Here is a 125177-nt window from a genome sequence, read left to right on the forward strand (position 1 = left end):
TCATGCCATTTATTTAATTTGATTTTCCTTCTGATCATGGATGCTTTGCGTGTCTTGAAGGTGTGTCAGTAATGGATAAAGGTAGACATCCAGGGCATGCTGGCAATCCAGGGGAAATCACCTGGACTTTAGATCTGCAGTTCCTTCCCTGTGGTTCTGATGTACATTTGGGTGATGACAAAAGGGGAGATTTTTCTGCTCTGGAAAATCCCTGTTCACCAACTCCAGTACAAGAAGAACCAGAGATTCTACCGGGATCGTACTGTTTGACAGGCAAGAGGCAGAATGATCCAACTCAAAAAATACAGCTTTTTTTTTTTGCCTTTTTTTTTTTAATCTAGCATACTTTCACACCCAAAAATAGCCTATATTTTTCCTAAAGTTCTGTGTTAAATTTTTTAGTTAGCCTCCTGCTGTAAAATTGGATCCTCAAAACAAAAAACATCAGGTTGATTTTTGCAACATGACATACCTTTTTCTATAGCTATAGAAACAAAAATGTTATTTTATTGCCCTTATTGCAGGAGTTATTGTTAGGATCTCACTCTCTTCTCTAGCAGAAGCAAGGCACAGCCATCAGACCTGCAGAAGGCTATCTGAAAAGGTAAGGTGAATAACAGAGTGGTAAACAGACTTTCAACCAAGACTGTTCTCAAATGCCCTGTTGAAGAGATTTAAATAAATGAACCTGCTGGTGAGAAGTTACTGTGGGACAGGCTGCATAAATCCAAATCCAAGGTTTTCTGTTGAGTGAGTTTTGATGAAAATGAGTCACTCAGCTGGGCTGGTGGTCTCATCAAATGAGTTCTTTAATGTTTTCATGCTGCTGAGCTACTGGTATTTAAAGTGAAGCTTCAGAGGGGCCCACTGAGGCAGGGCATGTGTTCCATTCCTGTTCAGCGTTTTTACAGCAATCTAGCTTTGCATCTCCATACTGGATATGTGAATATTTTCTTTCCCTTTTCTTTTTCTGGACCATTGGGTGAGACTGAAGTGCCTAAAACTACATATGTAGCAGATACTTTGGCTTTGTGCAAGAAGCCTCAAGGATATGATCTGATTTTTTTTTTTTTTTTGGTTCCATCTCCTTCACTATTTTTTTCCTGTAAAGACAAAGTGCTTATTTCAGTTACAAAAGAAAAAACAAAACAAAACAAAAAAAAACCAAAAAAAAAAATATATATATATTTTAAATCAACTCAAGTCAATTCTGTTACAACAGGACTGGCTGCTGTTGGGGACCCGGTGTGACTCCGGAGAGAGTTGTGCCTATATCCTCACTGGAAATCTCAGCTGCTGCTGACTGTTGTGATAAAGTTGGTTGTCCTCCTCAAAGGCAATGCCTAGCTGGTCTCAGTGATGGCATCTCCATGTGTTTTGGTCTAGGTAGGGAGTGTAACCTTTCTCCAGTGGGATCCAGAGGTTCCTCTGGGTGGTCCAGCACAGCCTTTTGCCACCAGCCCTCTCTCCTGTAACTCCTGCCATCTCCCCCTTCCTGGCTCTGCCCTCCCCGAACAGCTCACCCCTTTCCCACCTTGCCCTGCTGTGCCTCTCCAGAGATTACCCTGGGGTTAGACCTGGTGTGCTCGTCTCACAAAACAGGAGAGCCTGTGCAGAAGGTAGGCTGAATGCAAAGAGCTTTCGGGGGGGGGGGGGGGGGGAGGGGAGGGGGGTTGCTGTGAGCAGGATTTCAGCTCCAGCATCAGGGGAGCACAGCAGGGTACAGCACCACTGGCAGGGTCAGTTCTGCAGGTCTCCAAAGGAAAAGGCTGTTTTTTCTGCTACTGAGCTGTTAGTGTGGAGCATCACAGCTGGGAGGGGAGAGGTTAGAAAATACACTTGTTTTCACATTGAGAAGTCTATAGATATGTATAGATATGTTTAGATATACACAGAGATGTATAAATACATATGTGTGTCTCTCCTATATATACACTTACATGCACACACCAGCCAGTCACTCCAGAATATTGCTGTTGGAGAGAAGAATGTCATGTCCATTTTTGGAGGTGTTTAAATTCAACTGACAAAAAGCATCGAATCATTAGGCCATGTGAGAAGCACAGACTTGTGCTTTTTCAGGCAGAACGTAATACTCCTGGAAACAGACTTTCTTTAAAAACTGGCCTTAATATTTCAAGAAGCTTTGCTGACTGAATTTTCAGCAGAGGTGACCAGCCCGGTGTATCTGTATTTGGAAAGAAATAATGTATTGTTGTTGCTTACAGAATGTAAATGCTGAAAAACTCACACAGTCTCTTTTCTGCAGTGTTTTCCTGTTATTTAGCATCATGCCAAACACATTGGGTTTATTCCATCAGCACTTGCAAAGTTAATAAAGTATCCCCAAGATGATTGTTTCACCAATTAAACTGTGTCTGCATGTTTTAGTGTAGTTTAGAGTTGGTATAAGGTAAACAAAAGATAGCAAACAATCCTTGACTGAAAGTCGAGTTATGACTCATAGAGTTACAGCAGCGAAAACTGAAAAATCACAAAACCTCCTGTGTCTAAAAGAGCATGAATTTTTCACTTCTTTCCCCCTCAGCTCCTCTGAAAAATAAGCTTCTACAGCAGCAGAGCCAGGCGATCAGCAAGGGCTGCACCCGCCCCTACCCATACCTGAAGGGCAGGCTCTGAATCCTTGAAGCTGAAATATATAAAAGGCAAAAAAAGGGAAGTTGTCTTGCAGGAGCTTGGCACCAGGAGCTAGAATATGTTGTGTCTGAAGACCTAGGAGTATTTTAGGACAGTGCTGCCTATTGAAATGGAAATGTGGTTTTCAGGCTGCTTGAGCAGACAGAGTGCATCATAGTCAGAGGCTGAAGTAGGCTAATGAAGTACCCTGTCTTTGAAGTCGGGTTGCGTAATACAAACCCCAGAGAGATGCTTAGAAGATTTCTTTTTTTTTTTTCCTTGCAATGATCAAGACTAAAATACTTCTTGCTATTAGCTTCAGAAGGGTTTAATGGAATTGGTGGCGGGACTACGGTAATTCCAATGACGTGCTATGCAAACAAATGCTTCGTTAATGAATACTCAAAAGATTAACCTGAACTGCCTACATGCATTATTAGTGCTTTTAACCCCCTGCCTTCCCCCAGTGGTTATGGATAACGCAGAGTACTTTGCCGGGGGGGAACCCAAAACTCACTAATTGCAATTAGGCTATGTGCTAGTTGGGAAAAGGATGCACAGCAATTCTGAAAACACGCCATTAATCTCTGACCTGATGGGCAGGGCGGGATGCTCAAGATCATTGGAGACGGAAAACTTCCCACAGAGGGCATTGGTGGAGTGGGGGATGTGGTCAGATTTGGAGAGAGTGACGAGGCACAGAACAAAAAAAGCCTTCTTTCCCTCCCCCGGTACATCTCCAGAGCCGAAGAACTGAAGCCATTTATTTAACTAGGCTCCCTTTTCATCTTCTTATTTTTCTTATGGCTGTGAGTCAGTCTGAGATTGATCTATCAGCGCTGTTAATCTGCTCTCAGAGCGCTGTCAGCCTCACTCCCAGAAGCCAAGCTCTCCCATTAAAAACCTGACCTATTTAAACGTTCTTAAGATACCGTAATGATTGAATGTCAGCAGGGGAGAGGCAGCAGTGACAGCTCTGAAATGTTCATTGTCCCAGGCCGGGCTGGGAGGGGAGCGTGCCGCTGCAGCCCGGAGCCCTGCGCTTGGCATGGGATGAGAGGCTGAGGAACGGGCGCTGCCAAGCTGGGAAGATCGGCTACACTCCTGTGGTTTAGAGGGTTAGTGCTCTGCAGTCCCTGCTGACCCCACGCTGTTCAAAACGGGAAGAGGTGTCAAGGGTTTGCATGTTGACAGCAATAGATCACGGATTACTGTGGCTTAAAAGGCACTTAAAACATTTTTGGTGGCTTAGGAATTATTTCACCAGGGATATTTGTAGGAAAGCAGATATTTTCCATGGAGAGATATAAATTTCCATTCCACTGTCGCACCACACAGTAGCTGTCAGCAAAGAATTAATTGAGGGGAAGTATTTAAAATGATGATGCTGGAAGGAAGGTAAAGAGATGCTCCCAATAACTCTTCAGGCTGCAGGTCCATGTATCCGTGGGCGAGCACAGGCACAGCAGCAGGGGGAGCACAAAGGCTGGCACAGACCTGAAAATCTCCGGCCTATTAATGGGAATCTTGCTGTCATAAACACACTTTCAATGTACTGTTCAGTGCCAATTTTCTCATCCTTAAGAGATGCAGCAGAGTGCAACTATTTTTAAATCTAAGTTTCTCTTCCCCTCCAATTTTTCTTTGGGCCATCAACGACTTGAGGAATTAAACCATAATTCTTCACAAGACAAAATATATCACTTGTACAGAATGGGCCTGGTTTTGCTCCAGGATATGATGTTAGCACCTTTCTTCTCCTGAAACTAATCCCAGATGGGTGAACTTTCTCATCCAACTAAGTAATTTTGGTTTTTTCCCACTGGTTTTCTAAATGGAGACTGCAACAGCAGCAGGGAGCAGTGACCAAAAAAAGCCCCCGAGGTAAACAATAGGTTCTCAGTCTCTTTAGATGCACCTTGTGGAGCGATAGTCTTTCTGCTTTTTTATGGAGCAACCCAGAGAATCCTGACTCCAAAGATGTTTTCTTTAAGCATCTGTATCTTGAACTGGTGTCCTTCTCTCTCATTAATCTTGCTTTTCATGAGTGCCAGGCTATTACAGTAAACATATTATTAAGAGTAGTCCAAAGGCCAGCTTTTGTCAAAACCCAGCTGGCTGGTTGATCTTTTTGTCTAAGAAAATAGAGAGGGTTCATAACTGAGCTTTTACAGATCCAAGATGTCAACTTTTCTATATTAGACCACAATATTGACACTATCTTCTGTCTAGAGCTGATAAATGTTATTGCATTCCTTTCCAATATGTAATGTTATTAAAAATAGTTTAGTCACAAGAGCTCCTTATCAAAGACCCCTGTTTCCCTAGAAACAGTGACCAGCATTAACCTTTCTAAAAGTAGCCCCTGCAAAAGACAAATGTCTTTGGTTGTCCCTGTTACAAATTCAATCTAGGGAAAATGTGCTGCAATTTCTGTTTCATATTAAGAGAAAGCAAATAAACTCCAGAAAGGCAGGATTAATGTGAAGTATCCATTCACATCAGGCTAGCAAAGAAAATAAATTGATTATGTTTGAACCAGTTATCTGTGTCCCTTTCTAAGTGACACAAGCATTGAAATTGCTTCAGAATTAGCTACGGAAACAGTTGTTTGCAACCCCAAAAAGAAAAGGGAGGCGTGGGAGCAAGATTGTAGTGTTCATGCAGGACTGATGAAAGCTGAGTATTTGCAGAACAGAAAAGATGTAAGTGATAACAACATATTTGTAAGAAGATGGCTTCTTCTAAGCAATGTAGGTGGTAAATGGGAATATTGTGTTTAGAAGTAAAGCTCCTGGCTATGTGACAGAGGAACAAGAGGGAGACAGTATCAGCATTTAATATCCTCATGGGTTGAAATAATCATATTCTCAGTCTTTGCAGCAGATTAACTATGTCCATAAACCTTGGGGATGCTTCTGATTTACCTTGTTTCAAATGATGTGATCAGGAGCATCTGCTTGGGTTTACACAACCACTCACTGTTCACCTCAGCAGCCAAAATCACCACCTCTTTTCTTCTTTGCTAGATATAAAGCAAAAAGATGGTGATTTAAATCTGACACCGACACACATCTGTGCTGCAGGGCACCAAACACCTCCAAAACAGCAGGCTAGGCAGCAATTCTGCTGTAAGTGTGACAGCCAGTCAGACTCTAGAACGTGACACAAGCTGCTTGTGTTCAGCTCGAGTGCAGGTTCCTTTCACAGATGAATCCAGACCAGGATGGAAAACTTCATCCCTAGCTTTTACCCCTATATCTGCTCCCTACCAGAGCGCTCTCTTCTCCAGACTGTCTGAAGGTGAGCATGTCTCTAGCACAGCCATAGTGATTCTCTGTCTCTTGGTTGCATTCCCCAAATGCTAAAAATACCAAGTTACTAAAGTGCTCAAATCCTCAGAGCTGCCACATCAGTCTTTGAGCCTATCACTTCCAGAAATTCCTGTTTCTTACAAACCAACTTTGTCTGTACAACCTGTCCCTGTCCAGTCATCAGCATAACAGCTTTAAAAATAGCAGACTCACTATGCAGACATTTTCCTTCTTGCCTGGTCACAAACCAAGCCACTTGTTCCTGTGGGTATCTCGGAATTCAATAAGGTTGTGGATAAGCTCCCTCCTTGCTTCCTTGGAATTGAGTTTGGTAGAGCACAAATATATTGTCTTCCCTTGTGGCCAACAAACATTATTCCACAGTATTTCTTTTCCTTTCTGCTTTTATATTCAGCTTATGCTAGAACCAAAGGAAACCTATATATCCACCTATGCTGGTAAAAGCAAATCAATCTGGCAGTGTCAGTTGTTTTGTTATTTATGGGTTGCAATGAAATGAGACCTGAGTTACTCATGGTGCTTGTTTCACTGGAAAAAATGAGTTTACAACAAGAATGCCAGACATTGCCTAAATTGGGACTCATAAATTAGTTTCCTGAAGCAAAGGACTCGCTAAAACTGATGCTTACTTTATTCTTTATCTGTGATTCACTTTCTGGGCAGAATCAATACATTCTTAGGTTTCTTCCCTGTCTTGCCTTGTTCATAAACTGGGGACCACCTGTGTATTGCAAACCTGGGCCTATAGTCTTATCTTTAAGACTAAAGAGGGACTCAAAAAGGGATTTAAAGCCCTTCTCTGGGAATGCTACACATGCTAGCCTTGTTGCTTGAAGGGAATTTGGCTCATGTAACCAAATTCCCTTAATAATCACTGATTCCTGGTACAAAAAGCTTTGATTTTCATATTCCAGAGGAGTTATGTCTCAATAGTCTTAATGTACACACACACACACATACACACCCACAAGCTCACAGTAATTAAGTTCTGAAGCACTTGGAAAAGTAATACTTGCCCTAGTGAAAACACTAGGAAGCAGGAAAGGCTTCTTCCATGAAGTCATGGAGCAAGAATGGTGTGGTGCGGGGTGGCTGGGACCAAGAGTGCCACTCCCCACTGACATTCCTGCCCCCCTTCGTCAGGACACAGCCACACATGTCCCCTCCTTGGGCATTGTCTCCTCAGCTGGGATCCAGTGGACAAATATAGGCATGGGGGAAACTGCTGATGCCTTTAAACAGTTATCAGCAGTGACCTTGAGATAGGAGCATATAAAGTCTGGACCAGACAGAGTCGTGACACTTTCTGTGTGCTCTCCAGGGTGAGTACCAACCTCTCTCACTTTTAAGTGTGGGTGCTGTGCTCTAACACTGTACCGTGGGTTTGATATGATTAAGGTTTTCATGTGGCTTAAAGTTTTAGCAGTAGTATCAGTAAACATCTAGACTGTGGTAATCACTGTAGGATGCTGCTCGAATGGTAGAATACCAAATACATGTTTCTTCTCTAACATCGGTGCATTCATTTAACCAGCTGGAATAACCACTTAGGGAAGTGTCAGGTCCCTTGTAATTATGCATCTGAGTGAAATGATTAGCTAGTGCCTGCAAGTCATCTTTTTGCCTCTCTGTCATCTGCAAGAGATGATGGATTATGCAATTTGCAATTTTAAGCAGCTTGTTGATCCAAGGCATTCTTTAATCCAGCCTGAGTTACAACCCCTGGAGCATTACTCGGCCCCCTTTCCAGGCCAGGCAGTGCCACTGCAGTTGCTATTGCATTATCCCTGCCTGCCCTTAGTGCTACAGTCACTCCCAATAGCCCCAGTAAAGACAGACAAGGTCCCTTTTTTTCAGGTCTGGATGCACCATCAAACTGTTAGTCCTGGGAATGCCACTTAACTTTGCGTAACAATATCAGCTTTCCACAGGGAGCAGGCATTTTCAAGGATCTCCCACAGCTGATCTATAGGGGCTGGCTCTTTCTGTTGTTAGCCACAACAGGTTGAAAGGGAACACATTTTTAGCTTTAGCCTTGTCTTTCCTGACTATTCTGCATTTTAAAAATAATCTTTCATCCATAACCAAACAAAATTTCCCATTTCTTGCATCTGCCAACGGATTTGCCTCACGGAGTACTCTGCACCCCAAGGTTTGTGCTGCCTGGGCTCCAGCCTCTCCTGTAACTCCAAACAGCCAGGCTGCTGAAGTAAAAGGGATTCTCTCCCAGCTGCCAGAATGCTGCTTCACACCATAACATACTCGCTGCAGTGGTCCACCCTGAACATGGGGGGGGGGGGGGGGGGGAAAGGAAGAGATAAGGAGGTGATAGCTGAGAAACTGTCCCTAGGAGGTCTGCAAATGGAGCCAGGTTGCACAAAAGTAATTCAGAGCACTTAAGTGTATTCTAGGACTTGTGGGAACCTGCCCTGGGTCCTAGAGATTACTGGAGTGGGCCCTCTGGCATTTGCACGTTTAATGTGAAATGACACTTGTGTGCTCTAATGCTGCTCTGTTTAAATGTCTGAATTGATGTAATTTCACTGCTCCACTAGAGCTGAGATACAGAGAGAGAGAGAGAGAGAGAGAGAGAGAGGCTCTTGAGACACACAGAGAGAGAGAGAGAGAGAGAGAGAGGGGCTCTGCCATTGAGTTGTGTCTCCAGCTGGGAACTTTGGTCAATTCAGATGATGTTAAAGTAATTGGTGATACTTGTGCTTATGTAGGTGCTTAATCTTTAAAAATATTAAGGTTTAAAAAAATACTTTAAAATCTAGAAAAAATTAAAGCTAGTTTTGAGAAAGAAAATTTTTGCTCTACAGCAACTAGACAGAAGGTTTCCAGCTTTTACTGCAGCAGTGGGAGAGGGCTGGATGTAACGCTTTGGCAACTCTACTGTCTTAGGGCTTTACACTCCCTAGGAGGAACATGTTGAAAAAAAATCTGCCTTGGTTGACGAGCAGTTTTTATCTCTACCAGGATTTTGTTAGAAATAAATGGAATTAAAATTTGAAAGACTACAGTGTCTGTCTTAATAGGGGTCTTGAAAATTTACCCAGCTGCCCTGTATATTGCACAATAAATACAATAAGGGAAGAGATTACCCTGAGGGTCACTTACACAGCTTTAAATAGTAGTCAAATGGCGTCCTGACTTTAAAAAACCCAAACTTGAAATTCTAAAATTGTGTGTGTGCACCTTTTAGCAGTGGAACTTCTTTTAGACATTCTCTGGAAAATATGCTGAGTAGTTTATGTATGTTTAAGTATTTATGTCTGTGTCTGTAAAAAAAAAATCCCAAACCTAAACAAAACAAAAAATCCCAACACATCTGTTTGATCATTTTAGAGAGTACAGAACAAACTAATTACTTGGCAGTACAAACGCAGCAAATTAATCTCACTGGCACCCATGTCCCCTGCCCTCTCTTTCATGAAAAAAAGAGTCCTAAACACTGTGCCCTTGTCATTTGAGAGAAGAAGTGTAGGTATTAAGCTGGACTGATAAACTCAAAGCAATCTGAAAACATACAAAGCCCTTGCACCAACTCTGCAGGTACCCTTGCCCTTAGCCATGCCCTTTTGCGGGGGGATGCTCCGCCTGGTGAAATCAGAGGGAGCGGCAACCTGGGAAGCTGCACTAGCACAGGATCCCCCGGAGCCGTGTTAATCCTGTTTTTACCGGCATGCCAATTCCTGACTCAGAGAAGTGCAGGGAGCAGAGCTGTTTCCAGCTCCAGTGCTGACTCTCTGCAGTGAGAGCGTGGGCACACATCCCTGCAGCTTTGCAGCAGTGAAGCCTGGCTCCTTGTTTCCCAGAAAACGCCAGCCTGAGATGGTGCTTGAATCGGCTGAGCGGCACAGCCTCAGGGAGACCTGCGGGAGAGCATGCCTTTGCTCCAGGTGATTTTGAAAGAGGCCAGAAGAGGCTCCTGCTGAATGGTTTTTAAAATCATAGCTTCAAGTGAGCTCTCCTGCTCTTAAGCACCATTTGTGCCACAAAAAAGAGACAAAATCCTTCTCTGGAGATAACTGTGACCAATGTTGAGGTTAAGAACCATTCAAGATCAATAAACGGAGCCAAGGAAGCGTTTAACTAGAGGTGCAGTATAGTCCCAAATCTGTATTAGGCATTTGTGTTTAACACTAATCATCCCTTTGATAAGCCACCTGCCATGTTATGCTGAGTATTTTATATTGCCTGATATTGTTCACAAAATAGACCATTGTTTTATCTTTTCCCCCCTCTTCCTTCAGTAGACTGGGTGCCTTTCTTTTTCCTCTGTGAGCTGTGCCACCTTGAACCCTTGCCAAGATGATGGTCGATATGACAGAGTTTGGGGAGGCTGCTCCCTACCTCCGAAAGAGTGAGAAGGAGCTGATGAAGGCTCAGACTGTTGCCTTCGACGGTGAGTTGCAGATTCACAACCCCTTGTGCTGCCAGGGGCTGGTTCAGAGGGGTAAGGGTTACTTACAAATGTAGTCAAAGAAATGCAGAGCAAAGCAGGATGCGAAGCCTCCATTGTCACTGCTGTGCTGCTGCTGCTGCTGGGGGTAGCTGGTTCAACCAAATTTGGGTTCCTTTATTCTGCAAAACTACTAGAAACTCCCAGAGAGTAAAAAATAAAAATGATCTAAGTAAGTGTTTATCTAGATTTAGAAGAAGGTGTATTGGTACTGCTCTGCTAAAAGGGGAATCATCTCTGTCAGTTTTAGAGAAAAATAACAGACACTGATGTTTTTGTGGCCTGACTAGATGTCTTATTTGCTTTGCAGCATGTATAATAATGTGATGTTAGCTTTTAGCTTCCCATAATTTATTTTTCATTAAATGGGTTTCTATGAGCCCTGAGGTTTAGTAGTAAGTGTGAATACATCAATAACTGGGGCCTTTCACTATTCACAACAGTTGCTGTAACTAAAGACCTAAAGTCTTGTGCAGCTGCTCCAGACTCTAAAAAGGCACATACATAATTAAATGTGAGTTATTAATATTGGTGTTTTTCAACACAAATCTCAGAAGAATGTGAAGGAATAAGGTTAAATCTGATAGCTGGCAGTCAAATAATGTGGACTGAATTCCTTGAGCAGTTTGAAATTCTCTGTGTGACTTTTTAGCAAACGCCTTAATTTGGGCTTGGATCTCAGTTCCTCCATCTGCACACTGGTGATAATGATTATGGATTTCCCATGGAGGCTGGGGCTTAGCCAGCATTTGTGAAATATTTTGACACCTTGTGCTAGAAGGATCTATAGGAAGTTGAACAGCAGCTTCAAAGGAAGACAACATTTGGGAGCCCTACGCATTCTGCTTCATCACGCAGCTTCCCAGCACTGCCAATCTGCTGCAATCCCAGAGGTTTTGTGTTGCTTCTGCAGAAAAAGTAATCCAGCAATCTCACTTAGATAGGCATGGCGTTGCTGTTTGATGCAAGGCTGTGAACCCTCAGTCTTCTTAATTTCACAGGGAAGAAGAAATGTTGGGTTCCTGATGAAAAGAAAGCTTACGTTGAAGCTGAAATTACAGAAACCAGTGAAGGCAAAGTGACCGTGCAGACAACGGATGGAAGGGTACAAAACTGTTTTTATCTCATCTGTCACTAACAAGGCCAGAGCTGCAAGCCACAGAGTCGTTCTGGTTTCAGCTTGGTTGCGTGTTTCATGAAAGGGGCTGTGAATGGGAAGCCTCAGTAACTGATGCCAGCTCAGGATAGGATAGCACACCAAAAACCACCAAGGGAAAACCAGCAATGCAGTGATGGGTGGGTGAGCATCAGCTACTGCACAGCCGGGGGTGGGCTGTGACTGGAGGTTAGAAACCAGACACTTCTAGTTTGGTCCCTAGAGCTAAAAATCCAGGTTCTAGCCAAATCCCATGGCTTCTTTTGCAGCCATAGCATCAAGCTTCTTACTTTTACCAACTCAGCCTTCCCCCATTCTTCTGATACCTGTGGAAACACAGTATTGCGCACATAGGCAGGGACTGAGCTGGAGAACTTCCCTCTGCTGGGGGAAAAATACGTTTTCTTCCATAAGGTGTACAAAACAGCAGAGAATTCCAGTGTCTTCCATGTTGCTGCATTTGCTTGTCTTTGCAGACCATGACTATAAAAGAAGATGACGTGCAGACAATGAACCCTCCCAAATTTGACATGATCGAGGACATGTCTATGCTGACGCACCTGAATGAGGCGTCTGTGCTGTACAACCTGAGGAAGCGCTACAGCAACTGGATGATCTATGTAAGGGCCACTGCACAGGCACATTTAGCAACCTGCATTTCAAGTGCTGACAGTGTGTGTGAACATGGTGTGTTCTTTGTGTTTGTTTTACAACTCTGATAAGTCACAAAAGTGAGTGTCTTGCTCTTCACCTCAAGAAAGATGCTGCTTGGAGCTGGCTGAATGCAGACACAAAGCTGAATGAGTAAGATGGTGCCTGGCTCCTTAGTTTTGCTTGCTTGCCTAGGAAAGGGGTGGGGGGACATTTTTCTTAAGTCAAGGTGTTTGGGAGACCCAGTTTATTTTCCATCTTCTAATATTAATCCATGTCAATGCCAGCCATGGGAATTTCTTTTGCTTTCAGTTAGCTGCATACAATTGTGTTTTAAATCAGTCAAAGGAATCCATTGATTTTCCAGCCAATCCTTGCTCTGTTTTTTGGTATTAATCGGAAGAGCAAATCCAACATTACCCATTTAAATTCTGATTGTCAAACATTTTCTGTGTTTCTCTAGTAACCCCTGTATGGACATGTAGGGCCTAAAGCACAGCTTTGTTTGCAGATCAGTACAGGTCGAAAATTAAACTGGCATCTTGCCTTAATCCATTTACTGGTAGGGGTGTATTTTATTTCTTTCTAGAAAACAGGACTGAGGATTCATGCCAAGGCCATTCAGGAGCATGTGCTAATGCTATATTTAGGGGAAGGGACCTGGATTTCACCTGAAACTTTTAGAACTTAATTGAGCTCATTAATCTGTGTGCATATAGTGATTGTGCCCATATGATAACTGGGTTTCTTTGAAGATATTGCCTCAAGCTGGGCTAAGTACTTGAAAAGTTACCAGCTGACACCAATTGCCTGGGGTTGCAACTCAAAACTCATTCTTCCTCAGAGTGACCAGGCCCCAGAGAACTGATGTATATCATCCAGAGAGCAACTATAAAGAGATATTTACCAAACCTGCATCTCCAAAGCTGAAAAAGGTTCCACAGCTTTGGGGTGCAACACTATGAAGTGGTTTTCTCTTTGAACGCCCACCAGAAATTGTCTTGAGGTTCTTGCATAAAAGTAATAATGGGAGGTTGTTTCTCCTAAAAATGGAGGTCAAACAGGGACGCTGTAACTTTCCATTGCAATGTCTGTTTTCAAGAGGAAACAACACCCATGAAGCAGCAAGGCACAAAATCAGACACAAGTCTATTTGCTGCTCCTTTGTTTTCCTGAAGGGGATGTTTCCATTTCAGGTTGACACCTCAAAACCAGTTTTCCCCTTTTGAAAACTGTTCAATATCTGTAGTTTTGGTGGGAATTGCAATTAGGAAGTCACTTAGCAAACCAGTACTTTCCAAAATTCAGAAAGTCTGGAATCCAAGTCAGAATTCAAACCTAAATCAGCAGCTGGCAATGTCACACATCCTGCTTGGTTAACCAAGACTTTTTGCCTTACCGCTTGAGTGATTTTTCTACACTCTGTCTTTGTGTTACTCTCTAGACTTACTCCGGTTTATTCTGTGTAACCATAAACCCCTACAAGTGGTTGCCAGTCTACAAAGCGGAGGTCGTAGCTGCATACAAAGGCAAGCGGCGCTCGGAGGCTCCTCCCCACATCTTCTCCATCGCCGACAACGCGTACCACGACATGCTGCGGAGTAAGTGCCACCGCCTGTCCGCACCCCGGCCACACCTCCTCGGGCTGGAGTGGTTGTGCTGCAGGGAGGCGTGCGAGAGCTTTTGCAGCATGTAACAAATGTGAAAACTGTCCACAAGCAACAGGGGCTTGGCAGTCCGTGACGATTTTGTATTTGTGTGTGTATCCGTGTAGTTGTTTTGTTTCTGAGCCACCCTGCCTGTTCTGTGGCACTCCTGGTACCCGTCTGTCAGGTGCCCAGATTGAGCTGTCTGATCTGAGCGAAACCATCAGCTCGCAACAGAAATGGGGCCAGGTCCCAAAGGTCTGACACTGCTTTCCCAAGCCCAAAAATAAACCTCCAGTCAGTTGACGCTCCGTACCAGGAGGCTGATGGGATGTGTGCGTTCCAAGGGGGGTGAAGGCAAGGCCTGTGGGGTGCTGTGGGCACACTGCTGGCCTTGACCCTGACCTGCGGGGTTGTCCCAGTGCCTGCCACCGCTCCGGGCACCAGTCCTGTGGCAGCCAACTCCAGATTTCCCCAGGAAATTTCCTCACCAATCCTGTGGTGGCGAGCTACAGATTTCCCCGGGAAATTTCCTCGCCCTGACCCTCGCGTTTCTGGGAAGAAAAGAGTTTCTCAGCAGAGAGCAGCAGCGATGTGCTCCTACCAGGGCCTGTGGGGCCGCAGGATAGATCCAAAAGACCCTTGGTCAGAACACATCCTGCTGACACTTGGTTTTAATAAAATGAAAAAGCGCTTTAGCTGTGAGGGGACAAAAAGCACCGGGCAGAGGGGATGTGTGTGTGGCTGCAAAGAGATGCTCTTTCATTAGATAAGGCTGCTCAATATGTAGCCTGCCATGACGACTGGAATTATAAAAAGAAAAGAGGAATTTAGGCTCAATGACTTGGGAAGCTGCCATGATTTAGCGCTTGCTGGACTTGATTAATAATATATTAGGGTTGCAGAGTGTTCTAATAAATGCTTGTTTCTGATCAGGCAATTAGGCATGGACAATAGGCTGCTTAGTTCCAACAGCACGGCCAGCTGAAGAGGAGTACACATGCATTTTAAGGAACAGCCTGTGAAAAAAGAGAAAAATTACTTGGGTTGGTCTACTACTGCAGGAGCAGAAAGATCAAACATGGGCAAAGACAAACTCAAGAGTAAGAGAATAAATGCTTTCAGAACAGGAAATTACTTTCTTTATTATAGTTTCCCAGACAAAGATGAATGTGTACAACTGACAGGTATTTAATACCAATTTGAGGAAAACACAAGAGAAGGATTCAGGGAACCTGCACTTCTGGAAATCATTCTAAATGATAACAGTTTTTATCTTTCTGTCTTTGCTTCATGTGATCCTCTCCTGTCCTCGCATGACTGATTCTGGTACTCATTTGCAATTATAATAAGTGATTTGTTCACCCTACTAAGTTTCTCTGTCTTTTTTTCTTTTTTTGCCCTCCACAGATCGGGAGAATCAGTCTATGCTGATCACGTAAGTTCTTCTTTTTTGACTGATTTGAAACTTTTTTGCTGTGAAAAACATTGAAGAAAAAACCCTGATAAAAAATAAGTTGACTCTTAAAATCTCAGCTAAATTTCCTGGAACCAAGTAACTGTCAATTTGGCCATCTGATGGTTAACTTGACCTCCATGAGAAAGAAGGAGCTAAAGGTTTGATGGAGCCTGGCCCATTTCTGATCCCCATCTGGTGAACAGTCATGTAGGCATGAAAACAACTCAGCAGGCAATTAAAACTGGATTAGCCTTTCTGTGGCTGTCCTCTTTCTGGACTCCTTCTATTCAGTGTAGTTACTCTTGCTGAAAGTTATATTTCAGGGTGCTGTGTAGATGAATCAAAAGAGGGGGAGATGGCCAAGGTAGAAAAGAGGAGGTGTGACGTTTACTGGCAAGCATGAAAGGATGGAGACTTAGGCGTCTCTACAAAGTTGCATGTGCTCTCAGGTAATGCTGGCAAATTACTTCAGCTTTCCTCTGCCTTTTCTAGCTCATTTACTGGATATATATATGTATACCCCAGAGAGTTAGTCTGGATGTTTTCAATTAAACTTCATGTCCCTAAAAGAAGCTCAGTGTAGTGTGGGTTTGTGCGGGACTTCTGAGCTCAGTTGTATGAAGAGCCTGTTACTGCTGTCATAGGACTGCACATCCTCATTCAGTCAATTTGATGTATTTCCACGGAAATGGCTGAGCAACAGGCTGCAGATTCAGAGTCAGGGAGTCTGAGAACAGCCTTGAGGGGAGGAGCTGCCTGGACAGGGTTTTAAAGGATGAGTTGCAGCTGTTTGAGCAATGTTTTTTGTTTTCTTTCCCCTTCCTCTAGCGGAGAATCCGGCGCTGGCAAGACTGTCAACACAAAACGAGTCATCCAGTACTTTGCCACAGTGGCAGCCCTGGGTGAAACTGGTAAAAAGAACGTAAGTCTGCTGGTGGCTGACTCAGTTCAAGGTTCCTCTCTTGTGCACGACTAACCTCACGAGTCTGCAGGACTGAGAGCATGCTGTTCTGAAGGGAGAGAAGCACACATGAACTTACCATGCTCCAAATGGAGCAGAAACATCACCTCTGGTTCTGGACAGATGCTTGTTGCTGCCACTTTTTTTCCCCGGGAATTTCAGGTTTTGTGTGTGCTAAATATCCTTCTGATTGTGTTAAAACTGGTCAAAAGATGGGAAGAGTGTAAAGAATAAGAAATTTCATTTTTTTTCCAAAAGGAAAATAGTCTCCAAAGAGACTAGGATTATAACTTCTCATCAAAATGTCTGTTTCATGGAAAGCCTTTTTGTCCACAAAAAAAGGGATTGTTTTGACAAAAGATATTTTTTCAATCAGCTTTTCTGTATTTCTGTTTGGATAAGTGCTGTTCTGCTTGTAAGTGCTCTCTAGGGCTACAGTGAATGATGTATTCATGCTGCTTTTTATCTTGTGTTGCTATGAGCTTATTTGCTATGAGCTTCATTGCACTTGAAGGTTTCAGTGCTCTTTTGTCGTGAATTAACTGATTCCTATGAACTGTATTTATAAGGCCAAAATTTCAGCCATGCTTCAAGTTTGTGCGCAGAACTCACGTCATCAAACTCTAAAACCCTTTCTCCTGAGGCCTGTAAAGCTTTCTTAACAAATAGTTGAGTTGTCCAGAGCCAGTTTCCTGCATGCAGTGAGGCTGTGCTCATCGTGGTGTCTAAAACCTGCTGTGCTTGTGCAGCAATGGTGCTCCTACCCCGAGCTTATTGTTTGAACTTCCACTGCAGAAATCTACCCTGTTTTGCTCTGAAGATGTCCTATGATAGACCAAAACACCAACTAAATGAACAGAGAAAAAAGACTGCTGCTAGGTGGCAAGAATAAAAGAGCATAAATGCAAACAGACAAGTTCTAGGCAGTAAGATTGTGCCACACTTGAACTTTTGAATAATTTTGGGGAGGAAAATGAAATGCAGCCTGGCCTGATAAACTACATGAAGCATCTTCCAGCTGCAATACCTGTTTTTGCACCATTGTGATGTATGGTGAATGACAAGTAATAGCCACACATGCTTTTTGAAGGCTTCAAAAAGCACGGCTGGTGTGTTGGTGCCCACAAGACAGCCAGCCTTGCTAATTGTTATATTTAGTAGTTCTCTGTGTTAGTATTCATATTCTCTCTCTTTTTTCTCTCCATTGTGTTCCTATTTTGTAAACAGCCAGCAACCAAAACTGGGGTAAGTCATCAGCTTTGCTATTTTATTTTTGCCTGGCAGAATTGGTGTTGGACTCTGCCAAATGTGCCATGATCCTCAGCATTTCAGTTTGTGTGGTTCCCAGGTGAATGATGAATGATCCCAGGAGCCCCAGCAGGAAAAGTCTTTTACTTCCCAAACTGAACCCTGTGCAAGCAGCAGTTAAAGCTTTTCTCATCTCCAAAAATCCCAAATGTTACAAGCTCCAAGTGCTATTAAATCAAATGCATTCTAGTGCTTGTGACTGCCTCCAGTAGCCCCTCTCCTACACACGTTCCTCATTCCTGGGATGTCCCCACATGCTCTCGGTGATTTCTTTCTCATGCAGATGGCACAAGCTATAAATCTACAAAGCCAAACAGTAGGGAGCAGCAGAATATTCGAGGCCTTTTATGCACTCATAATTGACTGATGGTCTCGCTGTTCTGCCATTCACATTGTGCCACCCCTGGGGTGAAGCTTAATAAATCACTTTGCTACAGAGGCTGCACTCTGTAAGTGAATGCACAGCTGAGCTAGAACTGACAGCTGAGTTTGTGGCCTGTAGGTTTCTCAATAGTATTTCAACCTTGATTTCTAGGGAACCTTGGAGGATCAAATCATTCAAGCAAACCCAGCCCTAGAAGCTTTTGGAAATGCCAAAACCCTGAGAAATGACAATTCCTCGCGTTTTGTAAGTCTGCAGCATAATCTAGTGATGTCTTATTCAACAATGGCCAGTTAATAACACCTGTGTCATAATCCCTTCACAGATTGCATTTTGCCCACTAAAATTATTGGATTTCCACAGAGTGGAAAAATAACATCGTAGGATCTGACAAAAACCTGAAGAGAAACAGAGAAAGATCAAGTTTGAATAATTGTTTAAACTGTTTAAATTGTTTAAAATGAACAGAAGACAAGCAAAGCCCACTGTTAGGAAGGCCTTTGAACAGCAGTGGTAGATCTTCCTGAGAATTAGGAATGCCTCTGCATTATTTTCCTACCCCTTTTTTCACCAGCCTGTCTTTCCCCCTTCCTATAGTAGCTATACTTTGCCACTAAGTGTCAGAAATACACCACAGTCCCTGTTCCCTCCCACATCCTCCCCTGTGCAGACCCTCCCTGCAGCAGCACTCTTACCCTTGAGCCACTAGGTTTGCCTCTTTGGCTCAGGAAGCTGTCCCTGCTTGTCCCTCGGTGCTGCCATCACCTTGGGGCTCTGATCCTCTCCATTAGGTTTCCAGGAGTGCAATCCTCTTCGGAGCACTGCCTCTGCCGCCTTTGGCTGACATTGTCTGGGAGGTCCGAAAAGAGTGGCATGGGGATGACAAGCCTGAATTTGGAGCCCTTGCTTCTCTAACAAATCCTGTTAAAAATTAAATTGGAAGGGGAGGAGAGGACCAGAAGTTGTAAGCATCTGTAAAGCTACACAGTAAGCTGTCAGCTGGAACAGAAATTAATTCTCCTTAAAAGTTTGTGTGTTTGAATATGAGAAACTAAATGAAAACTACTAATTTTTCATGAATTGGGAGAGATGGATGTGTAAATTTAATAGGCAAAGCTGTGTAAAATCACAGCACTCTTCTGACATAAGTTGGTACATGTAGGTTAGGACTGCAAATGAGGAGAAGCCAAAAAAGGAGCCTGTTTGTCTTAAGCCCAGGCTTAATACTCTGAGTCCTGCATTACAGTAAACCTGCATCATGCAACTGGAAGCCATGTGCTTTGCCATGTCTTAGCCTGGCAGATAAGTACACTGTTATCCTTTCTCCAAAAGCAGATTACATAGCTCTATATGCAGGCTTAGGCTTGGAAGACAGTAATATTGTTTGATATTTTTCATTGAAAATATGCCTGTGCAAAGCCAAGGAGCTTGTATAAATTGATTCTTTGGGCCAAATGATTGCCTTCAAGCTGTATTCTTTGTTTCCCTCTGTGTATACTATATGTACTAATTAGAATATTCTTCTGTGTGAATTAGGGTAAATTTATCCGAATCCATTTTGGAACTACAGGCAAGCTGTCATCTGCTGATATTGAGATTTGTAAGCAGCAAACTCCTTTTAAAAAATACAATTGCTCATCTGAAAGCTGTGAGATCCTTTCTCACTGAATTTTTCTTTATGCAACTAGATTTATTGGAGAAATCTCGAGTGATTTTCCAGCAACCTGGTGAAAGAGACTATCACATCTTCTACCAAATCCTGTCAGGAAAGAAACCAGAGTTGCTAGGTAAGCATTATGTGGATCCACAGCTTTTAAGAACCTAAAACTAAATAAACTGAGGATAAGGGGTTAGGAGGCAAACCCATGTGCAGAAAGGCCATTGTGCTTCCACTTGATGAAACTGAACTTCCACTGTCAAATACAATCTTTTAGAGATGTTGTTTTGGTAGCAGCAGCAGACACCATTTTTCTCATATTACAGATTAATATAATGGGAGTAAGACTCAGGCAGTACTTTTAAAACATAGCACTATAACGGCAAAAAGTGTCACACTGAATTTGTGTAATCCAAGGTCTCAAAACATCTGGAAAATGCTATGCCTCCAAAGTATTTGTGGTGATAAAACTTTAATTATCCAGAATTTCACAAATGAGAAGATTTGCTTATAGGTCCACAAAGAAAAACTAGTTTCCTCTTTCTGCCCCAAGTGACAAAACTGACATTCCCAGCATGTTGTGTAGCAAGAGAGACTATTCAAAGCTGCCTGCTGCTGATTATGTAGTGATTACTTCTTTCAAGCTTCCCCTGGCTCAGTGTGGCCGCACAGACCCACGGGCAGAGAGGGGCCAAGATGCTTTGAATAAAACCTTCACTAGTTATTTAAGTGACATGGTTTGCTGACTTCAATTTGTGCTCTGAAGGAATACATTTTGTGAAATATGTTGGAGAGTCACTTTATTGCTCTTCTAAACTCCCACTAAGCCATAGCAATCATAATCTCTTTTGAAGTCTTATTATCCTGACAGTGCGTGGTCAAGTCCCTAACACTCTAAGCTTTACGTGGCTTAATTAATGACAATTATAGGAAAGATTTCAAGGAAGCTTTGCACTGAGATTTCTGTGAGAAACCCTGTGCTGGGAAAATGCTCTGTTTCTCATAAACTCTCTGTGTGCTCCACAAGAGCACACGTCTTTCTGGCCAGCAGGAACATGTCTGCAGGTTCTTGAAGAGGCTGAAACCAACAGGGGCTTGTGTTTTGTAGACAAGAAATGTATGTGCTTGTATATAAACACATCCATATCTAAATAAGGATAAGTATAGATATAAATAAGTATGGATGAACATAACTATAGATAAAGCGATATATATCAGAGTGACTACATAGCAAAGTAAGACAGGCTTATAAAGAATGAGATTTCACATAAACATATATTGATAGCCATATGTTTACATAGACACATATTTAGAAATGTAGGGATGTGTGTCTGCATATAAAAGATTGAAATCTAGACCAAACCTCTGTCTGGTGAATGTGGGTGAAACTTTCAGTTGATTTAAGGAAGCAGGAGTCTGTCTTACTTTTAGAGCCAGCTAGCATTGTAGAAAATAGCTCTGCATTTTTGGGTTTTGATATAAAGGAATGACAATGGAGCAAGCCATATTCTGACTTGTATTTATCAAAAGCCAAGTGTCTTCCGCAAAGGGTGCTGGAAGTCACAATTCTCTGAGTATGTTATAAAACAAGGGAGCCATGCCTGTACTCCCCGTCTTGGATCATCCCAAAGTATTTTTCTCCTCTCTACTTAGATGGGATTTTTTTCACCTAAAAGCATGCAAGGCAGAAAGTAGGACTGTACAGGAAATTATTAACTCAATTACTGCAATACATGCTCAATAGATGTGTATGCACAGTAGATGTTAATATGCAGTATTTCTGTATTCTTTCTATTCACACTTTCTCTACATCTTCAGACTAACATAGAAAAATAAGAGAGCTGGTTTCTGCCCTGCAGCTGTTAAAATAAAAACAACAAAACATCTCGGTAGTGCAGGGACAAATGTAGGCTACAGTTGATGTTTTCATCTCCATTTTCGAGGATAACCTGAATGGATGGCAGTTTTGACCTTAGCAGCTCTTTTACAGACATGCTCCTGATCTCTACCAACCCATATGACTACCACTTCTGCTCACAAGGAGTAGTGACAGTGGACAACTTGGACGATGGAGAAGAATTGTTGGCAACAGATGTAAGTCTGTACGGATTTTACTTTGTGTTTCCTAGATCAGGGGAGGAAGACTGCTGGGAGGAGCCCAACTTCTTTCCCTGAAACTATTGGACTAAAGCAAAAGCAGGATTGGGTCTTAACAGCATTCAGACTGTGAAGCACAAGGCCTGGTAAACTGTCACACTTTGGAATCTGGCCTTGTTCCATGTAATGCCCACCTTTTATGATACTTATATATAAAATGGTAGATGAAGAGAGCTCTGCCCTGGCTTCCCTGCCACTGCTGGGTCTTCAGGGTGTTCCAGTGGCTACTTTGGGTGATAACACCCCTTGGCAGGATAGCAATATCAGCCATGCAGAGGTAGATTGAGGGGCTGCAAACACCACTGCTTTTGAGCAGGGAGGTGACAACATATCTGTATTCCCTTTTCACAGCAAGCCATGGACATCTTGGGATTTGTGCCTGATGAGAAGGCTGGTTCCTACAAGCTCACAGGTGCCATCATGCACTTTGGGAATATGAAATTCAAGCAAAGACCTCGAGAAGAGCAGGCAGAGGCTGATGGCACTGAAAGTAAGAATAACACTAAAAATTACTCCTCAGCTTCAAAAGTCTGGCATGTAACAGGCACTGTGCTGAAGAAGTAGCAGCCTGTTTACTTTGTTCTTGTACACTGCAGCTCCTGATCAGCCAAGAGTGCTGTATTTGTAACATGATTAATCAGTGGTGAATAACCTTGCTCAGCAGGAGATGAACAGACACAGTCAGACTAACAAGATCAAATTCCATTTTTGAGACTATTTGCACAAAATGGTTGTGAAATCCTGCTGCCTTAACTTTCTCTTTCATGACTTCAGGTCCTGCTTCTTTTATTTTCTCTTGTACCTGAAACTGTCTATAACCAGTGTGGAGATTCTTTTCCCTAAATTTGAAGAGTTTCATAAGTGAGATTCTTGCAGCAACTGGTGTATATGACCTAACATAAGAGAGAGTACAGGCATGCCTAACACAAATCACTGAGACCAAGGCCTTTATCCAATTCATCTTTCAAAGTGAATGTACTTAATATTTTTCTTTTTTTAGCTGGGCATGTTTCCATGTAGAAGTTTAAAGCCAATTGAAACCTTGTTTCTCCTGACCAGGTGCTGATAAAGCTGCTTACCTGATGGGAATTAACTCCTCTGATTTGATTAAGGGTCTGCTGCATCCTAGAGTGAAAGTTGGCAACGAGTACGTGACCAAAGGTCAAAGCGTTGAACAGGTAAGGAGACACTTTCAGGACATTTGGATACGTGTCCTGCAAGCCTTGAGGATTTGCCTGTAACATCTCAGAGACAGACAGCTGTTACAAATATTAACATGAGTCTCTATTACCTGTTTTCATTTTGTATCCCCAAACTTGGTGAAATATATGGTGAAATTGAGCGGAGGAGACAGACAAAGGTATATTGGCCAGCACTACTTTAGATAGAATTGTTTTTCTGATGTGTTAGTAGCAGCCACTCCAGAAAACCAGGTGGAGTAAAACCACACGGGGACTGATAGCTAATTCTGGATGAGAATAGTTACCTAGAAGATTTAAGCCATGGATTATTTATTCACTCATCACTCATTCATTATTCATGTAATTTTAATCTCTGTGTGACCTCAATCAGCTAAAGGCAATATCCACTTAAAGTTATCTCCTAATTTAAGGGAAAAAGAGTCCTTGGGTTGCTATGCTGCAGCTGTAGCAATATTGTAGAAGATGCTGCAGTGTTTTGGTTACAATAAAAGTTGCTGTTTGAAGATGGCCTGTGGTACAGGCTCAGAAACCTGAAAACTGCTAGAGGTGTATCCTAATGATGCAAATGTGCACAGGCTAAAGAAAATACTTCAGACAAACCTTTCCTATTGCCTGCTCATGCCATAGCATCCCTCAAAAATTAGAGGAAGAAGTCAATTAACAACTTGAGCATAAATCTCCACCCTGCTCTGTCAGTAGCTCTGGACATCATAGCTGGCATCTGGCCTGTGAGTTTATGCTATCTTGCTTCTACAGAAATATAACGGATTTAAACATTTGGAACTTGCTGTCCAACTGTTTCCCAAGACGTACTTTGTGAGCACTTTACATCCATGTTAGTAGGCATCCATATATTTAGCAGAGATTTGAAGGAAATTTAGCAGAGATAATAGGAGAGACTATGTTGTATTAACTATGCCTTGGTGGTTATACAAACCACTGGGAAATTTCATTTAAACTGTAAACAGACATTGAAATAGTCTACTATTCTACTAGTCTGCAAAATCTTTGTGTCCCATAGGTTACTTTGTTTCACACTGCAGTATTCTAAAACATGTATTTTAGGTTCTGTATGCTGTTGGGGCCTTATCTAAGGCAGTGTACGACCGAATGTTCAAATGGCTAGTGGTCCGTATCAACAAGACCTTGGACACTAAGCTGCCAAGACAGTTCTTCATTGGAGTCCTGGATATTGCTGGGTTTGAAATCTTTGATGTGAGTATTAATGTGTGAGGGCTGGGTGGAAGGACATAAAAGATTGGCATCTTTTATAGAGATAGCTCTTGGTTGGGTGTTTCTCTTTCTAAATGAACAGAAGGCAAAGTACTGAGAAAGCCATAAGGCAAATAATGTGCATGATTTTACATGTTGGTTTTTTTTTTTTTTTTCCATGAATAAATATAAAAACCACTTGGCTGGACATGCCAATAGTTCCTGGGAACAACATCTGATATGCTTTGGGCTGTAAACAGTTTCCTTCTTGCTGCTCCACCAAGTTAACTGCAATGCAAATGCTTCTTTTTTCTCTCTTTCTGCAGTTTAACAGCTTTGAGCAGCTGTGCATCAATTACACCAATGAGAAACTGCAACAGTTTTTCAATCATCACATGTTTGTCCTGGAGCAAGAAGAGTATAAGAAGGAAGGCATTGACTGGGTATTCATTGACTTTGGCATGGACCTGCAGGCCTGCATTGATCTAATTGAGAAGGTATGTACATGCCAAGGAGTATTCACTGAAATGGTTTTATCTGTGATGCTCCCTTGGATGTGTCCTCATGGCCCAGTGAACAGAGTAGGATAAACAACATGACACGTTCCTTGCCTTTCTACCTGCAACACAGAATCAAAGGAAAATCAGTATTTGTGGCTACTCAGCTTTACCTTTGGAATTCTGCCTTACAGAGCCAACAGCAGCCAACAAACTGTAGCTGGTAATTTGTATGGCTGCAATATCTTCCCTGGTTAGCACTTTAATCTTTTTTCTGTCCCTGCTGTTCCTCCATTTAGTCTTAACCGCATATGATTAACATCAAAGTCATCAGCTTCTCAGGGCAAATGCAATGTTTCAGTCTTGTGCCCTGTACATCTCCTGTGAGGCTCCTCTTTCTCACATTACATGCTGATGTGCAAAGTTCTTTGCGCTCTTTCTACCTTGAAAAGGAAAGAAACCTCTCACCAATTCCTCAGAATGGGATATGCCTTTCCTCTTCCTTTCTTTGGGAGTGTAATGGGGTCCTTGTGGGGCAGCTGTCCCCTGCTGTATAACCTCTCTTTGTATCTCTCTTTCTTCCATGTTTTATGGCGCAGCATCTAACCTTGCTGATCTGAGAGGAAACACAAAATTTTGCATCCTGCATTAGAAGGAAATTCATAACAGCAGAATTAGAAAGTCTGATTATTAAGTGGTCTTCTATTTGATCATTTTCTTGTCCAAGGGCAGGATATCTGTGCGTGATCCTAACCCCTCAAAAACAATCTGCCCAGTGCTACGAGGTTTGTTCATCTCTTCCTAAGACATGAATGATAAAATGCTAGTTGGTCCAGCTGCCAGGAAAGATAAATCAAACTCTTCCTGGAAACCATCATAAAGCCTCCTAAGGCAGAAGTGACATACTGAATAGTCAAAGGTGACATACTGAATAGGCAACAGGGTGGTTACTACTTTAACAGAATAGTCAAAGACTTCCTCCTCAGGTTGAGAAAAAATTTTGCAGGCTTAAAATTCCATCAGATAAAACTTACAGGCTGCATAGCCACTGCAATCAGGTGGCCTAAACATTTCCCAACAAAGATGCTCTTAAATCCACAGCCACTGGGAATCCTGTCTATCCTTGAAGAGGAGTGCATGTTCCCAAAAGCTACAGATATGACATTCAAATCCAAACTCTATGACAACCATCTTGGGAAGTCACCAAACTTACAGAAGCCCAGGCCTGATAAGAAAAGGAAATATGAAGCTCACTTTGAACTCCTTCATTATGCTGGTGCAGTAAGTTCCTCTGCTAGCAGGTAGACTTTGTATCAGAGATCTTCCAGGTGGGATTTCGCTGTAGCACGCAAGGGAGGGTGGGAAGGATGGAGAGGGGAAGAAAGGAAAGGTGATTAAAAGCAAGTATCTACTCTCTCTGCACAAGTGTTGCAGCAGAGTAAGATGCCACCAGACTCCAGGACATCTGCTCCTTAGATGCACAAATAGAATGAAATAAACTGAGGAGAGCTAATAGTACTTTTGCTGGAAGTATACCTTGCTTTGCCTTTATCACTTTTCCTCCAATCTGACTAAGACTAGTAATTAAACAGCAGCGGCATCTAACTTTCACCTCAGTTTCCTGGCAAAGTGAACTAATATATGCTTTAACTCAAGGGACGGTTAAAAAAAATAAATGTATCACTTTTTAGTCCTTTTAGGACCAATGTGGTGGTTCAGTTTACAGGTTCACTGGTGATGAGGTGAATGAGAACATAATCCAGTACTGTGATAACTGAGCCAAAACTTGTCCAGTTTTGAAGTTTTGTTTTCAGACCAGATAGGCAGAAAGAATTTGAGAGGGTCACAGGAATTTTTTAATCAAACTACAATTGATAAGAAGCCTCAGCATAGCAGAGCAGGAATTTACCTGATGCTGTTAATTTCAAATTCTAATTGAGCATAAGGCTAATTTTGTAATTATTAAAAGAAATAATGCTGATCTTGGTACTTATCTGTAGTTGTTAATGCATTCAGCAAAGAAAATTAGAATTTCTATTCCCTTGTGGTTCTGATAATGCAACATTTTCCCACTAAACAGAGTTGTGGCAAAATCCTGGAGTTACTTTGTAATCATTAAGATTCTACTAGAAAACCCTTATTATTCCAGTGTAGCATGCTATTTTGAGGTTATATTATTACTTGTGTGATTTATATTTCAGCACTTTCTAATAGGGTTCCTGGGCCACCAGTACCACATGGTATCTCCACAGAGAACCACATGGAGTCCATGAGAAGATGTAGGGACTAGATAGTTTGGAAGGGGTGTGTGGGATTCACATGCTAATTATTGGGAAGAGAGGTTTGGGAATTAGGAAGCAGAGAACTGGAGGGGAAGTGATGAAAACCAGGGCAGCTGGTAGTGCTCTGAGCACAGCTCTTCACAAAAAGTCATTGGCTTCAAGCCAAACTGCAAAGAACTCCTGGCTGCTCTGAAGGGGAACATTTGCAACCTCTGGCTTGTTTTCAATGCCTTGCGGTAGGTTCCCTACAACATCATTGGGTGGCTGGAGAAGAACAAGGACCCGCTTAATGAAACTGTAGTAGGCATTTTCCAGAAATCATCCAACAAACTCCTGGCAAGCTTGTTTGAAAGCTACATTGGCGCTGACAGTGGTAAGCAGAACTCACTCACATGGGCTTTCTTTGGGTTTTGGGATGTGTGCTAGGGAATGAATTTCAGAAACTAAGCAATTCTCTCAACTGCAATTGCCTCAATGCCAGATTGAGGCAGTGACTAATTATTTAGATAAGCACAGCAACTGTAGGAGTTTGCCAGTTATAGGAAGGAGACCATTAACTCATCTAGGTTGAATGTATAGTACCTCTGAGCAACAGTGGCAAGGAACAACCCAGTGGGAGTTTGAGCATGCAAGTGTTCAGATATGCAGCCAAGTGTTGCACAAAAGACTGTGTACATAAATGCAAAAAAAAAAAAAGAACAGCTCTTGTTTCTCATGCTGTAGTACCCCTTGCTAGCCCCACTAAAATAAATAAGAAATACCAAGTTTAAGAGAGAGTTTTAGAATATTTTATTGGATTAGTGGCAAATACACACTGAAGGTAGTGGCACACCATGTCACATTGGCCACAGTAGAAGGCTTTGCCACCGTCTTCCTTTTTACTTGCTGCTGCTTTTTTATTTGACAACGTACATTGTACTAATGTACAATGTAATAATGTATATCTGAGGACATATTTAGTCTCTATCTTTTACATAGAACACTTTTATTTGTGAGAAGACAAGTGGCAAACATTCAGAAAATTGATCTTAAGTAAATTAACTGGTGTTCATTACAAAAATGTAGCTCTTATGTCCTGAAGTTGTAATCACTTACAGGCTGTTTATTAGAAACCTCATTTCAAGAGATGCTCTCGTGATTCATCACATGACACTTTTCTAGGAAGCAAGCAAGCTGAAGACTTCGTAATGGGAATGAGATGAAGCTGAATGTAAATAGCAAACATCCTGCCACGAGCAAATCCTTACAAGTTACTAAATGCCTATTTGCCTCTGGATGTTCCTGTCTGTCTGAATACTGTGTTGTTTTTGTTCGGTGTCAGGAGAAAGGAACAGCCTGCCCAGATTAGCCTTTTCCAGTCTCAGCAGTGTCACCTGCTGAAGGGGGAAAGACTGCGGATAATTGCATCAAGCACGTTGCACTCTTCACTTCTCCTTTTATGTTGACAGGTGACAGATCTGTTGGGAATGATCCAGTGGCCCACTGCTTAGAAAGCTGCAGCAACTGCTGTACATTTTTGGGTCATGTCAGGAACCTGTGAAACTTTGTAAAGGTCTTGTCAGAAACTAGCATTCCTTGGGAGGATCTGAGTGATTTTGACTCCAAAGCTTTAAGCAAAATTCAGGAGATGCAAAGTCACTACATCTAGAATTACAAATATTTATTTCCCTCTATTCTAGACAAATCTTACTTGAACAAGTTCAGTGCTTGTATAGCAGAGAATCAGTTTCTATACAGTACAATGTGCAGCATAAATTTTCCATAAGCATTATTTTTCTTTAAGTTTTTCTTTTTCTACATCATCTCATCCTGCAGAGCTTTTAATGAACTACAAATTGCTTTTGTTAAAAGCTATTTTTCTGCCATGTTCATATTTATGAGCTTTTCTGCATAAGAAGCGATGCAGTATAGATCTGAAATGCAAATGCAATCCAGAAAGTATACAATGGCTTTTGACAAAATTCCTAACTATGGACAGAGAGCTGCAAATGTGTGATGTATCACACATGATTTTCAGAATGTCTTGTATAAAATTTGAGCAATCAGAGCCTTTTAATCAAATAGAGCAGCACAATTAAAATGGTCTGTTTTCCACACTCTACCTACACCCCTTACTGAGATACAGATTTGTTTATGCTTCTTTTTTCCTCCTTAGGTGACCAGGGTGGAGAAAAGAAACGCAAGAAAGGTGCTTCTTTTCAAACAGTGTCCTCATTGCACAAGGTTTGTTACCTCTCCACACCTGGCGGTTTGAGTTAAGACATCGCATTGAAGAAGAATGTTTAGGACTGTAATGGACAGGAAAAAGATTGAAATCCAACATTGAAAATTGACTTGTGGACAGGGTTATTGACCTTGGCTAAGGAAATACACTGCTAGTAAAACTGCATGCCAGGGGTTGCTCCATTTCATCATCTTGGAGCAGTTAAGAAATTGCTCTTTTTACTGTGTTTGAGAAAGTCACAAATGGTCCTATATAACTTATTTTATTGCTTACAGCTTCATGCTTGTCTTTAGAACAGGAACTGGTTACAATTTGCTAGTCCCTATCTGATTACTGCTTGTAATTGGATCCTAGGGTTACAGCAGTCATGGAAAGCAAAAGGTGTTGAATAAAGTGGCATAAAGCCTCTTGTTTCCTCAATTATTCCCTTCTTGTGGGACTGGCATGTGCTCCTGGTGGAAGCTGTCACTAGGATGTGCCTGAGGAAAAATGGGGCTATTAACCATTTTTTTACCGTTACTACCATTTCTATGGCTAACATTGAGGACGCTGTAATGTAGGTAAACCTCAGGTTGGGAAGGGGGTAGTTACCCACTAGTCATGTCATCTTATCTTGTTTGGAGATTCTCCCCATGAAGGGAAACCACAGGAAATGGAGACCTGTATCTTACCAAAACATTTTCCCCAGAGCCCGGTGATCACTGAACGGTTGGCTTCTTCTAAGCTAGCTTGCTGTCTGCCTGGGACATGTCTGATTAAGACCAATATAAGGAAAATGTCTGGCCAGGTGACAAAACCCCAGCCTTTATGGGGAGTGGGTGGGAAGGGTGAGCTCTCCCCACTGAGTGGGGAAGTGACTGGCAAAGATGCAGTTGGCTTTACAGAAATGCTCCACTGAATTACGCTGAGTCTTGCTTGCTGTTCATCTGGGGTTTTCAGTTTCTGGGGCTGTAAGTAGAACACATATCTTCTTTGCTAAAAGTGATGTGAAATCCTATAATAATGTTAAATCGTATTTTGGTCTATTTGAACATATTTCTCTCTAATAATTTTGGTAAGCATATAGTTTTGTTGGAGCATTTTTAGAAAAATGAGCTTCTTAAATTAATAACCAGCAAACTAAAGAAACAGTGATTGGAATTCCACTAAATTACTAAAGCTAATCATGTTTTTAATGTGTCTGTTCTAGGAAAATTTAAATAAGCTGATGACTAACCTAAAATCTACAGCCCCTCACTTTGTACGATGCATTATCCCAAATGAATCAAAAACACCAGGTATGAAAAAGACAATACTCCTAAAATTTTAGAATATTTAACTCTGGCGTTTTATTACTTACTTCCGAGTCATCAGATTGTACTTAAATATTGTCTGTACTTTTTACCTTACCCAATCATGTTGCTCTCTCAGAAGATGACATCTCACATCTTCCGGTTTCCTTGGGGAAATGAGGATGAAGCCCTATGGAGAAACTCCTTTTAATTTAGCCTTGTTTTTCCCCTGCAGGCGAAATGGATGCATTCCTTGTCTTGCATCAGCTCCGCTGTAATGGTGTCCTGGAAGGCATCCGCATTTGCCGGAAGGGTTTCCCAAACAGGGTGCTTTATGCTGACTTCAAACAAAGGTAATGAAGAGCTATGATTGTCTCCTGTTCCATGCAAGTTTATCTTCCGTTCAGTTTGCCTGACATGGAAGGTAGAATTCTGCTCTTCCTTGCATCTGTGTAGATACAAAGCAGGTGATTACCCTGGGTGTTTTTGTTCAGGTTTTTTTGATTTTTTAAGTTTAGAGGGGAAGAGGGGAAAAAAACTAAAGCAGAATCTAAGCCGATTTTACATATTTTTCATTTGTTATTAACAGGTACCGCATCCTGAATCCAGGAGCAATCCCAGAGGATAAATTTGTGGATAGCAGAAAAGCTGCTGAAAAACTGATGGCATCTTTAGATGTTGACCATACCCAATATCGTTTTGGGCACACCAAGGTTACTGGAAGAGACTATCATTGCTTATGTAAAGAGACTAGTGAAGATCTGGTATTTAATTTGCAGATTAAATTGCAGCAAGTTTGCAATTGCTGGTGGTGGTATTTAATGGATATTTAATAACACAAGAAACCAGCGAAATAGCAGCAAAGTGATAGTAGGTTCTAAGATGTGCTAGAGGAAATTAACTCTCTGGCTGAAATGCCTACAAAGCTTTTATGAGAGCAACTATACAAAGCAGACACAGCAGCAGCTAATGCTCCATGCCCCCCAGTAAAACAATAGCTTATTTAGTATAATATAGGTACATTCAAACATAGATGGACCAAAAGATCAGCAGCATCTTTTGAAATGAGGCCATGAGCAATTCTCACATGATCCCATTAGCTGGGATTTCTGGGAGTCAGGAGTTGTGGTTCAGCTGACCTACTTGGAACCCTGCTACAGCTGAAAGGTATTGTGGCGATGAAATAGTTTGGCCTATTCAAAACTGGGGAGATAAAGCCCAGTTTTAAAACAGCTCTGGAACTGTACAGTGAAGTCCCTTATGCAAATAGTATTTGGCCCTCTATACTCTCCTAGTTTGTGTCAATAAGAATACCAGTGTGAACCATTTCAGCAAGGTCATTGTAGCTCTGATATAAATCCTTCTGTGTGGTGAACTGACATCTGTGCATGCACCAGGTGTTCTTCAAGGCTGGTCTCTTGGGCCATCTAGAAGAAATGAGGGATGAGAGACTCGCAAAAATCTTAACAATGATCCAGGCAAGAGCACGCGGCAGATTGATGCGGATTGAGTTTCAGAAGATAGTGGAGCGCAGGTATGAAGGCACCTCCTTAAATCTTAGCAGATAATAGTAATTACCATCTAATTATAAGCTGAATAGAGCCATTAATTACAGTCCCTAAGGCTATGGATAACCCTAAATTAAAAGCTTCAAGTGTATGTGTGATAAAAATAACAGCAACTGTATATTAGTAGCCTACAGCTTTGGTGAAAATTAGATTTGGAAATTTTTTGTGTCCCTGAAAATAAAGAGATCTGGAGGAAGTTTCTTGTATCTCTTGGAAATTAGTACCAAATTAGTTCCAAATACTGCTCAGAAAGAAACTATAAACTGACTGAGAATCAAAAAGAAACCCTCACTTTTTCAATTCAGGCTAAGATTTAGGGAATTTTGTTTGTTTTCTCTTAAACCAGGGACGCCCTTCTTGTAATTCAGTGGAACATCCGCGCTTTTATGGCTGTCAAGAACTGGCCTTGGATGAAGCTCTTCTTCAAGATCAAGCCTCTCCTGAAGACTGCAGAAACTGAAAAGGAGATGGCCAATATGAAGGAAGAGTTCTTGAAACTGAAGGAGGCCCTGGAAAAATCCGAAGCCCGGAGAAAGGAACTTGAGGAAAAGCAAGTCTCTTTAGTTCAGGAAAAAAATGATTTGCTTCTCCAGCTCCAAGCTGTGAGTAGACACAAGATTTAAATACTTACTAGATGCTCTTTGAAACTCAGAGGTTTACAGACTGGAGTGTTAGTGGAATTTAATAAAAATGAGCTGTTGATCTTTTCAGATCCTTGCCAAAATTCAGAGTGGATAGAAGTTCTCACATTTTAGCATATAACCAGGTGGGCTAACAATGCAAATCTTAACAGATTCTGTTCAAGGCAATGTCCATGGCAGTAACACATGCAAGTAATCTCACATGTGATTAGTCATGCTCATCATTATCTCATCCTGCTCTGTTAAGTACTTGTCTCCTGAAATCAAGAGCAGGAAATTTTTGTCACTCTGCTTTGTTGCTTTGTATCAGGCTCCCTGAGCAGTTCCAGGCTAGGGGACAAGTGAGGGAGAAAAAAGGCCAGGCAGTCATTGCTGTCCTCTTCCTTTTGCCACACCAGGAGCAAGACACTCTGGCAGATGCCGAGGAACGTTGCGACTTGTTGATTAAATCCAAGATTCAGCTGGAAGCTAAAGTCAAAGAACTGACAGAGAGGGTTGAGGATGAGGAAGAGATGAATTCCGAGCTGACTTCTAAGAAGAGAAAATTGGAAGATGAGTGCTCTGAGCTCAAGAAGGATATTGATGATCTTGAAATAACACTTGCAAAAGTAGAAAAAGAGAAACATGCTACTGAAAACAAGGTACATTCAGAACTTCATCATGTGTTCAAAAGAGGCTGGGCATGGATTACCTTTATGATAAGTGCTATGGGTCTTCTGATGGTTTCACACTGTTAACACAGGCCACACTGAAGGGTCAGTAGATACAGTAATTTGACCTCACGAGGGAAAAAATTGTTACCTCTGAGCCTACGTTTCCTTTTTTTTTAAACTGAGTCTTACTGCACTTCAGCTAAAGAATTATAGCTATTTGGGGCATTTTTAACTAAACAATCTTATGCTGTAACCATGAATTCCTCCAGCTCTCCTCCTTAAAGCCTGTAAATGTAAAAAGCTCATCTCTTACTCCTCCCAGAGAGAATCAGAAGCTGGAGTCCATCACCATGGGAGTGACTCTGAAAAGAATTTAGTATATTTGAAATAATGTACTATCTCTACACAAAAAACTGGCAGACATTAACTCCCGTGATGGCAATTTTACTCAAAAAGCCATGAGCTGCTGGGAGGGCAGGGATCCCTTTCTTTCCCTTGTTTTCCTGCTTACAAATTCAGACCAGATAGTCATTTGAAACATATTATGATAATCCCTCCCTTCAAAGTCTTAAAGCACTTCTTCCTTTCTCACACAGGTCAAAAATCTGACAGAAGAAATGGCAACACTTGATGAGAATATCAGCAAACTTACCAAGGAGAAAAAGTCTTTGCAGGAATCTCATCAGCAAGTTCTAGATGACCTACAAGCAGAAGAGGACAAGGTCAACACACTGAGCAAAGCTAAAGTGAAATTGGAACAGCAAGTGGATGATGTAAGCTGGCTCTTCCTTTATGTTTTACAAGGCTTGTTTGACCATCACTTACAGTGGACCTTTCATGAGACTGAAAGGTTGAAAAACTTTGAAATACATTCCTCTCCTTTTAGAAATGTACTCCTCGTACTGTCTGTAAAAGGTATAATTACAGGAACACCACAAAAATTGATCTGAATTCAGCCTTTCAAAGGATTGCAATAACAAGGGAAAATCCTCCCAACTTGCACTGTAACTGGCATGAAGTCAAACAGAACTTTGCCACTAAGAGAACTGTAATGTTTGCACAAATGTAAAGCATGGACTAACCCTTTTGTTCTGTTTCTTCAACCCATATGCCCACTGGCTGCTAGAAAACAAACCCTGTAAACTAGGATGCTTGTGCTTAAGTGCTTCTGCTTCACAGTTCACTAGAACTCAGCACAGAAATGGGCATAGCCTACATTTTGACTGTTGTAAACCATCTGTATTCAATATATTTATTAAGTGACTTTGCTCCTAAAGCTTGAAGGATCACTGGAACAAGAGAAGAAAATAAGGATGGATCTAGAAAGGGCAAAACGCAAACTGGAAGGGGATTTGAAGCTGACCCAAGAGAGTGTCATGGACTTGGAGAATGATAAGCTGCAGATGGAAGAAAAGCTGAAAAAGTAAGTTGATTCTGTTGTACCAAATAAAGCAGCCCAGCTGGATCGTCATTTAAGAGCCTTCAGGTGTGTCATCCTCCCTGAGGGTGGCTGAATGAAAATTCCATTATGAAAATGTGTAGCCAAGGAGGGAGGCAAAATTACTCTTGTGTACAAGATACCTGAAACACTAAAATTTATTAAACCTTCCTACATTAAAAAAGCAACACAGAAACTTACTAATGTTTTTCATTGCTTAGAGGAAAAGGCTGAAGAAATTCTCTTAAGTTGTTCATCCTAACTAGCTGTGGTAGTATTGTTAGGAGACCTGACTCTGCTAAATATGTTTTTCCATTGAGTCTGAAAATAGCATTGTTTTTGTATGACAGAAAGAACCAGAAATATAATTGCACAAATGCATGCAGAGGCTTGACTGGAAACTGCTGCTCAGATGAAAATGTGTTTTCATGCAAATTGCAATACATGAGAATTGTTTTCATTTTTAGACACGTCAGAAGTTTTATTGAACAAGTCTTTAAAAATTTCAAAATCCTAACTTGAAGATTCAAGGCAAATTGTCACAGTAGGATTTTCCTTTCTGTTCCAGGAAAGAATTTGAAATGAGCCAGCTGAATTCCAAGATAGAAGATGAACAAGCTATAGTGATGCAGCTGCAGAAGAAGATCAAGGAGCTTCAGGTCAGCTTGCTTTTTTATCATGTATCTTAGGGCAGGTTTCTCTTTGAGCCTCACTGAAAGACCTTGCAGAAACTTTTCATGGCTAGCTGCAACTCCTCTTTGAGACACAAAGTGGTACATCTCCATAGCTTCCCAGACAGATCCCGTTTTTCCCTCAGGATGGTTGCTCTAAAGTGTTTCCTCCCAGTAGAAGGACAGATGACCACAGAATGGTAGTGTTTTCAGGCAAGGCAGAAAGGCTCTGGTGTTTTGTTTTAAGCAAATAATATTGTTCCAAACCATGGAGGTGAGGGTAGTTGCTGGAAAGGAGTTCAGCAGTGATAAGCCTGGATTTAAAATTTAGAGGAAAGGTTAAAACACACAGGAAGCTTTCAACAGAAATTAAAAGGTCAAGGAAGTTTATCACAGTCCAAACACAATGTCTGGACCCAAAAATAACAGCTCTACCTTTTTTTTGTTAACAAAGAATATTTGTATAACTTGGATGTAAAGTGCAGATTGGTGAAAATTATCTTTTAATAAAAAAGACTGCTTCCAATAAATATTCATTATTCAGGCAGTTCTACACACTGCTGTTTGAAGCCCTGTCTTAACACTCCTAGACAGAAATTACTCCAGTCATGGAGGTCTTAAAATGAGAATTTGTTGCCGTTATTTCTACTAGCATGTAACTCCTCACATATACTTCAGCTGAATGTCAAACACGTGAACGTAAGGTCAATGCACTGGACCTATATGTCTTGAACCAGAACTTGCAGGGCAATCTACTGCAAGCAAGATGTGACTCATCATCATTACTGCAGCTCAGGATCTGATTTACTGGCACAAATAGGCAGGTCCTTTAACTGCTGAGCTTCTGCTGGTGAGGCAAAAGGTGGGTTGGCAGAGGGTTTAACAGCTTGTAAAGTACCTCATGGTCTTCTGATGGGAATCCTCATAAAACTGACCCAAAAGTGTCCATGTTTCTCTGGCAGGCTCGTATAGAAGAACTAGAAGAGGAGTTAGAAGCAGAAAGAGCTGCTCGAGCCAAGGTGGAAAAGCAGAGGTCAGATTTGGCCCGAGAGCTGGAGGAGCTGAGTGAGAGGCTGGAGGAGGCCGGGGGAGCCACAGCTGCCCAGCTGGAGATGAACAAGAAGCGCGAGGCGGAGTTCCTGAAGCTGCGGCGGGACCTGGAGGAGGCCACACTGCACTACGAGGCCACGGCCGCCACACTGAGGAAGAAGCACGCAGACAGCGTGGCCGAGATGGGGGAACAGCTGGACAACCTGCAGAGGGTCAAGCAGAAACTGGAGAAGGAGAAAAGCGAGCTGAAGATGGAAGTGGATGATCTGTCGTCCAACATGGAGCAGATGGTTAAGGGAAAAGTAAGGGTCCTGAGGCTTCCCAAAGCCCCTAAAAGTCATGGGGAGCTAAGGCTGGTCTAAAGGTTTCCCAGGACATCTGGTATGGCTGAAGGGTTTTGGAAAGTGGTGTCTTGCACTGTGTGTCCCTTAACCAGCTGGTGGTACAATCCTTCTTCCCTAGGGATGGGACAGCAGTTAAGATGGCCTGTCTGAAACACACAGTGCACCCTTAGTCCCAGGCATATTGTTTATCCATGTATCTCAGGGCACAAAAACATGTCAAGTAAATTAGGCTCTTCCAGGCTGGTGACAACTGGAGTGATGCCATCCAAGTCAGGATATCTCTCACCCTAAGCAGACTCCTTTCAGATCCTGCCCTTGGTTCAGAGTTTTGATCCATGTTACCAGGAGTGCAAAGCAAAGGCTTGCATGATCACACTGTGTATTTTCACTTCCTACAGCTGAATTGTGGATTTTGTTTCCTGAGTAGAGAAGCTCAGTAGCTTTCAGAGCACTCGAAATAGATTTCTTTCAGTGCAAGTGAGGAAAAGAAATGTCAGTATTCTCAGAGTTAGAAAGCTGTCATTAAACCCAATTTATGATAAATGGCAATTAAAGCAGAATCAGAAGAGCAATTTTCATTGGAGGTGATTTTCCCATCTAGCAATTATGAGGCAGCTATGCCTGAACTTCATAGGCATGTGACTGGTGCTGAAGTTCTTGCAGAGTCTTTTTACACTGGTGGTTACATTCAGAACACAATTCAGGGAAAACAAATGGGGAATGTGGTCTGATGGGGAGTCCCATGGCGTAGGATCATAGACATGGGGCTGTTCTTCACTGCTCTACTACTGTGATACTTGTGTCTTTGCTGAAGGCTACAGCTTCCAAATGTTTGTCTGGAGGCTACAGCTTTCTTTGTCTTTTCTCCTGATTCCCATTAGGCCAATGCAGAGAAGCTTTGTCGCACTTATGAAGACCATCTGAATGAGACAAAAACAAAACTGGAGGAAATGACCCGCCTCATGAACGACCTCACTACTCAGAAGACTAAACTCCAGAGTGAGAACGGTATGTGCATGTTTGGCCCAGATAGACTGTTTCCCAGGAATTTATCAGGGGCACCTCTGCATTGCATCAGTGAGATGTGTTCTGCAATGGCATCTGCTCTGAAGGTTGCAGGGTTGGGATTGCTGAATGGAGCAGCAGCTTTGTGTCTTTTGACATTTCTGTCTTCAGTATTCTTATAACCTCGGTGGGGAAACTTTGCCTTGGACTGGCTTTTAAAACAAACCTATAACCACATTTATCAGCATATAGTGATACAGTCTCATGAACCAAATTGGATGTGCCAGCTCAGAACTCAGGATGTGCCAGGCCGCCTAGGTACCTATTGTTTCAGGAACAAGGATATGTGCATCTAGAAATGCTAGAGGGGAAAAAGGAGTTGGGCCTGTGTGAATCCCATCTTCCTCAGCTTGACCTTGAGCACTGCACCCTAGATGATGTTCACATATCCTCTAAATATCACATATCCTCTAACTTCTTGCTACCTTTCTGGCCAAAGCAGTATTATTAAATTGCTGCATCCTCACCAGACATCACTGTTCTGTGTATTTTCAAAGACATATTTTTCGTTTCCTGTTCATTGTAACTTCTGTGTCTCCTGAAAGACTGGTTTTCACCCTGCAGTGACACACTTCCTGTGCCCAATAAAGTTTTCCTTATGTGTTCATCTGTTCTGTATGCTGGTCATTTTGAGGTTCTCAGGGTGCTTTGCAGCCCTTTTAAGAGAAGTCTGTGGAAAAGCAATATAAAAAAGTGAAAAAAAGTAAAACCAGCTATAACTGCCCATGAAAGTAAGCATCAGTCTAGTCTGATCCACAAACTGAAGTAAAATTAATGAAACAAGCTATTGGCAGTACAAAAAAACCCCAACTGATCAAACAAGAAAACTCAAGTCACTAAACCCACCCAAAAAAAGAAAAAATAAAGAAAATCTAAGAAAAACCTATCGTGGTGAAGTATCTGATGGTAAAAACTTTGGAAGTAGCTTTACAACAAGTCAATCACAATCACTATGAGTTCTTTTCGTCAGCAGAATTAGACAGGTGGGACTATGATTTTTGACTGCAACTTTGTCATTTCAGCATCTTTTTTGTTGTTGGTTTTTGGGTTGCTTTGTTTTGTTTTTGTTGGGTTTTTGGTTTTTTGTTTATTTGTCAAATCTTGCGGCAGGTGAGTTTACTAGACAACTTGAAGAGAAGGAGTCACTGATAAGTCAGCTGTCCCGGGGAAAAACATCCTTTACACAACAGATTGAAGAACTCAAAAGACAGCTAGAAGAGGAAACCAAGGTAATGCTTTAACTGTGTCCCATTCCTTGAAATGGAATGGTGAAAAGTGTTCATGTTCAATTGTAGCCTAGATAAAACCTGAAATGGGACATAGGAGTGACAATGATTCCTACTAGTTGTACTGATATATGTTGCTGCCCCTGACTGAGGCAAGTCACAACAGAAGAGTTTGGGAAAATCATCAGCATACATAAATGCTAAATAAAACTTACTTAGTAGGATAGCCAAAATCTCAGATCTTACATCATAAAAGTCTAGGGTGTTTCTCCAAAATTGTTAAATTATTCTCAGTCTTGATAGCTTCTTCCTTCACGTCACCAGTTAGGGATGACTTCAAACAATTTTCACCTCACTTGACCTGGACTGTCAAAGCCAGAGGCAAAAAGGAAAAAATAACCTTAAGCCTCCATTTGAATTTCTAGGGGCTGTTTGTTTTGGTTTTGCTGTAGATAACCTCTCAATGTTGTGACCTTTCTATCCCTGCAGTCCAAAAATGCCCTGGCTCATGCCCTGCAAGCGGCCAGGCACGACTGTGATCTCTTGCGGGAGCAGTATGAGGAGGAGCAGGAAGCCAAGGCAGAGCTGCAGCGGGCTCTCTCCAAGGGAAATGCAGAAGTGGCACAGTGGAGAACAAAGTATGAGACTGATGCCATTCAGAGAACTGAGGAGCTGGAAGATGCCAAGTGAGTTATGTGGGCTTTGGCGTGCCCTTGACTGGCAGGACTGTGCTCACCAGGTCGTGTTGTGTGCTAAAGAAATGGGGTTGGAAACTTTCCTGGTTGGAAAGTACCTCTGACTCAATGCTGTAATTTGAGGCTGTCCTTCTGTTCTTCATATTGCTTGTACAGGTCAATGTCTCTGCTGAGCACTTGTCTCTGGAGTAGTGGCTGTGGATACTGGGGTTTATTTGAGAACAAACAAAATCAGATAGTCCTACTTTGTTACGTCACACTCTCTTACTTTGCCCCAGCCCAGTACTATGTCTCCTTGGTCTTGACTTCCCTTTCCCACTGGCAGATGATGGCTGCCCTGAGAAAGTAGGGCAGAAAGTCATGTTGGTTCACACTGTACAGCTGCTCCCAGTTACCAGGCTAAGGTTGCTGGGCAAGGTCTCTGAACATCTCCACCTTCTGCTTCTGCACATCTCTGATCTGCCAGATCTTACCACACTTTCAGCATATTTTCTTCATCTATTATCTCCATGATCCTCTTTCTAGGCCATCCTTTCTTTCCAGCACCTTTTCTTGCCAGGACTCCCTGTTTTCCAAATCTAAATAGTCTATCAACAAAAGTCTAGGGCATGACCAGCCTCCTAACTGGTGGTTGTCTCATATCTCTTAACTGGAAAATGACACTGTCATTTAGAACAGGTCTTATAAAACATTTACAAACAGCCCATACTGGTTACAGCTAGTAAACAGCTAGCTGCTGCCTGAGAGTTCAGAAGTTCAATTTCAAATATTCACAGACACACACAAAATGTTTTGCCACATGCCAGTATTCATAATTTAAACTGTTTTTTTTCATCATAGCCCCTTCTCTCTAGAGGCTCAACTTCCCTCTCTGTTCCTCTTCCCCTTGCCCCATCCTCATCCTCAGCACCTCCCTGTTTTCCCTTTCAGAACTGAGTTACTGAATTATTGCTTTGGGGTCAGTTTTTCTGGATAACATGGCAGCAGTGACACTTGGTCATTTCACTGTGTCTTCCCACCTGGTAGGAAGAAGCTCGCTGCTCGCCTGCAAGAAGCTGAGGAAGCAATTGAGGCAGCCAATGCCAAGTGCTCTTCTCTGGAAAAGACAAAGCACAGGCTGCAGAATGAGCTGGAAGACATGATGATTGACCTGGAGAAGGCCAACTCAGCAGCTGCCTCCCTGGACAAGAAGCAGCGTGGTTTTGACAAGATCATCAATGACTGGAAGCAGAAGTACGAGGAGTCACAGGCAGAGCTGGAGGCTTCCCAGAAGGAGGCCCGTGGCCTCAGCACTGAGCTCTTCAAGCTGAAGAATGCCTATGAGGAGACACTGGACCACTTGGAGACTTTGAAAAGGGAAAACAAGAACCTCCAAGGTAGCCTTCATTCAGATCCTGCAGCCACTGCAAGAGCCACATCAGCAGATGGCTGGAGGGGTGCAGGTGGCCTGCAGCAGCTGTGGGGAAAGATGTTTATCTCATCCTGAGATGAGCTTTCCAATGTCATTTGAGACACTGATGCTGCCAGTGAATGTTTTGAACACGAAGACTGGTATGGCCAGAGCACAGAAGAGGCTTCCCTTTGCCCCCTGTCAGTGAAACTCACTGGAAGAGGAGGCAATCTCAAGGGAGGAACAAGAGAAATGATAGAGGTGCAGTGGGTGAAGCCTAGACAGCAGATCATGGTGTTCCTAGCTTGCAGATCAGATAAAAACTAAATCATTATTGCCACTTCAAAAAGCATGCACAAGTAAAGCTGTGCCTTCAAGTTGTTTGGATGAAAAAACTTGCTGTAAGTGAAAGTAAGGCAGGGCTCTTGTACAGAAGAGCCCTTGAGGTAGCAGTTTGAGGCATGGGTGCTCTAATCACGCTCCATGAATTGCAGGATGTTCCAAACTCTGTTTGCTAAATCCATCCATTCTCTTTTGTTTCAGAGGAGATTTCTGATCTGACCAACCAGATTAGTGAAGGAAACAAGAGTCTCCATGAAATAGAAAAAATCAAGAAGCAGGTTGAGCAAGAGAAGTCAGAAGTTCAGCTAGCTTTGGAAGAAGCAGAGGTAAGGAAAGAAAGCTCAAGGGAAAAGGAAGAGGATGTCTTTACCAGGATTTTCCATCCTTTTCATCTTCTCAGGAAAACAGCCAATGTGTTGATTTCTAGCATGTGCAATTTCTCTGCACCCAGCAGGAACTCGGTAGCCAGTATATACTTGCTAGCCAGCATCTTCAAGAGTGACTAGTGACTCTTGGAGATGTCAGGCCTGTGATCATCAGTGGACGCCTTTTGCAAGGAGGTGCCTTGTAGCCTTTGGGCTTTTGTTAGAATCATGGAATCAAGGTTGGAAGAGACCTTTGAGATCATCCAGCCCAACCATCCACCCTGCACTACCCCTGAAACCCCTAAACCACTAAACCATGTTGCCCAGGACCAGATCCAGTTGTTCCTTGAATACCTCAAAGTATGGGGACTGCACCACCTCCTTGGACAGCCTATTCCAAGGCCTGAACAGTGAAATACAGTGACTTTTTTTCCCCTTTAATATCTAATCTTCATCTCCCCTGTCTGAGCTTTATGCCATTTTCTCTAGTCCTCACTGTAGGCAGAAGAGCCTGACTCCCAGCTCACTACAACCTCTTTACAGGGAATCATAGAGAGTGATGAGGTCTCCCTGAATCTTCTCTTGTGACTAAACAAACCCAACTCCCTCAGCTGTTCCACATAAGACACATTTTCTAGACCCTTCACTAGCCTTATTACCCTCCTCTGGCTGGTTGGTTTGGTGTTTGTTTTTCATTTTCAGGAAGCTCGGCAATCTTCTGCCCACTGTCTCAAAATTCAGTCCTTGCTCACTTTGATGTAGAACATTTCAATCTTTCAGAAAATAGAAATGCTGAAAATTGTGGTCTTACCCTCTTTTATCAGATATTTCAACCATCTAGTTTCCAACAGCAAATTCACCATTTCTTGTCTATGAGAATGAGAAAACAAGCCTCCTGATGACTTTCTCTTTTACAGATATTGTGTTGGATACTGCAGCCTGCTTTAGAAAATGCAGTAGTCTCAGAAGACAAATGAAAACAGTCCTGTAGGAATTCGGTAGACATTTTTGGCCTCACTGCTTTAATTTCTACAATGCCAAGTAGGCACATACCCAAGAGGGTTGCCTCATCCCAATTTCCAGAAACAAACCAATACAGAACAATTCAACCAGAAATCCTTGTTATTCACTTAAAGGGCTCAGCAGAGAGATTTTTTTGGAAGTGAGATGCATTACAAGGCTAAGAAAGGGTGTACATGGTGCTGGCAGAAGCAAGGGATTTTCAGTGAAGGCTGCATTTCTTTTGAATTGCATCTAAATAATATCTGCTAAACCAAAAGTCATTCAGCGAAAGGAATCTGTTAATAACTTCAATGCTGTGCAACTTCTTTTGTCTGTTATAGGATGCTTTATACATTGCAGGGATTACACAGCCAGACAAATAGGTATCATAATCAGAGCAGAGCAAAGAGCATGTCTTCCTTCCACAGCTTTGAGATGTGGAGAATGATTATGTACCCTGTCAAAAATCTTCCCTTGCTAGGAAGAATACATCAGTTCTTGAGGGACCTAAGGGGCACTTAGATCCCTCACTTTACTTTCCAGGACTGTGTGGAATGGCTTTCTAAAACTCAGTGGTATTAGGAACTAACAAAAGTAAAATAGTGATGTATGTTACTGTCGATGCAAAAGAAATGGGTTAATGCAGATTTTCTCCCTTTCTTGTGAATTTGGGCCCCTGGCAGTCACTGCTGATAACAAAGAATTTCCACGTGCTGTTCCCAGTAATATGTTGTGGCTCCTGGTCATGATGTGTGTATTTGACTGACCTGCTGCATGTTGGCTGGAGATCAGCAGGGATTTTGTACAGCTTTGTTTTCACAATCCTCATTCTGTTGCCTCATTCTCTCGAGGGAAGCATAACTAAGCTTGTGCAGTTCCATCCTTCAGAGAGCACCTCCCCAAATACGATGTTCAGTTCTGTGCTTTTGTTCGTGTTCAGTGAGAGCAGCAGGAAGACAGAATGATACTGAGCCTGGCTTATGCAAGACCTGAAAGTCAGAGGCCTTGTTATTTCTTTATGGGCTGTTGTCTGCTTAGTTCTTCACTTCTATGTATGAGAGAATTGTGGAAATAAAGACATAGGGACAAATCACCCATTTCACAGATTTGTCTTCATGTTAATTGGAAAGAACGGGCAGTGAGTTTCTGCATTTTGTCATACAGAGCTGATGGCTGTTATTTCTTTCCTTGAAGTCATCTTGCCCAATAAGATTATGTAATTGTGAAGTTTCTAACACTTTGTGATCTGGAGAGATTTTTGTGAGTGGGAGGGGATGGATGTGTGGACCCCTTCACTCTCCCAACAACAATCTTGTTTTAGCTTATCCCTGTCCCTTTACAGGCCTGTGAATTTCCAGAGGGTGTCTGTACAGAGGTGTGGAGCAGGGAACATCTGTTGATGTCAAAACCATGCAGGCAGGGCTGAAGGTGTGGGTGTGTTGTTTGGGTGTTTTTTGTGAGCTGAGGACTGTTTGACAATTTGTCCTCTGAGGAGCTTGCTGCTCGGTTTTCCAGCTGTCAGGTTGCATTAGAAGGCAAATAAATGTGTTGTTTTGCCATGTAAGCTACTTGTGTCCTTGCTTAGAGAGAGAGACAGGAGGAAACAGGAAGAGAAGTGTGACGGGATCATGTTTGTGCAGCTGTTTGTAGTTTGGAGGGAAAAAATCAATTCCTGCTTTGTAAGCTCTTGGTGTTTCTATTTCAGGGAGCTTTGGAGCATGAAGAAAGTAAGACCCTTCGTTTTCAGCTTGAACTTTCTCAGGTTAAAGCAGAGTTTGAAAGAAAACTGACAGAAAAGGAGGAAGAAATGGACAATATAAGGTACTGTGCAAGAAGCAGCATGTTTCTTAAGGGAAAAGTCTGAAAATACTGGAACTATTCTCAAGACCCAAGCCAGTTAAATGCAGAGCAGGTAGCTATGCCATGTACTGTCTGTACCAGAAACCAAAACAGCTCTGACTATTTGCCAAAGGGTAGCCGTGCCACATTTCCCTTGCTCAGTTCAAATATTCCTGTCAGATCAGTCTCTGACAGTCTACAATTAAACCCATCATGCATTACACACTGCAGCTGTAAAAGAACTGGCTGGCATAATCAATTCACAGCAGACCAGGGCCACTAACTCTAGATGTTGACAGGATGGAGGCAAGTAGGTCTAGAGAGCTGTCATCTCCTAATCCTGTGTGGGATGGCTGCCTCCCAAGGGGACCCCCAGGCAAAATCAGCAGTATTTGCCTCAGTGGTGCTCAAACCTATGTTATCTGAAGGCATTTAGTTAATTTATGCAATTACAGCTACACTGAGTGTGGGAGGATGTGAGGAGCTTGCTGTTATGTGTACACCATTGGGTGAGCAGTGAGAACTGCAGACATGCAGAAAGTGTGAATGGAACAGAAGAGGAACTTGCAGGTAAGGGGATAAACAGGAAAAAATGGAAAGCAGTTAGGTGAGAGGAGGATGGTGTCTTTTGTCTCTCCCCTCCCACCCAGCAAAAAGCAAGTCTGAAGAGTTACACCCTTAAGAAGAGGCCATGCTAGTCTATATATCTGTGCAGTTATTCAGAAACCTTTGGCCATGAATTAATCAGTAGTGTAATGTCATTAATTCAAGAATCATGTCATTGGTCATTGATAGGCTAAAGGTTCGGGAAGGGGAAGTCCAAGGCCCACCCTGGCCAGCACACCCAGAGAGACTGATATGTTAACTGCTTCAAAACAGAGAATATTTTGGCCTTTTCACCTTCTGGTGTCCTGCAGATGTCTGGATTGCAGAGATTTCAGGACAAGCTGTGCTAATCAGTGCTTTCTGCTTCAGCTTCACAATGAGTTTTCAGCAGACATTCTGTGTTGTTTTCTGGGAGTCTAGGGCACAGTTCAGTATCTTGCTGAACTTGCTGAAGCAATAAAGCACTCAAATTTTTCTTGTTGACTTGGTAATTTCCTAGAACTCCTACACTTCCAGCAGAACTTGGCCAGCAGTGAAATAAGTGTTTCCATGCATGTCATGTTCTGTGCTTTGAGTTACTTCCTGGTTTTAAGAGAGCAAAACTTCTGTTGTAAGACTTCTCTGTTACAGAATCAAGAAAATTAGGCTGTTTGTATCTGTTTTGTCTTTAAATTGACACTAAGCTGTCTTTCCCAGGGGGACCAGGCTGTCAATTGGGTGGGTTTAATCACTTCTAAATTTAGATGTCCATAACACAGATTTATATTAATGACTCATTCCCCTTATAATTAGCACAAGGAAAGTTTTTTCAACATCTATTTTAAGACACAATAAATTGTAGCTTACACATGCCATTTACTATAAAGAGCACCTAGAGCTTACAATGTAGCAACCTACCCTCAGTTGGATTAATCCCCTCCACTAATGCCTTCAGCAAAAGGCTGAGATGTAAATCACTCCAGGAAATTATTCAGTAAATATTTTACCAAGTGACTGAAAGTGCTTCTTGTCAGGTTCAAACCCGTACTTGCTTGTGTTTACGAGAGCTCTGAGAGCACTCCTTGCTCCAGTACTGCTAAAGGAAACACAGAAGAAGGATGCTAGAGGTGCTTACAGGTCAGGAGTTAGCTGAGGGTGTGAAGCACACCAGCCAGTTAGACAGCAGTGAGGCACTGGAAACTATGTATGCTACCCATGTGAGCTACCTATGCCAGTGAAGTACTGCTGCAAATACTTCTATGTCCCTGTACAGAGGGGAAAATCATTCCATCCATCCTTCATGTCCTTTTCAGGAGAAACCAGCAACGTGCCATAGATTCACTGCAGTCCACCTTGGATTCTGAAGCCCGCAGCAGAAACGAGGCCATCCGGCTTAAGAAGAAGATGGAAGGGGACCTCAATGAGATGGAAATCCAACTCAGCCACGCTAACAGGCATGCTGCAGAGGCAACCAAGTCAGCACGTGTCTTGCAGACACAAATAAAGGTACTGGTGCTCCCCAGGCATCCAGCAGTACTCATGGGCAGGGTTTCCTTAGCACAGACCAAACCAGCACTGGTGATGGTAATTAAGAGGGGAGCTACTTCTAACAACATAAAGGGAAAACCTTGGTGATCACATCTGGCATAAGAGAATACTGAAATGTGGATTTCTTCTCAGACTCGCATACAAGCTGGACGAGATCCAGTCATAAAACCCTTGCTGGCTGCAGCCTCTTGCAGGGGCAGAAAGTTAATGCATGAGGAACTGAAAAACTGTGATTTTCTTGTGAGCTTGCAAGGCTTTCAAAGGAAGCAGAGAGCGAGTTCTCTGGAGTAGAGGGAGTGTGTGTATATTCACCTTTGTTGTTTGCGTCAACATTTGTAATAGCTTAAAAAAAAAAAAAAAGTGTTTTCTTGTCTAGGCACCTCTTCTGTTGTCTCCTCTCCCAGAACCAGCAGTTCTGAGAGATTTGAGCTCACAGATTATTTTTCCTCTATTGCACCACATACCACAAAAGCTATTCCACTTACAGTTTGGAAATAAAATAAAAATATAATAAATAAAAAAGCACTGAAATTCTTGAGGTTGGTCCTGGGGAGCCGCTGCAATCTGGGTTTCTCTCATACAAGGACAGAGACTTGAAATGGGGTTGTGTTGCTTTATTTTAGGAGCTTCAGGTGCAGCTGGATGACTCAGGACACGTGAATGAAGATCTCAAGGAGCAGCTGGCAGTCTCTGACAGGAGGAACAATCTTCTCCAGTCAGAGCTGGATGAGCTGAGGGCTTTGCTGGACCAGACTGAAAGGGCAAGGAAGCTGGCAGAGCACGAACTGCTGGAAGCCACTGAACGTGTGAACCTGCTTCACAGTCAGGTTGGCTTTTTCTGTGCCCTCTCCCTCACTGGTTAACCTGAGCCTTCTCTGTTGATCACTGATGCTGTTTGTTAATGGCCATCACAAATCAGACACATCCTGGCACCCCTCCAGAGGGGCAGAGGAGTTCAGTCACTCTGGAGATGTGCCACCTGACTCCAAGTTAACTGGAACTGATGATTCATCCAACTGTTTTAAACAGCTTCCAGAAAAAATACTGAGGGAAAATAAAATGAGTAAATTTGATTTCTTTCATTCTTCCCTGCTCTAAAACCAGTTTCCTGTTTTAGTTAGGCCATGCCCTGGACAGTGAGGCATTTCTCTGGAGAAGAAAACAGGTGCTGCTTTTGTGATGTTACTCAGCAGTGAAAACCACAGGGCTGGGCTCTCACAGCAGGGAGATGATGCAGGGCAGGAAACCACAGGAACCCACCTGCAGCAAAGTGCTCTTTCTGCCTGCAGAGATCCATTGAGATCAGCCTTTGCGTGTGTCCAGGTGGACACCGCCATTTCTCATAGGGCACCATGGAGGGGCATATCCTGACTTGACAGCATTTTTACTAAAACCCAAAGCTTCTCTTCACCAAATAATAGTCACAAAGAAATGAAAATGTGCTACAGACTGGAGATGTTTTGCAGTGTTTTCTCCAGCCCATTGGTGACATTGTTTTAATCATCTCACCGGCAGATTAAGGATCATTAATTTACCGAAATGAACAGCTTATTTATTCTTCTATTTCAGCCTACTGCTTATTTTATCTGAATCAAAATCTGAATATTTACAGCTTTGAGAGTATTTTTAATATTTCTTCAGTCTGAAGCCACCTATGCTAGTCAAGCCAGCCCTTACCACACACCTGGGTCTGCATTCCCAAATGTATCCAGAAGTGGCAAAAATCAGGAAGCCTTGGTGTGCTACGGTATTTAGAGGAAATGTCTCTAATCATCACTTTTCCTCCTTTTCCTCTATTCATCTGGGGAAAACTTAATAAAAGAACACAAGCCTGATCAATCAAAAGAAGAAGCTGGAGGGTGACATTTCCCAGATGCAGAATGAAGTGGAAGAATCACTCCAGGAGTGCCGGAATGCAGAAGAAAAAGCCAAGAAAGCAATCACAGATGTAAGTAGGCTGGTTTCTTGCTCACTTCTCTTCATACCACAGTGTCTAAGGACACTGTAGTGTAGTGAGTGTCACAGGCTTACTTGTAGGCATTGTAAAAGAGAACCCTAGTGGTATAGCGCAGGTATAAAGAAAACAAGAAAAAGGGAGTGGTGGAATCTTAAATAAAAGCATTAGAACAGAGAGGGGGAAAAAGGCCTCCAAGGTTTTTCTGTCTTTCCATTTTCTCTGTCCAGGCAAGATATGCACACAGCAGGTATTCTTTGCAACTTTGGCTACAGTGAATTATCCAAATAAAGGATAGTTCAGGACTGATCTTCCACCATTTATTCTGAAACATAATCCAACAGCACACGGGACTTCCTGTAAAATGTGATTGTTTTTCAGGCAGCAATGATGGCTGAGGAGCTCAAAAAGGAGCAGGATACTAGTGCCCATTTAGAGAGAATGAAGAAGAACATGGAGCAAACCATTAAAGACCTCCAGAAGCGACTGGATGAAGCAGAACAAATAGCTCTGAAAGGTGGCAAGAAGCAGATCCAAAAACTGGAATCCAGGGTAAGTTTGTTATCTAACTGCAGACCACTGCCTCCTGCTTACAGAACTGGCCCCAGATTGGTAGACTAGTGCTGCCTGACAAGTTCACAGAGGCTGAAGAGTGGTAGTATGTACACTTTCCTCTGTTTCACAAAATGAAGGTGAGCAGTTCTTGGAGGCATGCTTCCCCTTCATTATACAGCTATGAGTTGCTGACCAGCAGATGAACGAAGCCCTTGATTAAAAAGAATTAAAAGCCCCAGCACCTAAAATCAGCAAAAACCTCTCCCGATGCTTACTTTGGTTAAACTTTTTTGGCCTTTGCACATTTCTGCGCCTCTAACTGATGGTGCAGCTGGAATATTTTTATGAAAAAGTAGAAAGGTGATATTTTGAACCCTTCCTGAAATTTGACTCTATGGAGATACCTAGCAAGTCAGCATTTCTCGAACTGTGAACCAAATTATCTGCTGCTTTACATACATGTAGCATAATGGCAAGGGGTTTTTCCCTTTCTGCAGGTTCGTGAGCTGGAGAATGAACTTGAGACTGAACTCCGTCGCAATTCGGATGCCCAGAAAGGAGCCCGCAAGTTTGAGAGACGCATAAAGGAGCTGACTTACCAGGTATGCAGCAACCACCAGTAACCACCAGGTCACGGGCAAGAAATGCTGTAAATAGCCTCAGTGTCACAGTGGAGGATGAAGGATGGCCTTAGCCAGAGCTTTCTGACTACAGGAAGCTTTAGGCACAGGAGGAACATCTGTCGAGGGTTTCCATCACAGAATGCTTTGGGTTGGAAGGTCAAACTCATCCCAGCCCCCCTGCCATGGGCCTTCCACTAGACCAGGCTGCTCAGAGCTCCATCCAACCTGGCCTTGAACATTTCCAAGGAAGGAGCATCCACAGCTTCTCTGGGCAACCTGTGCCAGTGATCATCATCCTCTTGCCTGATTTGCTATAACTAATGTTAGAAAGCTGTTGCTGGGATTTGGACATTTTTAGCACAATATTAATATGGAAAAGGCTCCAATGACTATTTACAATGCAAGGGAAGAAAGAGCCCAGCTCCCTCTCAGCTATACTGCTGTTGCTAAAAGGAGCCAGAAGGGCTCAGGTGACTCTAATCCCCTGCTCAGGGTAGGGTTGCTGAGTCCCAGAGCTGTGTCACTTATTATTGAGCAGCAGGGTCTAGTCTTGAGCCTCCTGCAGGTTCGCTAACAGCTGCTCATGCTGCCTGCCCTTCAAAAAAGGCCTGCAGCACAGAGAACTTATCCTTTTGCTTTGAACAGCATTAAGAAGATAAACCTATCCATCTGCCTTAGGAGATTATTTAGCCTCCTACCTGTTGTTTTACTTTGACTTTTGTATGCAGAAGCTTTAGGTTGTTTTCTTTGAATACAGTGTGTGGGCAGAATTAGCTGGTCCCTCTGTTTATGGAGCATGACAGCTTAAACTAGGCTTTTTTTTTTTTTTTTTTTTTTTTTTTTTTACCAGGAATGCCTGCAAATCACACTTCAAATTATGCAAATTACACAGTTCTAGGCTCACCCGTATCTGCTTCAGTCTATGATGGCATGCTTTATAATGACAAGCGTGCTCCTCACCCCTGAGCAAGGACCTCTGCCTCTGTGTATCTGCACACCTCTGAAAGTCTGTGCACATGTATATCTTTCTTTATATACCTTTACATTTACACATCTATACATGGGAAGGATACTCTCAGTCTTCACCCTCCACACACACATCTTCAATGATGTAGAAATTTTTACTCATGTGTACACATGGCTAGTTTGTGCTTTGACCTGTAAATTTCTAAAATATGTATGGCATCCATAATTACTGTATTGTGGGAGATGCTTTAAGCCTTTTTACTCTATCAACCCAATTAATGGTGTTTTGATACAGTCAGAAGAAGATAAGAAGAATCTTGCCAGGATGCAGGATCTGATTGACAAGCTACAATTAAAAGTTAAGAGTTACAAGCACCAAGCAGAGGAAGCTGTAAGTAACTATTTGGGCCTTTTTATCTTTGAGAGATGTATTGTTCTAAAGCCACAATGTTTTATCCATAGAAACTTCTTCTAGTACAAATACACATTTTATGTCCATATTTCTTTTCATATCTCTATACACCCTGCATATAAAACTGTATTTATATTATATTATATATAAAGAAAAATAAATAGCATATGTGTTGATTATATTTAAGTAAAAGCATTCCATTTTATCCTAAGACTGCAGTATAATTTACAAGAGAAGGGGAGAAGGGAAAGAACAGGAAGGACTTTTTTCCTCCTATCCCCTCAGAAGACATGTTGAAAGCCTCTCAGTTCACTTAACATGGAAAATGCCACTAGAAATATCAACTCTGTAAAACAACAACCTCAGTTCTGCAGGAGGCAAGTGGTGCCCATATAGCTGTTACCTAATCATGCTGTGCACTTCGCATCCCACTTGAAATTAAAAGCTTTGTTTCATGTGGACAGGAGGAAATCAGCTGCACTCTTTTTTTCTCACCAGGAAGCTCAAGCCAATCTGTACCTCTCGAAGTACAGAAAACAACAACATGATCTGGATGATGCTGAAGAAAGGGCTGAAATAGCTGAATCTCAAGTTAATAAGCTGAGGAGCAAGTCAAGAGATATTGGCATGAAAAAGGTACTGTATGGGATGAGTGTTTAACACACAGTAGTGGATGCTCTGTATCTGTTCCATCTCTGAAAGTAGTGTAGACTAGGATAAATTCTTGAGTTTCTACATTTTTTTTGTTTCACTCTGCCCTTTATTTTGATATTAAGGTAACCCTGTAGGACAGCAATCTGACACTTAGACAAAATATATTCTCTTTATTTTTGATGTCATTTAACCTCTGTTCTCAGCAGCAGCAGCAGCACTGCTGATTTGGTGGACTTATTTTGGGTTTTGGGGTTTGTTTTTGCAAGGTATATTAGAAGACTCCACCTTTTTCTCTCCCTGATGATTTAGATTTCTATGTATGTAGTAGAGCCCAGGTATTACCACATTGGCAGATACTTTAACATTGCTCTTTCAATGAACTTGTATTGATCTGAAGAGCTGGATGAAAAGAAAATATTGGTGATTAGTCACTTAGGTGCTGGGAATTCATTAGTGATTAGGAATATATTAGTGGTGTTTTGCACTTGAACTAAATGGTAGCAGAATGATGTTGATGAAACTAGAAGGCACTTAAGAACTTAGTCTGGAACTGAAAGCAAACTTATCTGTGCTTGCCTTGTGGCAAACAGGGTAAATAAGAGTAGGGTTGCTACTTTTAGGAATGGTAGGAAGAGGAGCTGGGTCATTGCTAAATCTATTTCATTTGCAAGTGAAACAAACTTCCATGCTTAACATCACATAAGTCTTATGGAGTTGATAGCTCCCAAGCTTAGAAAGGGGAGAAAAGCCCTTTACACTATTAATTTCTGCTTTTGTGTTAGCCTAATGAAGTCACCTTTGACTGATATAAATGACTGTTGCTCCACCATCTATAGAAAAGCTATATTAAAACTATCTGAATATCTGGTTTCTCATGCATTTACATACAATGAAAGAGGTACTGTAACTGGACCTCAAAAGATTTGCAGCTTTTAAGGATAAAAAAAATTCCACAGATTCTTCTAAATTATTGTACCCCTACATAAAAAACAAAAACAAACAAAAAACCCCCTCCAACCTAATATAGATTCATTTAAAGATTCACAAAGCCATGGCATCACATAAACACTGAAATAGGTACACCATGAGAATAATTTATTTTTTAAAATACTGTTAAGGTTGCTGTTTATTTCCTGTACCTTACTGATAGCCTCCTTCTGCCTCAAAAATGCAGAAATCACAGCAAAGTGGACACCTGTTTTTACCAGTTGGATGCTGTTTGCCATCACCGACTGCAGTTCTGGCAATGCAGCAGAGGTTGCACTGCCAAAAGATGAGCTCAGTGGTTCATACAGAGGTGGCAGCTCCACAAGAAGAGTCTTGTGGCTGCGACTGCAGGAGCTGTCAGGAAGCACATTCAGGTGGAGACTGCTGTCCCAAAAATCACATCTCCTTAGGGGACTGTAGAGACTACTTCAGTCCTGTAGCATTAGAAATACCTTCTCTACTCCTACCAGTACCCATTTCCTCAATACTCTGGGGAGTGCGTGTCAATCAGAGCACCACCATCTATTGAAAAAGGGTTGTAGAAGTCCTCTGCCATAGAAAGGATCTATCTAATCTAGAATGACGACAGGATACCTGCATTGGAATAAGAGGGCAAATGTTGGCTACACTGCTGCTAGTCTATTTCAGATACAAACTGGTAATATCAGGGAGCAGAAGCATTAGTGAAGCTTCTGTCACTTACTTGTGAACTTACACTAAAACCCTTGGATGCTTCTATTTTTAACAGTTGCATACTATCTTCATTGCATTTCAGGTTCATGAAGAGGAATAAAAAAGTCAGTCCAAGCTGACAGATATGAGAAAATACTTGACATAATCAGGCACAACTGAAAGCAGATGTAGAAAAAAATAAGCACTTACAGAAATAAACATCAAGTGAAAATCCAAACAGACTGTATAGCGTATTTCATTCATTTATTTGTGTTTCTATTTTGCCAAGCCTCGGGGATCAATAGAAGATTACATCTCACCAACAGCCGACTTCATTATGTTGGAACAAATTCTAATTGGCAGATCTCTGACAAAATCAAAACTAAGGGCAAATCCAGTCATGCTGCACAGCCTCATGTATTTCATATGCAGATTGTTAAAGCAGCTGTCCTGGTTTATGAACAGTACTTGTCAGTTCACTCTCTCAAACCACACTGCCACTCTCTTCCTCTCCCTCCCCTTCCCCCTTCCCACTCCCAGAATGGAGTTAGGAGTTGAAAGCACAAAAGGTGAGAGATCACAGGCTAATAACAATCTCCTGGAAACAGCAATGAGATCAGAAAATGAATAGTAAGAGCAACAAAACTAATAAAAAAAGTGTAGAAAAGAGAGGATGATGCACATGCAGAAATGCTCACCGTGGACCCCTCCTTGAAGGAACTCCTTTTAACTCTCCCTACCCCCACCCCCCAATGAAGTGGGGTGGTATCAAATTAGGGTTCTGGTCATGCCCCCTCGTGGCTATTGCAAAAAAAACCCCAAAAAACCAACTCTGTCCTGGCTGGAACCAGGACAGCAGCACAGATTATACCTGTGGACAGCCCTTACAATGGGATAACCCAGTTTCCATTTGTCCTGCCTGTAGGACCCTGAGTTTTGGAGAAGAGAAAGTAAAGATTATCATACTAACAGCCAATTTATAAGCTTCCACTACCACCAGTGAAGGGACTTCCCTTTGCCAGCTGCAGGGCAGGCACAGGAGATGGTGTCAAGGGATACCTCCCTGTGGCTCAGAAATAGAGAATTCTCTTAAATCCTTTCTGCCTTTAAACAGGGAACTGGTCCATGGTGGTTTAACACCAGCCAGAAAATTAAACTCCAAATAAGCCACTTCTTAACTTAAACTCCAAATAAGCCACTCCACTTCCCCCCACCCCCTTCTGGTAAGAGAGAGACAAAAGCAGAGACTGTGGGTTGAGAAAATTTACTGAAAGCAATGAGGAACAATGTTAATAACAAAAGCATACAAAAAGAGATGCTTTACCCACAAAAAGGTGTTTACCACCTTAACTTAGTTCCAGGTAGCAGCTGGGACAAAGACAAGATGGCAGCCATTCCAGTGCTGCCAGCTCCACCTGTGTTTCCAGACAAAGACAAGGTGGCAACCATTCCCACACACCATGTGGCCCCCAGGACAAAAGCAAGATGGTGGAGGAGGCTCCCAGAGCTAACATTTCCTATGCCTGAGCCCAAGACAATGGAAAACAACAATGGACAGATCCCCCAAAAGCTGGATCATCCATGTCACACTGCCCATTTTCCAGACCACTGTGCTAGGCTGTGCTTGGCAGCATTCAGCTCCTCACACCTCAGACTGCCACTGCTGTTCCCACTCTGGCACTTCTTTGCTCCCCTAACCACTGCCAGCCCAGCGCACTCAGATGGGCTCGGACTTGCTGCTGTTGACAGCAGACATGGTCTGCAGGGGGAAGGAGGGAAATGATGCCTTAAGTTTTAGCATTCATGTTTTTCACATGAAGTGCTGCCTAGGGGTGTAGTTCTGAGCCTCATATTAAGCACTGGTAAGCTCTCTTCACAGAGTAGGGAGACAAAACAAATCCTTTTCCTACTGAAGACCAAGGACAACTTTCACGCCCAAAGCATAAACAACAGTGGACTGAAGAGAGAAACAAGGATGGAACCTCACAACCTGAAGCTGTAATTGGATAATTAAACCCCAATATGCAAATAGACCAAAACTTATAAAAATGTAAGACTTCGTGACCGAACAGCCATTTTGTGACCATTTTAAGTACACCTTGGGTGTAGCTCTGGTCAGGCCCTGTTCTGCCCAAGGTGGATCCTAGAGACCTTTGAATAAATACCGACTTTATTCGCTACCTCTTGTCCAGTCTCTGTTTAAGGTCAGCCTTCCCAAGGCATTATTTGCTTTAAAATAAAATACTAAATGAAATGAAAACCAGTAAGCTCTCTTTTCCACATCCTGAAAAAAAAATCTTTCAAAATTTAGGGACTTCTTCTCTGGAAACTTCTTTTGTCCCCTTAGGAAATCCAGTTTTGCATGCCGAGTTGTCGCAGGACAAGTGGGAGCTTCAGACAAGCCCTGCCTTAGCCTTGGATTTTTGGCAACAGTTTAAATGTAAGAAATCACTCCAGCCTGCAAGGTCTAAAGACGGTAGATCAGGCCTATTTATAAAATGAGTTATTTATTGAACAGACAGGAGGTAACACATGAAAGGTCTTTAATCAGAGTTACTTACGACACAGTATAAAACAAAGTAACTACCAGCAGACTACCTGAAACAGTGCATGGTATCAAGGTACTTATATTAAAAGAAATACTTAGCCTCCAGAGAAGTAACCAAAAAGCAGGCGTCCCTGCTCTGAGGAGAAACCCCACAATTCCAGGAAAATGTGCAGATGATTTCTGCTTTGTGAAAGTTTGATACAGTTTCTATAGTTTGTAAAGGTAGGTGCCTGTCAGTCAGAAATCCAGTTTCTCTTTCCAGATTTCACTTCCACAGTAAGACGCTTATTGTCAGCTGGGAGATGCCAGAACAATGGTAATCCTATGGTGCCAAAATAACTCACAAGACAGCTTTGTCTGGTTTGAGTTAACTCACCAGTTAACAAGCAACAGGGGGTGAGATGCCTTGCTACATGACTTTTCACATACAGGTGTCCACTGACTTTTTTTCCTCCCTGTTTGTCCATTACTGTTGCTCAGAAAATTGCATTTGCATGTGGCTCTCACTGTGACTCAAAGGGAAATGTGAAGGAGCTCTGTTCTTTTCATCACCAGTCTCAGTAGTATCTGTGTGCAGAGCTATTTTTTTCCTATATGTCAAAATGATTCCTCTCTTCCTTTTTCTCTAGACAAAATAAAAATACTTGTAAGAACTACTGGTGTGTAAAATTAATCCCCTAGTGGAGACAGAACAAGACACACTCACTATAAAGATAAGTCAGAATCTTCCATTTTAGCATTATCTCAGTAAAATCTGCATCCACAGAACAGTGCAGAAACATTCCTGTTCTTTCCATCTAGTCCTCCATCAATGTAACCAGACCTGAGTTTAACCTGTAAACTGTTCCACTTTCTCTGATTACAATACGTGTGAGGGCTCAACAGGTCCCAAGATAAATTAATCTTGTTTAAATTGTTTAGACAACTGCATCTCAAAGTACATTATCATCTCTAAAGCATGTTACAGCTCTTTAATAAGCAGCATTCAAGTGAATCTTTGTGTAGAGAGAAAAATGAAAAAAGACTGAGGCATAATCATTTCAGAATTTTCTTTATCATGTGTTTTTGCAGTACCTCATGGCACCCATTGTAAAATGTCTCCTGAAACTTACCAAATCCAGATTGTGACAAAACCTTCAGACACAGGGAGTTTGAAGGTAAATCCATGGATAGGGTCAGGCATAGAAGGATAGACTAAGAACTAAAGTTTGGATTTTTAAGTATACTCATTCCAATTGTAGAGGAAAGAGACAGACTATATTAAGCCAGACCCAACACATTACAAACACATGAGAATAAAATGCATCCATTTGAAGATGCTGGACTCCAGTAAAGAGGAGAGGTGTGCAGAGAGATGAGATCAGAGACCATCTGGTTCTAATGATCTCCTACACAAAGCAATTTAGTACCACTTTTCAAACGGAGGTTTTGACAAGCTTTGAAATTGGATACAATTAAAGAGTAATTTGGGCCCTAATGAAGACCAGGTGTGAACATTGTTAGAAAAACTTCAAATTTAGTTTCGGATTCTTTTTGGTCCTAAAGACAAGTGAGAAAATTCAGCAATTAAGTTGTTCTTTAAACAAGTTATGAAAAATATCTGTGAGGGGTAACCAAATCTTTCATCCTTTTATAAAGGACAGAAGAGCATCTGATAAAAGGAAGGGCTTGTTGACATTGTAACAAACAAAACCTATTGCATAGATGCACCACAGAGGGCCTTCAGATTTAGAAAACAGCAAGAATGAGGACAATTTACTTATGCTGAAACTCACCTTCCTACATTTTTCAGTCTTTTTTGTATGCTTTAACCCATGAAAATCAAATTTATGTTTTGGTCAAACATTCAAGGTTTGGATTTAGGCACTACCCTTCAATTTGAGGAGGTGGTCCATGGGTTTCAATCTCCCACTGCCAGACTCACCCTTCCCCACTTACTGCTCAGTTCTTTCGACTTCACTCCTGGTGGCCCTTGTCCAGACAACCTGTTCATATTGGGACTGTCTTCCCTTTTTCTTAAAACAAAATATCAGCCTTGCAAACAATGCTAACAGAGCAGTTGTTTAATCATAACTGTCTAGCTAAAGCTACTGATCACCAGTTTTTTTAAAGTTGCAAAGCTTGGCTCAAACCCTCATTCAAATCTTGAGGGGCTTGGTATCAACAGTACCTTAACAAATAAATGTTTGTACATACCTTGAAATAGCAAAGTACCATTGTTGCCACTGCTGCCACTGCACCAAGCACTCTTAGCAGAATTATCCAGGTGTTACCTGAATTTTCTTTAAAAATACAAATACAAACCAGAAGTACTTTGTATCACAAATATTCACTATATCGCAAATATTCAATAAATATCTCTAAGCTTAGATTTTTTTTCTTTATAATCTAAAAGGTATAATTTAGGGAGAAAGAAACATTAAAAGGAAACTGAGACAAGCACAACAATGTTCAAGTTACTTGACTCATACAGTAAGACAGTAAGACTTTGAAGTGATACTTTACTGACTTAAGTGTGAATAGGCAAAAGCAGATTATTTTACTTAATTGTGCAGATAGAAAATTCCACGTGTGCTCCTGGGATAGGATTTGACAACTTCTTAATTCAAGTCCCATTTAAAACCAATCAACTGCCCAGTGTGCTAAGCACTGTCTCCAGGTACAGTGCTCAGTGCCATTAACAGCACTGCTGATTTATAATAAAGCAGCTCTGTAAATGTTACCCAGCCTGGATCATAAATTTCATAACTCCTGCTGCAAAATCTTTGCAACTTTAATCTGAAACATTGCCCAGCTTCACAGTGCAACGGTGCAATCCAGGTGGACACAAGAAATCCTGAGATAAGTGATAACCATGGATTCCACAGGAGATCAAAGCCCACCTAAAAGAAACCTCTGCACACCACTGAACTGTCAGAGGAGCTGTATGGTTCTTCTACCTCAGGCTATCTTTCCCCCGCTGTGTCTTGTCCAAAGAATTCAAAAAATTCTACATTCCTCTGGAAACTTCCTGTGGATGTCCAGAAAACAGCTGAAAAATAATAACTGCTAGGACAGAGCATTTAATTTAGTGATTGCCTTTGACTCTGTAATCACATGCAGACCTACGTTTAAGTCTCATCAATTCCTTTAGAAGAACAGCTTTAAGCTGCAACCCTTCCTTATGCAGTAGAGATGATTGTAAATTCATCTCTTTGTTCCCCTCAAAAGCCTTCTTTCCAGTGGCCCTAGGAAACCCTTCTGATGACTCAGCAGCTGCTGTGCCATGACTGCTACCCAACACAGTCTAGTCCTTACCCCACTGTCTCCAGCCACTTACCTGCTTTCAGGCTGTGCTGAAAGCTACAAAGGTGCTCATCTGTAGTTATTATCACTTATTCTACCCCCTTTTCTGTTACATAGCCTCTGTTTTTCAGGTCTTACTGGCTTGCTTCAAGTTCTCTTCTTTGTTTAGAAGAGGAGTACTACATTCTCAATCTTTTAGGTGATTGTATTTAATTGTGTGAAATGTCTGTATGCTACTGATGTATGTGCTACTGACAATGAAATAACTGTAACTAATATTTCACAGCTGGGAATTTACTACAGCTCATAAAAGCACAAGCATGCATTTAAACATATATATCCCCAGGCCTAAAAAAGGCCTGCTGGGTAGAATTAAAGCTTTGAAAGTAACAACTGTGTGTTCTCAACAAGCTTTCTTCTGCAGCCAAACTTTTATCACATGCTTTGGGCTTCCCATCATCTCTCTGCTACATTTAAAGCTATGTTTGCTGTCAGCAGAACATTTAGGACAGCATTCTGAGAGCCCTGCTGTGTCTTCAGCTATGAGAGCTATGAGAGCAGTTGGTGGCAACTGAAGGCAGCTACTGATTTTGTAACCTTTGCCACAATAGGCTGCTGACTGAAAAAAATAAACTTCTACTCTTCAAATAAACACAGCCTAGGTTAACTTTTTTTTCCCCGAGCCAACAAAAATAAAATATGTATCTCTTCCCCCAGCTGTACCTGTTATGAATAAAATTAATGTTCCTACCCCAGTTTAAACCTCTTGGTTGATGTACTTGCTGGTTCTGATTCCAACCCCAGTTCAAGTCCCAGTTGATGTACTTACCCCTTTTCCCTCAGAAATTCATTGTTAAAGAGTTCTCACCTGTTTTATATGCTTATTCTCCTATCTTTAGTCTTCTGTACCCCTTTGCCTCCTTCCAACTCATCGGGTAATCCAGCCGTTGCTCCCTAGAAACCAACTTCCGGACTCCCATGAGGCCTTGCGCAAATTTGCATATTGAAAATCACACTACGGCCCAGGAAAAACGACCCTTAAACAACGAGCCACGCTAAGAAAAACAAAAGACCCTCACACTATGGGAAAAACCAAGACCCCAGGAGTCAGATTCAGCTGAAAGAATAAGTCGCCATAACTTAAGCAACACTTGAGTGAGAAGAACCCCCTAGACTAGTAAGCCACCATTAGGCCTCTGGACAATCCATGTGAGGATATTGACTCCAGCCCTGCCGCCCGAGCCCCCACCTCTAATCCCTCCTCTAATAAAGGCATAAAAAAGGGAGCAGAAGGTCTCCTGGCCCTTTATTTACAACAGTACCAATCACACAAAGATGGTTTATCTCAGTATTTTATAGATTCCTGATTGACTCTTTGGCTGTGCATTGTCATAAAAGGTCCTCAACATCTGAAATGGAATGAGCAGCAACTTACCAATGTGCAAAGTTCTCACAGTGAGTTTTGTGCGGAGAGGTGTTGAAATATTACACAGATAATCTCCATGACACCTGTAGTAAGATGATCCAACATCAGTGAAAAGTCATTTTTGTTATCCTGGACTTGAGGCTGGTGAGAGTGAGATGTGCCACTGGAGGAGGCCAGAACAGAGGTCACTGCATTTCTGTGTCATGCCCAGACAGCACTGAAGCAGTGCTTGCAATGTCATTGCCATGCTCACAAGGAATTACAGGGCTACCTCCTTCCACATTAAACAGGTAGTCTGAAACAGATAAAGAACTCTCTGCACTTTTTTTTGGAAAATACTGTGAAGGTTATTTAGACATTTTATGATTTTTTTCTGAGGTTTGATACTACCATGAACAAATACACAAACATATTTCACTACTTTGATATCACATTCATATATCACAGTCTGTTTCTAGAAGCATCTGAAGATTTTAAAAACAAACCTGTATTGCACTAAAAATCTAATTGGTGCTGGCAATATTTATGAAAATCTCCCTTTTTTGACTATTTTCCTCTAATTGAGGGGCTCATTAATAAAGTGATTCAGGGTAGTCTAGATTACTGTGTAAAACAGCAGGAAATTCCACATGCTGGGAGCAGAGAGAAAATGCAACTGATCAGATACGTGCACATCTGAAGGAAAAAGATAAAACACAACATAATTTAACTAAAAGAATAAAAAGATTTTATGTAAAATAACTTTCAGATATGGTGAACCTGAGTACTTCACTTGTCTATGTTGAACATTTAACAATGAATAGGTTTAAAATAACAGGAAAGGGAAGGAAAAAGCAGGTAAGTGGAATTAAGACCTAATATACAAAATACTAATACAAGACAAATTAACATCATAGCACAACTATTGATTTGACAGCAGGGATTTGACAGCAGTGGTGGCTGGCAGTCAGCTAGAGAGGAAGATAGTAGATTATTTTGACATGGTGTAACAACACTTGATTTCTGTGGGGTGGTGGTTTAACGAACAGAGGTGTGGGGCTGAAAAATCATGAAGACAAAAAAACCCCAAAACTGTACCCCACACTGCTATTATAGAAACAAAAGGAAGGCAGATTGTTTTCAAAATATTCTACTGAGGGGTTAGGTGAATGCAGGAAAATGCAAATACATGTGTAATGAAATGTACCTTTTTCTCTTGTGGATCAGAGGCAGAGGTAACAAAACAGGCATTTACAGTGCACTTGTTAGCTACTATGATGCCATATTGTAACCTATTCCATGTAAATTAAAAACTGCACTCCTGTTCTGGAGCTTATGCAGTGGGTTAGGAACTGAGAGTGGGTACACTTTAGGGGGTAATCAGGGTGATGGAAGCATCCATGCACATTTCACAAGGGAACTGCTCTTGCATTGCTCTTCCTTCAATTAAAAATATTTCCTAAGAAACAGGAGAGGTTGAAAAGCACCAGTTATTTACTCAAACTGAATTTCCAATGACATTCATGAGGAAGACAAAGCAGAGTTGAAATTTCATGGTCCTGCTTTTCCTTAACTAGCAAAATGAGCTCTGTTCACTTAAATGCAAACAGTTTGGTGTTCTCCATTCCCATGCAACCCAGCACGCAGACTGGTACTTAAGGATGCATGTGAAGAGAAGTACAATGAAAGGATCAAACAGTACCAATAAAAGTCTGGCAAAAGATGGGAAATGGACAGAGTAAAGATCATACACAGCTAGAGCAGCAGGCAAATTTTCATCTCCCCCACAGAACCCACATATTCTCTAAGGTTTCCATGTATTTTGTCCAATAGGCAAAATACTTTTATTAGGGTAAAGTTTGCTTATTAGGCACCTCTTAAAATGTGAAACTGATATAGAAAAGATGATAAGAGTAAAGTAACTTACAGAAGGGTGAGCTAGCCCCTCTCATTCCTACTTCCTGGAAGTAACTTGTAATGCTGCCTTGTAATCCTAACAAGTGCATTTCAAAGAGAAAGGTATATCCTTTTGCACTGTCCCATATCCATGTTGCTCCACTGCAGAAAGACTGTTTTTAGTTTGACTCTGAAGCTACCTGTGAAATTTAGTTACAATGCAGGAAGAGATTTCATTCCTACCTTGCATCTTCCACTCAGCTGGCCACACTTCATGATGGAAATGAGTATGACAGTAGAATCTGTCATGTTTCTAATGTCCTTGTCACTTCTAAGAGAATAAAGAACTCCATTCCTGGTTTCCTCCTGATCTGTCTATTGGACGGATATATTGCCTTGTACCCAAGACGGATTTGGTGCTGGATAAGAGAGAAAGGCATAGCACTTCAGTCTCCTTTCTGTGTTTGTCTTTTGGTATTCCAGTGCATAAGAAGTAGGAGCTGTACATGAAAAAAAAATTTTAAAAAATAAATCCAACTACTTACAAAAGTTTTTAACTTGAACTGATTGCTCTTTTGAAATACCACTGGGGAGAACAAATATAGCTGAGAACAAAACTTATCTGTGTTTGATTTCAGAAGAAAGCACAGCTACTTACCATGCCAAGATTTGTATTGTTCTGAGAAGCCACATTTTGTGCACCACGTAATTACCCCTTAGAAATCAGGGAGCAATAGGTTATGGAAACAAGTGCTGCACTAAAATTTTCCAATGCATGTTACAACATTTCACCAGAGAAAAACAAAATTGCTTCATAACACCATCAGGCCCAGAAGGTGCTCTACTGGATTGGAGGATTTTGAATCCATGGGAGAAACAACACAAGGAAATCTGTTGGTGCCATCCTATTTGCGGTGGTGCAATCCAAGGGGTTTTGATGTCTTACTGACCTCTTATGCATAGCAGCACTTCCACTTCTGTTCAACCTTGTGCTGGTCCCACCTAGCAGGTGTAAGAGCCCTCGTCACTCACGGTCAAGTTACTAAGTTTCAAGGAGGCATTTCCACTAGGGATGTTCTCCTGGAAAAGGTGTGTTCTGAGTCTGTAATGTGGATCCTGTTCTTTCAGCTGATCCTTCTGCTGGTATTAACTGTGCATTTTTTTGTTTTCTTTGCTCCAGTGAATTACTTCCTCATGACTAGGTGGGAAACTACAAAGGAGGATGCAGTCCTTGGAAAACAGCTCTGTTACTTCTTCCTGTTCTGCAAAACCTAAAGCCCGAAAGTACAAATGAATAAATTTAATCCAGTCTACAAGTATATTTCTGCCCTTCTTTACCCCTGACAAAAAATGCTCTTGCAGGTGTGCCACTGTCTCTTTCATGGCTTTTCTGTAACATGAGTCTCTTGGGACAGCAAGGGTGTGCATTCAGTTTAATCAGGATTACAACACAGAGCTCTGCTCTTTGAACTTCTAATCAGTTTACATAGAAATCACAAGTAAGCACCTACATATTCAAATCAGCTCACTGCCATTTTACCACCGGAGCTTCAAATGTGTTTCCACACCTTGAACCACATCTTTTCCACCTCAGACTTTAAAAGCCTTTTGAGCTGCAGCTTCCTACATGTTCAAACCTTCACACTGCCATGCTGCAAACCCCATGTTACCAACCAACTTCACATAGTGTCAAGCAGTTGTACCATCACAGGAAAAAAAGACTGCACCTGACAGGAAGGACAGAACTTCTTGAAACAGCTTTGCCACCACAGACAGCATCAGGAAGCTCTGTCCCAGTCCCTTGAGATTATTAAGGTGTGCATTCCACAAGTGGTAGGATCTCATTTCTGCCAACATTTAACTTAGGCTTTGCTGGCTTATAAGAGCAATTTAAAATTAATCTTTTAAAAACTGACCGCATTGGCTTTAGCATTGTCACATTGACCCTCCTGGCCAAGGTCAGACAACCTGTTAGGCTGGCAGTGAGTGCCCAGGGGCAGCTGCCTTCTCAGACATTCTAATGCCCCCCCCAGCTCATCTGGCAGAATAACCCAAATTACTTTTCTTTAGTCTTCCCAAAGCAAAGCCAGCCAATTTGCTGCAAACCATTTTCAGTCTGAACTGAAAAACATTGCCTGCCGAGCTGCGGGGCAGAAACACTGGCAGGTAACAGTCTGGGGGCTCAACGTGCCCAATGGCCACAGCCATCCATGCAGCCACCTGACGAACAGTCTTTTGCTTCAGAAGTGTTTTACACTACCCAAAATTGATTCTTTTCCATTCATAAACAGTGTTTGAATTTATTAACTCTCCTTAATAAAAATTAGTAATAATGGTCTTTATTATTTTTCAGCTAAAACCTACCCCAAGGTGTAGTACTGGTGCAAAATAAACAGATCATAACAGCTGTTATATTCTGTCCTTTCATTTTTTCACTGTTTTGTACATTCATGTCAAACTGGCAAAATAAAACCAGGGGAGAAAACTTGTTTAAATGCAGATCAAAGACATGCCCATATAATTTCCTTTCTACAGCTTGCTAAGGTCTATAGGCCTTTGTATCACATTTTTTGTTTGCAACAGGCTTGGTTCAGAACTTTGGCCTTAAAGTCATTCATTATATGATCCTATGCATTACATTATGGTGGAGGCCCTCTCATTATCTTTTAGCCCCTTGCAGATTGGTACTTTATTTTTAATAAATAGAAAGTGTTTACTCTCAGTGTTGTTGCAGGGCTAGGGAATATTAATCTTCATCATTCCTGAACAGGACACCAAGGAAAACTGCTCAAGTAAAATTTGCAAAAGTATGTTAGATGTCCCTTGTCAAGTCTGATTTTCTTTACTTCTTAAAATATTTTTCTGACTACTGCAACATTTGACTTTCTGGGGTGGGAAATTTAACTGCATTTGTAAATACTGCAGATATGGAGAACTTTTCACGCTTTTTACACTTTCAAAAATGCGTGCATTTTGAAATTTAGGGTAGGAATGCAAAGGAGGATGAGACTCTCTCATCATATCTTCTGTTTTGTCAGACAGCAATGAACTGGAATCTCTCATGCATAACAATAAAAGAATAACCTTACTGCAACTATTACCTGAATGGAAGAAGAATGCAGTCTTTACTATCCTAAAATACAACATACCCCAGTGGAGAAATTACCTCATGAATCAAGTAACCGGAAAAGACTTGGAAGGATTTTCCCTAGTCATTTTATTCTCCCCAAAATGCAGCTATATGTACCATTTCTAACTGACAGGACACAAGTTGCTAGCCAGACCTTTCAGTATTATGAATAGTTTTGACTGGTGTGTGAGACTGTATTTGTGGTGGATGTGAATCTTAAATACCAAAGATTTTTGAGTATTATTTAATTTGGAAGGCTAATGTGATTGTTTTAAGTATTCTCATTTTTTTAGGAGAAAAAAACAGAACAAAACAAAAAAGAACAGAGGCACCAAAACACTAAATCTGAGACAGAACTACATGCAACGGTAAAATAAACATTTATGATATATAATTTTGCTCCATGTCAGCAACATTTGCCAGCATCTACCTTCTTGATGCCTTGCACTGGCAAGTGAAATATATAATTTTTTTTTTATTTTTTTGCCTAGTTATCTATAACTTCCAACTCGATCAACACAATATACTGCGCTTAATGTTTGAATTTCAGAAACTGCAATCAGTGCCGTATTTCCCTTCGTGAGGGATCTGCCATGTTTAGTTGACAGTCACCCTTCATTGGCAGTGATGCTCTGAGAGTGACACGGTTCCAGTGGTACCTGTGTGCTGCCTTTGGGGGCTGCACAGACAGTGCATACTGCCTCCCACCAGCCCCCCGCTGTGCCCCATAACCCTGCTCCAAAACACACAGCTACAACCACTTAGCTGAAAATTTTCATGTTCAGTGCAAATCGTAGCTTTTGGATCTTCCCATTAGAGAAAAATGTATGCTAGTCTATAGAAAAAATCTGACGAGTGTAGGTTCTGGCCAATCTTTTCAGCAAGTTCTGGGGTCTTACAGGGATAAACTGTGTGTATGCTGATAATTAAAGTCACACTGCAAGGTACTGAACAAAAATGCTTTTCCTGTTTGTCACAGACATGGCACAACCAAGAAATCATGCCCTAAGGCTTTGCAGTGAAATATCAATATGGAATTATGTATACAGACAGTGCACAGCTAGAATTAAGATCACTGTAGTAATGTTAGTTACTGATGCTCTAGTTTTCAGGAGAATTATTTCATACAGATCACTACAGGCTCAACTGGAAAGCAGCTCAGCCAGGGTTTCTGAGAGCAAGGCAAGGTGCTAAAATGCATCTCTGAAGACATACTGAAGAGCTGAAATAATGGTAGGGGGAATGCTGCATTTGCTTTGGCCATTACAAGAAAAGAACACATGCTTTCTTTTTCTTCTGTTGATTAGTGACCAAACTGTATCCAAACATTTCCTTATCTTTGAGCCCTGCATTCAAGCTGAAACCTGATCAGAGCACTCCTGCAGCAAACAGCCATCAGGATTGGTGACTGCTCAGTGTCCTTTCCTCTGTGATCACTTTGAGAGCAGATATGCATATTGCAACATCCTCCTTTCAAATAAAATTTTATTTATTTATTAGTACAAAAGATTTTGATTAATTTCTTTCCAATGCAACTTAACAACAACACATTTCAAGCATACACACACTTATGAGGACTGGGAAGTAGCAGATTTTAATTTTTAACAACAAGCAAACAAAAACAACAAATATGCAAAATTCTTAAAAGCACATGTTAATCACATACTGCTAAAGCATACACACACTTATAAGAACTGGGAAGTAGCAGATTTAAATTTTTAACAACAAGCAAACAAGAGAAACAAATATGCAAAATTCTCAAAAACACACGTTAATCACATACTGCTAAAACCTCCTACCTGCCACAATACCAGCTTTCTAGAATTTCCTCACTGAACCGTCAGAGGATTTCCTGTAGTAAAACACAAGTAATTCTCTGCCTTCCCACCATGAAACCCTTACAACCGAAATGCTAACTTCGTACTTCAGTTGGCGAGAAATGCTCCCAATGGAAGAAAGTTACCACAATTTAAACATCTCTCCCTGCTGATCTTTGCCTCCCTCCAGCTGCACTCTGAGCGCCCCACCCGCACGGGCACAGGGCTCAAGTAACTAACATAACAAGTTCATGCTGGCCCATTAAGGGAAGCAGCTGTTTCTACAGTGAGATCTATGGCAACCCACGCAAAGATTTCACACCTTTTGTGTTCCCTCCTTCGGGCTTAAAAAACTTTTTCTCTTAACCATTTCTTCTGCCTGGCAAACCCAAAGCTCCTGCAAGCTGTAACAGAGGAAACGAGTGAGCAATACGATGCTTACAGCAGTCACGGTGCCGCTCGGAAACGCGCCCGGGGCGGCCGCGACAGCGGCAATTCTCCTACGGGGTAGAGGAACCTGGCACGGGGAGCGAGGTCAGACCTCTGCGGGCACGGGAGAACACAAACGTAAGGTTACAGTAATCATGACACTCTTCTCAAAAAGCTGGTTACCTAAAACAAGAAGTAGGTGCCTAGGGCTGCCTGCAGAGTTAGGTAATTGTTTTTTAACAATATTTTAACAGTGACTTATTCTCTCTGGACAATTCAAGACTTGTGTGTGCCATCGTTTCGGGAAGAGGGCTTACAAATAACCCCAACAAAATGCAGGCAGAAGTGGCAAGAAGGGATATCTCCTCTCAAATACCTTGGCTGGTGCTAGGAGCACACAGGTGAGGTGTGTCTTGTCTCACATAACCATTTCGCTTGGAAAAGACCTCTGAGATCATGGAGTCCAACCTTTGACTGGTGAACTTCTCAACTGGACCGTGGCATAAAGTGACACGTCCAGTCGTTTCCTGAACACTTTCAGAGATGGTGACATGCCTGGGCAGCTCACTGCAATGCTTGAAAACCCTTTCAGTGAGGAAATTCCTCCCAATATCCGATCTAAACGACCCCTGACACAGCTTGAGGCTATGTCCTCTTACCCTGTTACTAGTTAACTGGGAGAATAGACCGACCCCCACCTGGCTACCACTTCCTTTCAGGGAGTTATAAAGAGTGGTAAGGTCTTTCCTCAGCGGCTCTTCACGGGAACTGCACTTCACACCCTTCACCAGCTCCGCTGCCCCTCTCTGGACACGCTCCAGCGCCTCAGTCTGTCTGGTAGTGAGGTGTCCAGAGCTGGACACAGCACTCGAGCTGCCTCACCAGTGCCAAGCACATTCCCGGGAGACGGAGCTTTCCTACCCGCTGCCTTCCCCACCCCGCCCCGCGGCGCTTCCAGCCGGCATCAGCGCTAATGCTACAGCTCTCGCCTGCCGAGACCCACTTCTCCGCACCTCTAGCTGCACATGGCCACACCTCAGCCACTGCCCGCCCCAGACCCGCACGGAGCGAGGCGTTCCCAAGTTTGGCGGCGGGAAGGGAGAAAAGTTTAAAAGTCGAGGACCTCCCTTTAAGTGCCTCATGGGTGAGAGGGGCGGCCCTCGGTCCGCGCGCGCTGGCTGCGGGCCCCCGGCCCCGCCCCGAGCGCTGCGAGCCGGCGCGGGCCCGCCTCCGTCGCCGTGGTTACCAGTAAAGATGGCGGAAGAGGGCGCCCCGGGCCGGCGCGGGGAGCGCGGTGACGAGGTGCCGGCGGAGCGCGGCCCCGGCGCGGCTTTTCACATGTTCGTGCTCATGGAGGACCTGCTGGACAAGCTGAAGCTGCTGAGCTACGAGGAGGAGCCGCTGCGGCGCCACAACATGCGGCCTCTCTCCAGGTGCTCCTGGCCCGTGCCTCCTCCTCGCGCTGGCGTGGCCGCGGGCGGGGGGCGGCGGGAGGGAATCCCCCCGGGCCGTCAGAGCCGAGCGAAGGGAGGCAGGGCCCGCACGGCAGGATGCCTGGCTCAAGGGAAAACCAGCCAGTTGCAAAGCTTCCCGTATGAGCTGGAAGCTTTCAAAGCGCGCGGCCCCGCGAAAGGCTGAGATGCGATAAGTTAATACCGCCTTTCTTTCCCCACCTCCGGCAGGTACTGGATATCCGCATGCCAGGGTACCTCTGCAAAAAATAATTTTGCCAAAGTTCTACCTGTTCCGACAAAAACAGCTCTGCCTAAATTCTAATTTATTCTAAGTAACTCTAAATATCTTGAATTCAGAATAGCTCATGGGGTGTGTATATTTTTTGACTCTTTAACCCTTTACAAAGAGGGTCTTGGACCCATTGTTGGTAAAGCTGGGACTTCGTATCCAGTACATGTTTGTTTCATGTGTAATGTTTTTTATGTCAATTTTTTTTTGTATATTATGGTGGGAGACAGGACCAATGTGCTCCCAACATCCATCTGCCCAAATAACTTTTAAACCCATCTGTCAATTTTAGCCAGGCTCCACAGCAGGGTGTAGAATTAAGGGTCACAGAATTAAGCTTTTTATAAGCAACAGTATAGTAAGGGAGTCCAAGTTATTCCCTTTCTGGGAAGGAGGCTCAAGTATGAGCACTGTGGCTGTAAGTTGGTTCTAGCCTGCTGTTGAACCACTGGAGTGTTTGGAGCAAGGCAGCAAACCTCTTTGTATTTTAGCGAGTAGCTGTGTCGGTAAAGGGAAGCATTTCCAGAAGTTCTCAGTATCCACTATGCATGTAATTTATACTTTGGGGGAGAATAACTGTCTGTGGTCTGGTTTATGGACTGAATTCTTGTTAGGTCCACATGTTTGAATTTGGCGTGATCCAAATCAGATCCAGTTTTTATTGCTCTCCAAAGCAACCCAAAGCACAGTAGGTAAGGACAGGTGGAAGGATCACTTCAAAACATGCTCGTGATCTGAGCTGAATTTGCAGATGTAGGAATACCATCCTCTTGCATCTTTTGAGGAAAGTGTGAAGGGGAGGTGATTTGGGGAACTTGGCAGCCAAATCTGGAGTTGACTAATAACTTACTCAAAGCTGGAAACAAGCAAGCTGGGTGTAGAAAACTTGGTGCGGTTATGTGTGAAAACTAGGCATCCTGAATTTAGTTCAGATGGGTTGCTCATTGAGAAAACTGGGTAAAGAAACTGCTCTGTAGCCTGTGCTTACCTATAATGTAAGAGCTCCAGACGCTCACGATATGTACCATTTGTACCTTTTGAAACAGGCACTACTTTGCGCTGCCCACCAATCCCGGCGAGCAGTTCTTCATGTTCTGCACGTTGGCCGCCTGGCTGATCAGCAAGGCGGGGCATCCCTTCGAGCAGCCGCAGGAGTACGACGACCCCAACGCAGTGATTTCAAATGTGCTCTCAGAGCTGCGGTCCTTCGTGAGTGTCACACGGGCTCCCTTCCCAAGTCTGTTGCATACACCCGCATTCCCTTCAGAAGCAACAGCAGGAACACACACTGCTCTCCTGCTGGCTCTGGTCCCAAGGACTGGACAGATTTTCCTAGCTGTAGGTTTGTACTATGTTACTTAGTTAATTGGAAGTTTACATAGGCTGTACCTACTTGCTAGGGGTTTTTTTAGCACTACAAAAGTGGTCTTATAAAGGATTCCACTTAGTTTTGTTCTACAGTCTGTAAAATGGATTAAACCAGGTTTATGTTTTGTAATGCCACATCTGTTGCTCATTTATAGTAGCATAATTTTCAGAGATTTTAACTGGAAGGTTTACACCAGTTTGTGATCCTGCTCCTGCCAAGGTCAATGACTTAATTTGTAGTGTAGGAAGTGGTTTAGAATAGTGTTCACGTTGAATTTTTTTTGTTTGTTTTGAGGGTTGGGGGGGGGGGGGGCTGTTTTTGGGGGAGTTTTTTTGTGGGTTTTTTGGTGTGGGATTTTTTTAATTTTTTTTTCCTTAAGGAGTAAAAGGTTGTACAAACTGCCAGGAACTGTACTGGGTTGTTTTGGGTTTTTGTTTGTTTGTTTTTTTTAATTAAAAAGGAAAAAAAACCCCACAAACCCCCGAAGGGAAGGTCGGGAGACTGTATCAACTGACAGGAAGTATGATCTTATGGATGATTATACTCTGGTGCTGCTGTGAATGATGTTCTGTTCTCTAAAGGAATTAAACCATAACAAACTGCTATGTTTATTCTGCATGACAGCAATAAATTAAAATGTATTATAATATAGAATATGGAGCAAAAAGGGCACTGGTGAAAAGTTGGTAATTAAGTCTCAAAACCTGAGTTTCTCTGTATCAGTTCTTACCTTGCCTTGTCACTTGTGTGTTTGACCATCCAGATCCCTTGTGGCTTCTGCCTCTTCTGCTCCCTGGAAGTATCCTGCTTAAAGATTTCTACACTGCATTTGTTTCTTGGCTTTGTCTGCTTTTCCTTCTGTTGCCTCACTGCAGCTGCATAGGAGAAGAATGTAAATTGTAAATGTAATTGTAAATTAATAGAATCTTCATACACAAGGGACTTTTTTGTTTTGGTGTACAAAAGCTTATCTTCTTACAAGGGAATTTGGGTTGTTAGGCCATTAGTAAACAGCCCGTCTCTTTATTTTAGGGAAGGTCTGTGGATTTTCCTCCCTCAAAATTAAAAACAGGCTGTGGAGAACAAGTGTGCTATGTTCTTGATTGTTTGGCTGAAGAAGCCTTGAAACACACTGGGTTTAGCTGGAAAAGGTACAGTACACTTCTAAGCATCCTCCCTTATGCATTGTTTTCCAGCAAACAGATGTAAGTTGTAGTGGTAAAATAAAACATAGGAATGACTAAAAACATTTTACTTGACGTTTCATGAGGTGGAAAATTCAACTAGGCTTGAAGCAGGGCAACCAGTTAATTCCTAATGCAATTTCACACAACTGGCCTGTTAGCAGCAGGGCTGGGTTTGGACATGATAGATTTAGCTAATTAAGATTTAACTAATGACTTTTTTTTTTGTTGTTGTTATTTCCCTATACATTACTCTTTGTTAATCTGATAATTGGGTTGAAACATTTAGTCCTTTTAGGGTCTATCAATCAATAATAAATTCCTGGAATTATGCACCGTATGATCATGTTACAAGTAGACTAGAGGAATTTTATTTAATTGGAAGGAAATCTTAGGACAAACTAGATGACAGATAATCTCAAGTATATGCAAATGTCTTTTAAAGTGTTCTTTATTTCATTTTTTTCCTCTGATGGGGAAATGAGGATTTTGAAATGGATATAGCAAAGTAATTTCTGCTTTGAAAATATTTTACTGTTACTTCTCTTTAGTACACAAATTTGACTCTAGGCTGAAAATAAGCCTGTGCTGACTTGCACTCATATTTTAAGAGCTTAGACCAATAGAGACAAACCCCAAAATTTCCTTCCTAGATGACTCTGTAGTGTGGATGTACTGTACTGCCTTTACTTTTAAGACAGTCCAAGATGAACAAGACTTTGAAGGCTGAGTTGTGAAACACTAATTACTGTCTAGGTGTGTTCCACATCATCCATTTTTCTCATTAAATATTTTGTTTGCAGAGGTGTTTACAGTTTATTGTGTTTAAAAGCTCTCCTGTTCTATGAATTAATTTCAGGCCAGCATACCCAACAGAAGAGCCAGAAGAAGAAGAAATAACAGAAGATGATGCAGAATTAACACTGAGTAAATTGGAAGAAGATGTTGCAGTAGGTTTATTTGATTGGTTTTGATTATATTAGTATTGGTCGACTATGAGGAAGTTTTTATTCACTGTTCATTTTGTTTGACTTTGTTTAAGATGTCTTTTCAATTAGCTGTTCAAGTTTTTTCCCTGCAGCTCCATTCCTGCATTGTCAGATTCTCTGTAGAGTTTTTTATTGCTTTTCAGGTAAGATTAACTCTTCAAGACAGACCTTATGTTCTTATGTGCAGTGGAATCTTACTATGCATTAAAAACATGAAGATAACATGAAGATTCAGAATTGTTTCTTTTCTACTGATAAATCTACTCTTGATGTTAAACTAAATGGTTAAAATAGGAAAACAGCTGACTGCTCTTTTCTGTATCTTGTTAAGGTATAAACTGCTTAAATTGGGAAGTGGGGATGAAACGGTTAACTAAAGCACAATCGAAATCCTTCAAAGAACCTGTGGGTTTCCTCTCAAGTATTGTCCTAGGCTATGATTTTCACAACTGAGGTGTTCTCTTAGCTCTTTGGAATGTACGTGTGTTAATAAAACCACTGACTTATTATTCCTTTATGAAGTATTACATTACCAGACAGTTTATATCAAAAGGGTACTCACTTTTTAGAGCCCCTAGTACCTCTGCAGGGATTAATAACATGCTAATGTAAACTTTTTTTGCCCAGTCCATTGTTGGACTAATATCAATATACTGGCATTGTTGATGCCAGTATATTGATATTAGTTGTATCCATAATGGAATTTAGCAGTGTTTCCAGCAATTAAATGCTAATGATGAGGTTTTCTGGTTGATCTTTGATTTTGATTGTTCTGAATAGAAATGGTGAGGCTGACAGAGACTAGGCTAGTTCTGTAAATCCTGGGCAATGGGATAGCCTGTATTGGTGAGGCTGGGTGTGCAAGGAAATGTGCACAGTTTGGTTCCTCAGTTCTGATAACCAGTCGTCTTGTTGTGTTGTTATGTGCTGTTAAATGCTGCACAAATATGTATTGTCCGTTTAGCAAAAGATAGTCTCAATCTAGTCTTAATTTCTTGCAAGTATTCAGGGGACTTGGGGTCAAACATGCCAGAACAAAATAGTGGTCCCTGGTAGTAAAAACTGGGTAAAGTAGAGGAAAGAGGAATAAACTCCAAGGTTTTCACTGAGTCTTGAAGGATTTTACCCTAAGATTTGTGTTACTGCAGCTTTTGTGATTTGTATAGAAAGGAGGTGGATGATAAAATTTCACTTTGGTGGAAACGAGAGTCAGGAGAGGGAAAAGGTGTGTAAGGGTAAAGTGTATGGGTGATAAAATGGCAGATGAAATACAGTAGATGAATGAAGGTTAATGCACAGAAAAAGCATCTTTACTTATGGGTGATGGGCTCTCAGCTGATCATAGTCACGGAAGAAGGGCATTTTGAGACTGTAACAGATTTATAGAGCACGTGAGCAGAGCATGTGGTCTCATGGGTAAGAAAAAAATCAATTGCCTCAATCTCAGTTATGTTATTCTGCACCCTGAAGATGTGGCGTCATTCTGTAACTCGAAATGTGTAGTACAGACAACATCTTGAAAACTGTTGAGGTCTGGTTGTGGTTTTTGTTTTGATGGAGTTTTATTTTTAGGGTAGAGCTTTAAGAAATACATTAAAAAATACAGTTATCATACAGCTATTGATTATGGGCCATTTGATGTCAGAGGCTTTCAGTTTAGAGTTTGGGTTTTGTTGGTTGGTTGATTTTTGTAATACTGTGGCACTCTGAAGGAAATGTGGAGTAGCTTTGATCTTTCAGCTTCTCCCAGGTATTATGTCTCTTCATAAGGTCCAGATCATAAATTCTCCATGTCTTGTTTTGTTCAGAAGTATGGAACTTAATACTCCTTGTTTTGTGCTCCTGCAAAATAAAATTATGGAGAAAGATTGTGCAATACTTACTGAAGTCTTACTTTGAAACTTCTCTTAAGGAAGAAGAGTCAGATAATGAAGAAAATTATATTGACCTGAATGTTTTAAAGGCACAAACATCCAGATCAGTAAGTTGTAACTCATCAGTCCCCTCTTGAGAGATTTTTACATCTGTAGTAGCAATTTGTGTCTGTTGGATTTAAGCCTAAAAATCCTTGTATAGTCATTTCTTGAAAAAATACCCCATCTGAAATGAATCAGATATCATATATTAATATTATTTTGAAAGAGCAATGTGCGGCCAGTTTCTAAACTGACATCACTGAAGGGCTGCTGGGAGCATTTGCAAGAAATTTTTTGCAGAGATTTCTAGAGAAACATGGTATTAGTTTCATGAATATGTTTTAATCCCACATACGTACACCATTTCTGAACTGTGTTATAATTTCTTAATATATACATTTAATTCTCTTCAGTTTTAAGTATGATGAGAAGATATACTTATTTTAATTCCAAATCTTTATGAATTCAAAGAAAGCCATTAAAGAAATCTGTTTCATCAGTAATTTAGAACATTCTGAATATATTTTTCTAATATTAACACTGCAAGCCATTATAGTGATTTCTAACAGTTCCTGCTGTGCATAACAATGATATTTTGTGTATAAACTTCGTGATTTTTACACAGAATGTGAATGACACTGCAAAGAAAGAAGAGATTTTACAGTCCACAACAGATGCAGCAGAGTGGAATCTGGAAGTGGAACGTGTGCTTCCACAGCTGAAAGTCACAGTCAGGACTGACAATAAGGTATGGGAGAATGGATTTGCCTGTGTACACACGGTGATTAAAATGTGATTTCTGTCAATGCTGTTTACTTTCTGTTTGCAGTTGTTGTCTTTCATCATGAAAAGACCTGTGAGTAATGGGCTCTCCAGGGCTACCTTGTGTGAACCTTTGTCAGTTACTTTGACCCTAGAAGCAATAATTTTCAGTAAAGTGTTTTTTTCAATGTTATATTTTTTTCTGGTGCTTATAAGGCACCTTATTTCTATGTATTTATTCAGTGGGGAATTATTTTTTCAGTCCTCTGACATTTCCAATGTATTCACACTTCTAAAAATTATATCTTCAGTTTAACAACTATTAAAACATCTTTTTGGAAGACAACTGATGATCTTACCTTTCAGCTCTTCCATTTTTCAACCACATGAAAGGCTGGTTGTATGGAATTCCTCTCGGTGAGCTTTACATGACAGTCATGTAGGTCTGTACCCCGGTAGAGTCATTCTTATGTTTAGTGAAAAGAAGTGAGCACTTTTTCAACTGCTTTTGCTCACCATATACTGGTAACTGCCTCAGGGTGAAATTCACCTTGTCTCAGAACTTTGTGTTTCTCTCCACAGTCATTTCAATGAGTCTAGAATGAGCAGCTTAGAAGTAGGCATCCATCTTTGGCAAGCCCAAACCTAGGGCCTGCTCCTGGCGTTGCCATAAGCATTCTTTCTAGGAGCTTGTGTAGCACACACAGATGAGTGCAGTAATGAAATTGTTCATTTGCAGTGACCCAGGGAGTTGGGGTGTTGGAACAATCTGCAGCACTGATATAGCAATACAATACATATACATGAATACAATGAAAGATAATTATCTTGCCAAAAATAGGGGAAACCTTCAACTGTCTGCTGAGCTGCTTGTCTGTCTTACACCATACTGCATTTTTCTGTGTGAAGAATTGCCTGGCTCAAGCCACTCTGCTGTGATGCTCTGCAAGCCCATCTGTTGCAGAGAACATGATGCTTGAGTCTCACAGTGAGGAATTAAAACTTAATAAAGGCATACATGAAAAATTAAAGCCACTGTAGGATCTGAGGTTTACTAGCTTCCAGCTTAATGCACTATCTCTTGGCCTTAAGGAATATGTCAAAATGAACATGAAAAGAGGATTATTCTTCTAGCTTCTTTCAGAAATAATTGGAGAGAAGTGTTTGGTCTTCTTTCATTCTGCCAGAAAAAAATCATATTCTCTTTCCTAAGCTGTGCATGTAAACATAGTAGCAGGAGAGTATTAATGGTTTAATCAAGGGCACTAGAAACTAGAACTTACTGTAAAGTCCTGGACAGAGGACTGGGGGTGGGTTGGGTGCCTGTTGTTTTTCTTTAAACTGCAAAGTTTGGCAACGTGTGAGCAATTGTCACCAGACCAACAAGAGATCATGAGTCTCCTGCAAACCTGAAACACAACATAAGCACATTTTCTCTAGTGACTCATTACCTGGTGTGTAGTGCCAATTCACAGCACCTTTTCTCAGCCCCCACCTGAGTCCATATATGTTTCCTATGATCTTGAAGCTGGAAATCATTTTCCCCCTTCTAATTGTGTCCCCTTATCAAAACCAAGTTTTGGTATTTCTGCCTCTTTCATTTCTCTCTATTCTTCTCCTGGTAACAGTAAGGACTAAAATAGAAAGGAAAGAACAGATAGTCCAGAATGGTAGGTGTTGGGCATTAAAAGCACCCATTTTGTCTAAGAATAAGCTGAACTAGTGCAGCTACAGTCAATATTTTTAGAATTTGTGCCCAGAGTGGTTTCTAGCAGAAATAGTTCCATGAGGATCAGACTCTAAAAAGCATAGCTACTATGGTATCAGTGAGGATGTCAGTGTTTGTTTATGGATCTGAGTGTCACATGTGACATTTAGGAGATATATAAATTGTGTCACATCGAGCCAGTGCCCCTGGCTATGAACATGGCAGTGGCAGGATGATACATGGCAATAGTATAAAAGAGAACTGACCCTGCTTTGCATGCCTGCTGTTGTTTAGTAACCAGAGAAGGATAAAAGTTGTACTTACCTGTGTTCTAATTTGTGGTGTCTTTTTTAGGATTGGAGGATTCATGTAGATCAAATGCATCAGCATAAGGATGGAATTGATTCTTCTTTGAAAGAAACTAGGGTATGTCTTGTATGCACAGAATATTTTACTAATCTGTCAGCATTTATATTTTCTCTTTTGTTTGATATTAAGAACTAAATTGATCTTTTGTTCTTCATTTTATTTGTGCTAGTGCTGTAAAATTAAAAAGGGAAAGATATGACAATGATCATTAAGGACAGTGCTAGTGGCAAAATACCTTGTGGGAAAGAATTGTATGTGTGAGGATTAACAGGGCTATCAGGTCCTATAATGAATGCATTACCAAATGTACATCCTGACTACAGAGGACAAAATAGAATAATACAATCTGAAGGTGCTGTTAAAACACCCAAATACTCTCAAATACTGTTGCTAGAATAACTTACTGATATTGACATTTATAATAAATTGAGGAGGGAAGAGGAATGAAGCAGTAAAGACTGAAGTACATGTTTTGGAGGTGGGCAAACCAGAACACATCGGGAATAATTTTTGTTGGCTAAACACAGTATTTCTGTAGTATTTTTCTCTCTCTCTGTAGGCTTCCATAGCCTTTCTTAACTACAGCACCATTTTGATACTCCTTTGCATACTGTCTGTATACTCTCAACTACACAGAATGTGATTTTCTAGGGTTACCTTGACAAACTCCATAATGAAATCAGCAGAACACTGGAAAAGATCAATAGCAGGGAAAAGTACATCAACAATCAGCTGGAGCACTTGGTTCAAGAATACCGTTCAGCACAAGCCTTGCTGAGTGAGGTATTGCTGATCTTTTTTTGTTGCCTTCTCCAGGATTAACTTGCTGTTAAGTGAGGATAAGGGCGAAGACAACATGGAGTGAGCTATCCATGAATTCTACTGTTGGATATAAAGCAGGGGAAATGTGGATTGGCTGTCAAATTATATTCTTCCTAAGCTAAACTAGCAATTTTTATTCAACTGTTCTGCAGAGGAAAATAGATGGTTTTGCCTGAGTATTATGTATAGCTATTGCCAGTCTCGAGCAGCTAGTAAATTGCTAGTTCTGCTTTCCCTGTGAAGTTCACACATCTGTTAGGAGTGGAAAAACTACAGTCTCAGTCCAATATTCATCCCTTAGATTGAGTACTGGTGCTAACGTGCACAAAGCTCTCTGATGACTTCTTTGCTTCATTTAGTTTTTATGCCAATAGAGAGAGTGCTGTCTGAGAAGCTTTTTGATCCCCTATTTAGGAGGTGTTACAGTCTGCCCTTTGACAAGCCCTTCTGGTTGTGGCCATGCTGACAATAATGCTAACAAAATTTGACCTCTGCACCTTCTCTTTGCCTTGTTATTAAAGTATCTTTGAGATAGTAATTTACTGTTGATGAAGTATTATTCTGGATTTCAGTATTCAATCCTTTCTTCATTATGGCAGATTTTCTTAATGTTTATTTCCTCATGTAAATGATTAGAAAGCATAGTTCTTACCAAGTGTGTTTTTGGACTATTTCCTGCTTTACATTTTTGAATGATAGTTATTGCAGGGGCTGATGTTTCAAGCCTGTCCTCATTTGTAAACCTCACTGGGGCTTTGTGGGAGAGTTTCTGGAATTGAAACAAACGAGAGCAAGTCTTGAAGTTTTCTCTGAGCTAGCTGCATACATCTCTTCAACTCTCTCATTACAGCAAAGACATGTTTCTTTCCAGGCTAAAGAAAAGTACCAGGAGGGAAGTGGAGGAGTAACTGAAAGGATTAGAGTGCTTTCTGAGGTAAAACACATCTTATTTTAAAGCAGTCTTCAGAGAGTTGGCATTTAGTGGTTGCAGTTTAATGAAACCAGTTCTTTCTGATTTGTTCTCATGTTAAAGATTATTCTTTGTTTTTGGGGAGGTGATCAAGTCCAGTCCCTAAATTTTACATCCAGGCTGCCATTGATTTTTAACTCATAAAATGTGAGCTCAGTTTGTGCACAAAGGTAAATGTTTTGTATTTTATAACTTGTGTCCTAGAATTATAGGGGACTAATAAATCATGCCCATAAAATCTCTGGAAGAAGAAAAGCTTAACTCTTATTCTAGTTAAAATTAGCAACTTGAATTTTTTATCTTCCAGGCACTTAAAAGCAACATTTGACTAAATAGTAATTTTTTCCATACATCTAATTATCTTATTCCCTAAATCTGGTTTTCTGTTTTGGATTTTCTTTTTCCTTTATATTGGTTCTCTGACAAATTTACATAAACATCTCCTGTCTCTTTATCTGCCTCCCCATTTTGAGTGTTTCATGGCATTTCATTTAGAATTACAGCCTGACTTCCAAATGCTTCAACTCTTTATCCAATTCAGAACTTTTTTTAATGGCTCTGCTTGGGTTGTAGAAACCAACTTTATTTATTAGACAATAAAGTCTCAGGAATAGTTGCGTAAAATAGGTCATACAATAGGAATGTGTTAGAAATTGTACAACAAGTTAGAGATGTTTCAGAACAGAATAGAATAGTTGAGTTGGAAGGGACCTACAGTGATGACCAAGTGCAGCTGCAGTAGGTAATACAGCAGTTTAGTGTGAGTTTTCTAGCTGAGATGTCTGACTGTATGAATTCTGCAGAACTAGAGCTGTTTTCTCTTTCACTCTCAAGGAAGTAAGTTTGAAAAAGTATTTTTGATGACTTGAGATTTACAGTGTGTGCTTTGGGAGGTGATTGACTGATAAGTAATGGTGAATATGTTACTAGTTGGCATCATTCAAACTACAGAGGTGCAGTGGCACATGTCTGAGGTAAACCAGACCATTGGATGTTAGTACTGATCTGTTTTCAGGCATCCAGTCAGACCACCTGGAATACCATTACCACTGCAGGTATGCAGGAACAATGCAGCAATGATTCTTTTTTGTTGCTGAAAAGGCTTATTGAAGCCTTAATGAAGGGCTATTTTCACATTATAGACAAGAATACTGAATTACTACCTTGGCTATACTTTAGAATTATATATTTTTGGGGTTTTTTTCATTGTCTGCAAAGGCAGACTGGTTGCTAGACAGTGCTGAAATGCACTTTTGTTCTTCATATGTGGATTTTACATACCTGGACCAGTGCCAGCAGGCCAGACTGCTGCACCTTCTTTTGCTGCAGTGCTGTTTCTCAGGTTTCCAGTGTAACATGCTGAAGGTCCTGATTCTTCCAGAAGGACAGCAGGCATGGGTATATAATGGATCTTGCTGTGTAGGGATATTGGTTCCTTTGTTCTTCCCTCCAGCATCACACTGAAACACTTACACTGTTGTTTTTATTGGGAATGCACAGATTTTCAGTACCACCATGGTGTTTGGTCAAATTGTTACCCTTTTCCTGTAATTTTTTACAACGTTAATTTAGTTAAATTAAAAATTTCTGAATGTTTGAAAAATTGTTCCTCTTTATATAACAAGATGGATTAGTTCATTTTTTTCATAAAAGCAGATATTCAGCAGAGACTTTTTAAAATTTGATATTCATCTGGTTTAATTAAGAAGAAATCTATTTTAAGGTTACAGAAGCATTAGAGAAAGTAAAGCAGGAAACAGAAGAGAAAGGAAGCAGTATGACCGATGGTGGTAAGTACATTTATGCTTCAGACAACACACCCTTTTTCTTGGTGACAGTTTCATGATATGTACTTCATTAAAATAAGAATAAGAGCAATTACGAGGAGAAAAATGATTCAGCAGCATCAAATTGGTGGGAAGGAAAAAAAATGTAGGACACAAAACATTTTAATAGCTTTTCACAGGTAAGATTTTCACACCCTGCTGAAGGTGTCTTCAGTTCTCTACCAAACCTCAAGTCAGATATGGGGATAAGGCTTTCAGCTGAGCAAAACACTTCATTGAAAGACCTGTCTTAATGCTGATGCACATTTTTATGAAGCTCTTAGATGTCAAAAGGACAGCAAAATTGTCACTGCCTATTTCTGTCTTTTAAGTGTTTTGCATATTAAAAATGATGTATCAGTACAGTCATGTCTTCAGAGTAGAACACCCTTTTGTTCATTCAACTCCTCAATTTCAAGGAGTGAATTACAGCAAACAATGCTTTTGTGTTAGGTGGCTGACAGAGTTGTACTGTTTATCTTTTTTTGGACAGCTCCTCTAGTGAAGATTAAACAGGCCTTAACAAAATTGAGGCAAGAAACCATTCAGATGGACATACAGATTGGTGTGATGGAACACACATTGCTCCAGTCTAAGCTGAAAGAGAAATCCAATATGACTAGAGATATGCATGCAACAGTGATTCCGGAAGCCACAGTAGGTGCCTATTAAAATTGGTTGGACCTGACTTGGTTTGCCCAAAATGCAGTTTTCTACCATTTGCTTTTTTGTGAGTTCAGAGGTTTTATTTTTGTTGGAGTAGGAGGATTTTCTTTTTTCCTGTTCCTTTTGAACAAGATGCTTGTTAAAACGTGCACTTTTTTAACATGCGCACTTCAGACTCAAGAGGGAGCCATGTTTAGTTTTGTGCTGTAAAGATTTACTGCAAGTCTCTTCCAAATGTACTAATAAATTCTTGTTAGCAAAGATGTCTCTATCTCTTTGGAAAATGTTACATAGTGTGAAAGTGTCTAGAGTGATGCTGACAGCCTGTAATCTCAATACTCTGCAGTGCTGAAAGGAAATTGCTTGCAAAGGACTTGAAAGGACCGTAAAATGTCTGTCATTGCCACTTACATACGTTTAGGTGAAGCGTTTAATTGATGACACTGAAATAATACAGCATTACCCTTTCTAACAGGCTGAGCCAAAACTGTTATCAGCTGCAAGATTCCTTTAACAGCAGCAACAATATCAAAATATATATAAGACCAAAGAAGGTGAAGAGTATTGTTTGGAAATTACTCTTGGCTTTCTAATTTTTTTCCACGTGCCATCACTGTTTCAGAATCACTTTATATATTAGCATTGGGTCAAATGCTGCTTTCATTTATAGTATTTAGAAGAGCTCTGTGGACATAATTTGGATTATTCTTGTTTTCTGTTCTGTGTCAGAACACCCACTTTTGATTTCTGTGAAGGAAAAATGTTGCCAAATCTAGTTGAGTAATACCGAATGAGAAGAAAAATGTAGGAGGAATGTAGGGTTGGGAATGTAATGGCAACAGGGAGCTTACTTTGTCTTAGTAAATGTGTAGGTAGGGAGTGATTCTAGACATTAGTGGTAATGAAGGAGTATGGAGCAAAGAAATAACCTTATTAAAGTACTAGTACATCCTTATGGCTCTAGTTGTTCATGAGCCATGAGTGATATTAGTACAATTCCAGTGGCATTAAAATCCTTGCCCAACTTTCACAGGCTATTCCATTCATCTGATAAATAATTTCTCTTACTTAAAGGTGAGCAGTATTTTGCAGAATCAGTGGATCAGTTCTGTGTCTGAAAGTCAAGATACTTGACACTGTCAGTACTATGAGCCAGTGTAAGTTTGTGCTTCAATATTTCATTTGCCAAAAAGAAAAAGCCCTAAACCTATTGGATTTTAATAAGTGAAAAGCTATCTGTAAATGCCGACTATTACAATTTACCTGTGCAAGCCACTGCTGAAAATCTCTGTGAATCACACTGGAAATTCGTTTTCAGCTCCTTTTGCTGCCTACCTATATCCTCCCACATTCAGCTGAAATTAGAAAAGTTATTATTCATGTTCCCTTTGTTAGGTGCTGTTGCTGCTGCATATTTACTTTAACAGTGGCTTTACTTCAGCTTAAGCTATAGCAACTCCCTTTTGCATTGCCTGCAAAGCAGCTCACTGATGCTTTTGGATTGCAATGTTGTTTTGTATAAATGCTGTTTATGTAAATACTTTCCTCAAAAAAACTCCTCCTTCATGCTAATAGAACAAACATGATTAATCAAAACCCTTTCCTTATGAACTGAGCCTCTAATTCTATTAGAAGTGAATCTGTTAAGACAAGCATGGCCAAACCCCCTCTAATGTGAGAAAAATCTCCGGAAGAAAAGCCTCTTTGTGCCAAAGTAATTCTAAAATAGCATGCTAATAATCTTGAATTGATCTATGTTATTTTTTACCATACTGTCTGAAACTGCCTTCATTTAAGTAGAACACTTCTGTTGTTATCTCAGGAGTGATAAATGGCCTTTAATTGTCATCTGGCAAAGAGTGGCATTTTCCCCTTGAAGACAGTAAAAGCACTTGACCCTGCTTTGAAGGCAGCCGGACTGCTCTGGCAAGTGCCCACACCATCTTCCTTAAAATCAGAGGAGAGCAGTGAGGCCTGTCACAGCAGCCTGAAAGGCCCCTCTAGAGAAGCAAAGATCTGTGTAATTATTCCACTGCTGAATCAGTGCAGGAAGCAGAAGCCACATTAAAATTAAATCACTTGGTTCATATTACTTCCTGCACTGCTCATTATCTAATGCAGTGTCAGAACGGAAGACCAACAAAGCAAAGATGTCCCTAAGTTAGTAGGATGCATGTAAAGCTGTTCTATAAAACACTCTCTCTGCTTCTGGAGAGGATTTAGGACAGCAGGACTATTCTCAAGAGTTTTGTATACAGCAGTCCTATTCCAGGGTCTCTTAACGTTTTCAGTTCTCTGGAATGTCAGCATGGAGGCAAAGTGTCACTGTCAAAATTTTACCTAGAAGCCAAGTGGAAGCTGCCTGTAGACAGACCTAGAAATTGTGCAGAGAGAGAAAGAAGGAGCTTCGTTTATTCACTTTGGTTAGAGAAGCCATGGATTTTGTCCTTGCCACGAGGACAAAATAGTTCAGTCTTGTGTGTGGCCGGGGTATGAACTGACATTTAGCTCTTGGAAACGTGTTGTTGAGGAAGGCTCATTAGCAGCCAGCTCACTCTCTTGCATGTACTCCTCAAAGTTCCAGGAAAGGAACAACTTGCACCATATTACTTCTTAGGGTTTCTTCAGCTCTGAAAAACCTCTGAACCTCATAACATGATCCAATGTCTTATTTCCCTTTCTTTTGTCTAGGCTAAGATGTAAGTGCCCTACTGGGAACTGGACATAGCCTTAGTGCTAGGTGCTCTATTAGAGGTGCTGTTTATAGGCCATTTAGGATATCTGAGAGTGATTACATGCATTACCTTTATACTTTAATAAATATAATACCCCACTCCCCGTTGTCTTCTAATGTCAGCAGATAGCAGGAAATGCTGTGCTGATAAAAAGTGCAAAGGGCTGGTTTTTATCTTAATCCATTTTTCTCACAGAAAACCTTCTATAGAGTTGGTGACTTAACACTGAAATTGCAAGCGTTTAAAAGTGGCTTTCAATCATACGCCGAGAATTTATTGTTTCAGCACTGAGATATGTTAATCATTTGAACTTGAATTGCTCAGTGCTGTGCAGGAAGCTGAATGAGTTCAGACGAGTTTAAGAAACTACTGTTATAAACAACTCCCAGATCTGCTCAAAATATTCTCACTCCTGTCTGCTGATGGCGTTAAAGGCCTTCCCCTTTTCACCCACCCAAAAGAGGAACTTCAGGGAAAATTTTTTCTTTTCCTTTATGTCTCCCTACTAGTAAACTCTGCCACTTTCTTTTTGGAGTACAGCTCTACTGTGCACTACAAGATACAAAAAAATCACTGTATTGCTAATTGTAAGTTACAGTAAGAGCAAGTAAGTCATCTGTGTGTGACCTATAAAAAAATCTAAGCATAAATGAGGAGCCTGTGTGTGAACATTTCCAGCTTCTGTGCTCTTTGAATTTTGCATCCAAATTTTGCATCCTGGGCTTCTCTCCAAGTTTGACAAATGTTAATTAGAAGAAGAAGGAGTTGGTTGATGCTGTGCTGCCGCACTGGCCGCGTGCCCGCGCGGGGATGTCAATGCTGCAGTGTACCCCCACAGGGCAGCTGCACGTGCATGCGCACAGGCCTGCGCACATGCCGGCCTCTCCCGGGGCTGCAACCAGCAGCAGAACAACATGCCTGTGAAAACCCTGGCCTACTTCCTGCAGCTTCACTGCTTTCCATTTGCCTGTGGATGGATTTGTGTTTTAGGAAATGGTTGGGTGGTACCTGGCAAAGGCAAAAAATAAAGCTCAGGAAAAGTTAATCAGTACCCGTGAGATTAAAGTAAACAGAGGGTATGAGCACTGGTTTTTCTGCATGAATACTGCTCACAGGAAGGGACTTTCCACAGAAGGCTTGGAGTTAGCTAAGGTTATTTTCATCTGCCATTTCCTCCTTTCAATGTATTTTTTCATTCAGCAAATGCCATTACCACAGCTTTGTCATGTATTAGCTAATACTTAGCTATTGCTCCGGGGCTTGGTGTTGCTGGAAATGTCTGTCTTTCAGCCTCCTAGTAACAGCCCTACCATTTCACAATTATTCCCACGCAACACTGGAATGAGCAGGGTTGAGAGTTTTTTATTGAGAGTAAGTAACGATTTGAATAAATGCTAGTCTTTCACTTACTGCCTAGTTTTACTCTGTTCTTTTTCACTCCTGGTCCTAGTAGTTCGGATTGGCTGTATTTCAGTATCCCAAAACCAGCTGAGATGCTCACATGCATCCTGTTGTAAAAATCAACAAAGGTGAATATTTTAAGGTCAGAAGGACAGAATAATTATTTCTAATAATATTCCTCTTAATAACACACAATTGCCATTGTTAATTCAGAAATATTTTCCTGTTTCTGTGGTTTTCAAAGGATGACAATACTTCAAACGACACCTTAGTGTTACTCAATAGTAACACAAAGAATTAAACTGTGGAGTGTAGGCATCTCTTGGACAAAAAGCTTCCCGTTCCTCCTGTAGTTTTAGGGCAGAAGTTTCTTGTTGTATCTTGGTAGGGGGGGGCTTTTGTAAGGTTTTAGAGAGTTCTTCTGTCCTTCTTCAGCATGGCTTGTCCATGAGCATTTTCAAAATGGATCCTTTCAAAGAATCCATTTGGGAAAGAATGCAAACCAGCAGTCAGACCAAAAGGGACTATTTGTGAAATTTTCCTAGAAATTAGTGCCAAAAAAATGGTGCAAAAGGTTTCAAAAGGTTTGGCAGCATCTGTCTGTTTGAACATTGTTCCCTTTGTTACAGGAGGTGCACGAGTTCCTGGTATGATGGCAGGAAAAATTTCTGCTAACTTTGTCAAATGCTGTCTAACAATGAAAACTGTAATCTTAAAAGTGTCACTCATTACTTTTGTACTAATTTGTCCAGCAGCCATTTCATTACAGCCTTCTGTAGAGTGCCTGTAAACTCGAGTAAAACATTCTTGGAGTTTCATGATCTTCAGCTATATAATATTGATAACAACAACAAAAAAATGCTGTTGTGCAAAGACTTTTCCTGGGACAGAAGAATATACTCTAGGCGTGGCAAGGCGTGGCAGGTTTGGAGGGTATTTTCTGTGAGTAGTCCAGTATGCTGACTTTTGTTTGAATAAGGACATACCTGTTAGTATGTTTGGGTTTGTGAGAACTCTTATCGAAAAAAAAGGATAACTTGGTAATAACTTTGCAGGTAACTGTGTAAGGTAAGATAAACAACTGAAAGCCAGTTCATTCTTCCCTCAGTTGCGAACCAGATTGCTAATACGGGTAAGAAATTCATATGGATGGAATGGAAGAGCTTCCTTTAAAAACCTCTTCCATACTGTCTTGGCTTAAACGTACAAAACATGCCTTCACTTAGTTATATTCCATTTGTTGCTTCTAGTTAATCTTCATCTCTCTGAAGTCCACAGTGTACTCCTCTGTTATGATGTTTCCCTCCAAATAATTGAAAGTTTGACAACATGACCTGAATATAACGGATGTGGTCAGTCCATCTGCACATCTGCTAAGCTGGTGGAACTGACTTGGTGTGTCTCTGTAGAGTGCCACCTGTGAGCAGCCACTGCTGACACAGATCCAGTGTGGGTGTCAGGAGATGAGAGGCAGGCAGCTACTCCCACTTCCTGTCAGAGAAACCTCAGTTTCTAAGTGCTTGTCTCCTGTAGGAGACTGTAGAAGGCTGGACAGACTGAATTTGCTAGTACAGCTACATACAGAGGGAAGGTGAACACCTTGGTGCTTTTCACCCTTCTACTAAAAGCAGCTAGTCAAAACTCAGCGTCCCATTGATTGCTCTAATCAAGGGGTAGAGGAAGTGGTGAAGAAGCCAAGTGGTAACTTTCATGCCTAGAATGAATCAAACAACAGAAAATAAAGCAGAACCTGCTCACAAATTCAAGTATTCTTCTTGAATTGATCTCTTGACTAGGGGTCAGGCTAAACATTGTGAGTAAGCATGGGCTTTCCTACCTCACCTATGTTTTTTCAGATCTTCACCACCTCTCTCTTTTCTATATGCAATAACATTTAAGCCTGAGGCCTCAGAATTTAGGCTGGATCATTTATCTCTGTCTGGTGGACAGACATTTTTATGTTGCACCTTTCAAAAACACCTGCTTCTGAAAAAAAACTTTCTTTTTATCTTCACCACAAAGATTTGTACTGATACCCAGAGTTTCAAAGCAGTTTAACTTGACCTCTACCAGCATAGGGTTTGGCTAGGAAGAGCAAAGCTTTCATTTGTGAAAAACAGTTGTTCTGTTCAGTGGTGGAAAAAAGAAATGGAAGAAGATATGGCCAGAAAATGTACCTTCTAGAAAGCTGTAATATTCCCTGCAGGACCCCGATTTTCATCCTGTGCCAACATATTCTGTCTCTGAACACCCGAATTTGCCATTCCTGATTTTAGCAGGCTGACCCCAACATAAAGCTTGAAGAATATAGCAACGAGCAAGACCCATGGCATACAGAAAGATCTTTCAGTGTTCAACAGTAACTAAGTCTGCATTTGAGATGAAACATGTCATTTATTTTTTAGAGACTCAGAATACAAAATACCAGTTTACCAGCGCGAGGGATCTTCTGACAAGCAGCAGAAAAAGCTTTACTGTGATGCAGAAAATGCAATAATAAAATCTTTTTATGACAATCCATCCCGTATTTCATCCCAGAAAATGCTGATGCTCCCTTTCACCGTGTCTTAAGTTTGCCAGCTCTATTATATAGATCCCAATCTTTAAACCATGCTTTGGCAAATGTATCCTTTGTGGCACTTGTGTGATCGATTATGCTTTACTCAGTGCTGTGATTGTTTACAACACACCACAGTCTTCCACTGCGTAAAGACACATTTATTGCAGACAATAGTGCCAGTGCTGATCTGTTCTTATTGGCCATTTCAAAACAAAAGCCAGACAAAAAGGCATCTGTTTTCAGTGGCTGGTCAGGTTAGTACTGGAAGTCTCTTCTTGGTGCTTTTCACCCTATGTTGGAATACAGCTGCCAGTGCTCAGGGGCCTTTTTCACTGAGGGCCACCTCCCTAGAAGAGCTGCTGTGGACTTAGGCTAATTCTACCACTGACCTGCCTTTCACAAACTGTTCAGGCAAATCTTCACACTGAGTCATTAGAGCCCTACAAATGGTATACAGTTAAAACATCCAAGAGTGTCAAAATGAGTCATAAATTTCAAGTGGCAATTGCTATTTTGAGTGACTGTTTTGCATTACACTTACCAGGACACGCAGGAAACAGCAGTGTTTAAGCTTTCCTGCTGCTCGTGGTTCCTGGCACGTGACGCGCCAGGGCAGTTACATCACTGAGCCACACCTTGTGGTTACTCAGAATTCGTATTTCCAGGCATTCATGTCACCTTATCAGCAGGAAGTGACTCTGGACTTCTACAAAAAGTTGTTTCAGGCAAAGAAGGGTGTTGCTTTCAGTGGCCAGCCTGACTTGCAGACCACACATGCTCTGCCTTGAAGAGAGCTGAAAATGAGATCCTACAGGTCATCTGCAACAGTACCAGCACAAAGGAGGAAGAAAGGCAAAGTTAAGCACATGGTAGTAGTGACCATTCCCATGAACTGACTTGGAATACAAAAGCTGGGGAACACAGAGAAAAAACTGTACATGCCCATGCAGAGAAACAATCCCAAAAAGGAAATGGTAAGGCTGCAACATGGGAAAAGTCATCAGTAGGTGGAGGAGCATGTTTCTGGCATGCAGAGGAGCAGAAGAGATTTCTGCATTTGCAGAGAAAAGGCAGAAAGGAAAAAAAATAGCACTGGAATGAGCATATTTGCTATGAGAGTGAAAAGTGAGGGAAAAACACACAATAAGAAAATTGTGCAGCTCATTGAAAGAGGTAAAGAAGAGGTATTGAGGATGAGGAGGACAGACTGATAAAAAAAATGGAAGTTCTCTACAGCCTTAAGGTAAGCTAACACAAGTCACGGGACATTCCCAGCAGCCTGTGCATACACACAAACGCCACAAACAAACCAGAGCTACCTTTGGTGTCCAAAAGCCACAAAAAGAAATAAGGAGAGGAGAAAAAACAGGGGAGTTAAAAGGTTAGGTGAGGACAAGTGTCTAGGCCACTTCAGAAACAGATACACAAGCAAAGGAAATTCTAAACGGAAGAAGAGGAAGGGGGGAGGAGGAGGAAGACAGAAACCAGTGAGCTGACTATGCAGGAATAGTGTTGGTTTCCACATAAACCTCCTTTGTTAGCAGCTCTTCCAGTTCTGATCTGTGAATAGCTGGAGCAGTTCCCACTGTTCTGCAGGGAGAAAGTGCATTATTTGCTGCAGCCACAGTGAAACAATTAAGCACGATGTAAACTCTTGGAGTAGTACGAGCAAGGCCCTACCCATAACAGCTACAAGCCTTGTTTGGCTACAGCCATGAGGAGAAGGGGGAAAAATTCTTTAAGTAACCCTTTCCAGGGCCCTGTTTTCCCTCTTGCTTTTTTTTTTCTCCTTTCTCTATGGAGATGAGGTGCATTTAACTGCTGTTAGTTGGTAGATAAACAAGATTTAATTGTTTAATGTTGCATGTTTGGTATAATTTTCACAAGTAATAGGGAAATTTCAAACAAAACTAAAGCTGTTTTACAGTTTTTTCCAGTTGACCAGTAGTACCTCCTCCAGTAGAGTTCCTGTTGAACATTTCCCTTTTTTTTTCTGTTTGCAAGTCCAAATTTGGTGTCAAAGGGCAGAACCCACAACTATCAATTCAGGCAGGTTTAAAGACAGTTATAGTTAATTAACCTTAGTGGGAAAAAAACCCTGTTGGAGACCTGCTTCTTGAGGAGAGCCGTAAGCTAAATTTAAAGTTGCTTCATGTAACTCAGAAAATTAATTTCAACCTTGTTTCTTCTTTGTCCCTACTCCAAACTGAAGAGTTGTGATGACACACGGTTGAAAATACTCATGCATAACTAAATTCAGGTGGAAAAAATGTCCACGTGAGAAGGCCAAAATTCTGTACAAACCAGTAGCAGAGTTCCAGCTAGGGTTCAGCTGGAGTGCTGCTTGTCCCTGGCATTCTGCCCCAGAGCCACAGACCAACCATATGTCTGTGTGCCCTGGGCATGGGCCAGTCTGCCTGGGAAGACTCCTGGCCCCACAGGGATCCACCAAGCTGGGGATGGCAGTGCCTTGTGGTCTGCCTACACTGGCTCTGAAAGCCTCGGCAGCCCCAGCTCTTTAGAGCTGCCCGGCTGTACAGGCAGGCGCTGGGATGAAGCCTCTCCAGAGATGCAGCACTCTGCCAGACAGTTACAGTAGGAAAAAGCAAAGATGGCCCTAAGACTCCAGCTTTCCTGCTGGGATAAACAGAGCTAACAAGAAGCTGCTGTGGGGGTGTTCAGCTGCCCCTCATCTGCGCGTTTCTATCACTTCCCTGCAGGGGTGCACCCGATGCACAGCAGCGTGATGAGCAGGAACAGCTCCCAGATCAGGCTGAAAACTAATCTGGTAGGAGCCCCCTCTGCCCACCCACCCCATGCAGTCGGCTCAGCAGCCCCTTAAGAAGACAAAGAATGGGAAACAGAGGAAAGGAAGGCATTGGGGAATTTTCTGTTGGCAATGCACAACCAGCTTGCACTGGTGGTCTAAGCTGCTGCCTGCAATGCCAGTCTGTGATTCCCCATTAGCCATTATTGGGTCCTACCTGTACTGAAGAGTTTCACCATGCAGGCAGGCAAACAGTACATACTAACTAATACTAAAATACTCTGCTAATTATTCCAGTATTTTTCTTACATTTGAATTTATTCTTGAGAGGTTCAGTCAGAGAAATGATTAACTGATCCTACCTCAACCTCACAAAAGCTTTTACTTTCAAGACAGAATAGATTCCTTGCTGGTCACTCCCCTCTGTACTGTCATGAATATAATTTTGAAAGACCTTCATGGCTAAATTAAATATTAGGGAAAAGAATGGCAGAATGCCAGCCACTTTATCTCATACTATTATTATAATAATGCCAGCCACTTTATCTCATACTATTATAATAATAAAGATCTTGTATAATATTATTACCCTTTTATACTCATTTTGGCCTTTTCCCTGTTGTCTTGGAACATTTCCTTTGTCACTCATTGATTTTATTCTTAATAAAACCATTGCACTGAAGCACAGGGTAGGCTGAGGCTCATAGACATAACCATACAATAAGTCAGAGCAATCACATTCACCCACGGTGCTTTTCAGTGTAATATCTGTTGTTTTCAGTGCAGGCTGCATCTCCTCTCTCTCTCCATTGTGGGCTCTAATATATGCAGAAAATGGGAGCTCAGGGAGTCTGAGCTAAAATAGACTGGAGGCTGAGGACCCAAGAAAGTAAAGACTATTGCATATGTTTGCCCTCATCCCCAGACAGCCACATCTGAGCTCTGTCATTACAGGACATGGAGCCAAACTGCTTCTAGGGCAGACCCAGCACAGCCAGTTCATATATTCTACAGCACCTGAATTTGGCCCAAATCTCACAGAGTTGTTGCCATCGACTGAAGCTTTGAGGCTAGCAAACTACACATCATCCAAAATCATTTTGCACACTCACTGGGGAAACATTCCTCAGTCAGTTCAGTCTCCCTGTTCAAACAGTTTCATGTGGTACTCATAATGCTCTATAGAAGTAGCACACATGACATTTCATGCACATTAAAAGTCTCTAAAAAAATTAAACATTTGCTAATCTTCTGGGGACATTGTGCTGAAAGAGGTCTATCCATCAGAAGAAAACCAATTCCATTTCATGCAAGCTTATCAAGAAAACATACACAATATGCAACCATTTCACAGCTGCCAAAAGAGATCAGTCTAATTTCTTTTTTTAGCTAGAAGGGGAAATACAACAAGGCAAAGCTGTTGGAAGCTAAGAAGACTATTAAAAAAAAGAAAAAAAAAAAAAGTAGAAACCATCCACAATTTCATCCAAAGGCAGAAGAGTTTGTGAAGCCAAGCACTTGGCCAAGTGACATAGTTGTGACATTAATGTGGCTGCATGTGGGGCATGTCTATTCGTGAATTTATTGGTGGACTCTCTGTAATCCTGGGAACTAAATCTAGAGAAAACATTTTGTGCAGTTCTGTTTCTGGCATTTCTCTGTCCTCATCTCTCCCATCCTCCCTCCTCTCTATTCCCTTCTCATCCCTCTCCCATACAACAACTGGTTGCATGCTAACAATATTTTTCTTTGTGTTTCTGCAAATACCATTAGATCCAAGCATGTCTCATGAAATTTGAGGCTATCATCTGTTCATATATACTGGGTAGTCAGCAACTTCCATGAGACAACCATTCTCCTCACCCAGATTTCATTTGCTTAAAAACATTTCAGGAATTCTTATGAATTGTTTCATTGTTTTAAATTAGCACCGAGAGAAGCCCTCCCACTTGTCTCCTCAATTGCACCCAACCTGAATTTGGATACATTAAGAATAAAATCAATGAATGCCAACCTGCATGCCATTAGAAACTATTCAGGCCAAAGAGGGGCCAGATGTTAAAATAATTTGCAAAAAATGACTACTGAAAAAAAGAGACTTTGTGTAGGGTGGGTGGATTATCCTGCCCAGTTGGAGGCTGAGAGCTGCTGAACCAAGAGAGGGAGGACAAGGCTGAGAGTGTTGGGGTTGTCCAGCCTAGAGAAAAGAAGGCTCCAGGAAGCCCTTAGAGCAGCCTCCCAGTACCTAAAGGCACCTGCAAGAGAGCTGGAGAGGGACTATTGGCAAGAGCAGGTAGTGATAGGACAAGGAGGAATGGCTTTAAACTGAAAGAGATTTACATTAGATGTTAGGAAGGAATTATTAACTGTGAGGGTGGTGAGACGCTGGAACAGGCTGCCCAGAGAAGCTGTGGACTTGCCATCCCTGGAAGGGTTGAAGTCCAGGTTGCATGGTATTTTGAGCAATATGGCCCAGTGGAAGCTGTCCCTGCATGTGGCAGGGATGTGGTGGGAATTGGAACTAGGTAATCTTTAAGGTCCCTTCCAACCCAAACTATTCTGTGATTCTAAGGGATGCACAGTCCTTGCCTGGGCTCTGCTAGGAAGCTGAGTGAAGATGGCACGGACTCCTCCTGGGGATGGCATGTGAGCTGCCACAGGAAAGATGGTTCCAGGAGATTGTGCTTCAGAGATAAACCTAGGAATCAAAACTTTTCTGTTCTCTGGGTGAGGGCAGTTAATGACTTACTCCAGGAATAAGTGATCCATGTCCAGCAATGGATCCCCATGCAAGGAGCCCTTACAGAGACTATGTAAATACGTTTACATTTTTCTGTGTTTGTGGTGCAGTCACTCTTGAGGTCCTTGTGGTTTAATTATCCTCTTGGGACCTCAGTTACTGCCTCTGAGTGTGCTGATACGTCCCCATCTAGGTATTCCTCAGATGAAAGCAGTGATATTATAATTAATACGGTACCATCGTGCTGCAAACAGACTGCTTGTTCTTGGTTACCTACCACAGATTTAATGCATGGGCATAACAGTCTTCTCTTTGTGTTCTCACAGCCTGGATCTTCAAAGGAAGACCTTTTGTTTCCATCCAGGATGATAAATGGGTTTTAGCTTTATTTTCTCAGAGGGAAGCTTATGTGATTGTACTGTCTGTCATCTGTCTACACCGATAAGTTTTTAACTGCCACAGCCAATTATAATTATTTCCAAAGAAAAAAAACTGCCAGAGGCAGAGTTCTCCATGATAATTGTATTTCTATGGATTTTGTGAAAGACAGCAGCAGACTGGTTTGGGGCTGAGGAGGAGGAGGGAGAGGACAAAGCACAAGACCACACTGACAGAGTGCCATGTCAAGGAAGTCTGGGAGGCCTCAGCTGATCCTCAGCCCATCCTGGCTGAAGGCAGGCAGCCAGCCAGTCTGCAGCACTGGAGAGTCAGTGGGCATGGGTGTCTCTGCAGACATCTCACTAAACGTACTGTTCTTGTCCATGGGTGTGATTTCATAGGGGACATCACTGCGGCTGCTGCGGTGCAGAGAGGGAGCAGGCACAGCCCTTCTTTCTGCTGGCTGTGATTCAGTGGCATTGTGTTGCCCTGGGCCTGTACTTGCAGGCTGCAGAACCTGGGTGGTAGCTGGGCTGGGCTGGGCTGGTTAGGTGCCCCCAGGCAGGACAGATGGGCAAAGTGCAAGGCACGGTCAGCACATGCTCCATGCTGCGACTAATTGAACATAATGGGTGCACTGCTAACAAAGACTGGTAGTGTGGGGGACAGTGTGTTCTCTCTGCTCAGAGACCTGCCAGCCACTAATGAAAGCTGCTCAGGCCAGCTCTGTAAATGCTTTTAGGTGACTGAGCCAGATATTTGAGGACAGGTAGAGTCTAATTCTCTCTGACATCAAAAGGGACTCTGACTTGCACTGCATGGGAAGTCATGTCTTTAAACTGCTTCAAAGCTATGAACATTTCTCCTTAAATATTTTAGAAGAATTGACCATCTCTCTGAGTGAATCTTGTGTGAAATGAGAGGTTTCTAGAACCCTGGAGAACCAAACAACTTAGCTGAACCTTTCCCTGGAATGACACATACTCCTTCACCATTCCAGGACGTTCTTGGAAGGAGCAAAATGCCTAATGTGAAAGTCGATCACCGTCTTCACTGCCTAGCTACCAGGACATGTAATTGCTCTTGGCCTTTCAATAACCTGATCCAGTTCTCCAGGTCTTATGTAAGTGGAGGGCAGCTGCAGGTAACCCCCAGGCTGCTCTACCCAGCTGTCTCAGCTGTGGCCTGCAGCGGGGGTTCAGTGACCTGGAACACAAATCTGTTCAGAAGCCCTCATGGCAGGAGAGTTTCACAGGCTGGAGTTTCACCCCCATTATCTCGCTGTTAGCTGAGCCTTTCCCAGAGCGCTTTCTGTTGAGCAAGAGTGAACAGGATTTCTTGTCTCCCACAGCTCCCCACTAAATCACTAATGTCACTAAGTTGCCTGATAAATCCCAGCAGCTACAGCAGCAGCTGAAGAAAGGAAAATGCAAAAAAATGCATTCAAATACACAACAAGAGTCAAAAGAGAATAAGCAAAGAAGGGGACAGTTGGGAGCATGAAAGAAGCACTGTTTCCCTAAAATAGTTTGTTTTGAAATGGAGGACAAATGACTGCATTTTAGCCCTACCAAAAATCTTTTAAAGGTTAACTTTTCTTCACAGCATTACTTGATTTTTGCCTAGGTCTTCAGCAACTATTACTCAAAGTAAATTGAGGCTTTGGCCCTTGGGAACTTATTTAATGTGCTAGTGTTTAGAAGTCCATTAATATTTATAAATGTCACTTGAATTCCATTTTTACCTTCTTACCCAGGCAGGGGCACTTGTAAAAAAATATTGTTGCTTTTCCTTTTTTAAAATCTTTTCCCCATGTTTTTGTTGGGTTTGGTTTTGGTTTATTTGGGGTTTTTTTTTGAACTGTAGTAAGTTCAGGGTTGAGCCTGTTCTAAAAATGTCATGTTCTATAGAGCTGTGATACACAGTTTTGCTAGCCTGCCTATGCCCCCAAGAAGGGCCTGAGAGATAGATGTTAGGCCTGGAAAAAATGGAGATGGTGTCTATTCTCAGCTCTGCCACTGGCTAATTATGCAACCTTAGTCAGTTCATTTAACCTCTGAACGCTTAGGTTTCCAGATCAGAAGCGAAAGGAATAAAGGCTCTGTGAATCCTTTGTGGTGCCTGAAGAAGAATAAGGTATTACCCATCTCATTGCTGCCTTGTGAGCTCTGGGTGTGGGTGGTTTCTCTGTTAGGGTTGGGTACCTGTGGTGAGTGAGTCCAGGAATACAGATGGAGGCCTGGCCACTGCATTTCTTGCCAAGGGAGACAGCCCTCACAGTCGGTTTGACAAATCACAGCTACTGACACCCTTTGCTTTAGGCGCTCAGGCTTTTATGTCACTCTTCAGCAGTTTCCTGCTAGCCACAGCAGTCGCTGCCTCCTGTACACTGGCTTTTGTATGTGACTCGTGCCTGTCACAGCTTGCGGACCCCAGAGAGTGATCAATGGCTCTCCAAAGGTCTGTAAGCCAGTAGAAAATGGCAGATCCGTGCCTATTAGTGATAATAAAATAAGTTGCCTAATTTAGAGACCAGAAGTGTGCCTTGGAAGTCATAAATGAGAGACTCAGGCAGTTTTCAAAATATATGACCTCTCACTTTTGGAGCACTTGGACCTAAACACAAGTCAGCACTGGGGATGTGCTTTTCACAGCTGCTGAAATGTGTTTCTCTGTGAGCTTCTACAGCATGCACTGCTGGGCAAAACAAGAGTGATGTTAGTGGTTAAAAGCATGCAGCTGTTGTATTACAGCAGAGGTTGCTCTGTGTTCCTGGTTCAGAACAGAAAGCAAAGCTGCCCAACCTTTGTTTCAGTGGGCATCTGAACAGCCTTGTGCTGCACAGTCCTGCTGCCCGAAACCATCAGCAAGGAGAGGCATTGCAGACATTTCTCAATAGCAGCAGGCAGAGCATTACAAGACAAAGTATTTCAGGTGCACACCTAGCTGGATGGCACAGCAAGCTCCAACACGATCGGGGAAACTGCATGGGAAGAGTTATCTTTGAGAGATTTGTGAAAGCTGGCTCAGTCAGTAGTGCGGGATGCAGCGGTACCTGAGAGAGCCGTGCTCTCCCACGCGAGGCTCCTGGCCCTATGAAATTTCCCATGTGCGCTGTTTTGCTTCTAGGCCAGCGCGGGTGTGATATGTGTTACCTTAGCAACAGGGACAAGTGCGTGCTGCAGCTGTAGCCTTCTCCTCTTTGCAGCAGGAGAACATCCCTGGGTTTCTTACAGAAAATGCTGCACAGCTCCCCACAAAGGAGACCCAGCCCCTGTGGCTATCAACGTGCTGGCACGCAGGGCACAGACAGATATGACTGCGGCTGACGCAGATACGTCTTCCCTGCTACCCTCTGCTCCAGCTCATCTCTTCTGGCCTCCAGAGAACATCATCTGAGTCAGTCTGGCAGGAGCAGGATCAGCAGCTTTGTGCCAGCCCCCTCCATCGTTTCTCGAGTTAAATGGCTCCTACAGCTCAAGGCTTTTTACTAAACTTGAATGCCAGAGAATGTCTGAGTGCTTTATGAATATCTGGAAACAAACATGGACTCAAGGCATCGGTACCCATTAATCACTTAGGGAGGGCCAGGGAAGAATTCAGGAAGCAATGGGGTGTTTGTGGAGTAGACCCACCTAATTTAAAGCCAATATAAATGTTGCAAACCCCCCTAAATGCAGTAAATCCACCTGAGACATAAAACCTATGGAAATTCCGTTTCTCACAGAATTTTGACTCTGCCCTGACTTTCATCCTCTTTTAAACTTTGGGACTCGGAACAACGTTGTAAATATATACATATCTATGAATGTACATAAAGGTGTTTTCCCAAAATATATTTAACAGTCCTTTTTTAAATGCCTCACTAACACGTATGTTTGAGAACAAAGCATACATAGATTCAATATTTTAAGACAAATCTACATTAAAAGTTCTAAAAAGAGCTACTCCTGGAAAAAAAAATAAACTCGTTGAAACATTTGCTGAAATAGTCACATGTATGTATTACTGCAAACATAGGAAAAAGGAGCATTTACCCTCGCTTGTTAAATGAAGTGCAACAACTTCAAGAACTTACAAGTTCTTCAGTGTTTTTGAACACCTTGTTTTTCACTTGCACTTAGAGCATTTGACTGCAACCAGGAACAAACCCCTGGCAAAACCGGTCTTCCACAGGTTTTAGCGACAGGAGGGTGCGCTCAGCCCCCGGCATCAGCTGACTAAGGGGAAGGGACGGGGAAAACGAAAGCGCTCCCTCCGTCCCCTCCCACCCTCGCCGGGCCGCGGCCCTGCCCCACCCCTCAACGGGGTTTTTACCCTTCGAAAAATCAAGATCTTTCGTAACCAAAAAAGCGGTGGAGGACCCTGTGGACGCTTCCCCTTTTCCTGGAGTCGGCAGCTTCCCCTGGCAGCCATTTTACCCCGGCCCGAAGGCGACCCTCTGCGCTGTGCGCGCAGGGAAACGCGAACCACAACACCGCGGCCACGGAACTCGGGCGGGAGTGGGATATACGTCCTGCTATTCACTTTTAAAAGACACAGAACACCACCACAAACGAGCCTCAGGGCAGCTCACCCCGCGGGCTGCTGCCGTGTCCGGGGGGGCCGCGGGGCGGTCCTTAAAGGCGGGCCCGGCCCGCGCGCCCGCCCCCGCGAGAGCGGCCGCAGCCAATCAGCGGCGGGAGCGCCCCCTCCCCCGCCGCCGCCCGCTGCGGCGCCGCTGGGGCCGTTGTTGCGCCGGGCCGCTCCGCCGCCGCCGCTCCGCCATGTGGCTGCTGGCCGCCTCCGTGCTGCTCGGCGCCCTGCGCGCAGGTGAGTGCTCGCCGCACCCGCCCTCTCGCCTTCCCTCCCCTGCCCTCTTCGTTCTGACTCCTCCGGCTGCGCCCGCAGCCATCGCCGCGAGGCGCATCCCGTGCGGTGCGGGCGCGGGCCCCCGGCGGTGTTTCCGGTGGGGCCCCCGGGGTGCGAGGGAAGGGCTGAGCCGCCCCGCGAGCCGCGGGAAGGGGAGAGCCGGGCGGTGGCGGGCGGGGGCCCGTCCCGGGGCCCGTCCCGGGGCCGGCGGGGCGGAGCGGCCGCCGCGGCCGCCGCTCCCGCCGCTTGGCGAGGGCACTGGCGGACGCTCCTGCGGGCAGCCGGGCGTGTGGGGCTGCGGGTGCGGAGCGGTAGGTCGCCATCCTTTGGGAAGGAGCGGGGACACACGCTTAAACACACACCGCACACGCTGTCATCCAGCCCCCGCCGCTCCCCACGTCGTCCCCGGGGCTGGCGGTGGGCTGCTCCCCGCAGAAGTTGCGGGGGAGAGGAGAAACAGCGTGCCCAGAGCTCTGCTCCGCGCCTCCCTGTGCGCTAGGGCGGCGCAGCTCCGTGTGTTTTCCTGGAACAGCCGCACTGGTCCTCTGCTGCACAGGGTCTAGAGTTTACAGCGTTTCTTGATCTTTAATATTAGGTTTGTGTGTCATCGAAGTGCAGCTGACATCGCACAATCTTAAGTTCTTATTTGCTCTGCCTCGAGAAGAAACTCGGTGGGAGGGGGACAGGGCTGACAAAATTTCACCGAGGTGCAGGTGCCGTGGTGTTTTTCTGTCAGTAAGCGGCACATCGAAACTTGCATGTTTAAACCTCACGTTGAAATTCTAGTCTGGATTCCGGGGTTAGCAGTAGGTTGGCGTAAGTGTCAAGTGCCCCAGCGTGGTTTGTGTGAGAAGAGCCGGCTCCCGTCAGATGCAGTGACCAAACTTAACCAGTTTTGAATTTGCACTGCGTGTGCAGCAACCTTTCTGTGGCAGCTTCACGTTCTTCAGAAGCCCCCACGCTGCTTGGTGTAAGGCTCTAAAATTGTCACCTTCATGTGACGCCTCTGACATGATAATCTACGAGAAAGTTGGAGGCTAAGAGCCCACCCAGGAATCCATTGCCTGCAGGATTCGGTAACTGCTGGGAGAGGGTTCTCTTGTCTTCTTCTTCCCACCAGAATTACTGGGAAGTTGGTAGTGGAATACTGTCTGCAGGAAGCCGTCGGGCTCCCTTTAGTGGGAGAGCAGCCACACAACCTCTTCCGTGAAAGCAGCTGGATCGCAGAGGACAGAGCCTGCAAAAATGTCAATGTGCTTGCTCTGAAAAGAAGAAAAATCCCAACAGTTATTATCATGATTTAGTGTGAAATTTGTTTAACGAAGAACCATTGAAGGTTTTAATTGTGTACATTTGTTTTTTATTAGGGCATAGGTTGAGGTTTGTATATAGTTCCCCTTGGTTCTGCTTTTGTTCCTTTTATTAGTTGAGAAATGCAACACAGTGAGTAAACCAGAGAGTACATCTTCCTTCATTGTGAAGTGCTGTCATGCATAATATGTACAGTTTATTTTAAGCTTTTGATATTCAGTAGTAATCCAGGAAAGAGTGTTAGATTATTAAAGTGATATTTAAAACAGGAGTGTTTTTTAAATGTGATCTGAGGCTCTAATTTGACGGGGGAAAAAAATAATGAGCTACTGCAAATAGTGACATAACTTTTTTTTCCCCTTTTTTTTTTTCTTTCTCCCCTTGCCCTAATTAAGTTTAATCATTAAATACGTATCATCATTCTGAGCTGGTTTTATACATGTATCAGTAGTTCCCCTGAAGTCCCCGGAGCTATTCCAGTTTGTAAGTCTCAGTGCTTACAGTATTAGGGGATTGCCATATCCTTTCCCATATTTGGTTTTATCAGATGGATGTAGCAAAGCATTTTGAATTATTAATGTCTCTGGGACTTTGGGGAGCAATTACTATGAAGAAAGCTATTAGACTTTGTTATGATTTCATACAAACAAGGAAAAATAGAGAAAATAAAATATTCAAAGCCTTCATAGCTTGCAGCCAAGCCAGTTTAATTAACCTCTTTTTTTTTTTACTTTTTTTTTTTCCTGGTTCCTGATGTAATTTATATACTGCTGTTACAATTTTTGATATTCTTAAGAACTGATGAATGGATCTTCATTTCTGATAAATTCTTGGCGTAGGCTTTAGGTCTTTCTTGAAACAGTGGTCAGTCAGTACTATTGACTGCTGTTTTAGAACTGTGGTGCAGTGGTGGGAGAGATGTGAAAAGCCAGCAGTGATAACATAATCCCGTGAGGTCTTTATTTTTCCTTAACTGCATTGAATGTGATTGTTAGAGACATTAGTCACAGTGATTTGTAATACAGGTTGGTCATTTTTACAAATTCTCCATTTTCAATTCTGTTGTGTATGTAGTCAAGTACTAAATAGTAATCTTGTTTAATATATGGTACTGTGTGTGCACCTTCTCCACTGGAAAGGAAAGGAGACGGAATTTGCAAGAAATTATCTAAACTTTTGAGCATTTGGCTCCACCTTCAGAGATAAGAAGGAACAAGTGACAAAGCTTTCTTGACTAAGCTGCCCTGCCTGCCTTCTCTCAGAAGTGTAATAGTGAGCCTTTGTTCCCTGTGTCATTAATGAACTGTAAAGGAAGCTTGTGTGGAGCTGATGCCTCAACCTCAGTTTCTAGATACTTGTGTGATCAGCAGCAAAAAACTGAACATCAGTGGGATGGCCTGTGGTTAATGTTGTCTGTATGCTTTGCAGAAGCCAGGCAGTATTTCCACGTGTGAAATAGGAGAAGTTTCCAAGTAAATAAATGGCAACCCTTTTTTTTTTTAATGTATGATAGGTTATGGTATCTATACATTACATGAATGTGAAGATGGCTGAGTTTGTGTAGAGGAGTAAGTAGAATTATAATAATGCCTTTTTTTTCATCTTCTCTTGATCCCTTAAAGTATGATCCTCTTTTTATGGTTTCACAGGAGAGTTTGTTTTCCCAATTCACTTGTTGTAATTATTTCTTCTTTGTTCTCAAGTATTTAAGAAATAATTCTGAATGTGTCAATTTTCATTTTTCTTTATAGGTTCTGCCCAGTTGACACTTGTTGGGACAAGTATAATAGAAAGAAATGACTGTAATGAAACTGTAGTTTTGCCCTGTTACGTGACTAATCTAGAGCAGAACAATGAAAATGCCATGTTTGTTACATGGAAAAAGCAAGGAAATACAATTTTTTCTTATCGTGGAGAAACCAAGAAGATTAATACTGATCCCGCGTTTTCATCTGCAAGATTTTTATCCCAGGTGGATTTAATCAAGGGTGTGGCCTCGCTGGTGCTCAGCAGTGCAGAGGCAACTGTTGGAAATTACAGCTGTGAAGTAATAGAATCAAACAGAGAAGGAGAAGTAAGAATGGAACTTAAAAACAGCTCAGGTGAGTTGCCTGCTATTGTTTCAGAACCTGTTGGGGGGGAAAGCAAGCAAAATCATGAGGGAAAGAGGACAATAGTGGACATGGCAATGTGTTCCTTTAAAGTGAAATACAAAAAATGTAGCACCCAGGCCTTCTAACTTGTAAGTTGATATGGCTTATTTTGGTTTAAGTTAGAAGAGAGTGCTTCCATGGGAAAGATCTGAATGCATTTTTTCATTCTGTAATAATGTCTGAGTGTGATTTGGGTCCCATATAGGAAAATCTATGCTTTCCCACATATTTTTGACTATGGAGGTGCTGATATATTCAGCAGTCTCATGTTACTGTGTGACATATTTCTGACCATCTTCATGTACTGAAATGTATACATCCATCACATTGGCTGCAGAGATCTTTTCTTGGAAGAACTGCTTCTTACAACCTTTAACTCTGCTGGAAAAGTACAGGTAGAACTAATAGGAATTCTGTTTTAAGAGCTCTAAAACTCAGTGGGAAAGTAGGCGGTTTTCTAGCAAGGTTGAAAATGCTACTGCTAGATGGCAGCTTGCGGACTTCTAGCATTATATGTCATCTTCAAAAGGTGGTGTTTAAAGTGATGTTAAAATGAATGAGATATTCACTAAATGAAATTCTCATCTAGAGAGCTATTTAACTTTATCTTGTCAGCCCCAGCCCACGTTCTCCAGCGCCTCAGCTATTGGATGATGCGTTCTGCCCTACACGTGTTATCTCTCCAGTGCTATGCAGATGTGACAGTTTCACTGGACATAGGCGTGCCCTGTTCCTCTGTTTTGCAAGGGAAACTTGGCTCTGGAGAGCTGCTCAGAGGCGTTGAGTGTGTTGCATGTGTGTAGCACATGGAGCCTTACCCATGCACTCTAGAATTTTGTTTGGTTTTGCTATTAGTTTTTACATTTCACAATAAAATATTTGTGAAGCTGAAACAGGTGTTATTTGTGTCCTGCTGCAGACATTAGTTTAATTCTCAGGTGGGTCTAGTTGTTGAGTTAACCATATACTCTGCAGAGGAGACATGATCCTGAAATTGAGAAGGGCATGGCCACTGAAAGTGAAAATGCTAGAAAATCATTCATTTCTTAGCAGGCTGCAAAAATGAGAGGTTTCTTGTTTCTTTCGTTCTCTTACAACTTACTCAGCTTTTTTTGACTCTTCCTGCAATTCAATGTTAGGCTCCAGAACAGGAAGCAAAGCTTGAGAATGTAGGAGAATCAAGTTCCATTTGCAAGTTTTATTTTCTCTGTGTTTATAATTATAAAATTGGTATAAAGACAACAGAGCAGGAAACTGATATAATTTTTCTAATTTCATTTTCTAGTTGTCAGTTGCGGCGATGAAACACCAGAGGAAAAATGTGGTTGGTGAAAAATTCATAGTTTTGAGGTTGTATTAGGTTTGAGAATATGTGCTAGAAAATGTGGAACTTAGGTTTGAGGGTGTAGCTGAAGGAAACTTCAGGTGTAGCTTGCTCTCTCTCTCTCTCTCAGTTCTTCTGCACAACTTTTTGCTTGCTCTCCGTCAGTGTTCTAGAGAAACTCTTGAGACAATAAGCTAATAGAAGAAAGTGTAGTGAGTGAGTTTTGGAAAGGGTTGGTGGATAATGGAAGTCCTCTACCAGTCTTCACTTGGTCATTTCTGACCAATGAGTTCATGCTGTCACTATGAGCATGTTCCAGTTGATGCTTTTACAAAAGTAATCATACAAGAGCCAGCTATCCTCCCATCTCTCTTTAGAGAATTCCTGGATTCACCTAGGCAGTGGGTAGCAGTGTGAGCAAGATTTCTCTGCAAGTGCCCTCATCTTTGTGCACACTCTTTTCTAATCAGGAGAGTGACTGTCAAGTTTCCCCATTTTCTTTTTCCACTCTTCATCTCTTTTCTTGCTGCTTTTTCTCTTCTCTTCTTTCCTCCTCCTTCTTGTTGCTTCTTGTCTTCCTTGTCTTCTTCCCATTTCCTTTCCCTTCTACCTCTTCTCTTCACTTTTCTTTCCCCCAAATCTGGAAGTCTTTCTTCTTGGCTTGGTGGCTTGGTACTTGGCTCTCAAAACACTGCTTTATGCCAGGAATGTAATTGATTACTGCGAAGCACCAGAGTCAGGGAAGTATATTTCCAGGAAAACGCATTCAGCAGTTCCTCTTCCTCGCATGTTGCATGTGTCTGCAGTATTTCAAGCACTTCTTTCTGTGCAGGGAGCTCTTTCAGACTCCAGGACCACACGTGGCTCTGTGCTGCATGCTGAAGCCCCAGCAGAGACCAGGCTTCTTGGCTGCTTTCCTTTTGTGATACCAGATAGTGTCAGCTGGAAATGCTACAGAGGAAGTGAAGAGGTTCTCAGAGTCTCTGCTTGCAGTTACTTTCTTTAATTATTCTCAGTTGCGTTGAACAGCATCTCTGGGATTTGGCTTATCCAGGGAGTGGCCACTGTGCATTGAAGTTACTGTTCGATATTAGTTGCTTTTTCAGTGTTGTGAATGAAGCAAAAAGTCTTGCTTTAAAAAATACAATAAGTTACCCTTGTTTTGTGAGCTAGAAGTTAGCAGCTGTTTCTCCATTTTCTTGCCTTCAGCTTAGTGTTTGCCTTGCATTTCTGTTGTATGCACTGTATCTGCTTCCGTGACCTCTTGTGGGAGGAGGGGAGGGAAGGGAAAGAGAGAAAATTGTGAACTTAAAAGCTACCCTCAGGGTATTTAATGGGCATTGAATTGTGAGGTGTTGCTGCTTAATTACATGTTTCTGGAGCAACAGAGACAACTTTTATGTATGGAGAAAAATGCAACAAATATGCCTCTTAATGAAGATTAGAAATTTTTTTGGAAGCAAATGTGCAGGCAGGGGAATGGTGGCAAATATAATGTAAGAAATTGAGACATTGGATTCCACTGAGTGAGCCTAAATGAATATATGAGCAGAGATGCAAGAATTAACTGCCTTTTCTAGTTCAGTGGAGATATTTTCAGAATTTTACGTTGGAAGGTGGCTTAGGATCTTGAAGCATGACTGACTGAGCAGCCTAAGGCACCCAAAATGCAGGAGAAAAAAGTCTAGATGGATGATGTTGGAAAGAGCTAAAATTAACCAGGCAGTGTTTCCCTCTCACTTAGGCTAGCTCCTGTATTCCTTACCACACATCTGGATTTCTTCTGGAGATACCGCCATTGAAAGTAGAATGGAATGGCTGAGGAGGCACCAAACTGTGCTTCTCCTATCTTCTCTGCTTAGCCTAAATACTGTTTTTCTGATTTACAGAGATTTTTGTAGTTCCACAAGTTCAGTAGCTTGTAGTGCCAAAAATTAGCATATTCTCTGCTCCAGTGGAAGTTAAGATTTCCAGTTTGGAAAGTACTGGGATAACTGGAAGTACTGAAAAAGTAGGTTATCACACAGAAGAAAATGGAGAAAAATACTTAGGGAGAGGACATAGGTTTCTTAGCCTATTATAATTCTTAATGCAAAATTACATATAGTATTTTACATATTTTGCTATATTACATATTGTATTGGGCAACTTAGGGCATAACCTAAGAGGAATGATAAATATAAAGCAAATAGCCTCAATTTTTCTTCTCTTCCTACTTTTTTTCTTTGTTCATTCTCTAGGATCATGGTTCCTTCTAGTGGAAAGGGCTGTCATCATATCATTGGTGTGTTCACTTGTTATTTTGTGTGCAATTCAGTTAAGTGTTATTGGTAAGTATTTACTCTTTAATTCTTTGCAGTTACTGATCTGTCCTGAAATCTCTTCCATGCATAAAGGTGTCCATGAGAAATGAAAGGTGGTGCTAACATCTAAAAGATTTGTGGGAATTGATCCAGATAATACACAGAGACGTGGTGTGTGTGAAGCTTTTCTTCACTCTTGATTCACCATGACATTATTGAATAATTCAAAAATGTTTCATTACATGGCGATAAAATCAGTATGAGAGGATGGTGTGCTCTCTTCTTAATGTAAAACTTTACATTAGTCTTTTTGCACTTAGTTAAGCACTTTGGCTTAGTTATAATTTAACACTGACATCAGTGATTTTGTTAAATGTTTTTAGAGGCAATACATTAATTCACCAGTGTGAGACATCCTTAGATGTTCTTTGTACACTGTTGTCCAACATCTGTGCAATGCAGAGTGTGCTTTAGGTCCTCGTTTTTCAGATGGTGCAATTTGTTACTTCAGTCTTAGGGGTTTTTCAGCCTTTTTCAATTTGTAGGCTGCTAAAAAATATATTAAAAAAAGAAACATTTCAGCTAAGAGTCATGTCCCTAAGAAATGGAGAGTAATTGCACTTAGTTGATTTATAATAATCGCATACATATTCAGCCTAATAAAGGAATATATTCCTTTATTACTTTTTCATGAATCTGGAAGTGTTATGTGACTCTTCAAAGGTCCATCCATGGTCCAAGGTTGAAAACTAATATAGACTTTTAAAAACTATTTTACCTCTGATTTTCATATTTTATAATGGTATAGGAACCTCTGTCCAGGACTTGTCATTGCCCTGCATTCGTAGCAGAACTTCAGCATTTTTAGGAAAGTAATAATTTTATGGAGAAGCACTGCCATTTTATAAGAGTAATTTTAGTGTGCTTGGATGTTTTTGCACCTGAACAATTCATTGAAAAGTCTTGGCCTGTGTGGGAAAATGAGGTGCTCTATCTTTAACTTAATAAATATGGGTGTACTTACTGGTTTTGGGGATTTTTTTTGTGCTGGTGCGTTTTTTTTTCCTTTAATTTGTACTCTTTTAGATAACCTGGGAATTCACCAGTGATACTTTATACTTTTAAATAGGTTGTTAAATTTGGCATGATTTTTCTGTGTAATACTTGGGAATGTATGTTTTCTTGGTTTTGTGTGTTGGGAAGGTATTGTGTTGGTTTTTTTTGAGGAGATGTTTTTGGGACTTCTGTTTACAGGACTGGCTTTTAGGATTTAAGTTCCTTTGGGGACAGAGGTGATGTGGTGTGTCTGAGCTCACACAGTGTCATGAGGAAGAGAATGAAACCTGGAATTTCTAAATCCCTCTCTGACACTCACCTGAGCAACAAATTCACTGTAACATTTAAATGTCAGCAGTGCATGTACCTGAATTAACCTGTACCATGTCCCAAAGTTACTCTGATAACATATCAGCTGAGTTGTATGGAAAAGGAGAAGGTAAGAATTTGACTAGAACACTGATGCCAGGTGTCATTTTTATGAGTAAGCCATATTAGCCATATCAACCAATGAAAACAAATTAAATCTTGGGAGTGAATATAGTTTTAATTTCTAGGGGTTTAAGTCTTTATTTAGGAACAGTCCAAATCATGAATCTGTGTATTTTAGTGAGTGAATCTGTATGTCTGATTGTTTTCCTCTCTGTCTCTTTAAGGATTAAAATATGAAATTGAATCTCAGAGGAAAGTGTGCGTTATTGTAGCACTTGTCATCTTTGCAATTGTAGCTGGCGTAGGCGCTGCTCTTTTTATCCAAGGTAAGGGATTAAAATTGCTCTCTTAATTTAAGGGAATAAGAGTGGAAAAGAATCTCTTCAATTCTGTAGTATGGAAGTCAGTACCACCTATTAATTGCCATCTACTAATTCCTAAATAAAAAATATACAGACTGCAGCAGAAAATTACATTGGAGTTGTCACGGCCCCAAGTGATCATAGGAAGATACAGACTCCAAATTTATGTTTATTTTCTATCCTACTGCCTTGGGTGAATGTTAGGGACTAGAGAGTGACTTCTGGTCCTTCAATGGGATTTCTTTCTGAACCCAAGAAATTTGTTGATGCCAGTGATTTATGTTTGTTGCTTTGTGCTTTAATCCAGTTAACAATTTTGGTTTTACTAATTCCCACATAAATGTTTGCAGATGGCTATACTGTACAGAATCAGGCTGGTCTTGGCCTAATTGTAATCCCTGCTGTGATTCTGGTTCCACTTCAGTATGTCATGTTTGGAATTGGTGAGTATTTCTTTACTCACTAACATATGGATGGAAAAGAACTGAGCTCCCCCATAATCTACAAAATACTCTGAGTTTTATAAACAGGTGCTCCAATGGCATTCTGGACTCATCATGTTTATAGTATCTTGAAGCAAAATGTTTAGCCTGTGTTTGTTGGGCTGAGTTGTTTCACAGACATAGTAGGAGTTACCTGCTTGAACAGTAAGATTCAGGGTAGCACATCTGAGTGACTTCCACTCTCCCTTCCTGGGTTTAGGGACTGGGTTGAATAACTAGCTCTGAGAATGTGGGTTCCATTTTTTTCTACTTGTGGTTTGTTTATAATGGTATAGACGTAATTTTAGGTGTGTGTATACATACAAGAGCCTTAACTTGCAGTGACTTACTGGTTTGTTATCACATCGACTGACTGAGTTTACAATTTAGAAGAATCTGATTTCTGAATCTGCAATTATCTGTCTTTTGTGTTCCCATAGTTAAATTTTACAATTTTGTTTCTTTTTTCTCCAGTTTTTGACAGTCTACTGCAGGCAGCATGGGCTCTGATAGGTTTGAAACTTCTTGGTTTTATAATTGCTGTGGTTGGTTTTGCACTGTGTGTCCCAGGTAAGCAGTGAAGTCTTCTGTGAAAGTGTGCTTTTTACTCTTGTCTGCACCTGATGTTTATTTATAACACTAAAACTTTGTGAAAATGGCTTCACTACATGGAATGTTAGCTAGTAACTTCTGTAAATGTAGTTTAGAACTACTGTGCTAATGTATTTTGATCTGGTGAAAGAAGAATAGCCTAAAGGAAGTATTATATTCATCAGTTTCATGACTGCATTCTGTGAGCAGCTGCTTAAAAAAAAGGTTAATTGTTTTAATTTTGCATATTAGTTTCAAGTGACTATTATTATTAGTCTTACTGAGGCCTGGGGTATTTAGGAATTAAATAATAATAATTTTCTCATGTTCAGTGATTAAGTCAGAAATTCGTTGCTAATCTCTGCCTGTATTTAACTGAGCCCATGAATATTTCAGTGAATACCATTAAAACACATTAAGAAGGTAAATGCAGAAACAGTAAACTTGGAAGTGTTCTTGGGCTGTTGTAAGTGTGGTTGTGGCTGACACTCTGTTTCCTCACTGAAAGACTGTCATTGTGGAAAAGGAACACCAGGTTACCACCACACAGAGTGATGTCCCTTGTCCCTGCCCCTGGCCTCCCTTTGTCCACGCCCTGCCCTCCCCTGTGCCACCAGAGAACCCCACAGCAGAGAAAAAGGTCAGGTTAGGACTAGTTGTCCTTGGTAGTATATTTAGTAGGAGAATACTTATTTTTGCTCCTTGTAGACACCTTATGCTCCTGATTTATTGTTTTATACAGATACTTTTCATTTTAGTCATTGATTTGGTTGGGGATTTAAGACCTGTTTCTCCTTGAAGTGATTTTTAAAGATTTCTCTAATCTGGTTGAAGTGATAGCCCTTTCAGTGGAACTGTGATTTGAATTTTATGCGTATTGTTTAATATTTACAGAAGTATTTTTAAGTTCTGTAGGTTATAATAGTAAAATAAACTGATGAGAGATATCTGGTGAAGCATTAATACAAGGATTTTTTGGAGGATGTTTTTATAATGCTTGTAAATGGGAAGTGTCCCTAGTTTTTTCAGGGTGCTCTTCTCCCAGGTTATACATGGTAGTGTTACCTGTATCTCTGGGAGTTCAGCTCAGTAGTCCTGAACTGTCAGAAGAAACCAAAACTCATCCTGGTTTGAGCTTACAGATAGTTGTAATAACAATAACAGTATTGTATTCTGTCATCTAATACAACTGCAGTCCAAAGCAGTTGGGCTTGAAGATGTAAGTTTAAACTTAAAATACAGTTAATGAAAGAATGTTATCAGTTGCAGTGAATGACAATGGAGTACCTAAACTAGTGGAACAGTTCAGCTAAGCAGGATAAATCAGTAAATGCCTCTGTATCACTAAAGAATGTATACAAGAAAAGAAAGATGCAGGAGTAGTTCTGGGATAGCTTTGAAAGTGAAATTAATCATGCCTGTCTTTATCAGGTTTATTTATTTTACTAAGCAGTTATATCTGAAAGTAAGAGTTTGTGCTTTTTTTGTGTCAGTTGATACAGTTGTTTCATTGTGTTTTTCCCAGCCTGTCCTCCATTACATGGGTCTGTTCTGATTGCTGGCTTAGCTATTATGGCTATTGCAAGTTTGCTTAGTCTGGGTTACGTAAATGGCTTACGTATTATGGGTAAGTAGCACCTCATATTCTGATTTTTTTTTTTCTTTCAAATAGACATAATTTATTTGAGCACAAGGTGTGATTTCACAGTTACATTGTTTTAAAAATTACTGAGAAGTTGTCTCTGTGTTGGCTTTGTTTTTTAGAGCATGTGGGGAATCTTGAGTTTAGAAACCCACGGTTTATCATCATAAACTGTTTTGAGATCTACATAACCAGGTTTCTTAAGTAAGAGTGTTTCAGTTGTAGGAGGGATGTTGCTGTTCAAGTTCTGCATTTACACAGTTGGCCAGCTGAATCTTAGAATGAAGAGAGCAAAAGGGTGTCAAGGATTCTTTAGAGTGGGTTGTGGGATGGTGGTGACAAAAGCTTACCAAAACATGGATTTAAAGAAAATCTGGCTACTGATTTGCACTGGTTAGAGGTAGGTTAAAAGAAGAGCAATTCGAATGCACACCTTTCTTTTTAGTGAACCCTGGTTTTCCTCCTGCTTAATTTTAAAAACCAGGAGAAAAGAATAGCAAGGCATTGTTTCAGAAACTGATCTGTTCATCAGATCTCAAAAAGATGAGAGATCTAAAGATGTGCTAAATAAACAAAACGCAGCAATGCTGTGTGATTGGAAGGCTAGCACACCACAGCATAACATTGCATGGACTCTAGAGTTTGGGTCTGAGTGATTTCTGTCAGGCTGTGCACGAAGGCTCTTCAAGCACCTTGTTGTTTTCCACCTTCTGTGGACACAGAACTGTGCAGTTGAGGATATGTTGAGACTCAAGCTGCTGAAGTGTTTACAGTGAGTGCAGTCACAAGTCTGCACTGAACCATGCAGTCATCCAGGTCTAATATATGCACACTATGTGTGGGCATGGCCAGAAATAATAGATCCTAAGACAGAGAGAATTTCCAGAAGAGAAAAAATTATGGCAGGATGCCTAATATTTGATATCCAAGATAAATGAAGATGAGTCAAAAATATGGCAGATGTGAACCAAGCCTTTTAATAACAACAATACATTTATATTTTATTGACTTTGGTTTACCTGTATATACTTGTATAGTGTTGACTTGAATACTGTGTGCTTATGGTCTACATAACTGTTGCATTTCTGGTTTGATATTGCTGGCTGAAGAAGTCAAATGTGGCTGCTGTGGTAGATTCTAGCATGCCAAAATAAGCACAATGAGTAGTGAGTAGCCTAATTCACCTTTAGAGCTGAGTGCATGAGTGAGGCAATTCACATACTGTACGTGGTAAGATTATGTGATTCCTAAACAGAAGAGTGCTTAGAAGCTCTAAGAATTTCCAGATCATAAAACTAAGTACCTTTGGATAGGGGAAGCTTCAATTACGCATTTTACAACTGTGTCGCAAGTTTTATCAGTAGATAATACCTTTTCCAAGCTAACAAGATGAGAGGAAATGGCCTCAAGTTGTGCTGGGGGAGGCTTAGATTGGATATTAGAAAAAATTTCTTCTCTGAAAGGGTGGTCAAGCATTGAAACAGACTGCCCAGGGCATGGTGAAATCACGATTACGGGAAGTCCTGCTTAGGTGGGCCCTTAGGTGGGGACATGGTTTAGTGCTGGAGGTGGTGATGCTGCTTGGGTTGGGCTTGCTGTTTGCTTGGGCTTGATATTCCGGGAGGTCTCCAGCCTTAACAATTCTGTGGTGCTGTGTTTTTTTGGTTGATTGTGACATTTATTCATCTGCTTGGTCACTTTTTTGTAATTATTTTAGGTTCCAGAATGAAAGATCATCCTCGTCCGGGGGTAAGCTTAAAATTAATAAATTTGGGGTGACTAGATGGCTCAGGGGATTGTAGTGAGATACTGAACCTTTCTTCACTAGTTCGAATTCAGACCAGGTTGGTAGCAAGCAACAGTTCTGGCTGTGTAACAGATGTCTAATGTTGAGTGAGTTGGTGGTCTCCATTGTCCCTATTGAGTGTGTCTGTAGTCCTGTAATTGCCACCCTGACACGGGGCTACTCTGACTGTTGTGCCAAATGGATTTTCTATTGCTGTCACTGGAAGGTGGTGGAAGTTTGGCGTTCTTTTACAATGCACTCTCCCACCTGAATATTTAAAAGCCATTTTGATCACCTTATTAAAAAGCTTTTTCATTAACATGAGTGCAAAATATCCAGGTGGCCTGTAAGAAAGACTTGAAAGGTTTTTTCCTATGGTCTTGTACACCAGAGCTCTTTGGAATTCTGTTCAGTTCCTGGCTATACAGATGGCATAGCCTTGACCTTTTTTCTGATTTTCCTATAATGCCCCCTAATTTCATGAGACCTTCTGAAAAGAAAGTGCCTGTCTTTAGGTAACACAGAACAAACTGAAAAATACCTTGTTTTTTTTTAAAGAAGGTTTTTCACTTGGTAGTTTTGAATTGTAGAATAGTAATTTCCAAAACAGTAATTTTCACAGACTTACGCAGTGCTTTCAAGTGATCATGAATGTGAACTGCCTGATTTCTGGTGTTTTCCAGAAGCATGGAAAGAGGCACAGCTGTAGAATACCAGTAAAACTTTCCTGTGGCAGGGGGATCTGGCAAATACTATCTCATCCCCCCTCTTGGATGCCAGCCATCATTTGAGACACATTGTCAGGTCTCCAGTCTAGAGCCTGAGACCCAGCTGCTGAAGGAAGATGGTTTCTAACAGTGAGAGCTGACTGCAGTTAGGACAAGAGATTCTTAGTTTGTTGTTTGTTTTTTTTTTTCCTTTGCTTTTGCTCATCCATTTTCATTGTACAGAAGAGTATTTCAGAGGATTAGCCCTTCTTTATGGAAGGAATGTAAGTGCACAGAGTTTTTTAAAAAAATAGAAGGAAAAGAGGTTAAGAGATAATTATGTTACTAAAATGAGCTGTGAAGTGAATTGAAGATATGCTTCATTCAAAATGAAATCTTGCCTTTATCTAACATCCTTGTACTTACTTGCAGAATGGAAGTAAGCAGGGCAAGAGGAGGATGTTTTTTTTCCTTAACTTAGTTTTGGTTGTAAATAAACTTTGAACTAGAAACCAGCATGCAAAATAGCATCCTTTGATGAGAACTCTGTTCTCTTGATGAGCTGCTCTCCTCACAAGGTGGTCTTCCATGGCAACAAGGAATTGAGAAATTAATAGCCACAGCAACACAGGAATGAACATCACGTTACTCTCTGAATTGGGGATGGGAATGAAATCAAAATAAGTTTTTAAAACTTAGAGGTCATTGGAAATCTCAGCAAGTACAAATGCGTTCTTTGCAGCTGCAGATAGCTGAGGGCTAGATATAGAGGAATTCAAGTTATATAATTTGTGTCCATGAACTTACAGTGATGCCTTAAGTTTTGACTTTCATGTTTTTCAGATTCTGTGCTGCCTAGGGGTGTAGATCTGACCCTCATATTAAGTGCTAGTAAGCTCTCTTCACAGAGTAGTTAGACAAAACAAATCCTTTCCTGCTGGAGACCAAGGACAGCAGTTAGGCTTGCAGGCCCAAAAGCACAAACAATGGTGGACTGAAGAGAGAAAACAAGAAGGATGAGGCTTCACAACCAGAAGTTGTAATTGGACAATTAAGCCCCAATATGCAAATGGACCAAAACTTCTTAAAGTGTAAGACCTTGTGACCATTTGTCCATTTTGTGACCATTTTAAGTTCACCTTGGGTGTAGCCCTGGCCAGGCTCTTGTGCTGCCCAAGGTGTACTTTAAAGGCCTTTCAATAAATATCTGCTTCATTCTCTAGCTCTGTCCAGTCTCTGTTCCAGGTCAGCCTTCCCAAGGCATCAACAGCTGCTAGGGAAAGACCTGGTGGAAATTGGAGTGTGTTAATATGGTGCTTATTTCCATCAAGGGCTGTTCAGCCTATATTACTGTGCTTTGAGTCAGTAAATAGGTGTGAAGCAATTTTAAGAATACACTTTGATTCTGTGTCATCTAAAGACCATGGAAAACTTAATATTGGTGAAGGGCATTATTTTGACACTGGGGCACACTTAAAAAATGATTAATGAGATTTTCTTGAGTCAGAGGGCAAAAAGGTGTGTATTTTAAAATCTGCCATCTTAACCAAGTACTGATCATTTTTTTAGCATTTCTGTAGGTTGCATGTGTTGTTTCTGATGATTGTCCACCAGAATAAATGCAAAACTGTCATGCATTTCTTTTTGAGGAGATTCCACTTGATTTGCTTGGCTACTAATTTTCTTTTCTTTTTTAGTCCTGCTGCTTTGTTACTAACCATTGATCAAATGACAAAAATAATCAGTTAGGTTTAAGAGCTTAAAAGTAGTATCTGCATGGCTTCCGCTGCCACCTAGGGGTATTTCATCTGGGTAAACATCACAGTAAGGGAAGACAACCTGGAGAATGCAGCTGTTGACTGATACGAATTTTTTTTTCAGACCTTCAGTCATTAATTTGATTAACATTAAGCTTTCTTCGTTTTTGTAGAATCACTACTTACTGTATATGTCAATTAGAGTAATTTAACTGTGGCCAGCCAGAAGTAAACATGAAGGCTTTTTATACATATATATATTTTTAAATGTTTTGCAGAAAGCTGTAGAAGAACCACTAAATGGTAGGTGATATTCAAGGTTTATCTTATCATTAAGGGATTAATTATGGATAAAGATGATTCTAATTCCCAATACCACAGCACTAAGATGACAGATAAGTGTGGCAACTGATGTGGCTCTGTGGGTCAGTAAGAGTTTGATTTCTCGATGAAATGTTGCCTGCAGCTCCAGATTCCCTGTTTTATGCCACTGTGCTTGCTAGCCAGTGGCACTGTTGTACTATTCTAGGACAAATCTAGTATCTATATATATATATAATAATATCTATATTATGTCCACCCTCTTTGCTTTGCAAAATGTCCAGCTTTTAAGGGAAGAAGAGGGACTAGTATTGAAAATTGATGTTAATTCATTTTAAAGATTTATTTAGGTGAAATACTTAATGATCACAGCAAAATCTATCCTTGCTGCTCTATTCTTTTCTTATTTCCTTGGGTTGGGAAACTTAGCACTTAAGGTGAAACTGATAGCACTTAAGGTGAGGGAAATTTACAGTGAAAAAGGGATGACTTTGATTTCTTTTTTTCACTATTATGTTCACTAACTGGCATGCTGAGTAGTAGCAAGTTCTAACCTGAATTTTAGAATTAACCTGAATTTTAGAATTAACCTGAATATTACCTGTGAAGCATTTATTTCTGTTTCACTCATTACTAATCTATTTTTTTGGCTTTTAAAGATGCAAAAGGAGTGATGTTAGAATGATGGTAAGTCTAACAGGTATTTGTTTTAATGGCTATGTATTTGATGGTTTTGATGTTTAGAGTTACCCAGTGCTAATTCAGTGAAACTTGGAGGACAGGTTTCAGGGCAGGTGCTGTTCTTCCTCAAATTATATTTAGTTCAAAAGAAAGAATACATGTATCCTATATCAAATATAGGGGAAGAATGTGTATTCCTAAACAGTGGAGAGGATGAGTCAGTGAGAGAACTGTGCAATAGTATGTTTCTGATCATATGTGGAAAGTCAAATAGATTTATGTTTACTTTATACTCATGGAGTATTTAAGGTGCATGGAATGTTTTCTTGGTGGTGGGTTGTGTATTTGGTTGGTGTTTTTTGGGGTGTTGTATGGTTTTGTTTTATTGTTGATGTAACTAAGCTTTCTCTCTGCATTTAATTGGTGATCTCCAATGGAAATTCACAGGAAAGTGGTTTAAAATTAACTTCCTCTCCCCCGCTTTAGGTGTTACTTGAATACTGTGGGTTTTGTTAGATTGTATTCCAATCAGATTTCACTCAAGTTACTATCTTTCAGATTCCTCTCATTAGGCTAGATGATAAGGTTTGAAAATGAAAATAGTATTATTATTTTCTATTCAACAGCTGTACTTTTCATGGGAATAGGATAAAAAAGCACTAGTTGATGCTGTTGGTACTTACGTTTCTTCAATACTGAGCAAGCTTGTCATGAGGAATCACTATACCCTTAGCCTAGTACTCCTGCATTTAATTACAACATTTTGCTGCTTGGGATAAAGAGTAAGGTCACTCCAAATCTGTTAGCTCACTTGAAATACTTTTGTGTCGTGCCATTTCTAGGAGGCATGGATTGACAATGAGCAAATAAATGAGGTATTAGTTCGCCCTAATTGGAAAAAGATGTATGAGTTTTAAAACAGGCTTCCTTACAAATACCGTGTGCTGTTCAGTTTGTGTTACTTATGACTACTACATTTGGCTCATCCAGATATCCCATATAATTATTTTCTAAACCAATAGGAATACAAGCACTTCTGAAGTACAAAGGACAAGTGCATTGGTATCTCATAAACACATTGATAAATGTATACCAGTTAGTGTAATCTGAGTTGGATGGAGTGGAAGGCAGGGCCTGCTCCAGAACTGGCTACTGCTTGTTCTTGACAGAGTTGAGACCAGGAAACAAATAGATATTTGCCAGTCTATTGCATTCAGACCAAACCAGATGGGAGATCAGGATGGGCTCTCTGCAGTTACCTCATCCTGCTGAAGAACAAGGCAGAGTTTTGCTTGGAGATCGAATTTTGAATAAGCTGCCTGTTAAAAAACAGGCCTCATTTGGGTCTCATTTAGGTTATGAAAACCAACCTTCTAGTGCTGAGGTGGAGCTTCCAAAAGCACAGAAATTGTCAATTACCCGTTTAATTTTAGGATAGAGCTAGAAGTCTGTCTGCTTTTTCTGCTCTGAAAGATGGCTCCTAACCAGTGACAGAAGGTTTTACAGATGGAAGACAAATGCTCTGACTCACACGCTGGAGGCAGTAACCTTTTGTGCTCTACCTGCTTCTATGTTAACCTTCCCTGGAAAATCCACACACAGACTGAAGCAGGGCTGAATCAGATGCTGAAGCTGACTAGCTTACAAAACACCATGTGAAAGTAAACCAGCCTTAGAATATATGGACAGGGTGTGTCAGACAGCTGAGCCTGTGAGCCACTTCAGCTTACTCAAATTCATGAGGGAAAGCTCCAAGACAGTGTCCACCTTTCTTTTGTGGAGAGGCTGAAACATCACTTGCTGTTAGTAACACCTTTTTCCACTGTTTGAATGCTAAATGTGCTTTCAGTTTTGAAATGAAAAAAAAAATAAATCTGTAAGCTGTGACTTGTGTAGGCAGCACAAAACATTGCTGTTCTTCCCAAACAATATTTCTTTTTCTTTCTTTTCAAATTCCCAGAACTGCAGAGCTATGTGATGCGTATATAAAAAGTACACCATTGTTGATACACCGTGGCCTTGAAGATGCACTACTCAACGAGAAGAAATTCAGGAATCTAGTTGTTTTGCATGTGTGGCAAAAGTGCTTTTGATATAAATGACATAATTTTATAGTCACAGCAGCTGTAGCAAGGAACATGTGTGTTTGCCCACATGTGATCTTAATTTTCTTTTGTTATGGTGTATATGGGATGGTTGAGAGTGAGAATATAAAAAGCACTTATTTGCCCAGTACAGAGTCTCCCTGCAGTAATCCTTAGTGGTATTTTTTTCAAAAACTATCATTAGTCACTGCTTTGATAATGGGCCTGCTGAGCCCAGAGATTGCAATACCATTTAGACTATTGTTTTCTTTATTTGTGTGCATGGACAAAGTATGGTTTATGTGTTTGATACAAGCAGGAAGTAGAGATTGTACAAATAAATCTTTTCTGACATTCAGCAAGTTTTTATTAAAAGGAATAAAAAGTTACACACAAATTTGCATAAGTACAAAGTTTACTCCCAGCTCTCCTGAAATTATTAACAGAATTCTACTTCTTTGAGACATTAGTATTCCTCTCTGTGGACAGTAGTCATGTGTGCTCTGGTGGCTGATGTTTTTGTTCAGTGAGAGGGCTCCCCATGCCTCCTCTGTATCCTTTGATGAGAAACTGCTCAGCTGTTGGAGCCAAATTCAGCACTGGAATTACAGAGCACAGGAGCTGGTAATCTTAATGCTGAATGTGGTTCTTGTGTGTGTTCATGTTGTGCAGTGTGTGGAGCTGGAAGCAATTTCAGGCTTTCTTAACTCAGTGAATTTGTGAAAGTCGTGGATGCTTCATAAAAATAGGACTTGTCCTATTCAGTGTATTTTTGACAGAGTTTAAAATGTTGTTTTCTTGAATGGAAAAGAGCTATATAATTTCTGGCTCAGGTTTGTGTTGCTGCCATTAACATCACAAATACATAAAATGTAGGAGGAGCTGATGAGGAGTGAGGAAGCTCAGTTTCTGTATATATCTAATGGTATGGTTCAAAATCAGTTTACTAGGACTTGCACATTCCATAAGATTCTGCTATGTTTTACAGCTGTTTGGAGAGTTGTTCCAATATAGTGGGCTGCTCTTGGACTTTGTGTATGCTTTGTAGAAATCTTGACACTGTTTCCTATTTGTACTAAGGTAGTACTGTATTTCAAAGGCACACACGTTTTTCTCCTTCTAACAATTTCAAACGTGGTTTGGAAAGCTGTTGCCAAATAGTCATGTAATAAAATCCTTGTTTTTAAAGATCCTGTGTAATTTGGGACTTCTCAGAGTTGAATGTTACAAGCCAAGGTTCATATCCATGTTGTGGGTGCACGTTGTAGGGATTTGGGTCTCTGCACGTTGAGCTCCGAGTTGCATTAAGAATTCAACAAAGTAAAACTGAGGTGTCTGATTTTACAGTAGGTGCTGTCGTAATCGTCCCTCTTGCCAAGGCTGCAGGATTGAGCCTTTTAAAGCAAGCCATGGGCCAGCCCTCACTGGGATCAGTGGAACTGGGCACAGGGAAGAGGACCACCCATGGGATAAAAATATGGGAGACGCATATAGGGCTCACACTTACTGTCCTGCTTTGCCAGTGGGAGTATTCATGTAAGGTTATGAATCTGACATACCAATTTTTTGGTGCAGGTTTTTCCATAATCTCGATGATAACTAACTAAATATGGGAGATGGTTCTCCATTACAATTCAGTATAAAATCTTTCTAATTTAGTACTGTGCACTGCTCCCTGCTTATAACTAGTGATTCCCCTCTGGCAAGTTGAAAGTCTTAGCAGCAGAGGAATAAAAAACCAGATCAACTGGAATTATGTTGAGGTATTCTGCCTTATAAAAACAGTTATGTATAATAGCTTTATGTTAATTTCTGTAAAGCAAACTGCAGCAGAGCCCCGCTGTCACCGTGGGATCAGGCCAAGCTGTTCCTAGGAACTGTGGAAATGTGAGGAGCTCAGTGGCTGTCTATTGGCTGCAGAATTGCAGCCCCAGAAATGGGAGAAACCCACCATCCTGTTGTGTTAAGGGCTGGATTTCTTCTAGGTGGGAATTTAAAAGCAAGAGTTTAAAAAGTCATTGGTACACCCAGCCAGCCCTTTCCCATCAGTAATTTAAACCAAAGTTGTTCATAACTCTGTGCTTTCATTTGTGTGTGTACATATGTGTGTATATATAAACATATAGACATTTTAAATATCTATAGATCTATAGTCTTTACCCAAGAAACTGTTTTTATTTATGAAACATGAAATTATTTTGTAAATATTGTGCTAATTACTTTAAAAATAAAGTCATTTTAAGTTGTTTTTGTGGGAGATTTTCTTGTTGTTAGCAGGTTACGAATTTATGGAAGCAGCTAGAGAAGGTTAGTCATAGCTGCTCTTCTCCCTGTCTTTATGTATTATTTACTGGATCTACAGGAATATTCTCAGTGTTTCATAGGCTGCTGAAGATGATTTTGGATGGGTTTCTCCTTAAAAAGGTCATCCAGGTGGTGAAGCAAGTGTGTAGGCTGCCTTGTAATAACCTCAAGTGTGCTCTGGAAGGAAATGAGGAGTAGCAAGCTGCTGCTGCCCCTGTAACTTCAGAAACAGCAGAGCAGCACCTCTTTCCAGTCTATCTTTGCAGCCCTGGAATGGTATTTCTGTAAGAAGAGGATCCCTTGTGTTACTGCTGAAGCACTGCTGGATAGGTTCTGGATTTCCTGAAGTTGTCTTTAATGTTAGTATGACTGCGGAGAGAGGAGCTGCAAGTCCTGCCTGGTAGGCTTTCCACTCACACATCCTCCTCAGTGGAGCTGAGCTGATGGGAGCAGTGGAAATTATTGGCAATTCCCTCGTTCGTTCAAGGTGACTTTAAATGTGGCTGTTGAACTTCAGTGTCTTTTCAGAAATGTTTTGTGACTTCCCTAGACACCCAATTTCCTCTCTAAAGGAGCCATGAACCACAATTTGAGCAATTTAAACAGAATTTTAACAGTTTTAGAATTTTCCGTGCAGGGACTCTGCCGCAGGGTGAACTAGAAGCTCAGGAAAACTGCATGCTTGAACTCTGGGCTGAGAGAAGTGGTGCTAATCTAAATGTATGTGACTGGAGAATATCTCAACACAGTACCATCAGTGATGCTCAGTACCTGTGATCCAGACTGCTCCAGTCAGTTCAACCGACCAACAGGAAAACCAACCTAAACCTGAACATCCAGTCCAGAAGCCTTCTCAAAGCTCCATAATTCAGCAGTTGCTGCCGAGTTACCCGCCTAGGAGTAGAAGTATACAGCCTCTGACTCATTTCCACTTTGCAGAATTTTTATTTATTTCTTATGGAAAATAATTCTTTTGTGTTCTAGTGCTCTGTGCCTTTATCATATATGCAGCCAGTACTGTCTTGGATTTCAGTGCCTCTTGCTTCCTGTATCCTCAAGGACTCTTGCAAAGCTTCCACAATGAAAAACTGTGAGCTGAACTTTTCCTGGTTTCCTTGTTGGTTCCCTACTGTGCCTGTGGCAGAAGCACAGCAGGGGTAGGGCATGGCCTGGGGGGTGTACCCCAAACCCTTCACACTGCAGCTGGGCTGTGGGAAAAGGGCAAGGTGTTCAAGAAAAGGGCAGAACCAGACTATTTTACAATGAAATAATGAATTGGCAAGAAACTTTAGTACACAAATGTAAATAGCATGGAGACAAGGATCATCTGCTTTGGGGGAGGAAAGCTGCAGTGTTGAAACAAGTTTCGGTTTCCTTCTGTTCTTCTGCTTGCTTGTTTTTAAAGACTACAGAAAGGAGGCTTTTGAAATTACTGGGCTGGAGAGTGGGTGCTGTGAGGGGAAGAGGGAGTCTGCCATGAATACAAGTTTGGTGGGAGAATTAAAGAGCATAGGAACTGCAAGTTTGCCGGAAGAGTGTGAACAGTTTGTCCTAACATCGCTAAAATTGATATTTTTGGGCCCTACAGAGTTATGGAACTATTTCTGTTTCTTCACTGAAAGGGTTGTCATGCACTGGAACAGGCTCCCCAGGGAAGTGGTGGAGTCATTGGATGTGGCACTCGGTGATACAGTTTTGTTGGCAGGGAGGTGTTCAGTTAAAAGTTGGCCTTGATGGTCTTGGAGGTCTTTTCTGACCTTAATAATTCCATGATTCTGTACAGCGTTGCCGTCTGCATGTGACCACACAGCTGAGCACGTGGAGGTCCTTGGGGATGTGCAGTTGTCACATGAAGTCAGACTCTACCTCCACACCTCAGTGATGTCCTCTGGGCACAGCAACTGCTTGGTGCAGAGTAAAGTCTGGCACACCTTCAAGTTGAATTAAAGTACTGAATTTTACTGTCATTCACAATTTATGTACCTGCAGATAGTGAAAGATTTTGAAACTGCTCTAGTAATTAGTCTGCCCCCTTTCCTACCCTATCCAACACCCCCTCAGCCTTTCTTTTAAGGCTGCACAATAGGTGGGTGCAGATTAAACTTGGAATGGTTACCAGACCTGTGGAAAAACGAAGGAGACAACTTTTTTCAGAACTTGGCTTGGGGATACTTGCATTTGGTTGCATTCATTTAACTTTCCTTTTTGTCTTCCAGAAGGGCTGCAGGAATTGCTTTTAGAGCAAGAGCATTTGGTTATATTTTGGGCCGTTGGGCTTCTGGGTTTGTTTGTTTGGGGTGTTTGTTTGTTTGTTTGTTTGTTTGTTTGTTTTTTTATGTGTAAGAAAGCAGTATTCTTTAACAAACTAGATACAGGGGAAAGAGGGGGAAAAAACCCCCAAACCAACACATCACTGGAAATTCACTGTCCTGTTAACCAGAAGGTTCATCCAAGGACAGGAAGTACAGACAGCAGTAAGAAGAAAAGGGATCTTTAAGATCTATTCATTGCAATTAATTTCATTTAAGTTTGAGCATAGCCAGTTAAGATAGTTTCACTGAAGAAAAAGGTGATCAGAGTTCTCTGACATTTCATGCTAGTTCAGCTCAGTGAAAAAGAAAATCCACCTATGGAAGATGAAGTGGAAATAAAGGCACTGTGCTGTGGGCAGAGCTGTGCAGGTATAGGAGTTAGCCTAGGTAGAATGAAAGCTTTGATTTGTCCCAGGTCAACACTGAGAATTTAAGGATCGTAATAAAATGATATGAATTGTAATTAAAGGAGCCCACCATGGAAAGAGATTCCTTTGTATCCTGCACTGTAATTATAAAACAGGTTTTCAGAAACAATCCCTCTGTAGCTGGAGTTACAGTTAAGAATGAAAATGCAGCACCAGGCTTTGACGGAGCCAGGCACTTACTGTTCTAGGAAGTTTGTGAGGTTTTGGCTGGCACAGATAAATAGGTACCGCTGTAGGAACCTAAAATGTCCTCCCTTACCTGGTCTGTAGGTGGGAAAAAAGTTATTTTTTGATAGACTGAGCAAGCTGGAAACTACAGTGATGTTATTTAATGTGACAATGTAAAGAAATGTGGGTTAAAAAGGTGGTGATGGGGAGGAGGGCAATTGTTTTTCCTTTACAGTACGCCTTACCTGCCCTGTCCTCTGATGCTGTGGCCATTGGAGAACCTCATCCCAGCAGAAGATTGGGTAGGGGGCACTGGAGCCTCGCTGCCTTTGTCTCCTGTTTGACCATGGGTGCCTCCTCCACTGCTCCCACAGCGTGCTGCCACTCCTCCCAGGATGTGGGGAGAGGGGGACATACAGCTCCTCTCCTGCCTGCAGAGAAGGGGAAAGAGGCTTCCACGAAGAGGATGAGTGGGGAGGGATGCTCAGTAGAGCCTTGGAGCAGGGTATTAGATATGTGGCACCCTACCTCCCTTACAGCTCTGTTTACTTAACAAAGGTGATATCTTGATACTACCCTGGCCCTGTTAGGTTGCCCTTCACACTGCCCTTTTTTCCACGTACCAGTTCTCTGGGAGTGATATAAACCAAATAGTAATGGGCACTTGGGGAATAAAATCACCATGTCCTGAACCATGAGGTAGCTGTTGGCATTTGCAGTAGTGGTGCACCAGAACACCAAAGCATAAAGAGCTTTAAATGTCTTACTGAACAGGAAAAGAAGCTGGTTACAGCATCAATGAGGAAGTACAATTAATGTGGGATGTAATTAACACATCATGACTCTGGCAGTCACAGGGAAGGTGACAAAAGAGAAGGTGGTTCCTGTCCCCCAAGGCCAGCTAAAGGGGCTACATTTATTTCCTTGGTGACAGTGTGAGCTCTTGACATGCTCTGTGGG

The 125177-nt window shown here is 41.6% G+C and overlaps 4 protein-coding genes across 8 annotated transcripts; 3 read left to right on the forward strand and 1 right to left on the reverse strand.

Annotated features, from left to right (window-relative positions):
• Positions 1-10238: 10238 nt before the first annotated feature.
• On the forward strand, positions 10239-53985 carry MYH15 (myosin heavy chain 15). Its single transcript, XM_066175133.1, has 42 exons — positions 10239-10380; positions 11439-11542; positions 12070-12213; positions 13689-13845; positions 15301-15328; positions 16178-16271; positions 17538-17555; positions 18154-18246; positions 19537-19600; positions 19689-19787; positions 21648-21751; positions 22166-22304; positions 22874-22992; positions 24082-24231; positions 24555-24725; positions 25827-26006; positions 27248-27380; positions 29163-29230; positions 30421-30508; positions 30738-30855; positions 31092-31215; positions 31900-32036; positions 32417-32672; positions 33110-33352; positions 33961-34137; positions 34642-34787; positions 35371-35461; positions 36436-36825; positions 37749-37875; positions 39043-39161; positions 39648-39844; positions 40880-41229; positions 41787-41911; positions 44658-44773; positions 46690-46882; positions 47548-47751; positions 48747-48872; positions 49260-49430; positions 49931-50035; positions 51318-51413; positions 51933-52070; positions 53851-53985. Exons 1-42 carry the CDS (start codon positions 10287-10289, stop codon positions 53866-53868), a joined length of 5814 nt encoding a protein of 1937 aa, XP_066031230.1. The 5' UTR covers positions 10239-10286; the 3' UTR covers positions 53869-53985.
• Positions 53986-56272: 2287 nt separating this feature from the next.
• HHLA2 (HHLA2 member of B7 family) lies at positions 56273-65309 on the reverse strand. Its single transcript, XM_066177341.1, is given in 9 exon segments — positions 56273-56920; positions 58492-58577; positions 61016-61087; positions 61090-61230; positions 61233-61301; positions 63125-63181; positions 63184-63381; positions 63832-64152; positions 65246-65309. Coding segments are annotated over 9 exon segments (1167 nt in total). The 3' UTR covers positions 56273-56761.
• Positions 65310-69390: 4081 nt separating this feature from the next.
• On the forward strand, positions 69391-82844 carry IFT57 (intraflagellar transport 57). The gene is made up of 11 exons (XM_066175134.1): positions 69391-69690; positions 71047-71209; positions 72402-72520; positions 73413-73503; positions 75455-75523; positions 76084-76206; positions 78283-78354; positions 78949-79080; positions 79991-80053; positions 81813-81879; positions 82409-82844. The coding sequence occupies exons 1-11, from the start codon at positions 69398-69400 to the stop codon at positions 82585-82587; spliced, it is 1371 nt and encodes a 456-aa protein (XP_066031231.1). The 5' UTR covers positions 69391-69397; the 3' UTR covers positions 82588-82844.
• Positions 82845-99894: 17050 nt separating this feature from the next.
• Positions 99895-121252, forward strand: CD47 (CD47 molecule). Of its 5 annotated transcripts, none has more exons than XR_010719294.1 (12): positions 99895-99974; positions 103076-103426; positions 104763-104801; positions 107042-107131; positions 108817-108918; positions 109305-109397; positions 109911-110006; positions 111553-111654; positions 113387-113418; positions 116093-116222; positions 116900-116927; positions 118882-121252. XR_010719294.1 is itself a non-coding variant. In XM_066175135.1 (12 exons), exons 1-11 carry the CDS (start codon positions 99929-99931, stop codon positions 116923-116925), a joined length of 1002 nt encoding a protein of 333 aa, XP_066031232.1. In that variant the 5' UTR covers positions 99895-99928; the 3' UTR covers positions 116926-116927; positions 118882-121252. The 5 variants fall into 5 exon arrangements, 4 of the variants coding, with proteins under 4 accessions (XP_066031232.1, XP_066031234.1, XP_066031235.1 ...); XM_066175135.1 differs by having other exon boundaries at positions 116198-116222; XM_066175137.1 differs by lacking the exon at positions 116093-116222.
• The last annotated feature ends 3925 nt before the right edge of the window (positions 121253-125177 follow it).

The sequence above is a fragment of the Chamaea fasciata genome, unplaced genomic scaffold (genome assembly GCF_029207755.1).
Source record: "Chamaea fasciata isolate MVZ Bird 193981 ecotype frontalis unplaced genomic scaffold, bChaFas1.0.hap1 SCAF_2, whole genome shotgun sequence".
Classification (NCBI taxonomy): domain Eukaryota; kingdom Metazoa; phylum Chordata; class Aves; order Passeriformes; family Sylviidae; genus Chamaea; species Chamaea fasciata.

Coding starts and splice junctions, on each gene's coding strand:
- MYH15 (XM_066175133.1), top strand. CDS start 10,287: ATGATGGTCGATATGACAGAGTTTGGGGAGGCTGCTCCCTACCTCCGA. Junction 19,601..19,688: donor ATCTGCTGATATTGAGATTT/GTAAGCAGCAAA, acceptor TTATGCAACTAG/ATTTATTGGAGAAATCTCGA. Junction 31,216..31,899: donor ATCGTTTTGGGCACACCAAG/GTTACTGGAAGA, acceptor TGCATGCACCAG/GTGTTCTTCAAGGCTGGTCT.
- CD47 (XM_066175135.1), top strand. CDS start 99,929: ATGTGGCTGCTGGCCGCCTCCGTGCTGCTCGGCGCCCTGCGCGCAG. Junction 109,398..109,910: donor GTATGTCATGTTTGGAATTG/GTGAGTATTTCT, acceptor TTTTTTCTCCAG/TTTTTGACAGTCTACTGCAG. Junction 113,419..116,197: donor AAGATCATCCTCGTCCGGGG/GTAAGCTTAAAA, acceptor AATGTTTTGCAG/AAAGCTGTAGAAGAACCACT.
- IFT57 (XM_066175134.1), top strand. CDS start 69,398: ATGGGTGAGAGGGGCGGCCCTCGGTCCGCGCGCGCTGGCTGCGGGCCC. Junction 71,210..72,401: donor TCTCAGAGCTGCGGTCCTTC/GTGAGTGTCACA, acceptor TCTTTATTTTAG/GGAAGGTCTGTGGATTTTCC. Junction 73,504..75,454: donor AATTGGAAGAAGATGTTGCA/GTAGGTTTATTT, acceptor ACTTCTCTTAAG/GAAGAAGAGTCAGATAATGA.